This window comes from Bacillus rossius, chromosome 1 (assembly GCF_032445375.1).
Source record: "Bacillus rossius redtenbacheri isolate Brsri chromosome 1, Brsri_v3, whole genome shotgun sequence".
NCBI lineage: Eukaryota > Metazoa > Arthropoda > Insecta > Phasmatodea > Bacillidae > Bacillus > Bacillus rossius.
In genome coordinates this window covers 88,467,631-88,570,842 of record NC_086330.1, presented here as the reverse complement: position 1 = coordinate 88,570,842, position 103,212 = coordinate 88,467,631, and the positions used below count along the sequence as shown (strand labels likewise).

The 103,212-nt window shown below is 41.0% G+C and overlaps 2 protein-coding genes across 3 annotated transcripts; both read left to right on the top strand.

Moving 5' to 3' along the window:
* The first annotated feature begins 233 nt into the window (after window positions 1–233).
* On the top strand, window positions 234–50,641 carry LOC134531740 (uncharacterized). The gene is made up of 4 exons (XM_063367649.1): window positions 234–917; window positions 1,044–1,184; window positions 3,781–4,337; window positions 50,577–50,641. The coding sequence occupies exons 1-4, from the start codon at window positions 676–678 to the stop codon at window positions 50,639–50,641; spliced, it is 1,005 nt and encodes a 334-aa protein (XP_063223719.1). The 5' UTR covers window positions 234–675.
* LOC134539402 (neural proliferation differentiation and control protein 1) lies at window positions 50,562–102,951 on the top strand. Of its 2 annotated transcripts, XM_063381418.1 has the most exons (8): window positions 50,587–50,804; window positions 70,929–71,054; window positions 80,553–80,690; window positions 87,901–87,967; window positions 94,408–94,569; window positions 94,992–95,100; window positions 96,527–96,654; window positions 101,107–102,951. In XM_063381418.1, the coding sequence occupies exons 1-7, from the start codon at window positions 50,708–50,710 to the stop codon at window positions 96,623–96,625; spliced, it is 798 nt and encodes a 265-aa protein (XP_063237488.1). In that variant the 5' UTR covers window positions 50,587–50,707; the 3' UTR covers window positions 96,626–96,654; window positions 101,107–102,951. The 2 variants fall into 2 exon arrangements, with proteins under 2 accessions (XP_063237479.1, XP_063237488.1); XM_063381409.1 differs by having other exon boundaries at window positions 50,562–50,804; window positions 96,527–102,951.
* The last annotated feature ends 261 nt before the right edge of the window (window positions 102,952–103,212 follow it).

Sequence of the window (103,212 nt, the reverse complement as noted above, 5' to 3'; positions counted from 1 at the left end):
AATATTTTTCAAGTTTAGTTTTGTAATATTTACTTTTTATTTCCGAAGGTACAACTACTGTTTGCAAAAATAATGAAAAAAAATTAAGTACTATTAAAGAGCATCTACAGGTTTAAAATTTGCCAAATGTAATACTATATGAATTCTGAGCAACATATTAAGTTATTGACAACATCTTTTATAGTTACGTAAAATTCAGTAACATTCTAAAGGTGGTTCAGAATATAATTCAAAATTCCAAAGACAGTTTAAGCATTTTTAAATACAAATGCGTAATTAATCACATAAAAAACATGTTAGACATTTTACCGTGCCACCTATTGGTCGAAACTTATGCTATAATGTGTAGTAAATAAATCAAAATTTCCGCAAAAATTGCTATAAGTGCACCCAGAAAAAACCTTAAACAATTCGAGAGTAAAATCAACAAACAAAAACCACTTAACTCAGAAATATTTTAAAAAATATTACAGATGAAAATAGACAACAGAGAGATTAATGATTAATGGACTAAATCTAGGCAAACAGCAGATGAATCACAAAAAAAAAGAAGGGGGGGGGGACAGGCTATTTTTAATTAAATAGTTTCCTTTAAATAAATTTTTAATAAATCTTAAACTAGCAAACTTAATGAATATTAAAGCAAAGGCAAATTAAAATTCTTTAACTACTCTAATGAATTATATTATTTCACTTAGGCTTGCAACATTAGCGAGAAAAAAGAAGAAGCTGGGGTTGACACAGAACCCTCTGCCTGCTGGTGATGGTCCTGCAACACCAACCTTGCCAGAGAGCCCAGGCGGTGAAAGTTCGGTCCCCACAGTGCCAGATGTAACCACCATGGCGTCTTCAGTGGCGGCGTGTACATCACGCAACACTGATGACAGTACACATACTCTGTCCGATGACTATCAAGGGTAAGCTTTACACTTACATATCTTGTTTGTGATATGACAGGTAAATTTAGAATTCATGTGATAATACTCATATGAATAAAAATTATTGTATGGGCTATGTTTCTTAAAAGGGAATAACTCTTCTAGGAATGATGACCTTCCTCCGCTGATAGTGGTTTACGAGCCTCCATTGCCACAGACAGATCCGGGACTCAGTATGTTAGAGGGTCGAATGATGGTTGACGTTCGTCACTTCATGGTGCAATGCCGTCTTCTGGAGAGACACAGGTAAAAATTGTTTTATGTAAAATTGAGTTATTTAGATTTTTTTCCACTACTGTTTACCGCCTTCTGAACGTTTAACCGGCTGGAAGGTTGAAAATTCTTCTACAAACTTATTGACTTCATTAGTTAGTAAGTAAATAGGATAGATATGTAACAATACCGATTTAAATTAATAAATGTTGAAAATAAAAGGAAAATATATTTGAGCCATATTGACGAGGAGAGATAAATAGCCAATGTAATCACAGCTAACGCATATATCGAGTGAACTGTGGTGGAGCTACTTACTAACGTAGTAAGCCTTTATTCGATAAGAGGTTAAACACTATAGTGGAAAAAAAATTGCACACCATATAAAATTTTCATCGGGGAAAGATGGACTTTTGCCCCAACAAACAAAAAAAATAATTACTATGCTAAAAAATTACAGGGTTCCATTTTTATCGTATAGTTTTACACTAAGCAATGCAAAGTTGAATTGCAGTACGAACAATATTATGTTTTTCTTTTAATTTCATACTTTTGGCAGCCGCGCAAAGGAACCCCCCTGCGCGCCGAGCGGACCAGCCGCCTACGGCCACTTCCTCCCGTAATTATTTAGTTATGTATATAACGATACAAAATAAGGGCCAATCTCTCGATGCTGTCGTTCAACAATGGATTTTTCACTACCCAAGCATTTATTGTATCACTAACCCCTAGCAGTTACACATTTTCGTTAGTTATACAAGTTCGTTAGAAACACAATTACAAGGCAGTGGCGATTCTTTTTTTTTTTTTTTTTTTTTTTTGCTTTTGGGGTCTGTAAAATTTTGTTTGTAAACAAATATTGGCCAGAAAGAATTATATATTTTTCAATTTAACTTCCGCTACATTATTTGCAACTATAAATGATCATAGAAACATAAGTTCCACGTGCGCGCACACACAACAAGTGAAATGAGGAGTTTTAGCAAATAAACATTGAGGTAATTTTCCAAAATACAATTTTAAAGACCTTTATACTGTGTTCTTACATTTGCAGTTAGATTTATTTAAATTCTTTGGCAAATGTTACAATTTAAAAACTTTGTTTAAGTATGTCCAGTTATTTTTTTAGGTAATTTTATTTGTTACAAGAAACCGAAGACCTTGCTGAAGTAAAATTATTATGTATAGAAATTGTGTTTAAATGGGTGTGTAATACTTAGATGAAATTGATACAGAATTATATGAAATAAAATTATATTGTTTTACCAGCCTTTGAGCTTTCTGGCTGACGTGAAATTGTTATAATTAAACTTAGGGCCTAAATTTAGAATTGCTCGAATATGCAAAAAGTAATTCACTCGCTCACACAATGGCCTATACAAATTCCAACCCACTGTCAAAAGGGCTGGAAACTTTAAATTTGGGTCGCAGCCTCAATGATGAAAGTGGGAAAAGTACCAATTTTTATTTTCTAATTACTAAAAAAATAAAATTAAAAAGTAGGCACGCACCTTTAAAATCGGTGTATACCTTCTTTCGGAAGAACGTTGTTGCAGAAATTTTTTAAGAAACATAGTAAAAGGAACAAGATAAATATATTTTTTAATAATTTAAAAACGTAATATTCTAATTGTGCATATTCTTGTTACTTATAAGAAGATAGCATCATAACATTTGCACGCTTGGCTTACGACAGTTGGACGTGCCAACGTGTCTGCCGATATGGCGATAGTACCTATCTGTTCTACGAGTAAGTACCTAACATTTTAATACCTCAACGTAAATATCCAATTTATTTTTTATTAATTTTTTATTATTAATTTTTTGGAGGTGAAGACGATGACGATCGAAATAGTGTTTTACTATACCATGATGTGTAAGAGGGCAAATGCGCGAATAAATGTGGCCATGGCCATATGGCTTCTTGCAGCACAGTGAAATGCAAATGAAAATTGTATCCTTTTCTTGAACAACATTTCAGACTTACATTAAAATAGCATAATTTTTAAGCATGTAAAATGTATATCTGTTCGAGCCATGTCACAATTATTTTTTTATTTAATTGTGACATGCACATCAACAGTTTGGGAAAACTGTAGTGGTGTGCATGTTATTATATTGATAAGTACAAAGATAAAGAAGCTTCTGTTCATATTCAAAAATTAGCGAACCTACTGGCATGTAAGTTTATCTCTTTCATTCTATTCTGTTCACATGTCACTCGACAGAGCTCAGGAGCTGCTAAGATTATTGTGTATGGTGAAACGAGGTAACACCCGTACTGATAACTTGACCACCTTACCTCAGTGCACTTCAACGTACATTTACGTATATATAGAATAATCTTTTATCACAAAGAGTCGGGCAGATCTTTCAGGATTCACTGCAAGCTATTTATGTTCGATTTTAACGACAGTAGTTTGGATGTATGCAATATTATGCTGTTAGAGCAGTTGTATGAAATTAATAAAATCACAACCTAACAGCTTGAGTACCAATGTATAGCAATAGTTATAGCTAAATTGCCGATGCTAGTAAAAAATTGTCTTGTTTATTGTGTGAAAGCCAAACGGGTAACAAATGTTTTAGGGAGATGTTACCAGAAATTATTATTATGTTGGTTTTACAGGTGTCCCATTTCATCTTCAGGAACATATTTTCTGGAAAGTGTCAACAGGTACGGTCTGCTGACAAATTTTAAATTTAAGTGCACTCACTGCAATCAAGAGCAGCAGTTCAAATCTGAGCCTGTGGAATGCCTTCCAGTGGGAAGAAAAAGAAAATGCAAAATCGATACCAACTTAGATATCAACGATAAGATTGTTTGGGGCGCAATTTCGGTTGGTCTAGGCTACGGACCATTGTATGAACTATTGTCACTAATTGATATGCATCCTATGAGCCCGGGTTGCTTTTCTTATCACGAGAACAGAATCGGAGAGCACTGGAAGGCAATGTTGCAGAAGGAAATGGAAGATGCTGCACTGGAAGAGTTCTCTATGGCGAAAGATGATGGACGCATCTGTATGGTTGGAAATGAGGAATATGCTTGGACCATAGGAATTTTGGATGGAGGTTGGAGCCAAAGATCCTATGGTCATAGGTATTCTGCTAAGTCTGGATGTGCTATAATAATTGGCTTCTACACTAAGAAATTGTTATTCCTTGGTGTGAGAAACAAATATTGTACCACATGCATTCGGAGCGAACGGATGGAAAAGGAACCCACGCCTCACCTGTGTTTCCGGAACTGGACTGATTCTTCCACTGCAATGGAGGCAGACATTATAGTGGAAGGTTTCCGGTTCTGTGAAGCCAAGTACAAACTTCAATTTAAGAAGTTTGTTGGTGATGGGGATTCAAGTGTGCATGCAGCCATAGTTGCAAATGTTTCGTACGGAAGAGATGTTGAAAAGATTGAATGTGCTAACCATGTCGTGAAGAATCTCAAAAAGAATCTTTATGCCATAGCCAAGGGCATCCATATGCGGCATCTCAGCCAGTCGAAAATCAAAGCCCTCTGTCGCTGTGCAAGAGGTTGTATCAGCAACTGTGGGGGTGATGCTATGCTACTTCAATCAACACTTCTAAATGTGCCCAACCATGTGTTTGGAGACCATAAGTTATGCAATTTAGATGTGTGTGAGAGAGCTGGTAAAACAGCAAATCCCGGCAGTTATGACGCATTGCCTCGTGAATTGATTGTGGGAATCAAACAAGCTTTTGACCGAGTGAGAGCAAAGTCACAAGCACTTGTAATGGATCTCACAACCAACCAAGCAGAAATGTACATGTCATTAGTTGCAAGGATGGCTGGCGGTAAGCAGATAAACCGTTCACAGCAGGGGTCTTACAGCCGTAGGGCTACTGCTGCTGGTTTGTCTTTCCAACTTCGCTACAAATGGCATGGACAAACTATGAAGGCGATCACAGGTCACAGCCCTGGAGTGACTGTGAAGCGATTAATGGCAAAAAGACAGAAACAGCAGGCGAACTGTAGGCGAAGGTTGGATATGAATCCGCATGTACCACGGAAATCGGAATCATTTAAACCACAGGGTGATAAGAGCTATGGTCCTCATGCAACTCAGCCTCCAGCTTCTGGTCTTGAACTAGAAATTCTGACTGAGTCTGTGATGAGAAGCATAGAGCTTACAGTGCAAGAAAGGAATGATCTGGAGGTGCAGACACGAGATCAAGGAAGCAGTCAGTTGTGGATGAAGGAGCGGAGAAAACGAGTCACTGCTTCCTTTTTCGGACGTGTCTGTAAAATGAGGGAAAATACTTCGTGTAAAGTGACAGTGGAAGCGATTGTGTACAGTCGTGTATTGGAGAATGCTGCCACAATACATGGTCTAGCAAACGAGCGCATAGCTGTCGCTTTATACGAAGAACAAACAGGCCATACTGTTAAACAATGTGGTCTCTTCGTTGACCTTCAGCATTGCTTTCTTGCAGCTTCTCCTGATGGTTTAGTTGATGAAGATGGTTTGGTGGAGGTGAAATGTCCATACTCTGCAAGGGAACTTAACCCTTTAGATGCAGCAATGCAGCTGAAAACGTTCTTTTGCAGAGTTGTCGACGGCGAGCTTTGCTTGAATCGCTCTCACAATTACTACTATCAAGTGCAAGGGCAATTACACATCACACGAAGAAAGTGGTGTGATTTTGTCGTTTGGACAACGAAAGGCATTTCAATAGAAAGAATTGTGAGAGATGATTGTTTCTGGCTTGAGAAAATGGAGTCAAAATTGTTGCGATTTTTTAACAACTGCTTGTTGCCAGAGCTTGCTGATCCATGTCGTCCCAGGGGACAACCGATTCGTGAGCCAGAATATATTATACAGGCACAAGAAAGTCGTTCAAAGAAACGCAAAATTTCAGATGTGTGAATTTTGAGAGACAGAAATTGTGTGGCTGACGAGAACTCTTTTTTTTAAATTTGATACAGTGATGCTTTATATCTGATAAAAAAATTCTAATTATTGTTTACTTCTCATGCTTGTACAAATTGAACAGTACTGTAAATGTATTTGATGACATAAGCAATAGTAAGTTATTAGCTGATATTGAATACAAACATTTTTTTTTCATGACTACAAAAAATAAGGTTCTCTGGTTGGCGAGTGATTATATTATACTAATGTCAAAAAGATGTTATCGGGAAAAAATAAATGAAGTTATTTTATACCACTGATTCACTACCCATAAAATCAAACTGTAACGTCTTTGCAACTAGTATCTCATACAAGAAATATATAACATATTCGTGCTTCATTTTGTATAAAAATAAAACACATATATAATATCGGGAGACAGCCTTGAAAATCGTGCATATCACCAACATGGCCAATCAGACTCACAGTCATGTTTACGATAGCAAGACAGCTAGCAAACCAGTTCAGTTTATATGCAGCTTAACTGAAAAATTTATTCAATATTTTCGGGGTGGTTTTACGCTCAAAATTAATACAAAACCAAATCAGCAATCCTTGTATTATCATTTATAATACTACAAAATATCTTCCATTTCCTTCGAATTGTATTGAGCACTAAAATATTGATTTACTTTTGGGCCAGATTTTATTCGACGATACTCTGTAGAGTTTAGCTTGTTTGCATTCTTTATTTATTAGGTTTAAATCATGGCCAAATTTATTGAAGCGTAACACAAATTATATATTTGTGTGTGCCTGGTTAGGAATTTGTATGATGTACTTACTAGAAAAACTATGTCATATCAGTGTAATAGTTGTACCCTTACAAGCGTTGAATATTTATGAAACATTTTATTTCTTTTGTTTTTAAAGCCGCAGACTTGTATTTTATTTATTGCATTTAGACAACAACATGCGTCCGTGTTTTCTACATTGCACGCTCTGTAATATTTTGAATGTTATAGTAATTTTTGCTTTTTAAAATCTGTGATTTATGTGCAGTAGAATGATTTGTAATTTATGATTATTTCTTTTCATATTTTTAATGAGCCATTTGCTAATATTATATACACTTCTCCATTTATTATAATAAACACATATTCCATTATTGGAATTATTTCAGAATGGGAATCACAAGACTACAAAAACTATTCTCCTGCATAAGAAAGGTGATAATACCAGTAAAGAAAATTATCGTCCGAGAGCAATTACGTCTTATATTTAGGGACACCTGTATTTCGCTAATACATTTCGTGTCAAGGTATTTAACAAAACACTGTAGATTTTTCTTGTAATTATTGGCTGTGGTCGGTGAAGGCTGTTTTCCCGCACTTGACGGGGCCAATGAGGACGTAGTTACCGTACTGCTGCACGCCCGCAATTCGCCAAACCTCTAAGAAAAAAAAGCTACAGTTATGTGTGAAATAGCCTGACACGAGATGTATTCACGAAATACAGGTGTCCTTAATTATATCGAAAAATATTTGAACATTGTATGATAATTTTAAGTATGAAAAGTACAAAATACTTTCAAATTTAATACATGGTTTTACATCAACTCTAAGCACTAAAACCCATACTGCTTTTTATCTACAAAATAAATCTATACACGGCAACTGATTATGAATCAGTTGAGTTTTTTTTATAAAGCATCTAAGGCCTTGATTGTATAAATATATTGTTGGATAAATTAACTAAACTAGGAATACTATAAAATGCACAAAAATAGAAGAGTTTGATCTCAATGACATAAAGCATAATTTATATATTTAGCACAGCCTGTATAATTGCTTCCCCATTGTCAAGACTAAAATTAAAAAAACTGCGAAAGAAGCAGTATAAAATATCTATCTCATTATCTTTGCGGGTGACTCAAATATCATACAAACAAAACGAAACGCAAGAAAGCATATTTTAAAGACTGTAAATAACTTAGATTTTAAATAAAAGGATAATAATCAGTCTGTAAAATTTAGTTTCAACGATGAGTTGTAAACAGAACATCAAACATATATCATAGGTGTTACTGCGAACAGAGAACTCTCACAAACAATACAATTCCTTTCTGCGCAACCTGCAAGCTCCGGTACCTTCTGTAAAAAAAAATATATAAATGTAAAACTTTTCCGGAAGTCGTACCATGGTAATGACTAAAATATGTAGCCTTACTTCTAAATCTAATTATCTAGAGAACAAATTGTATTACATTATTTTCATGATTTAAACGGTAGCAAAATTAACACCTACATACGAACAGAAGTTTGCTCTTTTATTCATTTTTTTAGTTACGTGATAATTTTTTTGAGTTATAAAGAAATCCAACTTAAACAGTAAAAAAGAAAGGCTTTTAATGAAAAAACCTACTCAGTCATTATAGATAACTGTTCAAACCATTTAAGATTCATCCTGTTACATAAATTTTTATATTCATATACATCTAATGTATACACATATCAGAAAAAAGGCAATAAATTCATATTAACTTCATTATCAAACTATAATAAAACACAAAATACACTTGCAGAGAACCACCAAATATATTGCGTAAGTGTTTCTGCAATGAGTTAAACTTTAAAATTGACTTTATTATTTCAAAAAAATAATTTAAAACTCCAAGCAAATGTAAGAACACGTCTTCTAGATATAATGTAAGATTATAATGCCGTGTCCGAATTCGCCTGAAGAATATACTTGTAGATACTTTGGAAGTGACTTTGCAAGACTGTCAGAAATGGACGTGAAGTATGTATGCTATGCAATACGCAAGTAAATGAGTCTGTGTAATTCTCGCGTACTTGAAGTTGAAAATACTTCTTCATTTGAAATATTTTTGGTCATATTTTATATATCATTTAAATAATTTAAGAGGACGTAAAATAAATATAATTTATTTTGTATTTTACTGGTATCTATAAATAAATTGACAAAATTAATTTATGTATATGGATGTTTAAAACGAAGTTTCAACAAACACATGTACATATTTAGCCTACAGATCGTTACTACAAAACAAAAGTACAATAATAATGTATGTTGCCGTAAATTCACGTGACAGCGATGAAGTGTTAAAAAAAAAAGGACTAATTTCACATGCGTTTAAAAATAAAATCTAAACATCCTTTTAGGCTGGCTAAACATTGAACTTATCCGGATTCGTTAAAGGCAAGTGAAGTACGTAAGGTTGCAAACATGTAACTGCATTACTTTCTGATTAATTTTAATAAAATTATGCATATATCCAAAAAAATGTTCAGTTAAAATTAGTATTGTATTGTATTGTATTTTATTTTATTGTATTGGTGTTTGTATCTGGGTATATTTTTATTGTGTGTTTAAGATTTATTGACTTTTGTGCCTCATGTACTTTTGGTGAAAAATGAAAATGTAATTATGTATTATTATCAGGGCCCAAAGCAAAACTATTTGTTCGTTGGCCGAAAATGAAATGTAGATATAGGTACTTGTATATCTAAGAAAAATATTTGTATTTTGTATGAATGTAAGTATTTTATTATGTAAATTTTTATTACTTACAAATATTTCGTACTCATAATATCTAGTTTCCATTTGTCTTAAGACATAATAAAATGATATACTAAGCAAAAAATGTTTATTGGTTCACAATTTTTCATTGTTACAATATTTTAAAATGACAAATTTGCTATTCAGCAATATCAACTTCTAAAACGTGAGTAAAAATTATCATTAAATTATATCAATGGAATATTTATTGCATTAGTATTCCTTGCTCCTAATCACTTACTCTGGTTGATTACCTTCCTTATAACCTCAGTGATCTCGTAATTTATGTACACCTTTTTCCCACTAAGACGATTCAGGTGCAGATTCTGGAGCAGTGTTTTTTTTTTTTATGTACGGATGTGCCAATAAATCCATCAGTTTTGTGGTGGTGTTGGGGGGGGGGGGGGGGATAATACTACTCTTAAAATATCACTTTATCTGTATGCACGATAAAATATCCTTGGTTAGCTCCCTCCGAAATATTCTTATACAACCTATGACGTGTAGCCTACTCCTTAGATATTTTAAAACACGTTTGATTGCGTAGAGAAGGCGATTCTTCGAGTATGTGGCCCTTTCATAATTAAATTATTATTATTATTATTATTAGTTACAACTGATGTTTATTTCGAGCCTCTTTGACATCCAGTTCATACATAAAAAACGAACTACCAGTGATGCTTGACGTCACCAGTAGGGATAGCGTGAAGGAGCTCCTCATTTCGCCAGACGCGACTGGCATACACAAGTATTTATATTGCAATAATAAATTACTAAATGATAGTTTAATTTTCGAAAATATGATTATATTTTTTACAAGAAGTACGAATGCCAGGACATTTACTAATAACGTTTTTAAACATCACATATAAAAAAAAAGTGTAATCAAAAGCCACAGGTCAGCTAAAAAAGCAAACAAAAACTTTTTTCTAGCTCTAGCCTCATGTATACATACATAAAAACATAATACATTTAAAACACTAAAATTAATTCAATAACCTGCAATATTTTGAAGACAGATATTCAGCTACAAAAAATTATCCGATAGTATAAAAAGTTCGCCTGTATATATATATATATATATATATATATATATATATATATATATATATATATATATATAGTTGCACAGAAAAATACAGTTCTAATCAGATATCAATATAGCAAATAATACCGTTTTGCAACATAAAGTCATGCTATTAGATGGTCAACGTTCAACTGTTTGTATAATACACATACGCACACACCTGTGACAAAATGTGGAAAAAAAAAATAATTTTGTAGAAGCGCAAAACCTTTGTAGTACTCAGTTAAAAATTATTATTTTTTTTACAGGGGCAGGAAAACTACATTACTGGCCAGTTTATTTGAATGTAGTGGTTAGCTGTGAACGAGCGTTCTTGCAAAAGAGACCAAATCTGACAGTTTTGGCCACATAATCACCGCAGTAAAACATACAATTTGTATATCGTATATGTGTAGTGCACCAAATTAATATTTATTATAATTACCTTGGGTTGCACTCGGTTACGTACAGGTTTCTAACTGAAATGTACCAAAAATAGTAATATTTATTCCCTTGCGCTTTGTTGAGGATCGAGTAGTCTTGAGTGGGTGTGGTGGAAAGGGACAGAATGGCAAAGGGATTGGAAATCTAAATGCTCGCCGAGGCAGAGTACACTCTTCCCCCACCCCCCTCTTCCAGACCTGTCGTAAACATGACACCCCGCTGGGAGATAAGAATTCTGAGAACAGCGTCCTCTTTCCCCCCCCCCCCCCCCCCCCCTCAATCCTTTTTCAGCGCGTCGCTACATCGTTCAGCCGTACTACTAGTGCGCTCTGTTGAGGACAAAGATAACTACGCGTGTCTTTGCCAACTCGCGAGAAACTCAGGATCTTAGCCTTAAGTCGGTTTACCGACGATAATTTTACGTGATAACGTCATAAGAAAACATTGATGAAAAATTGCATACTTTTTAATTTTCAAATATTATTTACAGGTTTTACAAATTTAATTTAAATAATTTGTTTGAATATAATCACGAACAATTAGCTATAGAAATAAACTGAAATCAAATCAATGTCAATAAATTTTTAATTTGAAATGACGAAATTGGACAAATAAATAAAAATTTTTAAATTGCTGCTTTTAAAAAGCCCGGCCTTAACCTGTTTGATATTCTAGAAGATTTTCTCGCACGGTGATTGGCCGGTTCTTGCACGCTCGGCTCAGGCGGAATGTGACGATGAGTCATGCTTTTTCGTACGTGCAGCCGACGTTCATCGATTTATAAGACTTTATCACGTTAAAAAGTTATTGTAAGTTAAAGAAAATCAGGATCTTTAGTCGAACCGTAAAACCACTCGGTTTATTTAAAGGCAATTGTTTAATATAATATTGAGTAATAAACATGTAATTCTAGCTTACTTTTTTTCTGGTACAAATTTAGTGCGAGAGTGAACATGCTGGAGCCTACCAGCAGTCTGAGTAGGACTGTGACCCGGGGTTTACGTGGCATCATGCTGGTAACTATTGGTCATAATCAAGAACCTTTTTTTTAAATCATCGTTTAGACTGCAGGGCTTAACTTGGCTGCTTTAACTCCTGGGTAGAAACTTTTTATTTAAAAACAGCACAATCACCTGCCAGATCATCACAGTAAAGTCTTTATTTATTAACATGGATTCATGGCTCTTGATGTCTGAGCCCAAACATTTATTATATTTTGGTCTTACGGGACTATCCGACAAAGAGACTACATCTAAGGATAATGTGTGTTGATAACAGTTGATTATCGATTCTACTTACACAGGCCATCATGCGCCAACACCATCCCAGTAGGGCATGTGCGACCACTAGGTGCAGGAACACACCCAGTGCGACACCGCGCAACGACTATCGACTATCACTGTCCGATAGTCGGCCCAGAGTTTTTACATGTTTTCAGGGCACTTTAGACACTAATTTAATATTTTGAAACATATCATATGCCTAAAAAATTACAAAGAATGTGACGCCGTCCCCGCTACCTCTGATTCTTTAGACGTGATTTTGTTAGGTTCGTGTTCTCAGGGAAGGTTCGGCCTTGTGGCTAGAGGTAGGGGTCAACGCAGTAGGGCCCCCCGAGCTGTTGAGGCCACTCGGGACGCCTGAATAATAACACAAAACTTCTTCAGATAGTTGGTGAATTTAATACAGCACAGCCCAATACATGGTGCTGCCCGTTCTGGCCGTAACGGTTTGCCCGACGCGACTAGTCACACGCGCAGCTCACTTCCTCAGTGGCGGCTCACGATTCTTATGCGCGTGAGGGGCAGACTCGTATACGTGACGCGAAAGTTACAAAAGACACTGACATGGCACACGATATTTTGAAGCACAATACACTACACTAATACCTAGCTCTGGATAAACTGGGCTAGCAACACGTAGGCCCGTGTCCCCGGCGACTCTACGTGGTGACTAGGTGTGTCCCAGGGACTGAATCGTTATTAAGTTTGGTGGCGCACTGCCGTACGACGGTGATACATAAGCCCTGACATGACGAATTACACTTAGGCGAACAACTATTCCACTAACACATTACACTTGATAAACTGGGCTAGCAACACGTAGGCCCGTGTCTCCGGCGACTCTACGTGGTGTCTAGGTGTGTCCCAGGGACTGAATCGTTATTAAGTTGGATGGCACGTGTCGCCTGCTGGCTGCCCCGTGCGGGCCAAAACTAAGTAGCCTGTAGGCTAGGTTGGGCGTAAAGCGCCGACGTAAAAACACATACTCTCCCCACAGTACTTACGTATGACGTAAAACACTCATCTCGGAGCGCTGATTGAATTAAGTTAAGTACCTCATGGTAAATTTAGGCCGACCGCGGAACTGTACAAAAGGTTGAAAAGAAATTACACTATGGAAAACTACATGTCGGTGAATGCAAAGGTTGAAGGTTCCGCGTTGCGCGCAGGCTGCCGGCCTGGTTGAGCTCTCGAAGGACACTGGCGGTGTCGCCGCGCGCGACCCCCCTCCCCCGCCAGCCCTCCCGCGGAAACGTGTGAATTTCGCGGGAAACTGAACCGGCCAGGTTCGGGACAAATCGCACAGTGAAACATGATTTAGCAAAGACTTAATTATTAATTACTGAAAAACAATGTTCAATAAAATCCTGTGGAAAAACATAATTATAACAATTTGTTGTAGTGCGGCGGAAGGATATGCCACACCCGGCCGGATCCTTGCGCCGGTGTAGCACTCGTTGTATGGCGTTCGCCTCGTCGCACGAACTGCACTTTGCTGCGCGCACGGGCGCGTTCGGTGCACACGCTTTTGCGAGACGTTGATGAGGCATAGCGGTCTATGCGACAGAGGAGCATTGGCGGTCGGCGTCAAATGCCCCCCCTTCTCTGAGACCGCTATGTGCATCAACGCCTCGCTTCACACGCTGAGCACTTCACTGACGTTCGCCGCACTGCGAGCCCTACACTACGCGGCGGAGTGGTGGTGTGTTGTGATGTAAACATTCTGCCCTGAATACCTCTCCCACTCAATGAATGATAAGGGGTTACGCCCTGACCCGTGTCCTTTCCCCCCCTGGGACTGGGCAGCGACGTGCGCCTCTTCTAGCTCAATATGGTGACAAGTGGGTGGGGGGGTCAGTGTGGTCGGGGTGTGGCAGGGTGGTGGAATGGATGACGTGGGCGGGGGGAATGATAGGGGTCCGGCCACGAGTGTTGGCACACCTGGATCGCCCCTTACGGGCCGCGCCCGGGTGGAGTAGCTCGACGGGGACCTGGACCACTCGTAATCCGCCAGGTAGGCCGGGGGTCGGCGGGCCCTCTGTGGTCGTGTGGTGGGGACTGTGCTGGTAGGGGTCTCCACTGTGCAGAGTGTGGTAGGTCCCCTCGTGTCCGGTTGGGTGGTCGGGCAGCTCGCCTCCACGGCGGGGACAGGAGCGAACTCTACCGGCTCGCTGTCGTCCGCGCAGCACGTCCTGACCGGGGCCCGACGTCTGCGGGTGGGGCGCCTATCCCTACTGTCCGGCTCCTCCTCCCCCTCCTCGGGCTCGTCCACGGATACCCGGAACGTGGCGTCCGCCAGGCTGAGGTCCAGCGGCCACAGTGGCTCGTCGTCCTCCTCCTCACAGACCTCCTCCCCCTCCTCGTCAGGAAACCAGACCAACGGATTCCCCACCTCCTCGGGGACGTGCGGAACTGTGGCCAGCGGCACCGGGGACCTGCTCGGGGTGTCCCGGAGGTCGGGTTGGTTGCACTCATGTGCCTGATCAGGGCTACCCACGTCTGTGTCGCCCGTGTGCATGTCCCCCCGGGTGGTGGGTTCAGGTGCTGCTCCTTCCCGCGGCGTATCTGTGGCTTCCTGGAGTGTGGGGGATGGTGAAGAGGGGGTCGTTGGGCCAACTCTGACCCCGTGCGCGACTACGCGCAGGTCGTCCCGGTGCACTTTAGCGGGCAGCCCCCTTGGCGTCCGGACCGCATAGGATGAGGGGCCCGTCCTCCACAGGACCTCCCGCGGCTCCGACCATCGGGGCGCCAACCCCGCACAAAAGTTACGCGCCCCGGACGACAAGTGGTGCTGCCTGACATATACCAGCTGACCTGGCTGGATGGGGGGTGGGGGGTGACTAGTCATGGGCGTGTGGGCCGCCAGGAATTGGGCCTGCCGTTGTCTGGCGTGCTCCCTCCCCTCCTCATGATTGGGGCGCGCCACCGTGCCCATGGCAACATCGGCCACCCTGCTTTCCCCGGGCAAAGCCAAGTTCTTCCCGTACAGAAGCTCGGCAGGGGAATGACCGGTGACAGCGTTGGTGCGGCGCCGGAGGCAATACAACAGCTTCGGCAGGTGGACGTCCCATTTGGAGTGGTCGTCCCCTAACCTCAGCCGCAGCTGCGCCTTGACCTCCTGGTTCCGCCTCTCAGTGGGGTTGGCCTGGGGATGGTAAATGGGGGTGGTGTGGTGGTCGAGACCCCAACGGCGACAGTCAGCTCTCCAGCGCCTCCCGCTGAACTGACAGCCGTTGTCCGTCAACAGCACGCGCGCGAAACCATACCGCGGGAATATCTCGTGGTCCAGCAGGGCGGCTATGGTTCCGGCGCGCACGTTGGACACCGGGAACGCCTCGACCCACCGGGTGAAAATGTCTGTGATGACGACCAAGAACCTCCTTCCCCGGGTGGTCCGCGGGTAGGGCCCCATTATGTCCAGGGCCAGGGTGTGAAACGGGTCGCGGGGCCGTCGGGGGCGCTGCTGCTCCACCCTGTCAGACCGCCTCGTCTTCCTCTGCTGGCACTGCTGGCAGCGCCGCACTAGGTCCCGTACGTCCCGCGTCACCCCCGGCCAATGGAAGGTCTTACGGATGTCTAACTGGGTTTGGTGCGCACCTGGGTGTCCCGCCAGCTCGTGCGTGTGGTGGAAGCCCATGACCTGCTCGCGGGCACCGAGCGGCACATGAAGGCCCCAGGCGTCCATGTCCCCTGGTACCCGGGTCTCCAACACCCCGTCCACGCACCTGTGGTAGGGGTGAACCTGCTCCCCACATGACCGCACCTCGGCCTGTGTGGGGTCGTCTGTCCGCTGGGCCTGTTTCACGAATTCCACTAATCCGCTCAGGGTCTCCACAGGCAAGACGGCGGGATGATCGGGGGCCCTTGGGATGTGGAATAAAGTTGCGGGCGCCTCCCCTGGAGTGACCGGCGGCGCGACTCCCCCTGGCGGCAACAGCCCCTCCCAGTCCTGGTCATCCTGAAACGTGTTGTGTGGGTCGGGATGGCGCGACAACTCGTCGGCGAACTGGTTGTCCCGTCCAGGGACGTGCTCGACCGCGAAGTCGAAGTTCTGGAGCATCAACGCCCACCTCGTGAACTTCGACTTGCGGCTCTGGGCGGAGTCCAGCCAGCGGAGACACTGGCTGTCTGTCCGCAGCGTGAACCGGCGGCCCTCCAGGTGGTGGCGGTAGCGGCGCATAGCCCAAACGACGGCCATGCACTCCTGCTCGTTCACATGGTACCGCCGTTCAGGCTGGCCGAACTTGGCGCTGGCGTACTCCACCACCCGGCGCACGCCTTTGTCCCCCACCTGGTATAGGACGGCCCCCATCCCCTCCGTCTGTCTGAAGGAACAGGGGAAGGTCAGGCTGCAGACGGGCGAGCTGGTGGCACTCGCGGAACTGCCGTTTCACCGCATCCAGGGCGGCGTCCGCTTCGCTGGTCCACTGAAACCGGAGCTTGGGTGACAGCAAGTCCGTCATCGGGGCGGTGACGCTGGCAAAATGCGGAATGAACGAGCGCAGCCAGTTGAGAAGGCCCATCAACTTCTGCAGCTGCTTGCGGGTTCGAGAGGCGGGTTTGGACTCAATAAGGTTCAGGTGCTTTGGCAGAGGGCGGCAACCCTCCGCGTCCACCATGTGCCCTAGGTACTCCAGTTCAGCCGCGCCCACGTGGCATTTCTGGGGGGCACACGTGAGGCCGTGTCTGGCCAGCCGCTCAAGGACCAGGCCGAGGTGCCGGGCGTGGTCCTCCCACGACCGTGACCAGATGATGACGTCATCCAGGTACGCGGCGGCGAACTCGCCCGCGTACCCGTCTAACACACGCACCATCATGGCCTGGAAGGTCGCGGGGGCGTCCATCAGCCCGAACGGCATGGCACAGAACTGGAAACGCCGGCCGTCAGGGGCAGTGAACGCGGTCTTCGGGCGGTCCTCTGGACGTACCAGCACCTGCCAGTACCCGGACTTGATGTCCAGGGACGTGAAGATGCGGGCGTCGCCCAGCCCCGCCAAAGCGTCTGTTATGTTGATGAGCGGTGGTGGGGCGGGTATGGTTACTGAATTGACTGGTTTGAAATTCACACAAAAATGCATGGAGCCATCTTTCTTGTTCGCCATGACAATCTGGCAGTTGTATGGCGACTCACTGGGTTCGATGACTCCATCGCGTAACATTTCCGTGATCTGGGTCTGGATGACGTGCCTTTCAGTGGGTCCGAACCCGTATGGTTTTACGAACTGGGGTTGGTGAGGTCGGGTGGGGATGGTGTGTTCCGTGGTTGTGGTACGGTGGAGCATATCTGTGGCCGCAAACACCTGTGGCTGTTGAGACAAGACATTGTTTATGAGCTCTACATGGGCAGCGGGCACACCGTTCCTCAAGTCCGCGAGCGTGATGGGTGTCCCCTGCTCGGCGGGTGGCCGATAGCCCAGGCTGTAAACTGTGCGCCGCTCGTGGTGGCCAACGTGCAACCTCCCCTCCCTGACTTCCACAGTGGCGTCCTCCTGCGCCAGCCAAGGCAGACCTAGGATCAGCGTCTCCCGTAGTCCCTCTACTACTAGTGCTGTTGTGTGACTAACATGGTCCCTGATGGAGAGGGTGATGTTCGAGCGGCCGACAATACGCGCTGTCGCCCCCTGCGTCGCTAACTGTACCTCCTCCGCCCCTGAGTCAATGTCCCGTACGCTCGAGCATTGAGCCGACACATACGTGTGGCTGGCGGCCGTGTCGACAAGAGCATGCACCGGCTGTCCATCCATCCTGACGGGAATCCGGAGTAAATGCCCCGCCCCAGGTCCCAACTGCCCTAATTGGAACAACTCACCACACTGCTCCCGGGGCGCTGCCGCTGCCGTCAGGCGGTCCGCAGGTGCTGCCGGTGTCGCCGGGGTCACCTGGTGTCCGGTACTGCTCGCCGACGACCCGGTGCAGGCCGCTGACGAGTCGGGTGCGCCGCGCCCGTCCGTCCTGACGGGGCGTGCCGGTGTGTCAGCGGACACCGCAGGTGCTGCCGGTGTCGCCGGGGCCACCTGGTGTCCGGTGCGGCTCGCCGACGACCCGGTGCAGGCCGCTGACGAGTCGGGTGCGCCGCGCCCGTCCGTCCTGACGGGGCGTGCCGGTGTGTCAGCGGACACCGCAGGTGCTGCCGGTGTCGCCGGGGCCACCTGGTGTCCGGTGCGGCTCGCCGACGACCTGGTGCAGGCCGCTGACGAGTCGGGTGCGCCGCGCCCGTCCGTCCTGACGGGGCGTGCCGGTGTGACAGCGGACACCGCAGGTGCTGCCGGTGTCGCCGGGGCCACCTGGTGTCCGGTGCGGCTCGCCGACGACCCGGTGCAGGCCGCTGACGAGTCGGGTGCGCCGCGCCCGTCCGTCCTGACGGGGCGTGCCGGTGATTCCGCGGACACCGCAGGTGCTGCCGGTGTCGCCGGGGCCACCTGGTGTCCGGTGCGGCTCGCCGACGACCCGGTGCAGGCCGCTGACGAGTCGGGTGCACCGCGCCCGTCCGTCCTGACGGGGCGTGCCGGTGTGTCAGCGGACACCGCAGGTGCTGCCGGTGTCGCCGGGGCCACCTGGTGTCCGGTGCGGCTCGCCGACGACCCGGTGCAGGCCGCTGACGAGTCGGGTGCGCCGCGCCCGTCCGTCCTGACGGGGCGTGCCGGTGTGTCAGCGGACACCGCAGGTGCTGCCGGTGTCGCCGGGGCCACCTGGTGTCCGGTGCGGCTCGCCGACGACCCGGTGCAGGCCGCTGACGAGTCGGGTGCACCTCGCCCGTCCGTCCTGACGGGGCGTGCCGGTGTGTCAGCGGACACCGCAGGTGCTGCCGGTGTCGCCGGGGCCACCTGGTGTCCGGTGCGGCTCGCCGACGACCCGATGCAGGCCGCTGACGAGTCGGGTGCGCCGCGCCCGTCCGTCCTGACGGGGCGTGCCGGGGTGACAGTGGAGGCCGGGCTAGGGTTCCAGGGACAGTGGCCAGCCATGGCACTACCCCCTAGCGGGCGTTTCCCGACGTGGGGCCGCCCGCCCCACGGGCTTGCCAGACAGCTGCCCGCGTGGGACAGACGTCGTGCCAGTGGTACCGCTCCTCACGGCAGTACTTGCAGCGCGGAGCCCCCTGGTTTGGTGCCCCGGTGTTCTCCCTGGGTGCGGCACGTTGGGACGGCTGCTCCCCCTGTTGCCTCGGCACTGGCTCCACGTACGGTACCAGAGCCCTGGAGACCTCGGGGGCCGCCAACATCGGTGGCGACGCTCCTGGCCGTCGGGTGGGCGGCTCGCGGCTGCGACGGACAACTTGCACGTCGCGCTCCATCTCGTTCGCCACCCGCACGAACGTCTCCAGTCCCTTGTCGGTGGCGGCCCTAAGGAATGGCCGCAGTTCGGGCAGCATCAGCTGGACGACTACCCCTAGCATGCTGCTGTCGTCCTCCCCTTCCGCCAGCCGTCGGTGGAGCCGCGCCTTAGACCTGATGAAGGCCTCCGCGCTCTCCCCCGCCTCCTGAGTCCGGCAGAACAGTGACTGTTGACACCGGGCCCGGGCACGGGCGTCGTTGAAACGCTCCTCCAGTCCGTTGGCGAAGTCACCCCACTCCATGCCGTATTCTCCGGCTGTGGTCCACCAGTCAAGGGCACACCCCCTCAGCTGATCGCACGCCTTCTCCGTCCACTCATCTGTAGGCACCGCGTATCGTGCCAGCCTGTCTCGGCATGTCCGCAGGAACTTTGCGGGGTCCTCGTGCTCCTGCCCTCCGAACTCCGGCAGCTTGAGGGTGCCGCCGGGGCGCGGTGCCTCAGGGGCCGCCGGCGTCGCTGACGGTCTGTCCAGCGTGAGCTCGCACGCGCGGCACATGAATAGCCCATTCCGGAAGTTAAGGAACTCCCGGGCCTCGGTGCACGAGCGGTGCCTCATGGTGCCGCACTGGTGGCAGAACGCCACCTCATCGGGCCGCCGATGACATCCCCTCGCGCCGCACTGAATTGTAGACGTCGGCCCTGATTTTCTGTCGTCAAAGTCTGTTTTGTGCTTCCTATCTGTGTCGCAGGTACAGGTGGCGAAAACCCCTGCCGCGGCATGATTTATTGGCAACACTGGCAGAAGGCATGCGTGGCATACCCCTTCCATGTCTATCTTTACCGCTCCGTCACGGCTCATGTTCGTGCTCCTGTTCGGCGCGTAGCAGCTGCGCAGCTGCGCCACCTGATCCGTGTGCGAGGCGCGCGGACTTCCGCTCCCACAGCCGTTATCTCGCCTGGCGCGTAACTTGATGCGCGTCTGGCGTGTAACTTGACGCGCGCCTATCGCCAGGTGCCCGCTCCTTTGGCTGTCTGCGCGTCGCGTCCGTTTCCGCGCGATTCCCGACTTCCTACGCGAGCCCTTACTGGTACACTAATTTGAAGTATAAAATTTGAAAAATTTGAGAAAAAATTTGAAAAATTTGAAACAAAATTTGGAAATTAATTTTTAGAAAATGAAAGCCACACTAGTCGGGCGCCAATTTGACGCCGTCCCCGCTACCTCTGATTCTTTAGACGTGATTTTGTTAGGTTCGTGTTCTCAGGGAAGGTTCGGCCTTGTGGCTAGAGGTAGGGGTCAACGCAGTAGGGCCCCCCGAGCTGTTGAGGCCACTCGGGACGCCTGAATAATAACACAAAACTTCTTCAGATAGTTGGTGAATTTAATACAGCACAGCCCAATACATGGTGCTGCCCGTTCTGGCCGTAACGGTTTGCCCGACGCGACTAGTCACAAGCGCAGCTCACTTCCTCAGTGGCGGCTCACGATTCTTATGCGCGTGAGGGGCAGACTCGTATACGTGACGCGAAAGTTACAAAAGACACTGACATGGCACACGATATTTTGAAGCACAATACACTACACTAATACCTAGCTCTGGATAAACTGGGCTAGCAACACGTAGGCCCGTGTCCCCGGCGACTCTACGTGGTGACTAGGTGTGTCCCAGGGACTGAATCGTTATTAAGTTTGGTGGCGCACTGCCGTACGACGGTGATACATAAGCCCTGACATGACGAATTACACTTAGGCGAACAACTATTCCACTAACACATTACACTTGATAAACTGGGCTAGCAACACGTAGGCCCGTGTCTCCGGCGACTCTACGTGGTGTCTAGGTGTGTCCCAGGGACTGAATCGTTATTAAGTTGGATGGCACGTGTCGCCTGCTGGCTGCCCCGTGCGGGCCAAAACTAAGTAGCCTGTAGGCTAGGTTGGGCGTAAAGCGCCGACGTAAAAACACATACTCTCCCCACAGTACTTACGTATGACGTAAAACACTCATCTCGGAGCGCTGATTGAATTAAGTTAAGTACCTCATGGTAAATTTAGGCCGACCGCGGAACTGTACAAAAGGTTGAAAAGAAATTACACTATGGAAAACTACATGTCGGTGAATGCAAAGGTTGAAGGTTCCGCGTTGCGCGCAGGCTGCCGGCCTGGTTGAGCTCTCGAAGGACACTGGCGGTGTCGCCGCGCGCGACCCCCCCTCCCCCGCCAGCCCTCCCGCGGAAACGTGTGAATTTCGCGGGAAACTGAACCGGCCAGGTTCGGGACAAATCGCACAGTGAAACATGATTTAGCAAAGACTTAATTATTAATTACTGAAAAACAATGTTCAATAAAATCCTGTGGAAAAACATAATTATAACAATTTGTTGTAGTGCGGCGGAAGGATATGCCACACCCGGCCGGATCCTTGCGCCGGTGTAGCACTCGTTGTATGGCGTTCGCCTCGTCGCACGAACTGCACTTTGCTGCGCGCACGGGCGCGTTCGGTGCACACGCTTTTGCGAGACGTTGATGAGGCATAGCGGTCTATGCGACAGAGGAGCATTGGCGGTCGGCGTCAAATGTAATCAGTCATTAAATTTTCATTCATAACATGACCTCAATAAACCTCCTGTTCGATATGCGATTCCCCACGAAACGAGTCCCTGGTAGCCATGAGCATCTAGTAGCTCATCCAGTCATACCATTACCTGCAGAATGACTAGACATGAGTAAACCCATGGAGCCCATCACCCTTTGTTTATCCGCTAACTATCACTGCAAAACCTTCAGTCAACCTGAACCTTGTTCAAGGCTTAGTGGCCAGTCACCCAACCAGTTTAAAACACCAGCTGCTTAATTAAAACTTGTTGTCATCGGGTATTTTTGCGTTAACTTTACGTAAGCTTTGTTCGGGCACATGACATGACTCGGACATCACCTAAATTAATTGTAAGCATGCTGGTATATCACCGATTCACCCTTTAGGAGGTTGTTGTTTAACTTTGTGATAAATTACTGGGTCGAGTAGGAACCGCCTGTAACACTACAACCCATGTGACTTCATTTTTAACCCTGCCTCAAGGTGATTAGAGTTGTATGTTTACATATACGGTACCTTGCTCCATGATGCACGAGTGAACTCAGTGGTAATTTACAGATCTGGCTAGGGGTCATCTGGAGCATTACCACTTGTGTAATTTCAACATAGACCCCGCCCCAAGGCATTTAGTGTTTTTATGTTTACATGTAGGGTACTGTGCTGTGTGATGTACAAGTCAACCTTGTGGGAATGATTAGTTTCTGTCGGTTACTATTAATTATAAGGCATTACATAGAATTATAAGGCTTTTCTCATAAGAGCAAAACAATTTAATAATAAATGTTAGTAGTATATAATAGGGCATCATGGCACTGGGTCCTGAGTCCGGTGCCGGGTGCCGAGCCACATCTCTGATTGTGACGTCACGTCGGCCATCTTAGATGACCGTGACCTTGACCTTAGACCGTGGCCTTGACCTTTGACCTTGACCTTGACCCCGGCGGCCATATTGGATACACTATCTTGGATCCTCCATATTGTATCCGCCATTCGAGCTCCCCACTCACTCATGATGAAATTTTCGTCACGGCCACCATATCGATTTTTTTCTGTTCCGCTGGAGGCCGCCATCTTGGATACCATCGACTTTGTTTCCACTGTTTGTTCCTAGAGAGAGTCAGCATCGCTCTGGATTTTTTTTCTGTTCCACTGGAGGCTGCCATCTTGGATACCGTCGACTTTGTTTCTGCTGTTTGTTACTAGAGAGCGCCAGCGTCGCTCTGATAAATTACATAAGGTCGATCTAAACGATGGAAACGTCGTGATATATTAAATAAATCTGATCAAGCTTGTGATGATCACTATCTCGATAATGAAAGTTACCCTGAGGTTGGTGTTAAAACGGAATACACCAGAGATCATAATATTTATAATAAACAAGCAAGTAATATGGTGGTAGAAGAGATTGATTACACATCATGGAAAGATCCAAACATATTGGTTGACCGGCTAAGACTTCTACATGGCTCGCTTTGTGCAGGAAACTATTCGTGCATCAAAGAAATATCCTTCATACTCAAAGAACTGAGGAAAGCTGGCTACATACAATAATGGCTTGTTTTACTTGCATTTTTATAATGTAAAGAAAAAAATAAATAATTTGAATTATAAAAATTTAATGTTTTTATTTCTTGTATTCTGATTTCTAACTAAGACTTATTTCTCGTAACTTGTGCTTCCAAATGTGCTTCCTTTTCGTCGATGGTGCTGCCTTTTCGTTGGCGGTGCTGCCTTTTCGTTGACGGTGCTTCCAAATGTGCTGCCTTTTCGTTGACGGTGCTTCCAAATGTACTGCCTTTTCGTTGACGGTACTTCCAAATGAGCTGCCTTTTCGTTGTCGGTGCTTCCAAATGTGCTGCCTTTTAATTGTGCTTACAAATGTGCTGCCTTTACGTTGTCGGTGCTTCCAAATGTGCTGCCTTTACGTTGTCGGTGCTTCCAAATGTGCTGCCTTTTCGTTGTCAGTGCTTCCAAATGTGGTGCCTTTTTATTGTGCTTCCAGAATGTGCTTCCTTTTTGTTGATGGTGCTTCTTTTTTTAATGTTGTTTTGACTCTAGTATTATAATAAATTGATCTTGATTTGACTAGCGTATTATTCCATTCGGAGCATGTATATGAGTCCTAGACAGCAGGTCGCTCAGTTTGTTACTGTCGTCGACGGTGTACGGATCACCTAGTTTGTTTCTTCTGGTGCATTAGTCACGTAATTAATTACCAGTTCTTGCGAACTCGATGGCATCTTTACCGACTTTAACGACGAACTCGATGGAGGTTGTACCATCGTCTACGGGAACCTTGACGACAGCTACGACGGAGAAGGAGCAGATCCCGTTGGCAACGACGACCACAACACTGGAGGAGACTTCATCAGACATGATACCGCCAGCAGAAGAGACTTTAATGCCGGTAGTGCTGGCTGTACAGGAAACCTCGACAAATGCTGTTTCGCCCTCGATGGTGACTTCAATGGATGGTGATTCAACAACAAACAACGAACATCGGTGCTGTTACTGCGACAAGATTTTCTCAAACAACAGCAATGCTCGACGACACGAGAAGAGAGAATGTGCTAAGAACCTTTATCGAAAAATGTTTGGCTGTGAGAAATGTCGTAAGCAATTTACAAGAAATTCTAATTTGCAGCAACACTTGGAGACATGCAAAGGACCTGTTGCGCGGCAGAAAGTAAAGGTGTCTATACAACAGCGAATGATTGATGTGCATAAGAGTATGCCTGGAAATGGTACGTCGGCGGCAACGTCAGTATCTGGATCGAGTCTGAAAGGTTCGTCTTCATCACCGCGGTATCCTTGCAGCTACTGTGATACGTCGTTCGCATTTTCCCATGATGCACGAAGACATGAGCGGAGCAAATGCATGAAGAATCCTTCTCGCATGAATTTTCGCTGTGATGAGTGTTATGAATGGTTTACTCGAATTGATAATTTGCGTCGACATTAGAAAAACTGTAAAGGTGAAGTCCGTGCGCCTACTGCTGAACTACCTGCAGAAATTTCGACTCCTCGCTTTAGATTGGAGACTCGTAGGCGTACCAGCAAGAGAACAGATGCGCAGCAACAAATTGTTATGGCATCTGGACATGGAACTAAACCTAAGACTGTGATCGGTGATCTACAAGTGAATGATAATGGCTTCTACTTGGCGCAGTCTGCATTTCGTGGAACATTGAAAGACTATTATTATCTAAATACGTTAGGTGGTTCGAAAGACATTTGTAATTTTCTTGATGATATCAGACAGAACATAATCAATCAGCTTACTGATGATGTAGCAACAAACGGACCTTTGAAATATAACTTGTGGTTGGACTGTATATATGGAAAGCCATATCCGTTCGATGACAAAGTGAAGAAGTGTGCATTCAAGACATCGGCTGCAGTAATTTACAGTTCTAACGATGTGAAGCAAACTGTTAAAAACGGTATCCAGAAACTCTGTCAAGAAGAGGAGGACTATGTCTTTAAAGGTTCTGGCTGGACTCTGTCTAGTATAAACAGATTGGAGCTAAGAATTAGTCATTTCACACCGCTGAGGAACTAAATGATTATAAGATTGCTGGCTTTCGCAAATGTTAGTGTAGTAAAATAGAAATTATGTAATAAATATTATGTTTGTAAAAGAACTTGCGGTGTTAAATTCCTCGAACCTGACACTTTTCTGATATTTAAATTAAATTTATTTTTAGCTTCGTTCAGAGATCGAACCAAGGACTGGAATCGATCGAATCAATATGTTAATTAATGAGTGAATTATTTAATGAATTTTAAATTTTTCTCATTAAAATCGGATAATAAATACAAATATCTAAGATGACGGTCGTACTGTCTTATAGGATGATGGTTGATTTGGAAACTATGCTTCTTTTAGGACTTTGATCATTATTTATTAAAATTATTATTTTTACATAAAATCAAATGTTTTACATCGTATAGGGATCGAACCAAGGACGGGAATCGATCGCTTCAATCAGTATATTTATTTCCAATTTTTTAACGAATTTAGACATTTTTCCCGCATTTCTAGCATTGAAATTACGGATTTTCAAGATGGCAGACATGACGTCATACTAGGTGACGATATATATACTTTAACAAAAGTGGTGGGGGTCAGTCTGCCTGCATCCACCATTGAGGAAGGATCTGTTGTCATTTTTATTTTTTTGCCCTCACCGGGTTCGAACCGAGGACTCCAAGTTCCATGTCGTAAATGTTTGTTTTTTAAATATTTTTTATTAAAATTTTATGAAATGATTTTTTTTATAAGTTTAAATTTTTTTTCATTAAAATCGGATAGTAAATAAAAAAGTTAAAGATAGCGACCGTAACGAAAATTGCAACGGTGACGTCATTATCCAAGATGACATATTCCATGATGACGTCAGAGGCTTATCGGAGGCTGTCGACATGGATGCTTAAGCCTCTATATAGACATTTCCGGCCGCCGAGATTTTTAAGGACTAAAAACGGGAAATTTTCCCTCGAAACGGGAATTTTTCCCTCGAAAAAAGAAATTTTTAATATGTGGAATTTTTTGAGATTTTTTGGCGGAATTTTTTTTTCCACAGAAATGGAAATTTTTGCTGATTTTGAGGAATTTTGGGCAATTTTGCCCAATTTTGGGCGATTTTGACACATTTTGAGGATCAAATTCAAGGTCAAGGTCAAATTTCAAGGTCACAACCATCCAAGATGGCCACCGTGACGTCACAATCCAATATGGTGGTCGGCACCTCAGGCAGCTCACCCTTAACCCTGGCGCAGGACCGGCCAAAACATACTACTCATATTATAATTTAAAATAGTGATCAATATTTTGGACAAATTTCACGCCTAGAAATTGAGCTAGGCTGAAAGTGGCTTGTACAAACTGTACCTCAATTTCCATAACGGATCACCTCCAAAATATTTCGGTATAAGCTCATTGATAGTATATTTTCTTTTTATTGCTAGCCAAAATCAAAGTTTCTTGTATACCTTTTAATCGCATTAATTACGAAACAAGTTTGTCATCAGTTTTTAACACTTCAGAAACACTATTTTTACAGCGATGTTTTTTCTTGCCAGAGCATTATTTATTTATCAGATTAAGTGAAAACTGTTTTAAAACTGAAATTTAACAGTACACACACTATGATATGTTAAATGCAAATGATTGACCCATTTACTTGCGATATCCATTGTATTATATACTGCGTGCTCACAGGTACTATGTGTAAATATTCATGCAAATGTATATTATATGCAAATCAGTGCATAGCTAAGAGTAGTACGTGTATGGAAATGTGCATATGAAAGAATGAGCAGCGCCAAAGATAAGGGTAGGAGGACACAAGGATGGTGCAATGTCACCTCTCTGTAGGGTGTGGTGTTGACGAAGTTTACGAATGGTAGTCCTCACTCCACTGACAGCTGTTGCTTGGGACAGTGGCCATCCCCCTCCTCCTTCACCAAAACCCACCTCAGACCATCCCTTTCGATAGGGATAAGCTAGCAAAATTAATTCTTCAAAATAAGCAATACGCTACTAAACAATGAATGTTATGTAAGGAACGTGAGCTAAATGCATATCAAGTTTTTATGTCTCCTTCGACTTATGTTTCTGTAGGCAAGAAAATTCTTTAAGAAAACAATGTGTCTCTTAAGTAAGTGCCATTCTCGAGTAGGTACACTCCAATGGATGGGGCTTCTATGCATGCCCATAAGCTAGCGTGAGTACGGGGTGAAAGTGTAAGCAATTCATTGCAACATTTCTATACAAATTGACAATGCATCTGATAGGTTTACACTAAATGTAAATCGCAGGCTTCAATTTGATATGTGATTCTAACAAAAACAAATAATTTTTAAATGCAGAATGTTTTTTCAGAGCCGTGAACAAAAAAAAAGTATGCTTCGCATTTTAAGGTAAACTGAGTAATTTAATATAAGTTGGAAATATCAGTTAATATTGTTATTTAACGTCACTGCTTGCCGTCATGGTGATATTCTGCTTAGTGACTTTGAAGCCTGGGAGGTAAACTATCAGAGTTGGAGATGGAGCCTGAGGTATAGGCCACCCGCCGTACGGCTGCAAAGAAGTGTCTAAGTGTAATAGTGACGTCATAGGAAGAAGCCATCTTTGCTGGTCGACTACCCAAACATTCTAGATTATTTTAGGTGCGCAGGGGCTTCTACTGAGAGCTCCTTGCGCACTCCGCCTCCGAGGAGAAGCCCGGAGACACCCTCATCGGGAGAACATCGTGTCGCCACCCCGACGCTACGCTCCGACTCTTCAAGAACGTCATGCTACCCTGTCGTCACCACCACGTCAAAAATGGTATGACAACCAGAAAAGAAGTCGAAATTGGAATTAGAGTTAATGCAAGCAAGTGGGGTTGGAAAATATAATAAGAACGGGCTGGACTTTAACTTTTAACGAGTCGCAGTTGGACTTGGGAATTTTCGAAAAGGCAACCACGTTGGGACTTTACAAAATGGGTGGATGTCATATGATGGCTATTGACATGTCTGGTCGTTGAGCTGGTCGGTGGTCATTGTGGCAGTTTTTGTGTCATTTCTTACTTCGGACTTAGACTTTCCAGCCCCGGTACAAGGAGGCTACGTTTAGTTACGTAGCTATGTAAGCGGAGTTCGGTTACGGTTTTGAAAAACAAAAACCGCTATGCTGGAATCCCTTCTGCATGAAGGGGCAGAAATGGGGATCACATGTTTTTGGTGAATTTCAAAAATAATAACTTACTTTGTGTTTACAATTGCATACGGAGATGCGTATTACGGCACGAGCGAGGGGAAAGAGTGTAATGAGTAGTATGTGAATGGGGCTCCGGAAACAGGATGCAGGATGTGGATTGTGATTGTCGGTCCGCCATCTTGGATTGTGACGTCACGGCGGCAAAAATTCCTCAAAATTCCTCAAAAATGACTCAAAATGACTCAAAATTTCCCGTTTTCGAGGGAAAAATTCCCGTTTCGAGGAAAAATTAGGATTTAAAAAAACCACAAATGTCTTTTGCCTTAGAAAGAACACCAATTCCTAAAATAGGCTTAAGCATCCTTAACTCAAGCCTCAGTTAAGCCATTTCTAGGAATAAGGATACCTTGACCTTTGACCTTGACCCCGACGGCCATCTTGGATCCACCATCTTAGATCCGCCATTGTGTTCTCGAACATTCCGTCGATGTGTTATCCGCCATTTTGAATTATGACGTCACCGTTGCAATTTTCGTTACGCTCGCCATATTTAACTTTTTTATTATCCGATTTTAATGAAAATTTTTTTAAAACTTATAAAAAAATTCACTTAATAAAATTTTAATCAAAAATATCGAAAAAACATATATTTACGACACGGAGCTCGGAGTCCTCGGTTCGAACCCGGTGAGGGCAAAAAAAAATAAAAATGGTGACCGATCCTTCCCCTGTGGCGGGGTGCTGGCAGACTGACCCCCACCACTTATGTCAATGCACATATACCATCAGGTAGTATGACGTCATGTCCGCCATCTTGAAATTTGGACGCCATCTTGAAAATCTTTATTTATTATCCGATTTTAATGAAAAAAAATTCCAAAATTCATCAAAAAATTAACGTATTTAAATTCTGTTTGATTATATCGATGTACGTCCTTGGTTCGATTCCCGACGAGAGTAAACAGTCGATCCTTCCTCCATGAAAGCTACCTAGACTGATCTATCACCACCAATACCAAGGTATATATCGTCAACTGGTATGACATCATGTCCGCCATCTTGTCTTCATCCACTGGAGACCACTATCTTGTTTTCGTGTGCTAGAGTGTGCCGATATCATGTAGTATAATTATCTGGTCCCCACACCTTTGACCTTGACCTTGAACTTTGACCTTGACCTAGAAATTTGACCTTGAACTTGAACTTTGACCTTGACCTTGAAATTTGACCTTGACCTTGAAATTTGACCTTGACCTTGAAATTTGACCTTGACCTTGACCTTGAACTTTGACCTTGACCTATAAATTTGACCTTGACCTTGAACTTTGACCTTGACCTTGAACTTTGACCTTGACCTTGAACTTTGACCTTGACCTTGAAATTTGACTTTGACCTTGAAATTTTACTTTGTCCTTGAAATTTGACTTTGTCCTTGATGTCCATCACGGATCCGTCATTTTATGTTCAGTACATGCTACCAGGAGCGACCACCTGCTGGAGTACACCATCTTGTGCGTGTACTCGTATTACCATCATGCTAGTTTTATTCTAACATGCTACAGTGCAGTAATCATTTATTACTGAGGTACCCACCATCTTAAAATTTGACCGCCATCTTGAAATCATGTAATTATTTAGCTAGAAATGCGGGAAAAATTCCAATAGTCTCCGAAAAAATCATTTATTAATTTACAAATCGAATCGATGGATCCCTGTCCACGGTTAGATTCTTGACCAGAGACAGTTGTAACTAATTATTAAATAAATGTTAGGTTCTGTTTTCCATTACCTTTCGCGGAGTTTATTAATCATTCACTCTACGAAAATCAACTCAAGTCAATATACCGGACCAACGAATTAAATCAGTGCCGATTAGCCTATTATGAAAGTCTAATTTTTCAATAATCTGAATAACATATAAGCCGTTCATGTACAAAGCCACACATATAGATCAATTGCCTTCAGTCCAAGAGACCGAGTCATGTCATTATCAGACGTATAGGCTAGTCATTTCAGGACCACATGACCTTCGTAATCCATCGTGACATTTTTATACATTCTAAAGGACCAAGTAACCTTGTAAAATATTTTAGTAACACCAAGAGGTGATAAACTAGTAAATATTCAATCACTACATTTTGTACTACGCGCAGTCAACAAAAAAGGAAGCACCAACAACGAAAAGGCAGCACCGACAACGAAAAGGCAGCACATTTGGAAGCACCGACAACGAAAAGGCAGCACCGACAACGAAAAGGCAGCACATTTGTAAGCACCGACAACGAAAAGGCAGCACCGACAACGAAAAGGCAGCACATTTGGAAGCACCGACAAAGAAAAGGCAGCACCGACAACGAAAAGGCAGCACATTTGAAAGCACCGACAACGAAAAGGCCGCACCGCCAACGAAAAGGAAGCACATTTGGAAGCACCGACAACGAAAAGGTCGCACCGCCAACGAAAAGGAAGCACATTTGGAAGCACCGACAACGAAAAGGAAGCACCATCAACGAAAAGGCCGCACCGCCAACGAAAAGGAAGCACATTTGGAAGCACCGACAACGAAAAGGCAGCACCGCCAACGAAAAGGAAGCACATTTGGAAGCACCGACAAAGAAAAGGCAGCACCGCCAACGAAAAGGAAGCACATTTGGAAGCACCGACAACGAAAAGGCAGCACATTTGGAAGCACCGACAACGAAAAGGCAGCACCGACAACGAAAAGGCAGCACATTTGGAAGCACCAACAACGAAAAGGCAGCACCGACAACGAAAAGGCAGCACATTTGGAAGCACCGACAACGAAAAGGAAGCACCGACAACGAAAAGGCAGCACATTTGGAAGCACCGACAAAGAAAAGGCAGCACCGACAACGAAAAGGCAGCACATTTGAAAGCACCGACAACGAAAAGGTCGCACCGCCAACGAAAAGGAAGCACATTTGGAAGCACCGACAACGAAAAGGAAGCACCATCAACGAAAAGGCCGCACCGCCAACGAAAAGGAAGCACATTTGGAAGCACCGACAACGAAAAGGCAGCACCGCCAACGAAAAGGAAGCACATTTGGAAGCACCGACAAAGAAAAGGCAGCACCGCCAACGAAAAGGAAGCACATTTGGAAGCACCGACAACGAAAAGGCAGCACATTTGGAAGCACCGACAACGAAAAGGCAGCACCGACAACGAAAAGGCAGCACATTTGGAAGCACCGACAACGAAAAGGCAGCACCGACAACGAAAAGGCAGCACATTTGGAAGCACCGACAACGAAAAGGCAGCACCGACAACGAAAAGGCAGCACATTTGGAAGCACCGACAAAGAAAAGGCAGCACCGACAACGAAAAGGCAGCACATTTGAAAGCACCGACAACGAAAAGGCCGCACCGCCAACGAAAAGGAAGCACATTTGGAAGCACCGACAACGAAAAGGTCGCACCGCCAACGAAAAGGAAGCACATTTGGAAGCACCGACAACGAAAAGGAAGCACCATCAACGAAAAGGCCGCACCGCCAACGAAAAGGAAGCACATTTGGAAGCACCGACAACGAAAAGGCAGCACCGCCAACGAAAAGGAAGCACATTTGGAAGCACCGACAAAGAAAAGGCAGCACCGCCAACGAAAAGGAAGCACATTTGGAAGCACCGACAACGAAAAGGCAGCACCATCGACGAAAAGGAAGCACATTAATTTGTCATTGACTCCAATATTCATTAGCTCCAATATTCATTAGCTCCAATATTCATCGGCTCCAATATTCATTGACTCCAATATCCATGAGCTCCAATATCAATTGGCTCGAATTGCTCCAAAAGGTTCCATCAGCCTTTTGGCTCCAACAGTTTTTTGGCTCCGATAGTCATTGGCTCCAATAGTCTTTGGCTACAATATTCATTGGCTCCAATAATCATTGACTGCAATATTCATTGGTTCCAATATTCATTGGCTCCAATATTCATTGGCTCCAATATTCAATGGCTCCAATATTCATTGACTCCAATATTCATTGGCTCCATCAGTCATTGACAACTACAGTCTTTTGGTCCCAAAAGTCTTTTGGCTCCAAATATATTAGGCTAGAATTCTTCGAGTCTAAGAGACTATGAGACCACATGGTTACAGAACTACGTGACTACGAATCTTCAAGTTTACGAGACTGCGAGGCTACAGAGCTACGAAGCCTCTAGTACACAGGTTTACGTGACTGCGAGGATACAGGACTACCAGTCTGCATGAGTACTTGACTACGAAGCTACTCGTCTACAAGGCTACAATTACAGCATCTGTTTTCGTCAGAATTTTCTCTTTTGCTCCAACTGCACCACCAGCATTATGTTATAAGATTACAAGGCCGCTTGCTTACGTAGCTTCAAGTCTACGAGGATACTTGGATACGTAGCTTCAATTCTACGAGGTCCTAAGACTTCATGACTACGCGACTTCGAGCCATGAGGTTACGAGATTACGTGACTACGAATCTTCATGTTTACGAGACTGCGAGGCTACAGAGCTACGAAGCCTCTAGAAAACGAGTTTACGTGACTGCGTGGATACAGGAATACAAGTCTGCATGAGTTCTTGACTACGAAGCTACTCGTCTGCAAGGCTCCAATTGACACATCTGTCTTCGATGGAATTTTCTCTTTTGCTACATCTACACCATCAGCATTATGTTATAAGATTACAAAGCTACTTGCTTACGTAGCTTCAAGTCTACGAGGCTCCAATACATCATGACTACGAGACTACGAACCATGAGGTTACGAGACTATGCGATTGCAAGTCTTCAAGGTTACGTCATCGCGAGGCTATAGGACTACGAAGCTTCCAGAACGCATGGTTACGAGAATGCATGACTAATTGACCGCATGGCTACGAAACTTTATGTCTCTAACTGACTACAATAGCACTATTCAGTGGTGAGAGTTAATTTATTTCATGCAAAGGTACTTGCTGCAAGCAGTTCCGCTTTTCAACATCAGATGACGTCATGTTTTGCTTGCAGGTAAAATAATATTTATTTATTTTATGCGGGATGCGGGTTGTTCACTATCGGTCGCATAAGAAGAATGGCATCGATAGTCTTCAAGGAGAAGGAAGTTCGTCCTTCCTGCTAGTGCTTCTCAGATTTCTCACGGTCCGCCATCTTGGATTGCGACGTCACGGCTGCCATCTTGGATGGGTGTGACTTTGACCTTTAACCGAAACCGCAGGAATGATCGCAAGCACACGGATTAACCATCATAATATTGATAAGAATAATCAGGAGCACACGGAGAAAACCATCATAATATTGGCAAGAATAATCAGGAGCACACGGAGAAAAACGACACATGTTTTCTTTGATATCATAAAATTACAGGAAAAAAATATTTAAAAATAAAAATAAATTAATAAAAAAATTTAAAATAAAAACAAAATATACATAAACTGATTCTGCTAGCTTGTAAACTTATCATTGTTGAGCAAAGATAGAGTTCTAGTACAAGCCAGAATTTTATGTATTTTTTGTTTTTATTTTAAATTTTTTTATTAATTTATTTTTATTTTTAAATATTTTTTTCCTGTAATTTTATGATATCAAAGAAAACATGTGTCGTTTTTCTCCGTGTGCTCCTGATTATTCTTGCCAATATTATGATGGTTTTCTCCGTGTGCTCCTGATTATTCTTATCAATATTATGATGGTTAATCCGTGTGCTTGCGATCATTCCTGCGGTTTCGGTCAAAGGTCAAAGTCACACCCATCCAAGATGGCAGCCGTGACGTCGCAATCCAAGATGGCGGACCGTGAGAAATCTGAGAAGCACTAGCAGGAAGGACGAACTTCCTTCTCCTTGAAGACTATCGATGCCATTCTTCTTATGCGACCGATAGTGAACAACCCGCATCCCGCATAAAATAAATAAATATTATTTTACCTGCAAGCAAAACATGACGTCATCTGATGTTGAAAAGCGGAACTGCTTGCAGCAAGTACCTTTGCATGAAATAAATTAACTCTCACCACTGAATAGTGCTATTGTAGTCAGTTAGAGACATAAAGTTTCGTAGCCATGCGGTCAATTAGTCATGCATTCTCGTAACCATGCGTTCTGGAAGCTTCGTAGTCCTATAGCCTCGCGATGACGTAACCTTGAAGACTTGCAATCGCATAGTCTCGTAACCTCATGGTTCGTAGTCTCGTAGTCATGATGTATTGGAGCCTCGTAGACTTGAAGCTACGTAAGCAAGTAGCTTTGTAATCTTATAACATAATGCTGATGGTGTAGATGTAGCAAAAGAGAAAATTCCATCGAAGACAGATGTGTCAATTGGAGCCTTGCAGACGAGTAGCTTCGTAGTCAAGAACTCATGCAGACTTGTATTCCTGTATCCACGCAGTCACGTAAACTCGTTTTCTAGAGGCTTCGTAGCTCTGTAGCCTCGCAGTCTCGTAAACATGAAGATTCGTAGTCACGTAATCTCGTAACCTCATGGCTCGAAGTCGCGTAGTCATGAAGTCTTAGGACCTCGTAGAATTGAAGCTACGTATCCAAGTATCCTCGTAGACTTGAAGCTACGTAAGCAAGCGGCCTTGTAATCTTATAACATAATGCTGGTGGTGCAGTTGGAGCAAAAGAGAAAATTCTGACGAAAACAGATGCTGTAATTGTAGCCTTGTAGACGAGTAGCTTCGTAGTCAAGTACTCATGCAGACTGGTAGTCCTGTATCCTCGCAGTCACGTAAACCTGTGTACTAGAGGCTTCGTAGCTCTGTAGCCTCGCAGTCTCGTAAACTTGAAGATTCGTAGTCACGTAGTTCTGTAACCATGTGGTCTCATAGTCTCTTAGACTCGAAGAATTCTAGCCTAATATATTTGGAGCCAAAAGACTTTTGGGACCAAAAGACTGTAGTTGTCAATGACTGATGGAGCCAATGAATATTGGAGTCAATGAATATTGGAGCCATTGAATATTGGAGCCAATGAATATTGGAACCAATGAATATTGCAGTCAATGATTATTGGAGCCAATGAATATTGTAGCCAAAGACTATTGGAGCCAATGACTATCGGAGCCAAAAAACTGTTGGAGCCAAAAGGCTGATGGAACCTTTTGGAGCAATTCGAGCCAATTGATATTGGAGCTCATGGATATTGGAGTCAATGAATATTGGAGCCGATGAATATTGGAGCTAATGAATATTGGAGCTAATGAATATTGGAGTCAATGACAAATTAATGTGCTTCTTTTTCGTCGATGGTGCTGCCTTTTCGTTGTCGGTGCTTCCAAATGTGCTTCCTTTTCGTTGGCGGTGCTGCCTTTTCTTTGTCGGTGCTTCCAAATGTGCTTCCTTTTCGTTGGCGGTGCTGCCTTTTCGTTGTCGGTGCTTCCAAATGTGCTTCCTTTTCGTTGGCGGTGCTGCCTTTTCGTTGTCGGTGCTTCCAAATGTGCTTCCTTTTCGTTGGCGGTGCGGCCTTTTCGTTGATGGTGCTTCCTTTTCGTTGTCGGTGCTTCCAAATGTGCTTCCTTTTCGTTGGCGGTGCGACCTTTTCGTTGTCGGTGCTTCCAAATGTGCTTCCTTTTCGTTGGCGGTGCGGCCTTTTCGTTGTCGGTGCTTTCAAATGTGCTGCCTTTTCGTTGTCGGTGCTGCCTTTTCTTTGTCGGTGCTTCCAAATGTGCTGCCTTTTCGTTGTCGGTGCTGCCTTTTCGTTGTCGGTGCTTCCAAATGTGCTGCCTTTTCGTTGTCGGTGCTGCCTTTTCGTTGTCGGTGCTTCCAAATGTGCTGCCTTTTCGTTTTCGGTGCTGCCTTTTCGTTGTAGGTGCTTCCAAATGTGCTGCCTTTTCGTTGTCGGTGCTTCCAAATGTGCTTCCTTTTCGTTGGCGGTGCTGCCTTTTCTTTGTCGGTGCTTCCAAATGTGCTTCCTTTTCGTTGGCGGTGCTGCCTTTTCGTTGTCGGTGCTTCCAAATGTGCTTCCTTTTCGTTGGCGGTGCGGCCTTTTCGTTGATGGTGCTTCCTTTTCGTTGTCGGTGCTTCCAAATGTGCTTCCTTTTCGTTGGCGGAGCGACCTTTTCGTTGTCGGTGCTTTCAAATGTGCTGCCTTTTCGTTGTCGGTGCTGCCTTTTCTTTGTCGGTGCTTCCAAATGTGCTGCCTTTTCGTTGTCGGTGCTGCCTTTTCGTTGTCGGTGCTTCCAAATGTGCTGCCTTTTCGTTGTCGGTGCTGCCTTTTCGTTGTTGGTGCTTCCAAATGTGCTGCCTTTTCGTTGTCGGTGCTGCCTTTTCGTTGTCGGTGCTTCCAAATGTGCTGCCTTTTCGTTGTCGGTGCTTCCAAATGTGCTTCCTTTTCGTTGGCGGTGCTGCCTTTTCTTTGTCGGTGCTTCCAAATGTGCTTCCTTTTCGTTGGCGGTGCTGCCTTTTCGTTGTCGGTGCTTCCAAATGTGCTTCCTTTTCGTTGGCGGTGCGGCCTTTTCGTTGATGGTGCTTCCTTTTCGTTGTCGGTGCTTCCAAATGTGCTTCCTTTTCGTTGGCGGTGCGACCTTTTCGTTGTCGGTGCTTCCAAATGTGCTTCCTTTTCGTTGGCGGTGCGGCCTTTTCGTTGTCGGTGCTTTCAAATGTGCTGCCTTTTCGTTGTCGGTGCTGCCTTTTCTTTGTCGGTGCTTCCAAATGTGCTGCCTTTTCGTTGTCGGTGCTGCCTTTTCGTTGTCGGTGCTTCCAAATGTGCTGCCTTTTCGTTGTCGGTGCTGCCTTTTCGTTTTTGGGTGCTTCCAAATGTGCTGCCTTTTCGTTGTCGGTGCTGCCTTTTCGTTGTTGGTGCTTCCTTTTTTGTTGACTGCGCGTAGTACAAAATGTAGTGATTGAATATTTACTAGTTTATCACCTCTTGGTGTTACTAAAATATTTTACAAGGTTACTTGGTCCTTTAGAATGTATAAAAATGTCACGATGGATTACGAAGGTCTTGTGGTCCTGAAATGACTAGCCTATACGTCTGATAATGACATGACTCGGTCTCTTGGACTGAAGGCAATTGATCTATATGTGTGGCTTTGTACATGAACGGCTTATATGTTATTCAGATTATTGAAAAATTAGACTTTCATAATAGGCTAATCGGCACTGATTTAATTCGTTGGTCCGGTATATTGACTTGAGTTGATTTTCGTAGAGTGAATGATTAATAAACTCCGCGAAAGGTAATGGAAAACAGAACCTAACATTTATTTAATAATTAGTTACAACTGTCTCTGGTCAAGAATCTAACCGTGGACAGGGATCCATCGATTCGATTTGTAAATTAATAAATGATTTTTTCGGAGACTATTGGAATTTTTCCCGCATTTCTAGCTAAATAATTACATGATTTCAAGATGGCGGTCAAATTTTAAGATGGTGGGTACCTCAGTAATAAATGATTACTGCACTGTAGCATGTTAGAATAAAACTAGCATGATGGTAATACGAGTACACGCACAAGATGGTGTACTCCAGCAGGTGGTCGCTCCTGGTAGCATGTACTGAACATAAAATGACGGATCCGTGATGGACATCAAGGACAAAGTCAAATTTCAAGGACAAAGTAAAATTTCAAGGTCAAAGTCAAATTTCAAGGTCAAGGTCAAATTTCTAGGTCAAGGTCAAATTTCAAGGTCAAGGTCAAAGTTCAAGGTCAAGGTCAAATTTATAGGCCAAGGTCAAAGTTCAAGGTCAAGGTCAAATTTCAAGGTCAAGGTCAAATTTCAAGGTCAAGGTCAAATTTCAAGGTCAAGGTCAAATTTCAAGGTCAAGGTCAAAGTTCAAGTTCAAGGTCAAATTTCTAGGTCAAGGTCAAAGTTCAAGGTCAAGGTCAAAGGTGTGGTGACCAGATAATTATACTACATGATATCGGCACACTCTAGCACACGAAAACAAGATGGTGGTCTCCAGTGGATGAAGACAAGATGGCGGACATGATGTCATACCAGTTGACGATATATACCTTGGTATTGGTGGTGATAGATCAGTCTAGGTAGCTTTCATGGAGGAAGGATCGACTGTTTACTCTCGTCGGGAATCGAACCAAGGACGTACATCGATATAATCAAACAGAATTTAAATACGTTAATTTTTTGATGAATTTTGGAATTTTTTTCATTAAAATCGGATAATAAATAAAGATTTTCAAGATGGCGTCCAAATTTCAAGATGGCGGACATGACGTCATACTACCTGATGGTATATGTGCATTGACATAAGTGGTGGGGGTCAGTCTGCCAGCACCCCGCCACAGGGGAAGGATCGGTCACCATTTTTATTTTTTTTTGCCCTCACCGGGTTCGAACCGAGGACTCCGAGCTCCGTGTCGTAAATATATGTTTTTTCGATATTTTTGATTAAAATTTTATTAAGTGAATTTTTTTATAAGTTTTAAAAAAATTTTCATTAAAATCGGATAATAAAAAAGTTAAATATGGCGAGCGTAACGAAAATTGCAACGGTGACGTCATATTTCAAAATGGCGGATAACACATCGACGGAATGTTCGAGAACACAATGGCGGATCTAAGATGGTGGATCCAAGATGGCCGTCGGGGTCAAGGTCAAAGGTCAAGGTATCCTTATTCCTAGAAATGGCTTAACTGAGGCTTGAGTTAAGGATGCTTAAGCCTATTTTAGGAATTGGTGTTCTTTCTAAGGCAAAAGACATTTGTGGTTTTTTTAAATCCTAATTTTTCCTCGAAACGGGAATTTTTCCCTCGAAAACGGGAAATTTTGAGTCATTTTGAGTCATTTTTGAGGAATTTTGAGGAATTTTTGCCGCCGTGACGTCACAATCCAAGATGGCGGACCGACAATCACAATCCACATCCTGCATCCTGTTTCCGGAGCCCCATTCACATACTACTGTAATGTACTCCGTGATTACCGGTGCAACCATGTGCTCGCCTTTAATGTACGGTAACCTAAGTGTTTGATGAAATTTCAAGGTTCAACCTGCGCGCTCGCTAGTGACATACCTGCAGTAAGCTATACCAAAAGGAAAACATCGCGGGACAACCCTGAACGAGTCTTCAAGGAGCTTGCCGAAGAAGCGGCTACTCGCTACCCACACCAGCCGTGCAGACCACAGAGTAGCGAGTAACATCGGTGGCGACTCGCCCGCCCCGAAACAACCTCGGGAACACGCTTGTGGAGCCGGCGATCACAAGGCAAGCGCCGGCGTTTATTAACAGCTGCTGACTACGAGCTGCGATAAACCCCGGCGGGCTTTTCTTTGTGACTTTGACGAGTATGCAGACGTTTGCAAGTTTCGAACAAATATAGAATTTATAGTATATTTTGTGTCCTTCAAATAATATTTTAAAAGAATACCAGTAAATAAGATAAACCTATGAATGTTATAGTGTGCTGATAAAAGGTTAATTATTTAATTGTTGAAATAATAAGCTGAGTAATAGTTTTGTGCAATTGTTAACTTGTATTTGACAAGTAAGCTGCTTCAATTAAATTTGTAAATAATAATTGTTGTTAGTTAAATAGCTCGACTTAGCTCCTTAGTACGTTTTTTTTCTCGCAGTTTGACTTAGCTTCTTAAAAGTGATTAGAAAATAGTTTAAAGTAACTACTAACAGAGTATATGTTGACAAGGATAATATTTTAGTGCAAATTAAACCAGTTAATAAAATATTTGCATTGCACAACCAGAAAATAAATCCCAAGTGTATAATGTTTAATTGTATTATTATTTTATAACCTATATGCCCATAGTTTATATCTTTGTTGTAGTATTGGCTTGGAGAGATCTCAGTGGACTAGCCAATGGAAGCATTCAAAATGTATGTGAAGCAAGAATCATATATTATACTTTGTGTGTGGGTTATATAATTACATCATGTGCTCATTCATGAATAAAAATTGTACTTTTGTATACAGACGCACCTTCTCTATTGTTTTGAGGTTTAGAAAACCCCACCCAGATACCGGGCATAGTAACAATATTTACTGCTTACAGGTACCATAGTATCAGAAACTGTTGTTTCGTAGTCTTTAAGCTATACTGTTTTGGTATAATTTAAGTGAACTTGATTTATGTCATTGTAGTATTGTAAATGTGTATACATTTTTAGATGTGATCATCTAAATAAAATAAACTGTACGTGTTCTTCTGCAGAGTTTGCAAAGAAGAAATTAAAATTACACTTAAAATCTCAATCAGTATACCTATCTTGTTATACAAAAATACCACGACGTTTTAATGAGTGTTGTTTAATATGAGTAGGTACCTAGGTGTATTAAAATAATTTCTTATTTGCAGAGAATAAAATAAATATTGACTGAGTGAATTTTGACATTGGTTTTTGTAAATAAATGCCGTAAAACATCAAAACAGCTACCATACTTCTTTACAAACACAAATTTTCAATGCCTTAAAGTAAATATGAAACGGACTACAAAATTAAAATGGTTAAAATCTATAAAATATACTTTTCCTGAGCATGCGTATATTTGACAGTCGTTCAAGTTAAAAATATCATAGCATTAATTTTACTTTTAATTAACAATGCAGTCACTCCCTCAAGTCATCACTGGCTATGCCATTAGCTTGAGCGATCCCACGGTACAGCGCTACACACGTTTCACCCCTGCTACCAATCACAACTGTAAACATTACACACTGTTACAAAGCGTGCTGGAACCAAACCTGCTGGTCAGTCAGCCAGCCCAGTGGCTCCCGGGTGGCTTGCTGCATTGAATATATATATACATATTATATATATATATTTTTTTCAATGCTTGCGGCGACTCACGGCCCGCTGACGTAGTGCGTGCCTCGTGGGATTAGCCGGGGCCTCGGCACCCCCCCCCCCCCCCCCCACACGCCCACGACGGGCTATTGTTGCTGACCCTTAGTGGCCTGGGAATTCTGCGGGATTACAGAGGCTGCCGCGTGGATTGACGTGACTCCGACGCGTTTCTGGATGCTTCGGGTGTCGCGTCGGCCCGGGATGACACGAAATGTCACAACCACTCCAGTCCATTCCAGAAAGACGGCCAACTGGTATAAAAGCGGCGATTTGAGTGAAGTGTGAGTTCGGTGAGTGGCGCAGGCGCGGAACGACGGGACCGTGCTTGCGTGACCGAGTGGCGCGAGACTATGTGTGGACAGGTGCGGGGTAAGGGGCGAACCACTGTTGAGCCTAGCTCCAGTGAGGAGTGCGAACTGTGGACTTGACAGATACTTAGTGATTTGTGAACAGACATTAAGTGTGGTGATTAGTAATGTAAATATTAGCAGCAAATAAAAACTGTATAAAATTAATTGGGTTATCATTACGAACCTGTTTTCCTCCAAACACAACATAACGTTTATTTAAAATGTGTTGTTTATTGTGTTGCTTCTTTGACTAAGTGTTACTATATCATAATAATTAAGTTAAATTAATTTTATGTTATTAAGATTCAAGAAGGAAAGTGTTCTCGGGCCGATATCGGGGTGAAGTTGGATGAACACCGGTTCCGAGTCAGTTCACAGCCATCAGTGTTGGAGATGCAACTGTCTGAAACGTTTATCATGAAGAGTACAGAAACCAGAGACGCTGAGTTGTTGAAGCTGCATGCCTATGATAAGAAACAAACCACGATTATTCGCAATTGGATTGAAACACCTCAGCTGCATCCGAATACTATAGCCTAATGGATCCCTTAAGGGAGTGCATCGTAGTGGACGCGGCCATCTTTGCGTTGCTTCCAAATTCACACAATGGATGCCGATGCATCCATGCGTTCACTAAACTTGAGATTTCTAGACATGCAACACTCGCAACCACATGTACCTACATGTGCATCGTCCCTGCATGTAGCTTGCATCCGTTAGTTCGGAATCGTGTTTTATTTTGCTTATATATAATATTACTTCTGATTTTTTGAATAACATTTGTTTAAAACATTATAAGCGTAAGTGATAACTCAAATAGAGGCAAAAAAGTTAATAAAATTATTAAAAGGCGAACTTAAACTTGGGGTATTTAATGCTCATTACAAGTATTTTTTATATTTTTTAATTAAGGGGCCCGCCTACCTAGGCACACATACGGTGTGCAGAGCTTCAGGAAAAACAACGCGATTTCAAAACTACTCAAGGTATCCGAGTGGGGCCTATTTACGAAAAGCATTTAAGAGTTCGCTGAGGACCGAAAAGTACTTTTAATTTCGGATTAAGTTTTTAAACTGTATTTTTAGAAGCGTTAAAATGCCTAAAACGCGTGTTTTCAGAGTAATTTTTAGGCAAAAAACAATCAGTACAGATTCTTGAGAGCACTTAAGGGGCTTGCATAACACCTTTATCTTCATTTCTCCGCCATATAATGTTACGGTCACCGCTCAAATTTCACAGTTATCCCGTGACGACGAGACGAATGCGAGACAGTTCAGAGACTTGCGCTTAGAGGCTATACCGCGCTGGAAGCACCAGCGAGCGTCGCGCTTATCATCCCGCCTCACTAACACACATACACCCCTGACGAGGCGGGCCCCTTAATAGGCTAACATAATTTTTATTTTGTTATATTTATTTTATTGCTAACATTTATAACTTCCATGCTATATTACATTTCTTTAATTACCTAGTCATTATTTACGTTTTGTAGAATATTGGTAGATAAAACGACTCAAAATTAATATGTGAACATTAGGACAAACAACTGTCAATAAGTGATGAAACAGTTATGGCCGGTTTCACCAATGTCCCCTAACTTTTAAGGGCTGCTTAAGGCATGTGTAAGGGCTGCCTAGCACATTGAATCGTTTCACCAACAGTTAAGGAACTCTTAAGTAATCTTAAGCATCCCTTAGTTTAAGTGGTGGAAATCGGGCCCCTAACTATTTAAGCGGCACTTACTGACACAAAACAAGAAAAATAAAATGGATGCCGTGGAGGAATACGAACTAGCCGAAGATGTACATTTTATTTTTGATATAAATGTTATTGCTGAAGTTGTGGAACATTTTTAAGGTGAACTTAATGTGAAATCCTTTATTATAAATACATTCGAGAATGTTCGCATACTCCACTTTTATTTAAGAACTCATTTAATAAGGAAGTAATTAAAGGTTTTTCTTTTGAAAAGTCTTAAAAGAACATTTATTACAAGGAATTTTGTATGTCCTAAAGGAAATAAACTGATATTTTTTTTTATTTTCATCTGCTATTAAAACTTAGTTTAAACTTAGACAAAATTACAATAGCGAATAAATTCTCCCATGCTGCGTCCTTTTCTTTGCTCGAAACAGCATCCGTCCTCTTATTTTCTATTATATTTTTATGCATCTCAACTAGGCTCAACACCTTCATTTTCTCATCAGAAGAAAAGTTTTGCGTTTTCATTCTCTTTGTTTCAAACTTTTTCACACTACTTTGCAACGACCATATAGCTACTACTTTCCGTGAAAATACACTAACATCGTAACATCCAATTACTGCGAAATTAATAAACATTCAGATATTTGTTTACTGTTTAGTAAAAATATTTGATTGGCTTATGTATGTCACGTGACAACAAGTTCGAAGTACCAACCTGAAAACTATTAGTACTTATATCTGTACGAACCCTCGCTCTATGGCAAGCAAGTCCCTAACTAAGCAACCCCTACATAAGTGAATGTTACGATGGTGAAAACCAATTTCGTGAGAATTGACTTTAAGGAACGCCTAAACTTAAGCAGTCCTTTGCTGAGGGTGTGTTTAGGAGGCGTTGGTGAAAACGGCCCTTAAAGTATTCGGATACTATACATCCCTTAGAAATTCGTCCTTTACATTGTGACTGCATTTGCTAAGGGATGTAGAGATGTGTGTGCTGAAGTCGCATACCTATGTAGCCTATTCGTATCCAGCCCTCGATAATCTGTATAGTCATAGTCGGGCAGGCAAACCAAGGCCATATAGCTTCCACAAGCCTTGATAGTGATGAAAGGAGTCCGATTTGACCATTGTATAAATTTTTATGAGTAATGTTCCTAATAATTGAATTTTAAAATAAAACTGACTGTCTCAATAAAATCCCGGAGAATAGTGGACCTTTAGAACTCCAACGTTTACACACAGAAATCGAAGAAAGGTTTGGCTTGAGATAAGAAAACTGAAGATTTTATTTTTGGTTTTTATTTAATTGTTTCAATACTTTGTTCTTAAATCAATTATTTGAAGAATTAGTTCAAACAAGTCCTATACATAAAAATTGTTATTAAACTCATGAAACACTCATGTATGAAACATGTATGCTTACAAAAACACGTGTGCAAACCGTAATTAAATTTAGACAACTTGAAAAAACTATCCTAGCCAATTTTGCATGTGTGTGTGAGGCATGTCCGACTGTAATATAATGGGAAGGATATGCATTATTGTAGCCTACTAAGGATTAAAATAATCCGAAAAAAATATCGCAGTTATCTTATGTGGCTAGGTTGGTACAAATGTGTTATTCTGTCTTAGCTTGTTTCTTCTTCTTAATGCTGGAAGGGAGGGTCCGGACCCCGCGGATCGCCCCTCTGGCTACGTCACTGGGCAACTGTGATACGAAGGCAGGTGGTAACAGAGGCGTGCTGCGGGTTGCCTGGCGGGAGTGTTCCGGCTGCTATCATCGGGCAGGAAGTGACGTGGCCGCAGCTATCACCCAGGAACAACGACCGCACTTCCACGGCGTGAAGTACGAAGCAGACCCAGGCTGCCTGGCTAGTGCTAAGGGCGACACTGGCTCGCACATCACACGCCTTATAGCCTCTACGCGCCAGGCACCGAACTGGCGCCACAGTGGGAGATTTGCCCGAAAACGTGGTCAAAATGCAAATCGCGAACTTAAAATCCCGACCAAACTGGCGATGTGGTAGTAATGTTAGATCATCTCTGCATGGGAATCCGGATATGGCAATGAGAAATTCCCATATCCTGAGGTTTCACGGCAGTTGACAAGTGAGGGTCGAGTTCCTTGGGCGGACCTAACTATGTTGAAGATAATTCCATGCTGTACTAAAGTGAATGTCGCGGCCGTAAAAATTGATATTTTTGAGTTCTGAAAAATGGATGCAATTCCTGGAGATATGGCGTCTATATCGCTGCCTTATGTTGTTATATATAAAGCTGTAATGTTTTTTTGTTTTATTTTCTAAAGCTACTTTGTGAACATAATGAAAATTTAGTTTTATCATATTACATCGAGGCTTTTAGTTGGGTATGCCACATTATGCACCTTTCTTTCGAAATAGAGCGTTTAGTTTATTGTTTTAGTAATACGAATTTACAATAACTAGCTGCTAATATGTGCTACCCTTTGTGTACGATATTTTTTCCTTCATTGTTGCACTGGTGGCGACTCCCTGAGGCTATGGTGGGTCTAAGCCGACCCATCATTGTCGACAATGTGCATAGCCCATCCAATACCAGATGCCTTTTTTCTTATTCCTTCATGAGCTTCACTAATTGTCAGTTCATTCTCGACATCGTAATCGATGTCTGTTGAAGTCTGGAGAAGTTTACTAGTGGTGGTCTAGCCTTTCAGAAATCTTTGATGAAAACCACATGTAGTGTTGGTATAGTGCAATTTTTTATTGATACGGAATGTTTTACTACTGGTAAGAAACAAATCTAAAGTCCTTCAAAGTTGTTCACTAAGAAGGACAATTGTTTTAGATTTTCCAGCTGTAAAATAACCATATAATGATGGGTGGGTACACACAAACCCATGAGGAATTTATTAAGTTTATGTCTTGTGTTGTTTTACAATTCAATGATTTGTTATCTAATTAGATGAAGAAACTTCCTAAATTAGTTCACGAGACTGTATGGAATGATGGGATGGAAGAAATGCCAACAATTGAAAATTTTGAGCAAAGTTTAACAGCCTAGGTCTTCAGTGCCAGTAACTGTGATTTGGGGTCGAATCGAAGCATGAATGGAATACAACAGTGAAATGGGAAGCACTCCGAGGAAACTAACTCTTCTAGGGCAAAGTCAGTTACATTTCCCCCCTTAAGAAATTCCGGATCGACCATAACCAAGAATGAATCCCGCGAATAAGACATTATTCCTAAGGGTCTACTGTTGCGAACGCAAATGAGCACTGAACAAAGAACTTGTAAACGAATTCACCAAAAACAACACAATGTAATGAACAATTTTTGACATCTTAATTATGGTAGAATTTTGTTGACTATTTCTTTAGTATTTTCTTTTTTCACTATAACAGAATGGCATAAATTATCAGTGCATTTTATTACACTATTGTAATTAAATTCAACAAAATGGTATTAATAATTTGTGAATATTATGTTATTAATATTCCAAATTGTTTTTAATCTATGTTACTCTATTCATACAGAAAATAATCCAAGAAAGGACTCCATTACTGCAAACGAATTTCCCTCTTTCCCCGATCTGAACTTTTTTACCCGCCCAATGATTTTAATAAGTGCCATTGCATGGCACTCATGCAAAATTTTCATTTTAGGATAAGGACAAGAAGAACTGGCATATACTAGGAGGGAGCTATTCTTGATGCTGAAGGGCTTCTTAACTTCAGATATAAGAACTAGTCTGGAACACCTACAGAAAGTGTTGTCCGAGAAACGGGGTTGCATTATAACAATAACTGCGAGTGCAAGGCCTGCTTTGTCCACTTTTTTTTCTAAGCTAAACACTAAATGGAAAGAATCTTCAAGAAACATTGACTATTTTCTGAATAAAAATCAAGCATGGCTCAGCAAGAAAATTTGTATTCCGGTAAGTAATCCCAGTTCTGGAGAGTCGGCAAAGATACGTGGATGCCCTTCCGTGGAATATTGTTCAAGTAGTGAACGAACGAAACGAAGGAGAACAGAGCAACTACGTACAAATGTAGACATGTCGATGTTGTCTTATGCCACTCAGATGAGCCTTCGTTCGTCTGGTAATATAGATGCTGCCAACATAGTAAAAGACATAACCACAACTACCCCAACAAGAGCTTCGAAATATCGGAAGCGTTATATAGTATGCAAGTCGAGAAGACAATATCTGCAGATGAGGCTTTGTCTACAATGGTTGAAGCTAAATTGAGTAGGCATCAATACAGTGTAATTAGATCAACAGCGCGAAAACACAACTGCAAATTGTATCCCAGTTATGAAGCAGTAAGGGAAGGGAAATCGAGGTGTTGTGCACCGCGTACGAGTATCACAGTTACTGAGAAAAGTGCAGAAGTGAAGTTTCAAAGTCTGTTAGATCACACCTGTCAACGTATTTTACTAATCCAAGAAGAAATGATACAAAGTTTACATCCCGACGATGTGCGTGCATTAAGTTTAATTTGTAAATGGGAATGTGATGGGAGCTCGGGACACAGTGAGTACAAGCAAAGATTCAACAACGATTCTGATACGGATGCAAATGTGTTCTTAACGTCTTTTGTACCATTGCAACTTGTTTCTTCTGAACTGAAATCTCGGGACGAAATTGTTATATGGAAGAATCCGAGGCCTTCATCTCCCAGGTTTTGTAGGCCAATCATACTGCAGTTTCTCCATGAAAACACTGAATGCTTTGTAAGAGAAAAAAAAACTATATCAAGCAACAAATTGAATCACTTGTTCCACTGACTGTAACAATAAATGGGAATGAGATCTGTTACATACAAAATGTTATTTACCATGATGAGCAATTTTCAATAAATTTACAAACATTTAATATGCATATTATAGACTACAAATTATATGTATTTTTTTGTTATTTTAGCCTCTATAAGATGAACGGCCATTAAATAATAGATTTAACATTAAATTCGTAATCAGCGACCTCGAAAACCCCTATAATGAAGTTTGTATGACATAACATTGGTTTTTGTATTTTTGACCACGTTTTCGAGCAAATCTCCCACTGTGTGGCGTGCAGTCTTCCGTCGGTAACACGAAGCAGTGACCATATAGTTTTAAGCTGATACATTAAAGATAACGACTTTCTGCACTTCTCTATACCACTTAGGGTAACCTTTTCCACGGTCCAAAAAGTACACGTTTTAGACTAAACCATTGGACGAAACTTGTACAGGCAAGTACAATGACTCTTAAATCTTTTCGTAATCATGCACATTTAATAAAATTTATGTAGTATGTAAATGGCGCGTTAACACCCGGTGTTTGGTGACCCGGCCTAGCTGTAACCAGGCGGTGGACACACCAAGGCGAGCACGAACGCGAGCGCGGGCGCGAACAACGCAACATTGATTGAATGCAGCAACACACACCGCCGAGCGAGCAGTTCGCGCGGCCACGTGGTCTGCGCGGTCAGGACGCGCGAGCTGCGAGCTGACCGCACATGCTGGGTTGTTCGCGCGGCCAGTGTTCAGTTTTGAGCAGTTTGGACGAAAACATGGATTATGAAATCACCGAACGACTAATAGAACTTGTAAAAGTGAATGAAGTGCTGTACAATATGTCTATAGAATACAAAAACAACAGAGTAACAAACAAGAAATGGGATGAAATAGGAATCATACTAGGAATGCCAGCTAATTATTTAATTATTATAGGTAGTTATAGAAATAACATAAAAATTGGTACACATAACTACTATATTTTTGCAATTGGACATACTAAGTGATATAGGAACTATGTTAGTTATCATTATTAGCATTAAAAAAGGAAACAAATCTGTCGCGAATCTCAAATGCATAATTTGCAGGCCTTCTAGGAAAATATGTTATGATTTTGAAAGGCCTCAAACTCGCCAATTACAGGCTCTAAAATATGTTCTAGACGTCTTTCACCTTGTTCCCGCGACTGCCTCTGTTCGCTTTGGTGTGTACTGGGTTCGATCGCCAGTCGTCCGCGCCCGTGTGCTCGCCTTGGTGTGTCTACTGCCTAACTTGCTCGGCCAGCGTACAGCACTGTATAGAAAACATAATGTACACTCAGTTCATCGCAGGAACTCAGAAAACATAGCCGAGATCCGCTGATGTAAGCCTCCTGTAGACAGAGCACTAAGAGCAATAAAACAAGACATAGCACTCTTTACTGTCGAGATAGACATGAGCACTCTTTACAGTCTAACTAGAGACATGAGCGATCTTTGCAGTTGAGCTAGACATGAGCAATATTTACAGTCTAGTTAGAGACATGAGCACTATTTTAAATCGTGATAGTCATGAAGACCTCAACAGTTGAGCTATAATTAGGGACACCTACATTTCGCGATTTCATTTCATGTCAAGGTATTTCACAAAACACTGTAGCTTTTTCTAAGAGTCATGGCAAATTGTGAGGGTGTAGCAGTACGGTGACCACATTCTCATTGGCCCCGTCAAGAGCGGGACGACACCTCTCACCGACCTCAGCAAATAACCACAGGAGAAAAGCTACAGTATTTTATGAAATACCTTGACACGAAATGTATCCGCGAAATACAGGTGTCCCTAGCTATAATTAAGCACTATACTATTCATTCATATTTAAGAACGATTGGTTGAACATAAGTTTTGAACATTAGTTTTTCAAGCAACAATGTGTTGGCAACGCAGATACAGGGTATGATGACACAAGTTTACGCTCGTGCCGGGGCCGAGCGGCAGCAGTGCGCATGCGTGACAACCCCCGTGACGCCAGCGGCGCGCGGCATGCCGGGAGCAGTATTGATTCGAGCGGACAAGATGGCAGCCGCGCGACGTTGAACCGGGTGTGAGCTCGCCAGCATATGGGCGGAACTTGGGCGTCGTGGTGAGGACACGCCGTCAGTTATGAACTCGGCGGTGCTGCGGCCGTGGCGCGGCGGGCTGCTGTTGCTGCTCGTGCTGACGGGGTTCCGCGCCGCTGCAGACACGGACTTCTACCAGGGTGAGTTCACTGATAACGAGCACGTACCCTGATAGCATCACGTCATGCCGTCGAAGAGTTGCAGTACCCAGACGTCGCTACTTGGCGATACACGAACATGCGCGGCTGCGGCTACGTCGTAGCGCGACCAGTGACATTTCTTATCGCCGGAAAGCTGTCACGGGAACTGGCATCGTCCTGGCCACGCGTCGACAATAACAAACAACTGCTCGCTGTCGTACTCGACTCAAGTACATATGCTAGCTGCAAAGCCGTGTAGGTGCTAAGACTCATTTCATCGTGATCCCAACAGGATAATCTACGAGATTTTGGTTATGACTCTCCGAAAACATTTATTTTAGCGCACGTTTTAATCCAAACACCAGATCCTAAACACAAATCGTAATCAAAAAACCTACCTATGCAAAATTATCTAGCTGTACCTAGGTGTTAAGCGTTTATGTGTTTAAGATGGTCGTGATGATAGTTAAATGAAGACTGATGAGAATCAAATCCTGTAAGTTAGATTTAGCTTGATGATTAGGATCCATTACCTGAACGTTGTGTTGTGATACACTACAGACGAGTTATTTATTTTACTCCTGTCGCTATTCGTATTGAATTTGGCCCAAACCTTACGTAACGCTGCTCATATTTTATAAGTGCTGAGTTCGGAAGGCACAATCTTATTACCCCTAGAACAGTATGTTAACAAAGTAGGTACCTAGGTCTCTAAGATCTTTATTTGAAGCGAAATTCATGTGACCTGTGACAAAAGGTTTGAACCAGAATATTTTGAATTGAAATTGTGAATGGACTAACCGCTTGTATTTCTTCTGAAGTGTAGGTAAAAAACTTAATGTTTCATTACTAATAAATGAAGTCAGGCTAGGCAAACATTATAAGAATACTTGTGAACAATATCAACAATGCCTTTAAGTCATTTCTTCGCTTGCAATATTGAGCGACGTTTTTTCTTCAGTAAGGTTGGAATACTATATTACGTATAGTTGGCGTTTGGGAGTTTTCAATTTAGTATTATGTCTATATGTACTGGTTGATAATTAAAGTGCTCTGATTCATAAAATATATTTTAATTTTGAATGTAAGTTACTGTTAATTGCCACCGCAGTTGCAGTATTAGAACATGATAATTATAGTATTCATAGTTTTAAATAAAATAAATTAAATGTTAAGGTTAGCCTATATAAAAACATCTAGTTACTGTACACATATATTATGGCCCTATTACGACATTATTTAATATAAAATAAGTTACATTGGCTTTGAATATTCTACTTGAAGGTAGTAATTTGAAATTTTTTTAAAATACAATGTCACCATCCATTGCCGTTGACAACTCACTATATTTTTTTTACCAATAACACAATACTAAAAATATTATGGTTCTAATTTGAGCGTAGGCCCTATTTGATTTGTGAAACCCAGGGATACCTATATTTATAAGTATTAATTTTGGTTTTACATTTGGCTCGATCTGACTGAAAATAAGGAAAATATTTCATTCAACATAGAAAATGTGTAAAATAATATTACACAGCCTCCCCAAGTTGACATACCAGATAAGCCTTACATATTTTGTACAATAGCCCAGTATGTTTTTGTTACTCATTAATATAAACTCTTACCCACGTAGTTACAAATGTCGAAAATATTGCAGCCTGCTAAAGTTTAGGCAAACAATAAGTTCAACATGTATTGTTGGTTTATTCACTGAAGTCAGCATAAATCGTCATCTCAAAAAATAATAGAAACCAATAATTTAAAAGCCCGCGGCCTGCTCTTCGGCGATTGGATCCAGGACATTACGTTTGGAGCGCAGAAGCTATAAGTAGTTTGGTTCAGTCTCAGTCGTCTCTTTGGAATAAAGCAATCTATAAACTTCTTGATCTCTGTGATGGTCGTAGTGGAAGAAAGCAATCTATAAACTACGGTGTTCGCCATGGAAATAATCATTATATAAACCACCTTATTCTGTGATGGTCTCATGGAATAAAGCATTCTGTGATTTTCTTATGTTCTTTGATGGTCGTAATCAAATAAAGCTTTTCATAAACCACCTTGTTCCGTGGTGATCGTCATCGAAGAAAGCATTCTATAAGCCTCCATGTTCTGTGATGATCGTCATCCACAAACCTCCTTATTCTGTGATGGTCGTAACGGAAGACGGCATTATATATAAACCTTCTAAGTTATTCTGTAGTGGTCTCCATGGAATAAAGCATTATATTTACATTCTTGTTCTGTAGTGGTTGCCATGAAGAAAACATCCATAAATCTTCATGTTCTCTAATGGTCGTAATGGAAGATAACAATCTGCAATGCCTGGTTTTTTGGCGGTCGCCATCGAAACTCTGAAGTTTCGTGGACTCATTTGGCATCAGGCTGAACTTGATAGTCCTTTGCATTCTGGAGCCTCTTTCTCTCTGCACTAGTTGCTTGATTTGCGAGAAACCAATAGGCCTGCTTAGCTTTTCATCAGTGGCTAAGAGTCTAGAGAGCTGTATTGCAAGAGTGTTTTATAGTCCCACCTAGAGTGAGAAAAAATTGTGGGTTATTATTTTTCATATAATCACTTGAATGCTTTCGTAGGTATGCTGACAATTTTTTTTTCTGGTGGAAGTGAAAATGATTAATGTTTAAACTATCGATTAATTTTTTAATTACAATTTTGCTAAATATAAAGCATTATAAAACAACAGAAATATGTGTATAATTTCTATTTTATTATATATTACACATTTATTAATATATATTATTTTTTAAATTATATATTATGTAAATATTTTAAAATAATATCATAGCAAATTAGGTCATAGTTTTCTAAATGAAATCATGCAAAAACTAGTATGATTACAGCATTGAATTCTGTTCATTTTGCAGAAAATAATTGGTAAATTTCACGCGAATATACGCCCAGCCAAGGCGTTATTTTTGTACGTTTTGGCGCCGAAAACAACTCCATTTAGATCACTGAAGAATACTCTCAAGAGCGGCTGAAGCGCCTGTGTGTGCAGCCTGCCGTCGACAGCAACCGCGTCTGCGCCACCGGGGGGAGTAGGGGGGGGGGGGGGGGAGGACCGGAGTGGTAGGTGTTCGTGCAGGCTGGCACTGTTGAGGAAGCTTCCTATTGGCCGCAATACCTGCTGGCTAGCCACTGGAAGCGCGGAAAGAATCACTCTGCATTGTCATAGAGACCTGCAAAATTCGCGGTTTCGATGGCCTTCAGGATAGACTACACATACCCCTGTACACTCGGGCAAATAGCGCAAGTTTATTGGCTGCCGACTTGTAAGTAATCTCAGCTGGTTTGTCTGTGATTCGATCCTTCTTTGGTTGAGGGTTTATAACTGGTTGAGATTCGTCCAAATGAACAGTAAGCCTATAGCAAACTTATCTAAGAGGTATATGTGTTTGAATTCTAGCCCATCACCGAATGAATTCGCGAATTTTGCAGGTCTCTATGCATTGAGCAGAATGTTGCGTCGTGGCCTCCCACTCCTCGCTCACAACTTGGCAAGTACTCTGGACACTTCTGGGACTAGTGCGCTTCTGTAGAATAGACTTCGCAATCCTTGCCGTTCGTGGTGTTATCGACTACTGACGTGGCCTGTGATTCGCTAAACTTCTTTTTTCCGATGGTTTGTCACTGGCTTGGAGACTTCAAGTGAAGCATGTCCCAATCGCTAAAACAGCACAAAAGTACACTTGTTTGAATTCTAGACTATCACTTTGCGACAATATAACGGTGAGTGACTCCTTTCAAACTCTGACACGATTCTGGAGTCACGTGCAAGAAGGTACGTAGAATTTAATTTCTTGGGGGCACAATTTGTTTGGTAAATTTACAAGGAAACTCAGTTGCCAACGATATCACTTGTAAAACTGCAAGGCAGAGCTTTGTACCATGTGTAATTTCATGTAATGTTCAGGTTAACAGCAAATGTAGCCTGTAATACGGAAATCTTAGTGCTAAGTTTGACTTGAACTTGGCCAGTTTATTATATCTAACTACCACAATCTGACTGTTGTAATCATGAATACCGCTATCCCGTCGGTAGTGTAAATAAAATATAAATATGTTTATTATTGTATTTTAAGTTATTTTGAGATGTATTCCAATTAAAATGCTCACGCATTTCTTAACTCTGTCGCTTTCAATAATGTTCAGTGATTCCAGAGCAGTTGTAGAGTAGAGGCCACTGCGTGTTTGGAAGCAGCCTGGCCTTGGGCCACTCGCGCGAGGCTAGCAGTGACCGAGAGCGCCCTCGTGGACGAGAGGAAGCGAGCGAGCAAGGGCGCGCCAGTGTGTGCTCGCCGCAGCTGTGACAGCTGTGGCAGGCCTGGCTGCTGTCAGCTGACCGAGAAACACCTGCCTTTCCCCTCCCCCTCCGACCACTTCTCACACGCCTTCTCACTGTCGCGACCAGCTAGTGGCGGCCCCAGACTTTACGGGAACGTGGGCTATTTGTGTTTGCGGGACCCTAACATTCTTGAGAGGGGCCTTACCGAAGTAACCTGGGGGGCCGTCCATAGTAAAATCTGGAAAAAAAAAAGAAAAAAAAACTTTAAAAATAACATTTTTAAACCAACCTGAGACTTAAACTTCAAAGATTATGTTCTAATTGATCTTAACATTTTTCGATATTCTTATTTTTATTAATTACACATGGGTTAGTTTTTATAAAGTCTAACGATAAAATTCCTGTGAAATTATACACGGGAATATAAATTTTGAAAGTTTTTCTAATGAGATATCATAACTCAATTGAAATCGGTAAGTATTGGCCAGCACTCTAAATTATACACTAACAATTTAATTCTTCCTTTTTCCACTAATGAGCAAATTTTTTTTACTTAAAAATAGACCAAAAAAATTAAAAGACCGTCGCGTGGCCCTGGACGATTGCCCGGCTTACCCAGTCCTCGAGCCGCTCAAGCGCGCAGCTGAACCTGTAGTTGTGCTGTAGGAATTCATCCTGCCAGATATTTCTAAGTGGCAACAAAATTGCGTCACAGAGCGATAGGCGGCGCATTGACAACACTGACACCGCGCCGCTTTATAAAAAACCTGACCCGCCCATTCTCATTTCATTTTGTCATGATTTCTGGAATCTCTTCAAGCACGTGATGTGACTGGTTCTTATACAAAATTCCGTCCCCAGTTACATTGAGTCGTGTGCGCTTCTAATGACTGTCGATGGGACACAGTGAAATACAAAGATACAAAATGGATCCACATCAATCCACAACGCTGAGAATTATTATTACTATTAAACTGTCCTATGGAGTAAGTTTGTTACTATCAAAAAGTTGTCGCCAATGTGAATTTATACTTACTATTTCATGTTGACCGCATATGTGCAACACACTTTACAGCACGTAACGTCCAACAGACAAGGAATCAAAAGCTGGAAGAGGAAAATATAAATTTATAATAACTATTAATAATGGCAATCCATTCTAGTATTAACACGACGATTTGTTTTGCCTTTGTTTCAAAACATTTTCTTTTTATTTTCATTCATAACTAATTAGTTAAAAAAAAAGCCAATGTACAAGACGAGCTATGACAAAGATTGTGACTAGAATTATCAATAAACACTGTTTCATACTGACAGGCTGTGTACGTGCACAATGAATTAACATTCCACGCCACGTAAAAATATCGTTACAATTACTCTGGGTACAAGTGTTGCAAATACGTAAATATTACTCACGTTACTTTAAACAGACTGTGCCTGAAGAGGCACAAGGCCGTGGCCTAACGAGGTATGATTACACTGGACACAGGCAACTGTCTACATTGAATTTCGGGTCCGAATATTACACTTAACATAATTGCTGTTACTAAACGTCTAAAACCACATAGTTACAAAAAATGAATAATTATCTAACATTTATTTGTAATACGTGGCGAGCCAGCCAATTGCAAGAAATAAATTCATTCAATTTTTACAGCAAGGCAAACTTATAATCACGTATTAAAAAGAAAACTGACGAGGTAAGAAATTTATGGCGACTATCCCGAACAGCAAGTTATTAAACACAAACATTTCAACTAAACATAAAGATTGTGTGCATGGCTTGTTAATATTACCAAATAATAAATTCCAGTCTAATCTGACTTCGGAAAATAGTGTGTGAGAAAATGAATGTACATTGCGCTACTGTTCACATAACTTGTGTTGACCGCACGTGATTGTCATTTGCAAAGTTGCAGGATGTAGGACCAAAAACAATTTATAATTACAATGAAAGAAAACTAATTCATTTGTTGTTCTGCACCGTCTACATTTGGGTACTGTTGAATATACTGCGTTAAGACGTTCTTACATTGTGTCAATCACAAACATCATGAACCGTTTTGCTCGGAAAATCGTGCTCCAGTACGGTACAAGTCTGTCACAATTGGTAATCGAGTGTCACGAAAAGATGCCCTGAAAAGACATTTCATTCATGTGGAATTGAATGAATTTATGATATTAATTCTTAGTTTTTGTAGTTGATTATAATTTATGTAATAATTAATGTTTGTTAAAATATTGTATTATTTCTTGTAATCTCACATGGAATCTAACCCAGGGCTTTAACTGTATGAACCGAAATCGGTAAAGTATTTTATACACGGACCACTCATAGATATAAGTACAATAAATCGAATCAATCAGTATATTGATATGTGACTATTTAATAATTTTCAAAATTACGTGAGTGTAAATTTTGGATTTTCAATGTGGCAGCGAATATGTCCGACAAGATGGTGGACGCTACAATAATTTACGATCTGGTAATTGACACTAGTGCATTATAGTGGCTACAAAATAAACTATTACGGTTGTAGCGCACTATAGCAATCAATAAGTTAATCTAACATGGCAGCCAATATGGCTGCCGTGGCGTCATATTGGTGGCTATCCTGGTAAATAGTGTGGAAAATTTTTTTTTATTTGCAATTGCATTTCCAGGAATCGAAACAGTACCTCCGAAATGACGTAGGTGCGTTTTTAATTAATTTTTTTATATAATTGTATTTCTGAAAAGGTATTTTTAATTTTTTAATTATAATTTTAATACATTGTCCTCGCCGGGTTCTAACAGATGCTGATGACTGGAAATCCGAATGGGTAAATTCTTTTTTTCATTAAATACATTTTATACATTTTTATAAATTTTTACTACTTTTTTCCTTCAAATTTTTAAGAACGCCTGTGTTCCTCATCCTGAACTCTGCTCCAAAAGCGGCATAAGCATTCTACTCCGGGGTCTTTTGCTAACTTGCATTTTTTTTCGGGGCTTCGCTTTCAGTTTACAGTCGCACGTTTAATATAAATAGTATAATATTGTCCATATTTACAGTGTAAATATTATCTGCACCTGTTTTAGCTAACATAGAAATTGGTATGTATATCATGTTAAATTTTGCTTATTTATAAAATTTTCCTAAAGGGTTCTGAAAAAAAATCTGAAATTGGTTCACCAGTTAGACATCATCGTCTGGTTCGGGTCTGAAAGGTTCGTCTTCATCAACTTGACATCCTTGCAGCTACTGTGATATGGCGTTCGCATTATCCCATGATGCACGAAGATATGAGAGGAGCAAATTTGTAAAGAATCCTTCTCGTACGAAGTTTCGCTGCGAAGAGTGCCATGTTTGGTTTACACGTATTGACAGTTTGTGACGGCATGTAAAAAAATGTAAATGTGAAATCTGTGCGCCTACTGATGAACAACCTACGGACATTTCGACTCCTCGCTTTAGATTGGAGACTCGTATAGTATGCGTACAAGCACAAAAACAGATGTTCAGCAAACGAATGTGACGAGGCCTGTACACGAATCTAAGCCTCAGACTGCTCGGTGCATTACAGGTAAATGATAACGGATTCCACATGGCGAAATATGCATTTCGTGGAATGTTGAAAGACTACTATTATGTAAATACGTTTAGTGAGTCGAAAGACGTACTTTTCTTGACGATAGCAGGCAGAACATTATCAATCAGCTTACTGATAAAGTAGCTACATACGGACCTTTAAAATATAACTTATAGTTGGACTGTATATATGGCAAACCATATCCGTTAGAGGACAAAGAGAAGATGTGTGCATTCAAGACAGTAAATAAATACTCCCATTTACAAGTCCGGCGATGTGAAGTAGTCTGTTAAACACAGTATCGATAAACTCTGTCGGGAAGAAAAAGACTATGTAGGTAAAATATCTGGATGGTCTCTTGTCTTCAGTAAACTGGTTGGAGCTAAGAATTAGTCAGTTCAAGTCAATGCATAACTAAATGTTTATAAGATTGCTAACTTTCGCAAGTGTTCTTGTAGTAGGTAGAAATTATGTAATAAATTGTATTTGTAAAAAAATTGTTTTTTTTTTTTTTTTAACCTGTCTCTTGTATGTTACATTGAGGTAATAACTTATTTAATTAAATTTAATTTTGGTTTGCATTGACCAAGGATAGAACCAAGGACAGGAATCCATAGATTCAATCAGTAAATTAATGAGTAATTTGTTTGATGAATTTTGGATTTTTTTCCGAATTTCTAGCTAAATAATTACGAATTTCCAAGATGGCACCAAAATTTCAAGATAGCGGGTGCCACAGTAATAATATATTATTACTGCATACATTATAGTGGGCAAAACTTAAACAATATGTTGGTAATGCACTGTAGTAGACTAAAAAAATATGGTGACTTCCAGCAGACGTAAACAAGATGTCAGACATGATTCATACTAGCTAACGATATATATACCTTGGCATTAGTGGTGGGAGGTCAGTCTGCCGGCGACTTCCGTGGAGGAAGGATCGGTCGCCATTTATTTTTGCCCTCGCCTGGGTTCGAACCCCCGACTCCATGACGAAAGTGAGTTTTTAAAATAATAATTTATTAAAATTGAATAAATTATTTTTCATACATTTTTTCCATTAAAATCGGATAATAATTGCGGATTTTTAAAATGGCGGTCGTGATGTCATAATACAATATTTATTATTTTTTATAAAGTTTAAGTTTTTCCCCCGATTTTGTAGCATAAAAATTACGGAATTTCGAGATGGCAGGCGTAATGATAATTGGAACATTTATATCACAATTCAGAATGGCGGTTATGGCATCCTAATTGATAAGAGCATGGCCTCGATGGCTGAGAGTGGCTTGCCCATGGGAAATTTAAGCCTTTTGGGGAATTTTCAAGCCGTTTGTATTTTGAAGACTAAAATGGGAAATTTTCCTTCAAAACAAGATTTGTACCCTCGAAATAGAGACATCTTTTATTTTGTAAATTTTTTGACGGAATTTTGTTCCTAAAAACTGGACATTTTGGCGGATTTTGGCGAATATGTGGTAAAATTAGGGTCATTTGGACAAATTTTGGAGATCAAGGTAAAAGGTCCAGGTCAAATTCAAGGTCATCCAAGATGGCCGCCATGACGTCACAATCCAAGATGTTGGCCCCAGGAGTAACTATTATAGACTACTCAAGTTAATGTTGACGGTCATCGATGAGTATAGCAAGTAGCTTGGGCCAAACTTGTGAAATTGAAAAATGTAATCGACATAACCAAAGTCATGTCAAGTATTTTGCGTAATGGACGTGTACCGACGCACCTGCAAACGGATCTTGGCAAAGAATTCTACAGTGCAACGTTCAAGTCTTTGATGAAGAAGTTTGGCACCAATCACTACTCTACATTTAGTAATGTCAAAGCCTCCGTTGTCTTTTAACAGAACTTTGCAAACCAAGATGTGGTAACAGTTCACGGCTAACGGAAATTACAAGTGGCTGAATTTCTTACCGAAACTAATAAGTGAATAAAATTCCGTGGTGCATTTTACCACGAAAATGAAGCCTAATTACGGGAAGGACGATCACTTGCTTGGAAAAATGTTTTCCAACACGAAGAAGAGAGATATACGAAAGCCTAAAGCTAACGTCGGTGACGTGCGTATCTCCGAGCAGAAATGCGCGTTCGAGAAAGATTTAACTGTGAATTGGAGTCCCGAACTTTACCGTGTGACCCATCTTCGCGAATCGTAGCTTAGGATCTACTAACTCCAAGATTTGGACCACAGGCCTATTCGTGGCGGCTTCTATACCGAAGAGATTCCGCCTACGATGTATCCAGATCCGTACTTGATGGAGAAGATTCTCATAAGAAGAAATGGATGATCCTACCTCAAGTGATGGGGCTTCCCACCTTGCTTTAATTCGTGGGTAGCAGATACAGAACTCGGGAAAACTATTGTAGTAATTTTCTTGTTTGTGTACTTGTAATAGCGTAGAAATTATGAAGAAAAAAATTATTTGTAATTTTTTTTTGTCGAACCAATATTTTTATGGGTATTTAATTAAATGATTTTTTTTGCATCATTCAAGGATCGAACTAAGCCCTACTGTATGCAATAAAATCAATCGTGATTTTAAAGTGATTTTTTGGATGGTTTTTTTTCTTTCTAGAATTGCTAGGTTTATAATTACAGATTTTCAAGATCGCAACCAAAACGGCCGACAAGAAGGCGGATATCGCGAAAGTTGACTTGAAGTGTGCTGGGTTCAATTCGAGTCTAGAACCAACCCAACAACCTCCAATGGGCGCTGTAGGTGGTGAACAAGCACTTAAAAAAAAAAATGTAACCTCTGTTCTTCTACTGTTCTACAGAGAGCAGAGCTATTATGTAGGTGTTCCGAACTAATTCCAACGACCAGAGTGAATGAGCCCTAGGCCTCTCGTGCCTCAACATAAAGCTAGTGTGACCAATACAAAATCGGTAACCCCAATACGTTTTATTTCACACATGACTATCTATAATTTCTCTTAGATTATTATGATAATATTCGCAATATCAGGTACAAGAATTACGTTTACACAAGCCCTTACACAAAAAATCATGAAAGCGTGCGTTAAGAAGATACAGTTATATATATATATATTTTTTTTTTTTCGAAAGTGAGAAAGGCCGCGACACGTGCAGGTGCAGCGCTAGCTGGCTGACTGGTGGCTGCCGCAACATGAGATGTGCCGCGCGCACCTGGGTCGCCGCTTACCCTCCCTCCAGCCCTCAGATCCCCGCTCGGCGCTGTTAGCTTGACATCCGAATCCTGACAGCTGCGGAGTTACGCGAGTCGCCGACACGTGTTTCGAGAGATTTCTGCTGTCGGGTCGGCACGGAATGACGCGACTGGCCCTAGCCGCGCTCGTGAATTCTAGAAGGACGCTTGGGCCGATAAATAAGCCGAGGACGCCAGCCTCAGTTCAGTTGAGTTCAGTTGGAAGTTCTCCCGTGGCGGAGTTTCCGGGGCGATAGTGCCGCGGGTGCGGCAGAGTGGCGAAGTCCTTGGACGAAGGTTCCAGGGCAGGGAGTGAGTCAGTTCAGTGGAGTCGGGGGTTTTCCCGCGGCGGATTTTCCGGGTGATAGAGCAGCTAAGTCCCTGGACGAAGGTTCCAGGGCGGAAAATTCAGTTCCGAGCGATAGTGTCGCGGGCGCGGCGGAGTTCCGAGCGAAGCGTCGAGTGGGTCCTCGGCGAAGGGAGGTGCGACGGCGGCGGCGGAGTGCGGCGACGGAGTCCTGCGATGGAGGTCCGCGAGGAGTGCTGCGGCGAGAGTTGCGCCAGAGGTGCGGCCGAGCGAGATGTGCGGTGTGTAAAAACGAGTGACTGGGGAAGCAAAATTTTTAAGTGCAATTGATTATTTGGCATTTTAGAAGATTATTTGTTAGTAATGTAAATAGTGGTGATAAATAAAACTTTGGTAATAAAATATTATTTAATTGGGCTATCCTTTACGAACCCGATCGCAACTATATATATATATATATATATATGTATGTGTGTGTGTGTGTGTGTGTGTGTGACGTGCGTTTACAAATGAGAATAAATAATCAGTGCGTACTTATAATACTCGCAACAAAGTTAGGAACTCCAGCACAAGCCTTATCATAAGGTCGCAACCAGGTTACTTTTAATCTTTATGTATTAGCTCAGGGTTTCCCAATCTTTTTCAGTCCGCGGTGCACATACATGTTTACTATTTTGTCTCGGCGCCCTAACCTATTTGGCTCGTCAACATAGATAGGTACAATGATACTAGTTAGGTAGATAAGCACAAAAATTAAAATATCCACATTATGAATCTTAACTGTATATTTATATTTATAAGAATATAAAATTAACACAAAAACATACAAGAGAGACTTAAAAAAACAAAAATAAAATACAATAGCTACCTAGCTAGTCAATGTGATGGGTGAGCTTGGTTATTTCACACATTTTTTTCAAAACGTGTAATAAGGTTTGACACTGCTACTCGCATTTCTTGCTCCACATTGATCTTTTAGCGATATTTGCTCTTGATTACAGGTACAGCTGAAAATCCAGCTTCGCACAAATAAGATGTTGCAAAAGGAATGAAAAATCTTATAGCTTTTGAAGCTAAAGTGGGATATTAATTTTGAGCCGATATCCAAAACTCCACCAAATCGGAACATGTGAATCTAGTTCTAAGGCTGCTGTCGCAAGAGAGTTCAATGAGACTTTCTTCTTCTTCCGATGTAAATTCTGGCGGAGCTTGTGCATGGAATGGGTCTTGGATCCACGCATATTTATCGACATCGTCTTCGGCAAAGTATTTTGTAAACCATTCAATGAGCTTCTAAAGGTGTTCCGTGAAAAGGGTCATCAGCTCTTGTGAGACAACAAGCTCATTTGATGTCGCACTTTCATACAACTGCGAGAAACAATGTTGACGGCGATTTTCATTCATTTTTGAATACAAAACTGCAGTTTTTTCTTAAACGCAGCGATCTTCTCCAGTAGTTTCAGAATGTGCATGTTGCCTTGCAAAAATTGATTCAGATTGTTAAGTTTTTCAAATATGTCGCACAAATATGCTAGTTTTAGCAAAAAATCTGGTTCAGCAAATTAATTGGAGTTTGCATGATGTCTTGTTTTAAAAAACTGTGAATTTTTTCATGTAATTCGAACACACGAATTAAGACATTTCCACGGGAAAGCCATCGTGAATTGCAGTAATATATCAGTGCCGTATGTTCAGCTCCCATATCTATGCATAGTTTTTTGAAAAGTCTGGCTTTTAGTGGTCTAGTTTTAATCTAGTTTACACTGCCAATGACATGTTCTAATACTTGGTTTAATTCAGAACTCATCGGCTTTGACGCAAGCGCTTCTCTATGGATGATGCAATGGGTCCACACAGCATGCGAGGCTTTTTTTACAAAGAAGCGCTTGTAATCCTCCGTACCTGCCAGACATTGATCGAGCACCATCTGTACATACACCAATACATTTTTCCCAATTCAAACCATTTTCTGTAATAAACGTGTCAAGAATTTCAAACAAGCCTTTGCTTTTTCGGTAATGTTTTTTTGCAGAATAAGAGTTCTTCGACAATAATATTGTCAGCCACAAAGCGTACGTAACAAATCAGATGTGCATCATTATTACTGTCAGTAGCTTCTTCAAGTTGCAGACCAAATTCCTTGCCTTTCATTTTTCTATTAATTGCCGATTTAGATCCTCAGCTATGTCATGGATTATCCGACTGATAGTGTTGTTAGATAAGGGTACCTTATAAATTAATTTTCCCGCCGATTCTCCTACCATAATATTCAACATGTCGAGAGCAGCCGGTAGTACAAGCTCTTCTGCAATAGTATGAGGATTTTTGCATTTCGACATCCTGTATGCTACCTTGAAGGATGCTAACAGCACGTTGTTAGGTACTGAGGCTTGTTGAGTAAACATATTTTGTGTTTTTTTTTTTAATTTCGTCATTTCCTATTTAAAAAATCACGCGATTTTTCAACCATAGCCGGGTGAATGGTTTCGAGATGTCGCTTTAACTTACTTGGAAGCATACTTACGGTTGATAAAATTTTCAAACTGAGCACACACTGTGGTCTTTCTTCATTGTTTACTTCTATTGAGGTAAAGCTGCAGTCCAAATAGCTATTATCGTATTTGCGATATTTCCGGGTTTTTTTCCTTCCCACGCCATTGGTAGACGCATTATCAGTGTCCCTTTTACTACCGACTTGTTTATTTAATAAAAATCTATCCATTTTGACAAAACAAAAGACTTATGACGAAAGTAAAACGAAACGGCACAATCAAAACAAAACGGGAGACGACGACGTCATCTCGTCTCGCTGCTCGCTTGTAACTAAACAAATGACCATTGTTTATTTTGTACCTGCGAACACTTAAGTTGAGGTTTCGGAGAATGGTACAGAGAATCGCTTCACGGCGCCCTTCTTAACTTTCTACGGCGCACCAGGGCGCCGCGACGCACACTTTGGGAACCCCTGTATTAGCTTATAATATTTCTCCTAATAAATCAGAGGAAATAATAGGAACGACAATTAAGCTCAGAGGCAATTAAAGCCTCGAAAACAAGACACTAACCAGCATGCCAAGAGCATGCAGTCAAATTGGCACAAACGGGTTTAAACAAATAGGGCAAAAGCAAAAATCAAATCGTCAGAATGCACATACACATTTTACGCTAATTGGGCTGAAACCCAAGAATGCAAAAGAAATCAACTAACTGACAACCATTACTGTGCGCTCGACAAGCTATTGAAAACTAGAAGAAAAAAACACATTATTATGTGAGCTGGCAGATGTGACGCGACAAGACGTGACATAATTAAAAAAGGCTAAAACGAAATAAATAAATGCAAAGAATTTTAATCCAAACAGATTAAATCAGAGGTCTGGAAACCTTATCTAGTTACGCCCATAGACTAGCGCGCGTGCGCACAGGCCAAGAGAAGGGGTGAGCAATCAGGAAGGAGAAGGGAGCGACTCCTCTAAGCGGCGAAGGGGAGGGGGTAAGTGAGTCCGAACCGCGCTGATTCAAACAGACGCAGACGTGGTTGAATCACCATATACTGTTTCTTAATATTTAATACTGCACTCTATCGGGTAAAAATTAAACTTATATAGCGATAGTTCCCTCTAGAAGACGAACACAATATGTCGGATCCAATATGACGGCCTCCAACAGACGAAAACAAGATGGCCGCCATTACTATATAATGGATAACGTAATATCTGCCTAAACATTAGTGGTTGGAGGTCAGTCTGCCAGTTGTTTTTGTGGAGGAAGGAGCCATCACCATTTTAAATCAAATGACCGAACCCAGTGCTTTTTTTTTATAAATTTCACTATAAAAATTTAATGAAGTTTTTTTTTTAATAATTATTTAATATTCCCCGAATTTCAAGCATAAAAATACTGATTTTAAAGATGGCAGTCGTAACGAAAAGTGTAACGTTATAAAGTGGGGCGTACGATTACAAGATGGCGGAATGTTCTAGAATTCAAAATGGCGGGTTTCAAGATAATGGAAATTCAAAATGGTGGTCGTAACCTCATCCAATATAGCCTTCGTGACATCAGAACCCAAGATAGCGGACACTGATACTGACACGACATCGACACCATGAACTGGTGCCGGTATGCCCATTTGTATACTTCTTTAGTCTGTTATAATACGCGTACCTATAACTACTTTTACTCATGCTTTGTTTATAAAATTATTACATAAGTATATCTTATATTGAGTTTTTGTTACATCTGAGCTACTATAAAGTAACTATCTAATACACGTGAAGCTTTTTGTAGCAAAAGAGAGTAGGTGAACTGCAAAACTGCCCTTATAAAAAAAAATCGAGTAAAGAGTCTATTCAGACTCAGTTGGAATTACTGCATCTACAGTGTCCATATTATGTTTCAAATGTCCTTCATTCTTTTATAAATGATGTGGTGAAATATGTGGTGTGTTTCAAAACTGTTGTTATCCATGAAGGTATATGCAACAGAACTATCCTTATCTGCAATGTGACACAATGTTTCAAAACGTTCCTATTCCTTAAGTGGTACATGTGTGTGTACACTTGTAACAAAACGGCCCTATTCCTGCAATTACATTTTCACATAGATTGCAAGGTGAGAATGTGGTTTTGCAAACATTTACAGCACTAGATTATATTTTTGGTTTCATTATTAAAAGGGAATTTTATTTTTCTTATTGGTGGAAATATTTGTAATATCATTTGTCAGCTGTTGCCAGCAGTTATTGCAACTTTGTTTTTGTTGTGTGAATACCACATTGTCTGGTTTGTTGAATGCAAAGTTTGTTGACTTGAAAAATGGAGAATGAGGAATGTTGTTCTATTGTTGAAAGAGGTAGGAGTCGGAAAAGGAAGTGTAATAAGAACGAATGGACTCGCGAAAAAAAGAAGAGATAGGTAAGTTGCTCCTTTAATTTTGGTAAGGTTATTCGTGATGTTTTTAAATTATTTCAAGTTATGACCCATCAATTTGCTAGGAAATTGACCCACTGGTGTTTGAAATGTGCACAATTAAAATGTTACCTTCAGTATATTGATCAAATAGTAAATGGTCTTGTATTGTAGAGGTGTTTAGTGAATGGTTTGTAATGCTTTTTTTGTTGAAGGTTACTTTAAAACCATCAATGTGGTTATTTATTACATTATGATTTCTTGAAATAAAGTTTGTTCAATTAGTTTGGTTTCTTTTTGTTCTAGATAAAATCGAAGACTCTGCCCAAGATGCCAAGCTGTGGGCACAATTCAAAACCATTATAATGTGCGAGAATACAACCACAAGATATCAGGCGTTTTCATAAAATGTTTTATGCAAATGAAGGAAAAGTGTCGCAGGATGCATTCCTTTTGAAGTACACTTCACAACAGAAACCACAGAGGACATCACGAGCTAAGGTTCCCGGAAGTTCTCGCAAGACATATGTTAATTGTTATTTTGTAAAGACCAGGGATGGATGACATAAGGTACTTTTTTTCCATTTTGGGTATCTCAAGTTACCGTGTTCAGAATCTGTGCCAAAAACACCTTGTAACTGGTGCTTCCCCTAGGGAATGCCGAGGAGACAGGCGTAGTGTTAAATATGAGGCTAAAAGGCAATTGGTTATGAATTTCGTAACGAGTCTGAAACCAGTGGAACAAATCAAAACGACAGTCCCTCCCCTGTGGTTTGAACATTAAAAAACCATGGCGCATGTATAACAACAACCATAGGTACTGACGAAGTAGCCAACAAAGTGAAATATCAGTTTTTCAGATAAATATTCCTCTACGAGTACAATATCAGTTTTAAGACACCAGCTATGTATGCATGCTCGACATGCCTTCAAGTTAAAAACCTAATTCAACAAGCTGGTCATGCCTCAAAGACAAAATCCGATTTTATGATACAGTAGAGAGTTCATACATTGAAATCCAAAGCATTTTACAGCTACCTTCATGAAACAGAAACTAACAACATTCTGTTATTTTCCTACGATTGCCGAAGAAACACCTAGTTCTGCTCCGAGTGCCTGACCAGGCAGCATACTATAGTAGACAGTTATACTACTAAAATTTTAAAGTTTGTCGTGGGCACTCAAAAATACCACAGAATACTGACACAGTTACTATGTATACCTGGCTGGAAAATGAGAGAGACGTAAGGGTTCGAATGAATCGCTTCAGCCTTACTTGATACTCTCAGGAATGCACTACTAGAAGACAGCAATTACGATTGTGTTCGACTCTGTTCAGATGGCTGTCCTGGACAGAATAAAACTTCACTGTTATTGGGGTAGCGATGAAGTGGCTTAAAGATGAATCACCAAAAACAGTACAGAAGGTGGAATTTGTGTTCCCTGTTGTACGACATTCTTTCCTACCACCCTACAGGGTTTTTGGGAGAGTAGAAGAAGTAATTATGAATGTGTGGACAATTGAAACACCTAGCAAATACATAGCTATTTTGAAGGATTTCGGGACTGTTAAGAGATTGGATGCTGAAGTGCCTGTCCATGACTGGAAGTCTGCTGTTGAAGAAGTAATCAAGCCTGCCGGAAAATGGAATTTTAAGTTATCTTTGTGTAAAATAATTATCTTAACTAGGAACACCAAGGGAACATTAGTGTGCAAGGTGAACAACACTACAGATGTGACTTAGGCGTTTCCGGATCAATAATAAAGAAGAACAAGTCGATAAGCAGCATTAAACCTATTCAACTTGACAACATAGTTCCTGTTAAACATTAAAAGTTAATTGATGTTGCTAATCTTCTAGCTAAACATTTTGGAGCCAACTGGAGGGAGCAGGAAGACCTCAACTATTACAAAAACATAATTTATGGTGAAAAAGACGTCATAGATGATGAAGTCCCAGATGAAAATGACAATACGGTTGAAGAAGTTGTCGATGAAGTTCCTGATCTTGTTATTTAAAATGTTTGAAATTTCCTGCAAATGTGTAGAATTAATTTTCATTCAGTCATATTTGTAATAGGTTATTACATTAATTTTTATAGAATATAGAAGTTAACATGCAAGGTATTTCAAACAACTTTCTTTCAAAATTTCCTATTTCCCGAATTGTTAGTTTCAAAACTTTCTTAATCCAATGGTATTTTTCGAAACTGCCCTTATCCTTCCTATTATATACTAGCTGTCCGACCCGGCTTCGCACGGCTATACTAATGGAAAAAAATTAAGCCACATCTCCCATTTACAGTAATGGTAAATAAAAGAAAATTCAGTGAAAATTTATTACAATGCTGTATAATGTACCGGAGAGAAAATGAATAGCACCGATGGTTTCCCGACTCGTGCACGCAACGTACAACTGATGTGCCCGTACTTCGCTACGGCAGTCTACAGGCAGATCACTCTTGCGCCGCTCATTATACATGCCCCTCCTTGTGGGTACGCCACTGCCGCGCGATGCCCGTTGCCATGGAGACGCAGAAGGCATGAACAATGCAAAATCCTGTTTTCATGCAGACAAAGTACCCACTGTTGCCTGGTTTTAACCACCCATGGGATCTAATTTTCGGAAAATGTAAAAATGTCATCCTGCGTAACATAAGGAACATTACTGTGAAGTTTCAAGTCTGTATTATATATATATATATACACTTGAAAAAAAGGGCAATAAAAAACAAATTAATCACAGAGAGAGGGAAAAAAACAATAGTTTAGGTTTGCGATTTAAAGTGATAAAAAGTATTTAAATACTAATTGAACTCTTATGAGGATACTGATTGCTTCGTTGTTAATATCACACGGGTGTTTTTTACTTGTATGGGAAAATTAAGAATGATAAGGCATCTAGTGCGTGGCAACAATGTTAATAGGCAATAGGAAATAAACTTCTAGCGCCTGCGGCATTGTCAACATACGCTTCGTACGTGTATTGCATGTTGTATCTAACCCCCTCCAACGCATTTGACTCTAAATTGGACTTTTAGTAAGGATCCCTAATGTTATTGATAATATAATATAGCCTATATATAGCCTTCCTCGATAAATGTACTATCCAACACTGAAAGAATTTTTCAATTCGGACCAGTGGTTCCTGAGATTAGCGCGTTCAAACAAACAAACAAACAAACTCTCCAGCTTTATAATATTAGTACTATAGATATATTTTTTTTTAGCGACACTATGGGACTTAAATCTGCCAAATTTGATTATTAATGACAACTACTTATGTACAATATCTGCAAATAAATATACTTCAATATATTAATAATTACACTTTGCATACTTTTTCGTGATTTTCCTATAATCTCTTGGACTGGATAAAGGCATTTTTGCAGTTCACCTACTCAATTATATTTCCATTTTTTTCCCCCAATACTTTCTGTAGATTTGTCGATGATTTTACCTCCATTTAAATAATAATTTGTTCTTCCTGAAGCCTTCGGTCCACCATATTATTCTTTTTTATGCCAAATATATTTTTAGATAATTTTGATAAAAAAAATTTACTTAAAAATGTTATTTCATTTAAATTCGATACTGTCGTAAAAAATAATAATCATATTAAAAATAGACACTAAAATACAGTTACCGAATTATCGATATTTTGAAAATAAGATATAAATATTTCCGAAATATTGGTATATCGTTGCCATCCCTATACTTATCCTACTACTCAAAAGCCTACGGTCATCCGCTCCCCTCTTGCCTCCCTTCCAAAATGCGAAGTTGGACCCGTCCTGGTGTTGCGTGGTGTCGGTAATGATGACAAGTGTCCGTGTGTTGCAGATGAGGACTACGGAGCGGCCGGCCTGCCCGCCTTCACGTACAGCTTCCCTGCCCAGGAGGACGAGTCCTCGCCCTTCGTGCGTCCCTCGGACCCGCGCTACTACCACGACACCCGCGGCGAGCCAGGTCGGTGCCTCTCTGACCATCACTGCCTGCTCAGTTGTGACACTGTTGTAGTCAGGACTAGCACGCGGGGTTAACCGACACGTCATCTCTTGGGTACGGTGCTTGTACGTTGTATACTATACTGCCCATATTTTGGCATTCATGCATGCAATAAGCTTAAAACTTTAAAACATACAGAGAGTTTTTCATAAAACATAGTTTTGACATCAAACCCGCTTCGCAGTCACGCTTTTTCACGTGCTGGCAGGACCCCTCATTGTGGAGCTTCTTAATTCTGGAAGGGGGGGGGGGGGGTTAGCAGGGCACTTTAGCCAACAGGTTTAAACAATAGCTAGAAGGTTTTTCTGTTACAAATTAAACATGCATGTAGTAAATTTGTTATGTAAAGCAGCATCCCCCATACTACTAGGAGTTAGCAAAATATTTAGTAGTTTTGTATTCAAACTGCATATACTACTAGATTTTAACCGCGGTTTCGCTCGCGTTGATGTCCTTAAATAAGTATCAAAGATCATTGCAAAGAACATAAAATTATATGGTAATTGGTTTTTTTTATTGCGTGACTGGGTTCATCAATATTTAAAAATTCTAACATACAATTAAACTTGAAAAACTGAAAACATACTTTATGGAAATATGTTTTACTATTAAAAAAAATATTTTATATTAACATTTTGAAAAGTTCAAAGAATTAACGTATAGTAAATTATTTTTTTTTAAAAGAGCTTAAATCAGAGTACTATGCTAGGATGCTCCTGTATACTATGTTAAATGTTTTGCTGTCCGGTGTAAATATGTGTAAATTTTGGGCATTTCACACATGGGAACAGATTACATATAGTTGGCAATGGGAAAGCATGGCTCTGCAACCTGCAATGTTTGTCCTTGCGCTTTGTTGATTGTAACAGCAAAACAAAGCCTGTCGAGAAACTGAACTCTTTTGAACTGGAACGGTAGACCAGTGGGGATAATTGGAGTTAGAGGTATGATAACACTTTACCCTTTACCGACACCTTTTAAAATAGTGGCACCAAGTATATTTTGCCCCAATTGTGTGATCCGAAGCCTCGTTCCATTACATAGTTGAGGAGCATCTAAATTACGCATTAGCATAACTTGTAGATTTAGTTTCATTTAAAGTTTATGTGAGGGTACACCCGAAAGTTCAAGTGAATTTAATAACTCCGCAGGATATTAAGTGCTTTGTTCTGTATCCATGATTTTATCTATTGGCAAATACTCCTTCATTTCACCTTGCACCTCTTTTAAAATATAAGCGTTGATTTAATTAGCTATATAGTTTTTTGGTGCCAATATTGCTCTTGCGCACAACCACTGATCACTATTATAATTTTGTTTAAAGTCCGGAAAACCTGAGTAATATGATCCACATAATTTTCTACTAAATTACAAAATTCTCTTGAAAGTAAAATATAACCTTCAGCATCAACGTCCTAACAACTATCACCGAAGAAAATAAACAAGACACCTACCCTCAAAAATTAAAAAAAAAAAAAAATTAAAAATAGTTTAAGTATTGCTTGACGGTGACAGAAAAATAGAAATAATTGTGGAAGCATGCTTTATTAAATTGAATACTGAATTGACCGCCGATATTACAGTATTAGATTGGCGAATTATTTAATTTACTTATTGAAGCGCCAGATGGCGTTAAATTTCATTCAAATTACTCAAACTCTTAGTCGGACGATCATACACACCAATATCAATTTTTTTTGCCCTTCGGAAAAAATATAGCCTTTTTTTTTAATAAAAAGTATCCTGTGTCTTTTACTATACCCTTGAAAATATGCACACAAAATTTCATGATGATCGGTTGAGTAGTTTCCGCGTGAAAGCGTAATAAACAAACAAACAAACAAACTCACATAAGCATTTATAATATTAGTAAGGATGATGCTGCCAGTAGACTCCAGTAGGGAAGCCCCATCTAGCCGAATTATTATCTAGGTGGGGGTAGGCATAGATATTTTGAACATATTTTAAACATAGATACAGAGAAAAACTTATCGTAGCGGTAACAAGCAAGCAAAACAATTTAAAAAATAAAAATAAATAAAAATAAAAAATCACAAAACTAAAAATCATTAAACTAAACATAAAGAACAGGGATTAAATATGTATATAGCAACTAAGCAATGTTTTTTTGCGACTGCCACACTGACTAGCCCTATAAAATGGAGAGTGGTTGGTGGGGCAGTCCAAAATTCACCAATAACAAGCAGGGCAATAAGCCAAAATTCATTATAGGTATCGAATCCATCCCCTAGGCAGGAGGTAAATGTCCAGTGGACCAGGTACTCCAAAGCAAACTGCAAAAGGTCTCTGGGGAGGCACTCAATAGAGTGCCTTCTCAGAGGCTCAAGCAAACAAGTGAAAAAAAAAAAAAAAAAAAAAGATAACTCTGCCTTGATGATGGCGACTGCAACGTTGACTGAATTGTCGTTTATATATTCGCTTTGGACGCGGCTACAACCCAGAAGCCAGGCAACTTCAGACAATGGCCGCGAAAGCATTGTGATCTTTATCAACTAAAACATAACCTTTCCCGAAAACACCTCACATCGCCACCATATATTACATAATTCCACTATTAAAAATATTTTTATTCAACTTAGATGGTAAATAAATATTTTTATTTGCTGCCATTCCATTTTAATATATCGCAGTTTGGATAGTCCGTGAAAAATGCCAGTTTTTAAATATTTGACGATATACATGTATGTATCTTTCAATACAAATAATTACGTTCATCTGCCGTCCAACGTTTTTTTCTTCTAACACTACAATATTCAAGTAAATGTTTAAAGCGCCCGGGCCCAAGCCACGTCATTCTTCTCTAGTTACGTCCCTGATAACGATTAAAATAATTATTGTGTTCAATAAAGAAAGAGTTTACGTATTAAATTACGTTAGTTTAACATGAATTCGTTGAATAGTTTTTAAATAATGACTTTAGCGTAATGTAACCGTCTTTCGGACAAGGGAGGTACCTATATAAACAGGCATAGGGTCTTACTGCATCTTCAGTTTTGCAGTATCACGTCTATATACAACACAGTTATATGCTGTCTTATGTACCTATCTATAAACACATAATTGCACTCCCTAAGCATCATAATAATTATGAATGCTAACTATTTTAGCTATATTACACAGATTATCTGCAGCTTTTCTCAACTGCGTCGTTCAGTCACAGTAGCTTATTCCAGAGAGTAGAATAGAAAAGGGGCTCCGGGGACATGGAGCTGGCGCGATGTGCTGGTGCCGGTCCGCCATCTTGGATTGTAACGTAACGGCGGCCATCTTGGATGACCTTGAACGTTGGCCTTGACCTTGAACTTTGACCTTGACCTTGACCTTTGACCTTCAAAATTTGCCAAAATTTGCCCAAAAATCCTCAAAATTCGCCAAAATTTCAATTTTTTGGAAAACGATTCCGTCAAAAATTCTCAAAAATTCCACAATAAAAAAATTAGGATTTCGAAAACCTCAAAATACTTTCTGCCTTAGAAAGAATATAATGTCCTAAAAGAGGTTTAAGCATCCATGCATAAAGCCTCTGATAAGCTTCTGACGGCATCTTGGATTATGATGTCATCGTTGCAATTTCCGTTACGGCCGCCATCTGAAAATCCGTAATTTTTATGTTAGAAAATCGGAATTTTTTTTTAAATTTATAAAAAATAATAATTAATCGAAATGAATAGTAAAAAATTTATAAAAAATTATTTTTAAAAATTTATAAAAAAAATGTACACTTACATCATGGAGCTCGGAGTCCTCGGTTCGAACCCGGTGATAACCGATCCTTCCTCCACGGAAGCCGCTGGCAGACTGACCTCCCACCACTCATGCCAAAGTGTATATATATATATATATATATATATATATATCGTCAACTAGTATGACGTTACGAACGCCATCTTGAAAATCTATATTTTTTATTATCCGATTTTAATGAAATTATTTAATATTTATAAAAAATAATCAAAATTTTATTAAAAATATTAAAAAAACTGTTGCATGTTTCGTTACGGCCGCCATCTTGAAAATCCGTAATTTCAATGCTAGAAATTCCGAAAAAATTCCAAAAAATATTTAAAAAATTGCCTACTTCAAATGTTTAATTATCTAAACGATTTAGGTCATCAGTTCGATTTCCGGCGAGAGTAAACCAATAATTTATTAATGTATTTTAAAAATTTTCAATAAAAAGTAATAATAACTTCTTACATCACACCCGACATTTTTAATTATGTCACCACTGTATCAATTATCGTTATGGATGCCATATTGAAAATCTTTATTTATTATCTAATTTTAATGAAAAAGGTTCAAAATTCATTAAAAAATTAACTTATTAGAATACTGATTGATTAGATCGATTCCCATCCTGGGTTCGAAACCGGTATGAGCAAAAAATAAAAAATGACAGATTCTTCGTCCACGGAAGCCACCTAGACTGACCTCACACCACTAATACCAAGGTATATATCGTCAACTGGTATGATGTCATGTCCGCCACCTTGTCTTCATCCGCTGGAGGCCGCCATATTGTTTTTGTCTGCTCGAGTATGCTGATGCCATGTTAGTATAATTTTCTGTTCACCATACCTTTGACATCGACTGTTGGCATTGAACTTTGAACTTGACCTTGAAATTTGATTTGACCTTGACGACCATCATGGATCCGACATTTTATGTTCAGTACATGCTACCATGAGCTACCACCTGCTAGAGGACATTGCCACCATCTTGTTTTCTTCTGCTGGAGGACACCATATTGTGTGTGTACTCGTCTTATAGAGTGCATTACCATCATACTAGTTTTATTCTAACCCGCTAGAGTGCTTTAATAATGTATAATTACTGAGGTGCCCGTGACTGTGCTTCGAAATGTGCTTCTTTTTCGATGATTGTGCTTCCAAATGTGCTTCGTTTTCATTAAACGCATGAACTGCGTGAATGTTGTGTGGTCATTGCGTACATTACGTGTACAATGCGTGTATTGCGCTTCAATTAAGTGAGCATTGCGTGTTCGTTCCGTTTACTGTGTGTACTGTGTGTTTGTGCCGTTTCCTGTGTGTATTGTGTGTACTGTGCGTTCATTCCGTTTCCTGTGTGTACTGTGTGTACATTCCGTGTCAATTGCGTGAACATTACGTGTTGAGCTCTTGGAATACTTGAAGCCGATGGACAAATGGAGCATTAGAGCCAAATGTAGATAGACCTGATGGCGCGAATTGGAGTTTTTTGAGCTGTTGGAGCTTTGGAGCTGTTGGAGCATTTGGAACTTTGGAGCTTTACAGCCTAGCGTATATTGGTGAGAACGAATTACTGAGACGAGAACATATCACACCGCATCGAATTATCGCATCGATCATATGGGCTTCTATTTTTAATGTTGTATTAAAGTAAATGGTTATTGTTTTAAATTAATCGATCGGTCGCGGGTATATAAGCGAGTCCTAGACAGCAGGTCGCTCAGTTTGTTACTGTCGTCGACGGTGTAAGGATCACCTAGTTTGTTTCATCTGGTGAATAAGTCGCATAATTACCTGCTCTTGTGGACTCGATGGCATATTTACTGTCTTTAACGACGAACTCGATGGAGGTTGTACCATCGACTACGGGAACCATGACGTCAACACTGGAGGAGACGTCAACACTCGTGAAACCACCAGTGGAAGAGCACTTAATGACTTCAGTGCTGACTGCACAGGAAACCTCGGCGAACGCTGTTTCGACCTCAATGGAGACTTAATTGGATGGTGATTCGTCAACAACTAACGAACATCGGTGCCATTATGTGACAAGATTTTCTCAAACATCAGCAATGCTCGTCGACACGAGAAGAGAAAATGTTCTAAGAATCCTCTTCGCAACATGTTTGGTTGTGAGAAATGTCGTAAGCAGTTTGCCAGTAAAGATATTGTGAAAAAGCACATGAAGACATGCAAAGGTCCTGCTGCGCGGCAGAAAGTAAAGGTTTCTATACAATAACGTTGCATTGTTTTTTATAAGAGTATGCCTGGAAATGGTACAACTGGGGCAACGTCAGTATATGGATCGGGTCTGAAAGGCTCGTCTTCATCACCACGGTATCCTTGCGGCTACTGTTATATGTTGTTCGCATTTTCCCATGATGTACGAAGATATGAGAGGAGTAAATGTACGAAGAATCCTTCTCATATGAAGTTTCGCTGCGATGAGTGTCATGAATGGTTTACTCGTATTGATAATTTTCGTCGACATGCGAAATACTGTAAAGGTGAAGTCCGTGTGCCTACTGTTGAACTACCTGCAGAAATTGCGACTCCTCAGTTTAGGTTGAAAACTCGTGAGCGTACAAACAAAAAAACAGATGTGCAGCAACCGATTGCTATGGCATCTGGACATGGAACTAAACCTAATACTGTGATCGGTGCTCTACAGGTGAATGATAATGGCTTTTACTTGGCACAGTCTGCATTTCGTGGAACATTGAAAGACTACTATTATCTAAATACGTTAGGTGAGTCGAAAGACATTTGTAATTTTCTTGATGATATCAGACAGAGCATAATCAATCAGCTTACTGATGATGTAGCAACAAACGGACCTTTGAAATATAACTTGTAGCTGGACTGTGTAAATGGCAATCCATATCCGTTCGATGACAAAGTGAAGAAGTGTGCATTCAAGACATCGGCTGCAGTAATTTACAGTTCTAACGATGTGAAGCAAACTGTTAAACACTGTATCCAGAACCTCTGTCAAGAAGAGGAGGACTATGTCAGTAAAGGTTCTGGTTGGTCTCTGTCTAGTATAAACCGATTGGAGTCATTTTTCACACCGATGCGGAACTAAATGTTTATGAAATAGTTATCTTACTCAAGTGTTTCTGTAGTAGAATAGAAGATATGTAATAAAATGTATTTTGAAAAAGAACTTGCGCTGTTTTATTTTCGAACCTGTCACTATTATGCTAAATTGATGTTTATTTAAATTAATTTTATATCATCCAGGGATCGATCCAACTTTCGAATCAATCATTACTTAAATGAGTGAATGTTTTGGTGAATTTTGGATTTTTTTCCCGAATATATAGATAAATAATTACACTATTCCAAGATGGCACCCAAATTTCCGGATGACGGGCACCTCAGTAATAATAAATGATTACTGCACTCTAGCGGGTTAGAATAAAACTAGCATAATGGTAATGCACTCTATTAGACGAGTACCCACACAAGATGGTGTCCTCCAGCAGACGAAACCAAGATGGTGGTAATGTCCTCTAGCAGGAGGTAGCTCCTGGTAGCATGTACTGAACATAAAATGTCGGATCCATGATGGTCATCAAGGTAAAATTCAAATTTCAAGGTCAATTTCAATGCCAACAGTCGATGTCAAAAGTATGGTGAACAGAAAATTATACTAACATGGCATCAGCACATTCTAGCAGACGAAAACAATATGGCGGCCTCCAGCGGACGAAGACAAGGTGGCGGACATGACGTCATACCAGTTGACGATATATACCTTGGTATTGGTGGTGTGAGGTCAGTCTAGGTGGGCTTCCATGGACGAAGGAACTGTGGTTTTTTATTTTTTGCTCATACCGGTTTCGAACCAAGGACGGGAATCAATCTAATCAATCAGTATTCAAATAAGTTAATTTTTTTATGAATTTTGAACTTATTTTCATTAAAATTGGATAATCAATAAAGATTTTCAATATGGTATCCATAACGATAATTGATACAGTGGTGACAATTCTAAATGTCGGGTGTGATGTAAATATTTATTATTACTTTTTATTGAGAATTTTCCAATACATTAAAAAATTACTGGTTTACTCTCGCCAGACATCGAACCTACGACCTAAATCGTTTAAATAACTAAACATTTGAAGTAGACAATTTTTAAAGTATTTTTTGGAATTATTTCGGTATTTCTAGCATTGAAATTACGGATTTTCATGATGGCAGCCGTAACGAAACATGCAACAGTTTTTTAAAATATTTTTAATCATATTTTGATTATTAATTTTTTTTTATAAATTTTAAAACTTTTTCATCGGTTAATAAATATAAATTTTTAAGATGGCGGTCGTAACGTCATACTAGTTGACGATATATATACTTTGGCATTAGTGGTGGGAGGTCAGTCTGCCAGCGGCTTGCGTGGAGGAAGGATCGGTCGTCATATATATTTTTTTGCCCTCACCGGGTTCGAACCGAGGACTCCGATCTCCATGACATAAAGTTACAATTTTTTATAATTTTTTAAAAATAATTGTTTATTATATTTTTATTATTCATTTCGATTGATTATTATTTTTTATAAATTTAAAAAATTTTCCCGATTTTATAACATAAAAATTACGGATTTTCAAGATGGCGGCCGCAACGGAAATTGCAACGATGACATCATAATCCAATATGGCGGTCATAAGCCTAGATGCCGTCAGAGGCTTATCATAGGCTTTAGACATGGATGCTTAAGTCTCTTTTAGGACATTGTATTCTTTCTAAGGCAAAAAGTATTTTGAGGTTTTCGAAATCCTAATTTTTGAATTGTGGAATGTTTTGAGAATTTTTGACGGAATTGTTTTCCAAAAAATTGAAATTTTGGCGAATTTTGAGGAATTTTGGGCAAATTTAGGCTAATATTGAAGGTCAAGGTCAAGGCAAAAGTTCAAGGTCATACAATGTGGCGTCGTGACGTCACAATCCAAGATGGTGGACCGGCACCAGCACCTCGCGCCAGCTCCATGTCCCCGGAGCCACTTTTCTATACTACTCAGAAGGTTTGAAATTAAATACAGTTCAAAAAGTGTTAATATTCAAAAGGTGGATTCCTATTGGTGCGCTGCTGCGCTGACGTTACGTCGCCAAACGCAGCAACACACATACACACATCAACAGTAACTTGAAAGTGGATCAGATTTCATTGATTTAAAAATCACAACTAGTGTCATAATTTTTGTTCAAAATCAAAACATAAGTTCGTTGACTTATGCAACTGTTCCTATTGAGTTCAAACTGCTTTCTAGTTGGCATAGAGTCTGTTTTGTGAAGATTCACTTTTATAGTTTTTTTAGAACAATGCTCCGGGAAAAATAAAATAAAATAATTATATAAAGTCAACAAATATAGTTTGTAAATAAATAAATGAAAATTCTTCTGTGCTGACGTTTCGGCACAGTAAAATAAAGTAATTTAAAACTTTTTCCACAATGCGAACACCTCTCAGCAGATGTTTTGGGCATCTTACAAATATGGCGTAGCAGTAAGCTGAAATGGGAGGGGGGAATAAGCTTCACACACTTATCACGTAATCATGCAGATGTGACCACCCCCTGGTCTTAATCAACAGAGACGTTTTTCTCTCTCTGTTCTGCGACAAGAATGGCTGGAATGCGAGGTTGAACTTGAGTGTGTACCATAGAGCGTTGCAGCAGCGGAAGTGACGTGTGGTGTGCCACAGGCCTGGACCCGCGGCCAGAGTGGAGGCTCCCCAGCCAGACAGTGAGCACGGCAGGGGCCGAGGACAAGAACGACTCGTCAGTGTCGCGGATGATGCTGGCCGAACCTGCCGGCTCCGCCTTTGATGTGTACTTCATAGGTGAGTCTGGGCGTCATGCCGTGGCCAGGGGTTCGTACCCCTCCCTTACACGATTAAAAAAAAAAGTAAAACTGACAAATAAATTACAGCAACTTAGCTGTATAAGGTCAGAGAGTGATTAATTTGGAAGGATTAGTTTAATCCATAGTGGGATACAATAACGTATGTCTTTGCCATTATATCCGCACATGCCTCATATACAGAAGTGACAAGTATTGTTTTTCCAAATAGTCTATATTTAATGCCTGTTTGCACACGTGTTACTTACTGCATGTCTTTCATACAAACTTGACATCTGTGTTTCATGTATTTATTACTGGTGTTAACGAAATAATCAAACAATTGACATAAGGAAAAAAACAAATAGGTACATACAAGCCAAAATATAAAACCTACAGTTTTCTGTAAAATGAGTTTTTTAAGTTTACTATTCCCTAAGTATTTCAGCATGACAACCAACAGTTTTTTTTTAAATTCAATTATAAAGAAAACTTACTCATAAAAAAATTATATAATAACGTATGTCTTTGCCATTATATCTGCACATGCCTCATATACAGAAGTGACAAGTATTGTTTTTCCAAATAGTCTATATTTAATGCCGGTTTGCACACGTGTTACTTACTGCATGTCTTTCATACAAACTTGACATCTGTGTTTCATGTATTTATTACTGGTTTTAACGAAATAATTAACTTAAGGAAAAAACAAATAGGTACATACAAGCCAAAATATAAAACCTACAGTTTTCTGTAAAATGAGTTAAGTGACAACCAATAGTTTTTTTTTAAATTCAATTATAAAGAAAACTTACTCATAAAAAAATTATATAATGGTCATACTAGACCCCCTCCTTCACAAAATCCTGGCTACGGCTGCCTCACTGCTCTCGGGAGACTGAGTGTCGCATTTGCTGTTTCAAGACTTCACCTACCAGCCACCTTCAAAAGTCTAGTTCATATTATTTGTAACACATTGGCTAATGCTGGATGCCCAAATGAATAAAATAACCGTAACAGTGACAGTAGATCGTGCGCACAAGGTTTGATCGCAATGTTTTCGAACCTACTGATTCACAAAAGCGCATAAGACAGTCGTGTGCATGGGGGACAGGGCGGACACATAGGAGGAAAATGAATATATTTTATTTCTGTAAGAGCCCGTCTACAATAGTCCGAACCTGTGCGTGGTCCGTGTCCTTATCCGAAAGTGAGTGACGTCACATTGTCTCACCGAAAACTTCCCTGTCCACAATTGCGATGTCCGATGTCAGAATGTATTGATTTCTAAAGTAGTCGCCAGATCGCAGTAAATGTGCCAAACCAAATGTTTTTGTTTATTGTTTTGATGCTTTGTAGTTTGAGATTGAACTTATGAAAGTTGTGGGAGTTCAATATTATATATTTATTCAGTAAGGCAAAGTGGCAAATGTAAATGCTAAAATTAATTCATGATATTACTTATGAGACGCTAGCAAAAATTGTAAATAAAAAATGTGTCGTGGTTAGGATGGTTTGCTAAAATTTTTATGTACCCCTTATTTATATGTTGAACAACTGTGCTCACATATTTATGGTCAGATATCACGGAATAATCATTTGGTAGTTAATATAGTTACTTACTAACACTGGTAAAATATGTCGGATACATAGCAAAATTTCATTGGCTAAAATTAACAGTAAGATTTCAATTGTGAACCGACTTCGCACAAGTCGTATGCACAGTCGTGCGCATGGCCTGCTGTGCACTCGCTTATGTTTTTGAATTGTGAACTCAGCCTTAGAAGCCGTGTCCGTTGATCACACGGCTATGTCCATTTGCGCAGAGAGAGTACGATGGAGCAAGATGTTTGCTCTCAGCGGTCTCTGGAGTTGAATAGTCAGGATAACATTTCTTTTCTCATTGTCTGCCAAAAAGCACTTAGCTTGATAGCCTGATAGGTATTTATTATTTCATATAATCATCTGTAACTAGCAACTCAAAATACAAAAACAAAATTATTGAAGTGTAACCTCTAAAGCTAAAAAAGAAAAAGTCTTGTTTAACTATAAAAAATTTGTTACTAATTGGTAGTACCTGTTATTAAATTAAATTACATTTAATGATTTAATGTTTGGGGAATTTTGAATTCTTATGTCACATGCGAACAGTATTTCATTTGTTAATTTTATATCTTTAGCCAAATGATGCAAACCTGATTTTTTTTTTTTTTTTCCTTTGCAAGAGATCTCTATTGATCTCCATTTAAGGTGGCCACTTGTCTGTGCCACCAAACAGCATGCAGAACTTCGGTGGTTGTTAGTCTTCTAGAGTTCTTACATGTATCTTATAGTCCAATCAAGTGGTGGTTTTCCCGTAACAAAATTGCTGAAGTTTTTTCTCAGCGATTCTATATGTTTTTTGGGGTGCTGAATCCTAATTTCAAGGTTTTTTTTTTGTCTTTAAGGAGGTCGGCTTCACAACAGAAAACGCAAAAAAACTCAAAATTTCCGCACTTTATTTGATTTTTCGCTTATATCTCGAGAGTTTTGCTTTTTTTTTTTTTTTAAGCTAACCCCTCTATACAAAATTAGTACACAAAATTTCCTACAAAATGTACTAGTCAACTTTGATTTTCTGACGAGTAGTTTTAGCGCTAGAGTGTGCTGAAAAACAGCGATTTGTTTACATAAAATATGCCCACTCCCACCCCCTACAACTCAAAAAATAGACATGTTATCAACAAAAACCCTTACCTATACCATGTAAAATGACATTAAATTTCTTTAAAAAGACGTACCTTTAACATTCAATTTTCTTAAAAGAGATTATGGAAAAAAGCAAAAATTACGAAAAATGCCTTCTGCACCCGACAGCCAAAACGACCCCTCTCAACTGTGTATCGCTCATTGACGCTATTCTTTCGATTTATTACGCTCAAAGAGGTTGTTTTGAATGAATTTATGCCAACGCATATTTTATGAAAACACTAACAAATTATATTTACAACAGCCGTACAGCTACAGCAGGAGTGGCACTGATGAAACGATGGTCTCAGTATGAGGGAACAATGTGCTTAGGTCATTGATGTGAATAGCAGCTTAGTCGACATCATTGTTCTTTGCAAAATGTTTCAGTGGTACAGTTCCTAAGCATGCAACGATATGTGCTGATAGTACATCCTTCAGCCGTGCAACCTTTTGACCCGGGACAACAGCATTTTTGGGGTGACACATCGGATGCCTCCCATTGTAAGGAATGTGTTTCGTCCATCCAGAGTGTGAATGTTGAAATCGGCATTGGCATAGACCATTTGGAAAATGCTGGTTGGTTAACAGCCAGGGAAGGACGAATAATTTATGACACTTCAAATCGAGTTGCTTCATTGTACGAGGAACAAAACTCCATGGAAGACAGGACATCTATCAATTTGCAAGAACTATATTTTTGTAAAGAAATGTTGCTAAGCCTATTCGAAGAGGTGAGAGGAATGACACAGGCCGCATAGCACTAGTCACGCTTTGTGCAATGGCTGCTGATGTTTCTTTCAATTCTCTAAATCCTCTCGCTTTTTAATGAGCACCACAGCATCCATAAAAACTCGAAGAGTCTCAGGAATGAGAGCCTGAGTTTCATCTTTAAACCTTTCTGAAGGGGGATATTCAGTCAAATTGTATATTTGCGATCTTTTATCTTCCACAATTATGACAGCAAACTGCTTCAACTATGGCCCACTTTTCTTTTTCTGGTAGCCTCTAACCATCTCGATGCAGGTATTCATTAATGGTTTGTGTCAAATGGCTTTGGAACATACAACATAAAGTTTGCTTGTTGTAACCTAAATATCGTTCTTTAATGATTCGTGCAATAAGGAATTTTGATTTAATGCAGATTTTTGGACATATGCCATTGCAGTTTTGCACTGTTTGTCATGGAAAAATTCTGGGGGAAAAAATTATGTCTGTTTGTGCCTGATGACGAGAACATATGTCAGTTCCCGAAACTTCGCAACTGTTGTCACTGGAAACCTGTGTTCGTCAGTGCTATAGTGGTTGTGTTGTCCATAGTACTTGTTTATCTTCATCATTGTGTTTATATGTTTGCTGCGTTGTCCAGGGTTGTTGTCTGCCTGCATTTGATCTGTCTCGTTGTTGTTAACCGACTGTGTTTGTCTGTGTTGTTATATTATATATAATTTTTCATGATGTAAGTTCCTTCAAGAATTCTTGTGCTGTTTGATATTTAGAGGTGGAACATTTTTTGGTCCGTGTTGTCGTTGTATTGTCCATAATACTTGTTTAGTTTCATCGTTGGTTCCGCGTGTCCGTCATCAGCTGATTCAGTCTTGTTTTCTGTGAATTTTTAATCTTCAAATTTTTATTAATTTATGTATTTTTGATTTTCGAAATTGTCCATGATAAACAGTGAAGAACTGCAATGGCGTTTGCCCAAAAAAACTGCATAAAACAGAATAATGTCACTGTACTTCCGAAAGAGGTGTCTTCTGATAGTGCTCGGATGCGGACAGACATCACCTTCAAGCTCCATAAATTCTTCCATGGTGAATTGACATTCCTCGTCACCGTAAACTGATTGCATAACATTTCTACCTCACGTCCATTCATGGAGAGTCCGTGGAGGCTTGTGCAGAGTTTTCATGCACAGAAAATGGTACTGCGCATCAGCTAATTTCAAGTCAGTAACTGGCTCTACACGCTGTACTATACTTCGCCTCGATACTTCGCCTCAATTCATAATTTCAGTTTCTCGCGAGTGTGAGCACATTTTCTCCCTCTAACTGCTAATTTCCTCACAAAGTATACCAAATTTCGTTTGAGGGAAACTTTTTGAATTGTTTCTTGGAGTCTTCCAGAGGCACCTCATCACCACATAAAGAACAGTGAATTTTAAAGGCAAAGTTAGGAATACTTAAACGCAGCAGTTTTTATATAGGATTTTCTTGAGTCCTCTTCAAATAAGCAGCAATATAGACTTTTCTGCCACGTATTTATTCCTGCACTTGTCATTAACTTCAATTTCAGCATTCCTCTTAAATATTGTTACGAATGTGAGCAAGGCCACGACATGCGCAGGTGCAGAGCTGGCTGGCGGCTGCCGTAATATGAGATGTGCCGTGCGCACCTGGATCGCCGCTTTATCTCCCTCCGCTCCCCCCGCGCGGCACTGTTAGTTTGACATCCGAAACCTGCCAGCTGCGGAGTTACGCGAGCCGCCGACACGTGTTTTCGAGAGATTTCTGCCGTCGGGACGGCTCGCGATGACGCGACTGGCCCCGGCCGCTCTCGTGAGTTCTGGAATTGCGCCGGGGCCTATATATATGCCCGAGGACGTCAGGGCAGAGAGTCAGTTCGGAGTGTTCAGTCGGGAGTTCTCCCGCGGCGGAGTTTCCGGGCGATAGTGCCGCGGGTGCGGCAGAGTGGCGAAGTCCTTGTACGAAGGTTCCAGGGCAGGGAGTGAGTGAGTGGAGTCGGGAGTTTTCCCGCGGCGGAGTTTCCGGGCGATAAAGTCGCGGGCGCGGCGGAGTCCCGAGCGAAGTTGCGAGCGAGGAGTCGAACGGATTCTCGGCGAAGGGGAAGTGCGTCGGCGGCGGTGGAGTGCGGAGACGGATTCCCGTGGCGGAGACCCACGAGAGGTGCTGCGGCGAGAGTTGCGCCAGAGGTGCGGCCCAGCGAGGTGTGTGGAACGAGTGACTGGGGAATAGAACTTTCTTTAAGTGTAATTAATTATTTGCCATTTTAGAAGATTTTTGTAAGTGACATAAGTAGTGGCAATAAATAAACTGTGTAGTGTAATAAAATCTATTAATTGGGCTTTCCTTTACGAACTCGCGGTAAATCGTAACAATATTATAAACTTACCTTCCTGCTTTTTGTTACTGGTTTGAATGAAAGAATTCAATCCATTTTCTCTTTCGTCTGTGTCCCATCTTCTAATAATTTGTAAGAAATTATACATTCCGAACGAGACATTATGCACACAGATAACAACAAAAACTGGAAACAATGAAAGGACCGCACCATTAGGGGGAAGGAAGGGACTGTGTTATCGCGGAACAGACAGAGGACAGGTAAATACACTTCGACTCGACTCACCGACATTCGGACATAAGGGAATTATGCATCATCACGTTTTAGGAGAGGCGGACTGTGTGAAAGTGAAATTAAATAACCATTGAATTCTGTTCATACATTTAATTTCTTAGTTTAGAGGTTTTATTTTTACATATTATAATATTATGCAAAAACATTTTTATTGGGTTAATTACTTTGCTAACATTAATTGAGCTTCAGTGTTGCTGACCAGACATCGCGCAGATTGGCCGCCCCTAATGCCTGGCCGCCCTAAGCCTGGGCCTAGTCGGCTAAGGCAAGTCCGCCACCGTTTAGGAGGGCGAATTTAATGATGGTATAAGGATTTTTGTTGATAACATGTCTGTTTTTCGAGTTGTATGGGGTAGGAGTGGACATTTTTTTATGTTTTTGCAGTAGGGCCAAACATCATTTTTTTCCCAGCACGCTCTATGGTCGAAACCATTCGTCAGGAAATAAAAGTTGACTGTTTTTTTTTTTTGCATTTTTTGTTGTGAAGACGACCTCCTACTATGCAGCAAACTCGAAAAACGGATTCAGCACCCCGAAAAACATATAGAACCTCTGAGAAAAAAACTTCCGCAATTTTTGTTACGAAAACGACAGTTTTGAATACCAAATGACTGCATTATTATTATGAATTGCTTTTAAAGATCCATTTTGCACTTTTATAAGTTAGTTTCGTTTTATGGTGTATTTTTTAATATTTCCTTTTTTGACAACGAAAAATGCTTGAGTAGAGGTTTTCCTAACCATTTGTAGGAGAGAGTATTATAAGTAGAATAATTATGTGCAGGTAGACTATATTAAATATTCATGTTTAAAATTATACATTCACCACTTTAAATCCCATTAAGATGTGTTCCCGATGCAAAAACTGCGTCTCCTTAATTTGATGCACTTTCTCTAGTAGGACCTAAATAAATTGCTCTGAAACCTGCTACTCGTCAGTAGTTGAATTTTAACCACATTTACTCGAACAGCATTCAGTGATTGAAACCTTTGATCTTTAAGTGTAAAGATTAAAATTAAAGAAGCCCATGAAGTAGTGCAAGATAATTGTGCCCGGCAATCTGATGAGTGTTGTGTTCTTGGCCTCATGACGTGTGTTGTGTTTCCAGCAATGGTCGCGGGTTGCAGTGCTGCAGCTGCCGTTGCTGTCATCGCAATTATTGTCGGCTGGTGCAGGTGAGAAATGTTGACTATCCAGTCTCAAGCTTGCAGATGTGAGTTACTTGTGCTAGGCCTAGAAAGTGCTGAAACGAATTCTCAACTCTGTCAAACTACAAGTAAAGACACCAACCCTTGTTTAGTATATTCATTTTGCTAACTTAAAAACAACTGCTTAAACTAGCCTCGTGCTCTAGTGAAGACTGAGGAGCAGTGACACAGTGTCATCGCTTCATAGTCAGGCAGCTCCAATCTGTGGCCAGCGTCCCTCGAGCCTAACTACGGACTTAAAAGACTTGCCTTTATCACTGTTGTATTTCATTAATGAATAATAATGCATCATGTGTTCGTACACAACCTTTATTCACTGTGACAACTTAGTACAAACTCAGTCACTCACATACGACTTATTAGGCCGCCATATTGTCTGCCTCTTGCTAACTTCCCAGCATGCAACATCTCCCCCTTTTTTTCCTATGATAACTCAAACGGTTTCTTTGCAATGACTCTTCTACCACTTCTAGTAACATACCCATCTACTTCATTCTTGTCAGAGATAATTGATTCCTTCTTGCCTGACTGGTTGTGGGGCCTACTCTCAAACCCCTTAAACCCCTCCTCTATGGGGAACTCCCTGGGGTTGCTTCCCTTTTTTTCTAATTGTGTGCCCAATACTTCATCATCTTTTAGTGTGGCCTGCTCAGCGTCCTCGGCTGGACTTCCGGTATGTGTGCGTTGACTGTGGGTGGTGTGAGTTACGTTTTCAGATGTTACTACCTCCTGCTCTGCCCGTTTAGTTTTTTAAGTCCTCATGTGACTAGTGTTCCGCCTAACCTGCCCTCCATCCGTATCTTTCAGCACCCAATATGACCTGGGCTCTTTACATTTCCTCAGCACTACACCTGTCTCCCACTGATTCTCTTTATCTGTCTTGATTACTACCCTGTCTCCTTGTACATACGCTGTCTCTGTCCGTCTAGCTGTTTAGTCGTGCCATTTTTTTACCTTTTCTTGTTTAATGCAGAGTAATTTGTGAGTGTCTGCCTGAACTACTGGTCTAAGTGCATCCATGCTTGTCGGCATCCTTGTTCGTACGGTCCTACTAAACAATATCTGGGCAGGGGATGCCTGTAGCCCTGTCACGGGGGTGTTATTGTGTTCTCTCAAGAGATCTGTAATCTGACCCTTCTACTGTACTTTTACGTAATATATTTTTGCTAATACCAACAGCTTTCTCCACCATCCCATTAGCTCTATGGTAATGGGGGCTGCTAGTAGCCAGTGTGATCCCTTTACCTTTAAAGTACACCTGGCATTCATGTGACAAGAATGGCACATTGTCAGTGACAAGATCTTGTGGGAAACCGTGGACATTGAATACGTCCTGCATTGCATCAATGATTGATTTGGAACTCTTACTCGCTATTGGGCATATATCCAGCCAGTGAGAAAAGTAGTCGGTAAGGATTAGAAATGCCCTACCTGAATATTCAAGAATGTCAGCCCCCACCTTGAGGTATGGAAGTTTTGGTACCTCATGGGGATGTAAAGGTTCTTTGTAGTTTGCTGACCTAAACTTTTCACTTGTGCTACACTCTGAGACCCACTTCTCAATGTCTACTGACATGCCTGGCCAGTAAAACAGCTGCCGTGCTCGTGCTCTTGTTTTCTCCGTACCTAGGTGCCCTTCATGGACCCACCTCAGTACAACTGATCTGAGTGTTTTCGGAACTATGATCTTGTGAGATAAGAATAATATGCCCCCTGCCATGTGTATGTCATGCTGAAAGTTGTAGTAGTTTTTACAGTCCTCTCTCAACTTGCTGGCAGGTGGCCAGCCCTGGACTTGCATTTCTGCAACTAATTTCAGAGTGGGATCTTGGGCAGTTTCCTTGCTAAAGAGCTCCCTATTGCCCTCACTTATTGGTAAATGTACACTAACCATGTGGACTATATCTAGCATGTCAGGGTCATCAGTAGTTTCATTCAAGTGGGACCGCGACATAATGTCAGCAAAATGTAGGTCTTTTCCAGGAACATAGTACACCGTGAGGGAGTATTTTAACAGCTTGAGACGTAGACGTTGAAGACGAGATGACCCTATGTTAGCTACATATTTGTGCATTATGGAAACTAGTGGTTTGTGGTCAGTTTGCACTTTTACATTGTACCCATAAACGTACTCATGGAATTTGGATGCAGCAAAATGAATGGCTAACATCTCTTTCTCCGACTGGGAGTAGTTTTTTTCACTGTCATTAAGACCCCGTGACGTTGTAGCAACTAAATGCATCCTACCTGGCTCTGTGTGGGACTCCTGAAATAAACAACAACCCAGCCCAAACTGAGAAGCATCACACTGGAGGGTAGTTTCTTTTGTGGGGTCAAAGGAGGTGAATATGGGTGCTGTGCATATTCTATCTTTAAGTTTGTCAAAGGCTATTTGGTGTGCCGGTAGCCACTGCCACTCTACCCCAGCCTTGAGTAGTTCACACAGGGGAGCCATTGTGGTTGCCATGTGAGGTACGAAGCATCGTACATAGTTGAACATTCCAATGACTCGTTGTAACTGCTTCTTAGAGGAGGGGGGTTTAAGCTCTACGAGAGCCCTTATCCTGTCTGGGTCTACTCTCATTCCCCCAGCAGAGAACAAATGCCCCACGTACTTTACCTCTGTTTGTTTATATTGAAGCTTTTCTTTGTTGAATTTAATGTTCCTTTCCCTGGCCCTCTCGACAACCCTACATACTGTCTCATCATGTTCTGCCTCGGTTTCCCCCATGCACATCAAATCATCAAAGTAAATGATGACATTGGGAATGTCAGAGAAATTCCGTTCTACTAGATTTTTGAACAGTTCTGGGGCATTGGAAATTCTGTAGGGTAACCTTAGGTACTTATATGTGCCGTAAGGACTGGAGAAGCAACATTTAAGGGAGGATTCCTCATCGAGTTGGATTTGATGAAACCCTTCTCGTAAATCAAAGACAGAGAATAGTTTTTTGCCTGCTAGTTGCTCACCTATCTCCCTAACCTTAGGTACAGTATGGCACTGTCTGAGTATTCCCTTGTTTAAATCTGAAGGGTCAAGGCACAATCGAATCTTCCCATTTGGCTTTTCTGTGATTACAAGGTTGCTTATCCAAGCCCTTTCGTCAACATCATCCACCCGCTCTATCACCTTCTTCGCTACCAACCTAGCAAGTTCGTCCTTAAGAAATTTGCGTAAAGCTACCGGTACCCTCCTAGGTGGTCTGTTAACTGGCTCTGCTCCTGGTTTGATTAGTATTTTGCCAGTCTGTGGAAAGCACCCGAGCCCTTGAAATACATCCCTATTCTCCTCTGTGAACTGCTCCTTGCTGTCTTCTGTGACAGAGCTGATTCGCTGCACTAAATTTAAGGCTACGCAACCTGACAGACCCAATAGTGGCATGATAGCTAAATCTACCAGCATGAAATCAATATAGGCCTCACAATTTCGAAAATTGCACCTCAAGCGAACTGTTCCTGTAGGCCGAATTACTCCATCCAGAGTTTTTAACTTAACACGTGTTGGTTCTACTTTAAATTGCTGATTGATTTGACGGAAAATTTTTAAAGGCAGTACACTAACCTGGGCTCCAGTATCAAGTTTTACCTTCATTTGTGTGTTTTCGACCTTGATGGTTTCATGCCACTCATTTGGGTACATCAGGTTACTCCTGTTGTGCCCCCTTTTAGATTCCACGACATTCACACACATTTTTACACTATAACAATACAATGAGTCGTCTGAGCTTTCAGAGTCACCAGTCTCTATTACTTGCACTGATTTTACCCTGCAAGAGTTGGCAAAGTAATTGAGTTTACCACACTTCGCACACTTCCTACCATAGACAGGGCATGCCCTGGGTCCATGTTTGGATTGGCATCGCCCACACTGAAAGTCACTGTCTTGACTCTTGTGCCCTTTTGCACGAGACTTTTCCCTGTACCTACATTCTTTTATTGAGTTCACCAGCACACTTGCATTTTCTTCACTTGTTTTGTGGATGTGTTTGGCTTGCAGTCTGCTTTGTTCACACACACGACAATGTGCTGCAGCTTTTTCTAAGGTTAAGTTGTCCATACGGAGCATGGCTTCCTGTGTGCCCTTGTCCCTTATTCCGTGCACGACTCGGTCTCGTAGCATCTTGTCTTCGGCGCTTTCCCGTTCGTTGGTATTCTGTTCTGCATTTCTTCCTTCAGCTGTCGCACTGTTGTAGGTAGTTGCAGTTCGTCACCAACTGACGCAATGAGGTTAGGAAATGTTCAAAGCTCTCCCCTTCTTCCTGCACCCTCTGGTTAAACACATAGCGCTCAAACAATTCATTCACCCTGGGGTTAACATACCGCTCAATTGCCTCTTTTACCTTTTTGTACACCCGTCTGTCCTCTTCCGGGATATTGAGTGACGCAAGAATGCGGGCCGACGCACTTCCCACCATGTTCCTAAGGAGGGATATTTTAACTTTATCACTCGCCTCGTCTTGCCCTGTGCTGACGAGATAGTCTTCAAATTCGGCTTCCCAGTATTTCCAGTCATTGTAGGCTGTTTTCCCTTGCAGATCTAAATCTGGTGGGAGTTTAACACCCCCGCCGGTCGCCATTGTCTCACTTGTGGTTGTGGGCATAAGCTTTTCTTCTTTTTTCCCCTCACGATCCTGACGACTGCACCATGTTGTATTTCATTAATGAATAATAATGCATCATGTGTTCGTACACAACCTTTATTCACTGTGACAACTTAGTACAAACTCAGTCACACACATACGAATTATTAGGCCGCCATATTGTCTGCCTCTTGCTAACTTCCCAGCATGCAACAATCACTGAGTCAGCTGTGGCTCCATTACAGAAATATACGTAGTTAAAACATCACATTCAGAAACATTTGTTATAGTGTTTTAGATGAAATTTAAATGTCATCTTACTGCCACTCTGTCACGTGTGATTTTGATTAAACTTTGGTTGGTCGTCTAGACTTCCCAAAAAGCTGTTCCAGCAACCTTTGATGGAACCAAGCATCCAACTAACTGTGGTGTATAGACTATGTCGCGAGAGCAATAACTCTTGAGGTAAGTAATGCATTAATTAGGGCAAAGAAAGTGAGAACTTGACTACATTGGTCTATAAAGGCTTTGGTTGGAGGATGCTCAATCCGTAGGTACTCTTATTGGCAGGTTTCTGGTAGAAAATACTCTCAGATTGAGGTACTGTAGTTGATTTATCGTACACTAACTCTTAGGCAAGACGCCTCTTCTTGCATGCTAGTCGCTTACACTACTTGCGAAGAGCGCAGATTTGCAGCAAGCACCAGATGGCCTGAGTTACAGTCTTTACTGAGGCAAGTTACTTGGGGGTTGTCCAGTATTGGACGTGTCTGACGGACAGCGCGATGACCTAGACCCGGCAGCCTGTGTCTGTAGGGCCGGCTGCCTGTTACTGTGACAACAAGAACTTATTGGTCCTATGATTCGCAATGTGGAATCGCATTAAAATCATAGATACGACAGCACAATGTGAAGTATGTGCTTTTAAGATTAAGGTGGATTGTGGTCCATTAGAAGTAAAAATAACTGTCGCTTGTTGCTTGAATATATTTTTAATATGGATGATGTTAGGTGTGGCTGGAGGGTAAAAAAAAGGGGGGGGGGGGATTTAAGTTACATACCATTCAAGTTCGCTGGCTAACTGCTGCTTGTAGATGTCGTGATGTCTGTAATTAATGTCTTGTAAGGTAGGTATTCTGTATCAAAAGTGGCCCAATTAAAGTCATTAACTGTAGAGTGATATCCAAAGGTATTGGTCTGTCACCAGACTTCGTGCCTGACCACAGGGGCCTAAAACGTTCACTAAGCCAGGTTCAGGCCAGTCTCACTCAGACATATTTAATTGTGTAGTTTTAATTTCTGTTTGTGGTAAGAGGTATGTAGAGAGGGATGCAAGTTATTCGCGGCCCAGCCAGCCTGAAGGCTAACAGAGCCGTATGTGACGAGTGATGGTCTCGGTGGCCAGAGAGCGTGTCACTTGTGCCCATCAGATGCTTTCGATGTGCTTACGCTGCGCGCCATGATGAATGTAGCGCGCTGTAGTTTTGTTGGCTTTCGTTCCCTTTGTTTCAGGCTTCCTTATCCATAAACCGATAAGTCAGCAATACATTATTTCCAGCACTAGATGGTAGGAGATTCATTACTCTACGCCCTCCCCCCAAATCCTCCTCCCGTCTGGTGATGTGCAGAGTAATTTTCGATTTTATTACGCCTCTATCGCTTTAAACTGAACTAGTACTTCAAAGAGCCGACGAAAACAGACACGTCAGATGGTCAATTAGTTGTAGCCCCCTGCAGCATGCCGTTGATTGCAAATGGTCACAGTATCTCTAGCTGTGCGAGGGGAAGGGTTTGGACTGACCAGTAGCCATGGGCTTGTGTCCGCAGGTGGCAGAAGAGGGTGAAGGCAGCGGCGGAGGTGGAGTACCCTGCGTACGGGGTGACGGGCCCCAACAAGGAGGTGTCGCCAACGGGGGATCGCCGCCTGGCGCACTCCGCCCAGATGTACCACTACCAGCACCAGAAGCAACAGATCCTGGCCATGGAGTCGTGAGTACAGGCTCTGCCGCCATTCTTACCATTACTCTAGTAACATTAATACAGGTCTGCCTTTTCTGTACCTTTGCGTTGTCCTTGTTTCGTGGTGGCCCTTTAGGTGTGTCTGCTCTTCTGTGGTGGATCTGCACTCTGGATTACACACCTCACATCCTTATTTTTATGTTGTATTATATTGTCATGTGTTAAAAAGCAGACCCATTTTATGAATATGATTACATTTTAAAAGTGATATCAATCATGTGTTTGGCAGTAATTGGTTCCAGACACGTCACTGGTAATGCTGGAAAAAAACATTTTCAGTTTAATTCCAGCAAAGTCATTAATATTGTGACTTCTTGTCTCTCCCCGGGTTCTGGCCTTGGCCTTGTTCTGAAGCAAGCCCCTCGTGACGAGAGTGTGGTGTGTCCGTGCAGGTCGAGTCGCTCGACCAACGACAGGAACGGCTCAGTGTCCGATCCGGACAGTGACGAGGAGAACGAAGAAGGCGACTACACGGTGTACGAGTGCCCGGGCCCCGCCCCGGTGAGTGCGACCCCCTTGCCTCTGTGTGGGAGCATCCTGCAGTAACTGTCGTTGTGTTGTGTTTGCGTTTGTGTGGTGGTGGTGAGCTTGAAAGGTTTTTTGCTACAGAAAATCTAAACTATATTGGATATGGTTTGGTTTATCTTTAAATTAAATTAATGAACCTAAATATTTTTTTTTTGTTTTAAATAATTTTTAATCTAATGTTTGGTTTTAATTTTTTTTGTTATTTTATTTTTTAGTTCTGATATAGTTTTATTAATTTGTGTTAATCAAGAACCACTGGCTACTTGTATACAAGTCAGTATTCATTCCTATAGAACTGTCAGTTAAAAACATAAGTTTTAATCAGTAGTTATTTGCTATTTGTCAGTGGTTCATTAGTTTTGAGTAGATCTCTTCGTACGTTGTGTGATTGGCTGGTATTATTCTCATTTCCTGCAGTCACCCAGTAATGGTATCTCGCAGATTAAGCTTTGAATTTAATTAAACTACAGCATCAACAACAAGTATAAAAAAATTGTTACTTTCAAGATAAATTTTGCATGTACAGTCAAACCCAGTTAAAATGTTTCTCAAGGTATTTCGAAATTTAAACGTATTTAACACAGAACATGATTAAAAAGGTAAAATTGTATTTATTTAAATATAAAGTGCTACATTTTTTTAACTTGTTATGAAGGAAATATTCTAAAGTGGGATTTTATTTTGAGGGTTTTACTGTAGGTACTTTGGGGCAGGGAACTTGTGAAGTTGGGATACTCAGCTGCATAGGGTCGTGACTTGTGGGACCACACTCCAACGGCATACCTAGTGGATAGCTCCCAACACCGTCCCAAACTGGCAATTGGGAGATCTTGGTTTGGTCCGAGCAGGCCCCATGTCCATTAGGCAAGAGCCATTAGGAGCTGGCATTGCAGCTGTTAAGCAGTGGTTGCCTTAGAATTTGCAAGGCCCTGGGTTGCTTACTTTTGTGGGGAAGAACATCGGTGGTTGCAAGTTCAGGACCCAACCTGTTACTTAAATTTCTACTACGGTTTTGCTAATTTATCTTAAGAGTTAGTTTTATAAACACTAACGATCAAAGTCCGGTGAAATCGCGTCATATGAGTCACTAAAATCTTTGAAAGTTTTTCTTATAGGAAATCATGAAAACTAAGTTTAAATTAAAAAACAGAAGTTATTGACCAGCACTTTCAATTACATCCAAATAACGATTTAATTCTTCCACTTCCCATTAAATTAAATATTTTCCCCAGAAACTTGAACAAAAAAGGAAAATAAAAATGAAAAGCGCTGACGTGGGGCTCTGGGCCCGCCCTGCTGTCAAGTTCTGCAGGCACTGTTAGAAACAGTGTTGAGGCACAGCAGATGTACTGTGGATTGCTTGTAATCACGCCTAAAACCAGGGATGATGGTGTCGCAGATCGGAGAGATGGAGGTGAGGAACCCTTTGTTCCTGGACGACCCGACTCCGGCCACGCCCCAGGGTCGCCTCAACGGGGCGGCCACCAACGCCAAGTAGACCTTCTCCCGCCCCGTCCCGCCTTGCAAGTACGTGGTCAAGACCTGTTGTGTGCAGAACAGGCTCCCGGACGACTTCACGTGCAGGAACCATGTTTACTTCAAGTGTACAATGTATCAATTCAATCAGACCTACCTTTCTCGCAGTATCCATTTCATCCTTGATGTATATTCTTCTGTAATAGTGTTAATATTATTTGTACAGCACGTAATTGTGGTTTAGAATTAATGTGAGAAATCAAAGTAAATTAGAAGGAATATTTGAATGTCTGGTGTAAATATTTGTTTGATAAAGAAAAGAAATATTTCTTTGCCATGGACCGAGTCTTTGTAGGTGATGCTTGCTACAAGTGCGGCTCCAGTTGAGGAGGGGAGGGGGCAGGGGACAATAGCCCCATCTGAGCCCAAATTTTTTAAAAAATTTTGGTAGTGTATATTTATGCTAACTTAAATACTTTAATTCACGTGTTAAACTTTTTTTATATCAAAAGTTGTTTGAAACTATTAAATAACAGTTTATGAGACCATAAATTTCTAAATATTCGCAGCCTATCTCTGACTGATTTAGGTTCTTTTACACTGGGCCACACAAAATGCGCAAGAGTTGTCTCGAGCGACCGTGAACATGCCAGTTCACCACATTCCCAATCACCAGTATAAAAATTAATTTGGAGGAAGCAAGTGCATTGTTTGTGTTGTTGCTACAGTGAAAGAAATGCAGTAAAAACCAAAGAAATGGATTTATGCGATTCTTTGTTGAGCAATAAAAAGATTTGAAACAAACATTTTTTTTTTAGTACTCTCTGAGTAGTCCTTTGCAGGCATGTTCCAGATTGCGATTCCCTCCTGCACTTCTAAATTAAACCTTTCGGTGTGGAAACTTTATTCTGCCATCACTCAAAGAAACAGCTATATTGCAGGAAATGGCTTGATTATAAACGTGCCAGTGTGCACAACCCCGACCACTGCTGGTGTGAATAGCTCTGTTTGGTTTCATGTTACCACGGTGTGGCGCGTTTCTATTGGCGCGCTTACAGTGTGAAGGGAGCCTCAATGTCATGTTTTGCAACTGCATCCTTTATTTGCGTGATAGCTCCTCCTGAGAAGTGTTCTTGGAGCCGCCCTTGGCTTGCACGTGTCGTCACCTCAGTTTTGTCTGCGTCTTCTCGACACGGCAGTTTCTGTGTCTGGCGTGTTGTCGCTCGCCGATGTGCTGTCGTGAGCTTGGCTGGGTGCGCATGAAGCATGTTCCTCATCCGGCAGATCCCGCTAAGTCCAAGTTAAGTGTGCTGTCACTCCATCACAGTAATGAAAAATAGCTTGACGTGAGTTCAACCTGAATAAAATTTTTACATCTCATTAGTTTTATTCATTTTATTTTCGATACTTAGAGTTTCTTAAACAGCTACATCATTAGAGCTGGAGAAATCCAATTCATTCATGGGAACATGAGAAGAAACCATCCTTCATCAGCCTGGAGTGTTTAAATTAGAATGGTTGAGCCAAGATTTAAGCCCCGGTTCTTCCTAATGCGAGCAGCGTTTTGCCACTGCACCACATTGCTTAGTTTGAGCATTATTGTATAATTGTCTTTTTCAAATTACCATTAAAATATATTAAATTAGCATACTATTTTTTTAAACACTATTATGAAACAAATATGTGTACATTGAACATGACTTGAGTAGACTGACTGCCATATCCAAGCATATGCTCTCTTATTTTGAGCTAACTATACTTAGTTCAGTTTGTAAAAATATTGTCATCACTTCCATTACTATCATAATTTTATTTTAAGTGAAGATTTTGTTATATCTATTTAATAATTTACAATATATTTATGTGAATGTGACCATACTTATTCTTTAATTTGATTTGGCATCTGCTTAGAGAATACACCACTACTGCAGTGACAAGGAGATCTCTGTGTGTATAGATCTGTAACTAATCAGAGGATGTTAGAGAAGGACTTACAAGAACTATACTGATATTTGTTGTTTGTTGGAGGCTAGCATGGGATGCGCGGTGCTCGTGTCTGTGCATTGCGCACCGAGCATTGTGCTTTGTGCTCGATCGTGTCTGGAAACACCTTTAAGTCATCACTTGAAATGTTTCCAGTGTTGAGTGTGTGTACACAACAGTCACATGGACAGTCAACGGTCTGCCTAGCGGCAACCACACACTTCTCTTTGAATAGCTGTTTCCAATTTAGCTTAGCTCCCATTCTACACTGTCCCATTCATAGTCAATGCCAGATGCTTAGTTTAATGCATGAAACAATTTTCATGGTTCCTGGAAAAAGTGTAAAAGTACGGGGTTTTACTATTTCACTGTTATTAGAAATGCTGCACTGTTTGACTAAAGTACCTGTGCTGTTACTTATTGTTTTGGAAGGAGATGGCAGGTTGTGAAAGATGTGTTGTTTAATAAAGTGCAAGAGTAGTGATCATGTGCTTCCTACCTGTGAGTGTGTTGGCTCTGTTGTGTTAGATTTATTGTGGTTTGCTCATATTATCCATTTCCTCTTCCATTTGAGTTCTGCCATCGTGGTCTGGTCAGCCAGTAGCAATTCCTGCATTTCTCTACCTTTTGTCTCTCAATGGCCTTGCACCTGGGTAGATTAAAACACAGTTTATATTGGAAGAAGACTCCTACTCAATATTTCTAAAGAGAGTACTTCTTAACAGTTGACTTCTCAAAGTAAAAAAGGTAGTATTTCTTTGATATCTACCTAAAAATTACATAGCAAAAGTTTTTTTTATCAGATTTGAATATATAACAGTTAAAGTTCACCGTTCCTCTATTTTGAGTATTTTACCGCAGGAGGAAAAAGTAGTAGTATATTTCCTCTATAGTTCCAGTGCCTTGAGAAGGCCCGTCATTGTGACTGGAACATGCACTGCACTCTACCGAACGTGTAAGTCTCATTACAGTCAACCAGTTGAAGAAAAAAAAATTAATAATCCTGATATTCTGGTGAATATTTTTAATGTTTTTTATAACAATATTTTTTTACACACTATTAAAAATCCTGCATTGTTACAAGAGTTCCTAATTTTTTTTAAATTAAAAAAAGTAAACGGATTTTTAAAAAAGCCTTAATTCTTTTTATGTTTTCTGCTAAGTGCGGCAACGTTTCGAAGCCAAGACAAGAGTGAGCAACTGACTTGCTGGACTGCTCTCGAGGTCTGTACACTCGAATGCGATATTGAAGGTAGATACCAATTACAAAGTTAGATGTGTGACAGAAATAAAATGTTAGTTCTGGAAACAACAAAAACAAAATATTTTAACCCAGCAATCAATAAAATGTCAACCAAAGTGATTCTTTGAGGTAGGTTACGAAAACACCTACTTTGTCAGGCGTGTTCCCTTCCGAGTTCCCCAGTCAGTGACTTGCACACGTCCATAAACTGGCCTCCACTTGAACGCCAGGTCATTAAGTTTACACGAAGCAGTTCTGTCTGTGGGTGCGGCGGAGATGCAGTGCTTGTTGGAAGGTGAGGTCCCCTCGGTGCAGGCCCAAGCCTGGCGCCTGGCGCCACACCCGTGTTGAGGGGGTCCAAGCCCTTCCCTCACAGTGACGGTGCTGTGACAAGTTGTTTTCTCAAGCCATCGCTAGAACTGATCAGTTCAATAGGTTGGACAAGATTATATGGTGAATTGCGATAAAATGGAAAAAACTCCATGAAGCATGCCAATACAACATATAACACCAAAATGCAATGTAATACACCATTTATAACCAAAATGTATCTAAAAAAAAATCAATCAGCAATTTGACAAAACTTAACTAAATTCATGGTTTATTCATGGAATGTAATTTATGTATAATGCATTTTGTACCAGAATGTATGATCTAAATTGATTGGAAAAAAAAATTATTATTTATTATTATTATGTTTGATTTAGCATCTCTTACATTGGTAACACGTTTTTACATTATTGATGGCACATGTTTCAAACACACAAAAACTTGTAGACCTATTTTAATTTTATGAGTATGTAGTAGTTCTGTTTGAGACATGCTTATTATTATTACTAATTATTTTACTGTACACGTGCATCAGGTGTCAATCGAACTAGGACTATTTTGGTGAAATATGGACTTAAGAAATATTTTAGTTTCATATTTGTTGAAAATAACACTTTTTTTTTAATGAAACAAGACATCTAAAAATAAAAACAATAACACTGTAATCTATTGTTTTAAAAATGAAATTGTGCTAAAGATAAAACCATGAAATCTTGTCCTATCAATAGGTAAATGTTTGTTTGTAATTATCACTGTTGATTACTACATAGTCTTCGCACCCTGAGTACGTCCTGGTTTCCCCACCCCTTACCCCGCCAGACCGTATGCTGTCCTGGAGGCTACGGTATTCGGAGGAACGATGTGGCATTGTGTTTCATTTACTGTATTTAGAATAGTGACTAGATTTTTGACTCATGTATCTTAGACTAGACTTCTCGTCTGCTTAGGAAACTGCATGGCTTTGCCCACGTCTCAAGTGCCCATGACCTGTGGAGTCATCTGCATCAAGAGTTCATAACACACAATGTTTCCTGCTGAATCAAAACATGTATTATTTTTTATACTTTCAAAATAACTAGTATATGCCAAAATTAAGCATGAACCCATCTACGTATTTAACTTTGGTAATAAAGTAACAACAGTAATAGGCTTTTGTTAATTTATTGTAATGCTCAATTCTTGCTCAATCTAACCTTTGTGGCCGGTCATACATATATCTAAAAGCCACATTTGCTCCTCAATTTGGTACCCAAGCTCAGAGATGATGCAGTTCCGCAACAAACAGTTGGTCGGACATTAGACTGGGGCTGATTCCAGGCATTTGCAATATGAGTGATGTATCGTTTTGTGCAGACAATTGAGCGCATAGAAAAAAGTACATAAATCATTTTACATAGATAGTTGTTATTTTTCAACCAGAAATTACATAGAAGTGCATTTTGGTAAAAATAAGAAAGATGTAAAAATTTTGAATGAGTACACAAACATAATATAATGATGTCTTTTGGTAAAGATTTAAATAATGTAAAAAAAAAATTTCAGCCACAATATTGTGCCTGAAGTACCTTTGTAGTAATCATGGGAGGATTAACAAAATGTGTGGTACACTCACTCTCTGAATAACGATATTTGATTTGCGCAATTTTGAAGTAGCCCTTTTTCTTTTACATGAATTTTTATTTCTGTACACGCACAATGGTAACAGCACTTTTGTAGCTTTTAATACAATAAAAACAATTAATGATGTGCAAAATCAACAAACAATATTACGCTCTTTCTTTAATAGCTATTTGCTTCCTGCACTGTGTATTTATCTCAGACAATGGCCCAAGTGTTCAGTCAATGTTTATATTACGCCATCCTGTATGTCAGCAGCAGCTGTGGAGAGAAAAGCCAGAAGCTTTCAGTGCTAGTCTACCTCGTGCATACTAGGATGCGCTGGTTTCAAACAATGGCAGACATTTAGCAAACAACAGAGTCTGGAATTACGTGAACAGGTTAAATAATATTTTTAATAATAGAAAACATTTAGTTTAATGATTTTTTAAATCTTTTTATAATTAAAATACTTCTCTTATACTAATTACATTATTATTTTACAACTCAGAAATGTTGTTAGATTCTCATATGAATGTTATCCCCAAGGCCTATTTGCACCCCGTGAATTTTTTTAATTTAATTTTAGGTTGTTTCAACTACATATATTACTAAAAATTTCTTTACATGTACTTTTAATGTATTTAGACATTTATTAGAACTGTAAATTGTTTTTAACAGATGTAGTGTCTTGATTAAAATGTTTGTCAGCAAGCACACTTAGCTGATTGGAAAACAAATTATTTTGATTAACATTCACTCGTTTGGAAGGAACGTATTCAAATAGCACTCTGTTTTCCTGAATTAGGGTGTTACTTCGAGGGGTGAGTGTACTTTGTATTTTTGGCAGTTGATCAGCTACGTAGTAGCAAGTTTTTTGCGAGTGTCTGCTTTGTCCCGGAGAGTAAAGTCACTGAGCTGGCATAGCCTGCTAGTTACGGTAGAGAGGGGAACAAAGTGTGATGAATAAAAGCACCAAACGGAGAACACTCGTTGAAAGCAGAGCCCTGCAGTTTCTTGTCCGAGTGTCTGCGTCCATTTCTCTCACGTTGCGGGCTGCCTGCCAACAACCAAGTTTTATTTATTGTGACTGTGAACAACAGTTTGTGTTGTAACACCATGTCCAAACCTATTGTACCATTATGTATACATATGAATAATAAATATATATATATATATTGTTAAAAAAAACTGTGCCATATATGTGTGTTATTGCTTACCTCTGCTTAAAATATTGAAATCTGTGAAAGTACAGTTATACAGCACAATCAGGAACCATTACAATCTTTTTTGGGTTAGAATGGTACCTAGCTACCAAGAGATGTGTAATACTTAGAGACAAGATCATATGGTGAATTGTAATAAAATGAAATAACACCGCAAAGCATCCCAATACAACATACAAAACCAAAATGCAAGTTAATACAACATTTATAACCGAATTAATACACAATTTA

What these genes read in the sequence shown, in the direction of transcription:
- LOC134531740 (XM_063367649.1), top strand. Translation starts at nt 676, where the DNA reads ATGAATTATATTATTTCACTTAGGCTTGCAACATTAGCGAGAAAAAAG. An exon ending in CGTCTTCTGGAGAGACACAG is followed by an intron (nt 1,185 to 3,780) that starts GTAAAAATTGTT and finishes TTGGTTTTACAG; the next exon opens with GTGTCCCATTTCATCTTCAG. An exon ending in TGGTGTGAGAAACAAATATT is followed by an intron (nt 4,338 to 50,576) that starts GTACCACATGCA and finishes CCGTGACGCCAG; the next exon opens with CGGCGCGCGGCATGCCGGGA.
- LOC134539402 (XM_063381409.1), top strand. Translation starts at nt 50,708, where the DNA reads ATGAACTCGGCGGTGCTGCGGCCGTGGCGCGGCGGGCTGCTGTTGCTG. An exon ending in CGACACCCGCGGCGAGCCAG is followed by an intron (nt 71,055 to 80,552) that starts GTCGGTGCCTCT and finishes GGTGTGCCACAG; the next exon opens with GCCTGGACCCGCGGCCAGAG. An exon ending in CAGATCCTGGCCATGGAGTC is followed by an intron (nt 94,570 to 94,991) that starts GTGAGTACAGGC and finishes GTGTCCGTGCAG; the next exon opens with GTCGAGTCGCTCGACCAACG.